The 109,676-nt window shown below is 55.3% G+C and overlaps 2 protein-coding genes and 1 long non-coding RNA gene across 4 annotated transcripts; 1 reads left to right on the forward strand and 2 right to left on the reverse strand.

Annotated features, from left to right (window-relative positions):
• Window positions 1–3,262: 3,262 nt before the first annotated feature.
• PADI3 (peptidyl arginine deiminase 3) lies at window positions 3,263–34,961 on the reverse strand. The gene is made up of 16 exons (XM_001488029.5): window positions 34,808–34,961; window positions 25,875–26,055; window positions 23,650–23,722; window positions 20,275–20,336; window positions 19,198–19,315; window positions 17,991–18,116; window positions 16,292–16,470; window positions 16,000–16,103; window positions 15,789–15,900; window positions 13,925–14,032; window positions 12,638–12,789; window positions 11,257–11,401; window positions 11,049–11,151; window positions 8,385–8,464; window positions 6,225–6,350; window positions 3,263–4,509 (listed from the first exon to the last, which is right to left on the reverse strand). Exons 1-16 carry the CDS (start codon window positions 34,897–34,899, stop codon window positions 4,276–4,278), a joined length of 1,995 nt encoding a protein of 664 aa, XP_001488079.2. The 5' UTR covers window positions 34,900–34,961; the 3' UTR covers window positions 3,263–4,275.
• Window positions 34,962–37,268: 2,307 nt separating this feature from the next.
• PADI1 (peptidyl arginine deiminase 1) lies at window positions 37,269–71,817 on the reverse strand. 2 transcript variants are annotated; one of them, XM_023635654.2, is made up of 16 exons: window positions 71,354–71,817; window positions 57,619–57,799; window positions 56,324–56,396; window positions 55,635–55,696; window positions 54,144–54,261; window positions 53,890–54,015; window positions 51,866–52,038; window positions 51,617–51,720; window positions 50,465–50,588; window positions 49,968–50,075; window positions 48,080–48,231; window positions 44,366–44,510; window positions 43,432–43,525; window positions 42,282–42,361; window positions 41,370–41,495; window positions 37,269–39,213 (listed from the first exon to the last, which is right to left on the reverse strand). In XM_023635654.2, the coding sequence occupies exons 1-16, from the start codon at window positions 71,443–71,445 to the stop codon at window positions 38,980–38,982; spliced, it is 1,992 nt and encodes a 663-aa protein (XP_023491422.1). In that variant the 5' UTR covers window positions 71,446–71,817; the 3' UTR covers window positions 37,269–38,979. The 2 variants fall into 2 exon arrangements, with proteins under 2 accessions (XP_023491422.1, XP_023491423.1); XM_023635655.2 differs by lacking the exon at window positions 71,354–71,817 and adding an exon at window positions 71,245–71,353.
• A 16,574-nt stretch (window positions 71,818–88,391) lies between these two features.
• LOC138920952 (uncharacterized) lies at window positions 88,392–100,956 on the forward strand. Its single transcript, XR_011433036.1, has 3 exons — window positions 88,392–88,492; window positions 91,071–94,551; window positions 98,649–100,956. It is a non-coding gene; the product is annotated as an uncharacterized lncRNA (long non-coding RNA).
• Window positions 100,957–109,676: the final 8,720 nt, after the last annotated feature.

Below are 109,676 nucleotides of genomic sequence, written 5' to 3' on the forward strand. Positions count from 1 at the left end.
CACCATCATCACGCTGTGGACGACGTGGGACGACACGGGCTTTGTAGGAAATGACAGTTCCCAGCGACTCTGTCCGGTCATCCAGAATGCCTTTCCGGCCACCCTCCCCTGGAGCCCCAGCTGTCCCAGGCTGACACTCTGCCCGCCAGGGCTGCCGGCTAAGGGGCAGGAGGCCACAGAGTTGGGTAACCTCCTGCAAGGCCCCGCAGCGACTTATTCCTGATTCTGAATACGGGGTGAGTCAGGTGGCCCAGTGCCACCCAGAGCTGTAAATCCCCACAAGAAAGACGGGCCCCTGATTCCTGTCTGGGCCGGAGCCTCCTCCTGGCTCGGCCCCAGGCAACTGAGCCCAGCAGGATGTGATCTGAGAGCTGCCGGGAGGGCCCTCCCTTCCCTTCGTCCCACCTCTGACCTCTGGGTCTCCAAGGGTCTTGTCCCCTGTTTTATGCAAGAATTAGGAGTATGGATGCACAGCAGTCACTTGAGGAAGGTCTGGGGGGCGCTACACAACAAAGTTATCGTTTATTGAGCGCTTCCTGTGTGCCAGGCACGGTGCTGCTCAGACCTCACTGAGCCCCGTGCAGCCTCTGCGGGGCAGGCACAATTATCATGCCCGTTTTACAGAGGGATAAACTGAGACTCAGCGAGGTTAAGTGCACGGCTAGGGAGCACCAGTGCAGCACTGGATCATCCGACGCTGAGGCGCATGGCCCTTCCGTTGTGCCACTGCCCAGGGGCTGCATGTGGACAGCCTGTCGGGGCGTGCTCCATGCGATCAGCGCAGACCGCACGGAGGGGCAGAGGCGAGGGTGGTGTGCTCCGACGTGGGCATGGTAGGGCTGTGGGACAACAGGCCTCCTCTTGCTTCAATCCACCCCACCGGACAGCCCCCAGTCTGGTCTTTTCGTCCTGTCTATGCTGCAAGTACTCTCCCACCTCCGGGCCTTTGCACAGCAGTTCCCAGTGCTTGGAAGCTTGTTCCTCTGCTTGCCTACAGCTCCGGGTCATCCTTTGGTCTCAGCCCAAACAGCACCTCCTCTGGGCGGTGAAGGTTGTCCTGTGAAGCGGGTCCCCACCCCCTTTATTCTCTGGACCTCACTTTCTCCACTTCACGGCGCTCACCATAATTTTTGGTTATTTGTGTTTCTTTACTTGCTACCTCCCTAGATATAAACTCCTGAGGTTGGAGATTTTGCCCGGCAAACAGAAGGTACTCATTGAAGATTTTGTGAGTGAACGAATGAGGAATAAAGAGAGGGTGCTGAAGGAGCTTTTGCTGGAGTACAGACAACTCGCCCAGCCTGGCAGCCTCAGGCTGTTTGGGCCTCCATTCTGACCTTCCCAGGGTCAAGGCTGATCTCTGTGTTGGAGGAACTATAACATGGGTTGGGGGGAGAGGGAGTCTCCCCAGAAGAGCCCAGGTGTCATCCTGGTCTCCCCAGGGGCTTCCAGGCTGGAGAACCAGGCCCTGGGAGGGACCAGACAGGGTAACCCCGGCAGCCGTCTGGGAAGGCAGGGGCCAGTGGAGGGGACCTTCACCCTCAGGCTTGATGACGTGGCCCCCACTGCTATTAGGAGCCACCCAGCCTGCACTCACAGGATCCCAGGTCTCAGCCCAGTGTCATCAAGGGTCCAAAACTGAGTGACGACCCTGGAGGGAAGGCCCAGTGATGGCATCTTTCTCCTGCTCACTCCGTGACACTTGTCAAGAGGCCTGAGCTGGATTTCAGAGGGGACAGGTGTGGTCCAGCTCACAGAGGCCAGAAAACCCAGCGGGGGCCTAACTGGCTGTGGAAGGCAGAATAGGGAGCCCTCAAAGATGTCCACGTCCTAATGCCCAGGACCTGTGACTACGTTGCCTTACACAGCCCTGGGGAAACAAGGTTACGGAAGGAAGAACGTTGCAAATCAGCTGGCCCCGAGACGGCGAGTCTCCTGGCTTATCCGGGTGGGCCCAGAGCAATCACAAGGGTCCTTCTAAGTGAAAGAGGGAGGCGGAAGAGTCCGAGAACTATCTGAAGATGCTAAGCTGCTGGCTCTGAAGATGGAGGAAGGGGCCACAAGCCAGGGGACACAGGAGGCCTCTAGAAGCTGGAAAGGGCAAGAGAAGAGATCCTCCCCTGGAGCTGCCAGGAGGAACACAGCTCTTCTGACACCACGACTGTCGCCCAGTGGGCCCCATTTCAGACTTCTGGCCTCCAGAACGGTGAGATGACAAACGTCAGTTATTTTAAGCCACTAAGTTTGTGCCAACTTGTCAGGGCAGCAGCTGGAGATGAATACACTGGCTGCAGCCTTTGCGGTGTGGACAAGTGAATATCATTTTCAGTGGCCCAAATGAGGATTTATTTTGCTTCCTCTGTCGCAGTGTTAGGTTCCTGGGGCTGCCCAGCTGTCCGACCCACACCCAACCTGGAGCACAGGAGGCAAACTCGAGATGCAAGAAGTTTCCAGGGCTTTCTGCTGGGTTCTCCCAGAGCTTGCGGCCGATCGGAGAGCATCCCAATTTTAGGCACTTGCCTTCTGGAAAGTCACCTTCTCAACCCGAACCCTTGCAAAAAAAAAATGATTTTTGCAGCATCCTCATTTGTCTCAGCCTCCAATGGAGGTGGGCTTATTCTGGGAAACTCCGGTCATGGGAGGGGTACTGGGAGTCTGTTCCAGGGAATCTAAGTAAACAGTGGAGAGGACGGGGCACGGGCGGAAGGCTGGAGCACCCTGCCCAACCACCTGGAAGCCGCCCGGCCCTGGGCCAGCTTGAGTTGCTTCTGTGGTTTGCAGCCCTAGAGAGGACAGGGGTTGGGAGGGATGAGCTGTGGCAGTGATTTCCCGGGGCTCTGTAGCAAGCCCACCCAGCCTTTCACAGGGCACCATTTCCTCCGCCTGGCAGGAAGTGGGATGCCACCAAGGGCACCCGGCGGGCCTCCCCACCCACACTGGCTTCCCCCATTGCAACACTCACAATGCAACCTTCCGGCCACAGCCCAGACCCTCGCCCCGCCGTGCTCCCTCGGTCATAGCAGCCTGACACTCGACCCCCAGGCTTGCATTTATGCATCCATATCATCACAACTGTCCAGGGCAGCCGTAACTTGTCCTGTGGCCTCTTGCAGGTACAACCTCACAGTCTTACCAGAATTCGGGCTCGTCAGTCCCAAACTCTTGGCAGGCCAGACAAGCAAATGCCTCAGCTGCAAGAAATTCCTCTGTCCTTGCTGTCATGTTCTAAGCCCAAAGAAGGGCCAGGATGAGGCTCAAACCATTTACGTTTCTGCAGATTTATTAGCCAGTGATGGAAACACAGCTGGACCCATAGGGAACACACATGTAACTGACACACATCTGGGGAACCCCCTGCCCCCTACGCCCTGCCCTCGGACAGCATTCACTGCCCGAGCTGTCTCCCTGTGCCCTGGCTTCTGAGGCACAGCAAGATACGGAAACAGCCACCAGAGGTCAACAGAAAGCCTAGGCCTGATTTTCCAGGAGTCTCCCCTCCTGCAGAGGGAGGGCCAGGGCCAGTGAAGCACCCACGCAGCATGAAAGACATTTCTCAACCGTGCACCCACAGTCCTTCCCATCTCCAGGAATTCCCCAGATATTTTCATCTCCAAGAGATTCCAGGAGGTTTGGGGACAAAGCCGGGTTTCTGAAAGTCAGATGATGGGGTGTTTAGAAGGCTAAGAGACAGTTATCCTTCCTTCAACACGCATCTCGGAGCAGCGACTATTGAGAGGCTCATGCTGGGCGCTGCGCGGGTCCAGAGTTCAGCATCTGGGCAGGACCTTGGCAGGCGGGATGCTGGTCCCACCCTGATCTCCATGGGCCCCTGCTGGGATCTCCCTGTGGGGAGGCTATGGGCAGAACCTCTCCTGTCCTGTGTGGACGCATCTGACTTTAGGGCTGTTCCCCTACAGAGCGAGAGGCAATCAGACCAAAGCAGAATCGTGGGTCCTTCCTCCATCAGGACACACAGGCCAACACGGCAGATGACACGCACGGAGGTTTCTAGACCCCAAACTGAACTAGGCCCCAAGTGGAGGCTTTGGGGATGGGAGGGGGATGTTTGGAGGAGTCCCCATGGGTCATGCTGATGCGCCTGAGAGGCCACAAGAAATGAGGTCCTTCTTCTTGGGGGGCCAAGAGGAATCAAGCGGGTTGCAGATGAGGCGTGAACACTTCTAGAGAAAGAGCTTCTGTTCAGGGGCCTGTCTCAGTCTCCATCACCCAGGCCCACGTCCCACCCCAGGGGGAGAGGTGGGGGATGGGACGGGCTCAGGGCACCATGTGCCACCACTTGAAGGCAAACGGCTGCCGGCGCACGTTGGTGCCGCAGTGGACCTCGCCGTGCAGCACGTGGTAGGAGGAGAAGTCGTCGATGAAGGTGCAGTGGAGGCCCAGCGGCTCCAGCAGGGACCGCACCTTCTCCTCCAGGCAGCAGCGGCCATTGATGACGGGCCCGAAGGGCTTGGGGATGCCCAGGTGCTGGCCCAGCACAAGCATGTTCACCTGCAGAGAAGCGAGCGCCCGGTCAGGGGTAGCGCTTCAGCACCGGCTCCCACCCTAACACCTCCCCCATACCTGCCAAGACCCGGGGTGGTCTTTTAGGCAGCCTTGAAAATAGCTACTCGCGCTTTCACGCAGTGGGAGAGGAACCTGGTCTGGGAAGAACTCTAACCAGCTGTGCCTTCCCATGGGAGCATCTGCAGAGCTCACAGCGACATCTCATTTCTCTGGTGACTGCCCTCCTTATTGATGCATTGTGGTGGCTGCCATGTGTGTGCAGCAGAATCCCAACCTCCCAGGCTGTGGCTGATCAGACCAGGGTAGACGTCCGAGCCAAGCTGGGCCAGTCAGATTCTCTCTCTGGGGTATTTGAAGTCGACATGGTGGGAGAGTTGAGTCAGTCTCTGCCTACGCCTGTGTTTATGTGTGGCCGTGTTCATATGCGTCCCCAGAGACACAGAAGCAAAGGAAGCCAAGTGAGGGGAAGGGAGGAGGGGGAGAATGATGTAGATACAGAGACAAGAGGCGTTCCAGGCCCTCCTGATGCCGCCCCCACAGCAGCTGCCCCTGCCCTCGGCTTTCACGATGTCCTTGTATTAAATCTTCCGCTTTGGCTGAAGCCGGCTTGGGTGGCCCTCTGTTTCCTGTCAACACACGAACCTGGACCAAGGCACAAGATTTCGGGGGCACATACATCTTCCTCCTTAAAGACGCAGGAAGGAAAGGGAGGGACGAGAGGCTCTGCGAGTGGGGAAATCGAGCAGGGGGAAAAGCTAGCCCGAAAGGGGAAGGAAAAAAGGGGATGAAGCAATGGTGGTGTGGACAGGCTCCCTGCGAGGCTCTGATGATGGGGAGCTGAGTTCCTCTGGGGGATGGAGGGAGAGGAGAGAGAAGGAAGGGATGGAGGTGAGGAGGGGACGGAGGCGGGGAAGGGATGAAGGAGCAGTGCTACTCAAAGTGTGGTCCTCAGACAGCAGCAGCCGCGGCACCTGGGCGGCTGCTTGTTAGAAAGGCCGTACCTCAGACCTGCTGAATCAGAACCCGTGGGGCGGGGCCCCAGCGGTCCACCAAAGCTCAAGTTTTAGAAGCACCAGATGCAAAGCCCTCAGGGCTTAATCAAAAGCCACTTCTTCCAGGAAGCCTTCTTGGATCTCCAGTCCTACCTCTAAGGCCAGAAGCGCTTTGTCCCACCTCTGAATCCCCACATCACTTTATTATCAATAGACTGTTGGGACAGACCCTTGGAGAGGTGCAGAGGGTCTCCCTCAGCAGATTTGATCGGAAGCTCCTTGAGGGCAAGGAGCAGCCTTAATCATCTCTGTCCCTCATGCAGGGTACCCTAAATATAGGAGGATGGGGGAACAGCTGTGGGTTGGGATGAAGGGAGCAGAAACGGCACCCGAGCTCCCAGCTGATGCTCCGCACTTTACACACACACCCGCATGCTGTCCTTAGTCCCCTGCCAGGTATCAAGCGGGCCCCTGGGAGGAGACGTGGACCTCCCCGACGGCCCCTGAGCGTGAGCTTGGCCAGTGAGCATCCTGCAGTGGCCATCACAGTTGGCCCTTCTGCTGGACACAGGATCTCTGATTCTCCATGCCACCCCCACCAGCCACCACAATCCCAAATATGGCGGTAACCAAACGTCTTGCCCCTCTGGGGAACGGAGGCTTGGGGTCTAATTTCCGGAAACCTTAAGTCAGGGGTGGTGGCCTCACCAGGTCAGGGAAGAAGGCCACTGCCTTTCTCCTCTCGGTCTTGAAGAGCTGGGGGATGTCGATGATGTCCCGCTCCGTCAGGCCCAGCTCCCGCTTCAGCACCTCCCGGTTCCAGTCGATGCAGCTCTGGGGAAGTGGGAAGGCAGAGCTGGGGAGACCTCGCCAGTGTGGGGGCGACCCAAGGGGTCACGTCTGATTAAGGAGAGGCAGGATGCCCAAGTGCCCACGGATCAACTTTCCACACAAACCTTCTCTGTGTGCCCTGGGTCCACCCCTCACAGTCCTATCCTACTAGCTGGGCTCAAATGAGAGCATTCCAGAATGTTCCACCCTTGACCTTCTTCCCTTCTCTGGATCCTTCACTCCTTAAGGGATCTCCTTCAGTCTCGTGGTTTAAAGCAGCATGTAGACACTGAAAAGTCTGAAATTTCTATCTCCCAACTTCGTAGAGCCCAACCTCTTTCCTCAGCTCAGACTTGTAAGTACAACCACTTTGCATTTCCACGTGCCCGTGTAACTGGCACATCGGATGTGACGTCCAAAGACACACCCTTCACTTCTACCCCTCCCGCCACCCGCGCCTCCCAACGTCCTCCAGCTCCGTAAACGTAACCGCTGTTCGGACCAAGCCTTGCTGTCATTCTCGATGCCTCCTCTCCTCTCCACATCCATCAGCAACAAGGCCCGCGGTCTCTACCTCTAAAATACAGCCCGGATCCGAGCCACTGCTCCCACCTGCTGGAGCGCCAGCCCCTCCCCCCGGTTGACGCAGAGGCTTCCTAACTGGTCTCTTTGTTTCGTGCTCTTGCTCCACGCGGTGGCCATGAAGATGCTCCTCACAGACCTCCCTCTGGGGGCTGGAATGGACCGAGGGCCCCTGCTGCGGGCTGCAGCTTTGAAGTCTTTCCTGTGTTGGTACCCCAGGCCGCACCGCCCCCCAGCTGCTAACAGCCAATGGCTGGGTGTGACAGGACACTAAGGCAGACCCGTTTCCGGCAGACAGGGGACCCCTCTGATGGCTTGCCGCATCCCCCGCAGCTTTGCCGACTGCCTTAGATCGCACGGCCCTGTGGGATGCGGTCCCCCCCAAGCTTCCGTCACTCTCCTACACCCAGGGCCAGTATTCCCGTCTCCTCCGGCTCCCTTCCGTTTTCCCTCGCACAGACACTGTCCCTAACAGAATCCTCAGGTGTTGAACCCCATCTCGGCATTTGCTTCTTGTAGGACCCTGTGCTGCTTCTTCTGGTTGCCCTTCCAGACGCCACCCTACACCTTTCTCTGCTCAGCGCCCTGGGAAGCTGGTCCTTGGGACTCAGGGCCTCCCCCCGCCCTCTGGCTTCTGGTTGGGTTCAGCCAATGGCGGCTCTGGCAGGAGATGGGGACTGCCAGCAGAGTGCAGTTGGGGTATTTGTTCCGCCGGCTCCCTCCTTGCTGGGTCACTGTGCGCCGGCTGTGAAGGTCACAGCTCCTGTCTGGTGGCCATCTCTTCCGAGTGACCTCTCGAGGTTCCCGGAACAGCTCCCTCGCCTAATTCCTTCGGGACCAGGGCTGGGACGGCTGCCCTCTTCCGGGCCTGGGGGTGGTCCCTTGCCGATTTCCTCAGATCCTTCCCGCGTCTTTGTAAAGATTTTCCTTACTAAACTTTTCCAGTTATCCAGCTTGAGGTGCCAGGTGTTTCCTGCTGGGACCTACTGTCACCACCCCCCACCCTGCCATGACATACGGATACATTCTCAACATAGCCGCAGAGAGCTCGTTTCAAAGCACAAGTCCGATCAGGTCCCTCGTCTGCTCAAATCCCCCGAGGGCCTCAAATCCCACTCAGAGCCACAGCCACCGTCCCAGCTATGCCTTTCAAAGCCTGTGTGACCCGGCCTCCCCTCTCTCCACCTTGGCCTCCTGGTTTGTTCTCATACACTCCAGGCCCCTTCCTTCCACCTCAGGGCCACCGTCTGTGCTGTTCCTCTGCCTGGAATGCTTGTCCTTCTCAAATGCATGGCTTACCCCTCATTTTTCTTGGGTCAAAGGAGAGGGTTTGAGCCCCTCTGTCTGGGCCTGTTCCAGCCTGAGCTTTCACGAACCGTGAGGCCCGGACTTCGGCTCCCATCCCTTCCCCAGCAGGCGCCCCCAGCCTCCACTCCCAGCCTGTGGCCCTCATACCTGCACAAACTTATTGTAGCCGATGAGGCTTTCATTGGAGAGCACCTGGTTGATGGAGATGGTGTTGACCGGCTGAGCACCTGTGACGGAGAGAGATGTGAAGGCAAGGGCAGGAGCAACGCCACCCGCTCTGGGAAGCAGCCAGGCGGGGCCAGGTTCACAGCGGCCGGTCTCGCTGAGTCAGCAGCCTGCGGGCCTTTCTGGTTTGCGCAGCACCGGCTGCAGGGCTCCGCTTGGCCGCTGCCAGGTCTGGGCTGAGAGGGGCGGCAGGGGCAGGTCGCCGTCCACTGTGAACTTCAGACTTTTCTTTGAGGGCCCTGGAAGGGGTGACACCTTTGATTGGAAATTTATAACCCCCCCAGGGTACTGGGTGATGACTGCTCTTCTTTTGGCCAATGGTGGGGCGGGGGGGCTGGGTCACCCACCTACCTACCAGCGCCAGCTCTTATGGACCCCATTGGACATTGTCCCTCCAACAGGTGACTACATGGCAAAGGGGCTCCCCCGAGGCCCAGCTTTCCCACCCGCCTGATGTGGTGCTCGGGGAGACAGGGCAGGACAGGGGAGGGGAGGTTGGAGCCAACACTCACAGCCACCATTTATTAAGCTCTTCCCACGTGCAGGCCCTGAATTCAGGCCTCTGCACTCAGTGCCTCACTGGGCCCTCACTGCAACCCCACAGGGTATGCGTTATCATCCCCACTTTACAGATGGGGACACTGAGGCTAGGGAGGTAAAGAGACTTGCCCAAAGTCCTCCAGCTAGGAAGTGGGGGCTTGTGATTCAAACCCCAGCCCAGTGCTCACAAAGGGCCTGAAGCCTTGACCCGCGTGTGTGCAGACTCAGCATCCTTTCCACCCCGGCTGGAGTCAGACAGCTGGGGTCCTCCCGCAGCTCTACCGCATTCTCGCTGAGGCCTCTGGGCCAGCGACTGCCCCTCTCTGAGCCTCACATTCTTGGGTATGAAGCCAAGTGACAGTCACCCTCACAGGCTCCCCTGAGGTCAAATAGGATGACAGCACGGAGCACACAGTCTGGGGCCTGGCACGAAGTAGGTGACCGCTGAGCTGCGCCGGGCCTCCCTGGTCACTGCCCTGGGCGTCAGCCCTGCAGGGCAGCATGGTGGCTATGGGTGGCCTGACAGCTGTGAAGTCCCTCGCTGTCCCTCTCAGCTGGAAAAACTGCTCAGCCTATTCCTGAGCCCTGCTCACTGCAAACCCGATACTCTGGGAAGATGGAGACGGCTTTCCGCCTGCCTGGGACATAAAATCGGACCTGAGGATTCTTCAGGCGTGGTCTGGGCAACGGGGCTGGGAAACGGTGCTTTATTTCCCTTTACAGCTGGGGCCCCAGGACTGCATGGGGAAGGGGGAAAGGGGGTGAATGGAGATTGCGGGGCACGTGGGGAGTCTGGGAGCTGTAAGTTCCGCAGAAGCTTCTCTCTCGGAGGTAGATTTGGTCCGGGGCATTATCTAACTCCCAAGAGGCCACGGGGCCAAGAAAATCTACGATCCCGCCAGACACTGGGGTCTGTGCCCTGGGACCCCGGGGTCCCAGTCAGAGAGGAGGGATCCCGTGGGAGTCAAGGTCTTGGTGGAGATGAGAAAGGGAGTGGATCTGAGAGCCGTTCCAGCAGGCGCCCCCGCCCACGCCAGCCCCAGCCAGGTCCCTCTGTAAATTCCCCCCGCGCAGAATGAAAAAGTGGGGCCCCTTGTTCAAAGCGCAGGAAAAATCCACCTTTAAAGGTACTAAAATATAAAGCTTTTTCTTTCCTCACGGTCTCTCTTGCCCTGTCATGTTGTTTTCACCTGCTATTGATGTCACGCTCTCACCGGCACGGGGACACCCACGATGCGAGTGTAGACCCCACCGCAGGCTGCCGGAACCACGCTGGGACTTGGCGCATGCGCACTGCCCGCCGGCTCCCAGGAATCTCAGCGCTGGAGCGGTGGGACCCTCCTGCTGCGCCAGGTGTGGGGCGAAGGGGAGCTGGACGCCTCTTCCCACAGGCCCGCCACCCCAAACCTTGGCGAATGGGCGATCTCCAGGGGCACTGAAGCCTCTGCACGGGGATGTGCTAGGTACCTGCATCCGGGGTGGACGAGAGGCTCACCCCCACCAAATTGCCCAGCACGGGCCCTGTGGCGCGGCCAGTCCAGGACAGGGACGACTGAGGCCAGGCCCCGACTGAGCTGCTGGGAGCACGTGCGCCCGACCTCCCCAGGCCCAGGCTCCCGCTGGGGGTGGAGGGCTGCAGGGAGCGGTCGCCTGGTCGGCTGGGGCTCTAAGGGGCGAGGGAACAGGGAGAGGCCTCACCCCAGGGAGGCAGGAGGCGGCAGGAGGCGGGACTGCTCATGAACCCAGCCTCCCAGCCCCTGTAGATGCTCCATGGATCAACCAGATTCCACTCACAAAACACACATTATTAAGATTTTCAAGACAGTGCTGCCAGAGCATTAAACCCCAACACAGGGCCATTCTGAGCAGCGGGCCGTGTGCCACCGCATGGGTCACGTGCCCACAAACTGCACAGTGGTGGCTGGTGGAGCAAGGGATCCTAAAGTTGGGGGGGAGCCTTGCTTTAACATTTGCCATCCCTGTCTCAAGCCCCGTGAGGTGCGGGGGGAGGGAAGCTGTGGGGAGGGACACAGCACTGATACCCACCACAAACCCCTTGGAACAGGAGGGCCCTGCCATGGCCCCACTTCTTCTTCTCCTGAAAGAGCCTGAGGCAGGTGCTGGGGCTGGCCAGGAGCATCCGGAAGCCCTGTGTGGACAGAGCAGATGGGGTTGAGCTCCCCGGCCTCAGCGGGGCCCCCCGGAGCTCGTCCCCTGACCCAGACGCCGGGGACAGGCTGTTGCCAGTCCTTACCTTCCCATCGGGGGCAGGGACAAAGCTCAGAAACTCATCCACGTGGCCCACGGCCAGCCAGTCCACAAAGAGCTCCACAGGCGGCTGCACCTTCTGCGCGTGCAGGAAGTCCCGCACCACCCGGGTGACCCTGCGGCCACTCGACCTGGGGCCAAGGGGTCAAAGAAAGTTGCTGAACTAAAAAAAAAAAATCTATGCAGAAATGGAAAGACAAGCGTTCAAGATTGCCACAATATCTGCAAAAAAACACGCATTGCTTTTGTAAGCAGGAAAGACAATACATATATATTTTTTAAAATTCCACTCCAGGTGAGTTCTCGATGAGGCAGACGCAGGGCAGGTCAGTCCCACCAGGTCAGCGACCCACCCGGGTCTCGCCGTCCAGCACATCCACAGAAGCACCCTCAGGGCCCATCCTGAGACCGATTTCACCCCCATCCTCACTCCCCCACGGCCGGGCGGTTCTTCTTTGAGTTTAACTTGCATCTCTCATGCTGCAGCCTCACCTTCCTGCCCAGCAGTGCAGAGAGAGGTGGACGAGATCACCCCTGGGGGGGTCTCACAGCCCCAGCATTTTATGTTCATGAATTTAAGCTTCATTCCTCTTTTGCCTTCTGAAAAAGTCCCTAATGGCGTGGCCCAAACTCCCTCCCTCTGTGGGATCTTGTGTTTGAGGGCAGAGAGCCCCCTCCAAAGCTTCTTGATTCACCTGTTATTTGATAGCAAGTCTGTTCTAAATGCTTTGCTGAATTTAGTTGGCTCTGTGTCTTGGTCTATTTCACAGCAAATAACCATGACCCTATAATTCCTTTTCTTTTCCACCAGTCCCCCTGTGTCACATGTTGAATAAGACATAATCTGTTTCTCTCTCCCTCTCTGTTACTGCCATTTCATTTTTCATGTCCTATTCAGGAAAAGATCTGATATTAGTCATTTACACTATAGTATGAACAAGCTTTGACTTAAATGCAATTTCTCCCAGGACTGCTGAGACTTAAAGGTCTTTCCTCTATAACTATTAATGGACAGAAACATCTATTTACTTTCTGAATGGGAAGACCTGAGTCTAGTCAGAACTTTGCATTCTGTGTGACCTTTACCTGGTCACGCACCTTCTCTGGGCCCACTTGTAAAATGAAAGGGTTGGACTGCATGATGTCTTAGGTCCCTGCTCACTCTGGCCTTCTCAAACCCCCTGAGATAAGTGACAGTTTCGACAGCTCCCGCCACCACCACCGCCACGACCACAATGTCATCACTGCTTCTTTCTGATTCTCTTCAAGGAGTGGAGGGGCCCCTCATCCCCCAGCCCCGAAGCCACCGTCACCACCCCCACCATCAGCCTCCGCCCCAGGAACACCTCTCCCTGCTCCCCTCTTACCCAGGCAGGTTGCCCCCGATGAGGATCCTGCCCAGGGGGTACTCCTTCCCGTTGGCCACCACGGGGGGGCTGACCTCCAGGTTTCCAAAGGAGTCCAGGCCACTCACAGAGCTGTCTCCTGGTTCCCGAGTCACATAGCCAAAATCTGGACCCTGGTAGGGGAAACTGAGTTAGGCTGGGGCGGGGAGGTGCTCACCAGGAAGAGCTTGAACCAACTCGCTGGCCTCTGGGCTCCCTAAAGATGGGGCGGGATGGTCACCCCCTCTTCAGATGGAAACGCCGAGTCAAAGATGGGGACCTGACGGATGCGACGTTTCTCGCACCCCCGCGGCCGTGCACAGGGCCATCGGGAAGCACATGGGCCGCCTGGCGGTGCCGCCGTATGAGAGCAGGGCAGTCCCAGGTCACAGGGAGACAGCAGGGAGGGCCCTGGCTGCTCCCCATCCGACACGGAGCCCAAGGCCACGGCCACCCTCGACCCTGTGCTCGGCCTTCCTGCCACCTGCAGCCCTAGGCAGGGATGTGGCTGCTCCAGAGCAGCCAGCCCTGGGAGCCAAGAGCCTGGTGCTGGCCTCGGAGCCTCAGGCCTTCGACTCGAAAAGGAGGGAATTCCCCAGGGCCGTCTCTTAGCAGGAGCTCAGGCAGCACTGAGGGCCGGGGGAGAGCTCAGACCACCTGTGTGCCCAGCGGCGGGCTGGAGAGGCCTTCCACCCTCCACGGCACGAAGCAGTCTCCCCTCTTTCCTCCAAGCATCCCTTGAGACACCCTCTTTATTTTATTCCCAATAATACTACCAGCTAACTGTGTGCTACACTCCCTCCATGTGTGCATGGAGAAGCCTCACAAACACCTGTGAGGCCTGGGCTAAAATACCATTTCTACTGATGAAGAAACTGAGGCTCAGAGAGGGGAAGTGACTCATGCAAGGTCACACAGCACATGAGTGAGAGCCAGGTTGTTCTGACTCCAAGGCCCATGTTCTTACTAGCTCTGCGATCCTGCCTCCCCCGTCTAAGGTGGCCAGATTTATAATAAAGATATAGGATGCCCAGTTAAATGTACATTTCAGACAAACAACAAATATGTTTTGAGTAAAAGGATGTCCCGGGCAATGTTTGGGACACACTTATACTAAAACGTTACTCCCTGCTTCGCTGGAATTCGAATCTAACTGGGCATCTCCTGTCTCTATCTAGCAGCTCCGCCCCTGTTCCGAGGGAACGCGGTTCCTGGCGTGGCTCTCGGGTGACGTCCGCTGGCCCTTGGGCGCTGCGGCCGCCCACTCACCAGGATCCTTTTGTAGGGGAAGTCCTGCAGCTCCCCGTTCCTGGGGGAGTCGAAGACCACGGGAAAGGTTTTGTGCGGCGCCTGGATGTAGCCCAGCTCCATTTCGTCCTGCAACGAGAGACGCCGCGCTGCGGATGTCACCCGCTCCCCTGCCTGGCCCCGAGCGCTCCGGGACAACTGTTCAGGGGACCCTCTGCCTCAGGCCTGCTGGGGCCCAGGGCGGGGGCAGGGCGGGGGTCCTCATGCCTGCTGGCTGGGGGACGGGCTGGAGGCTCAGAGACGGGGTCCACTTGCCTTGCGTCACACAGCAAGACAGGTCAGGAAAGAACGAGAACATGGACGTGACCTCAGGGGTGTCCCCGTGCTGGGCCAGGGCAGAGTGGACGCAGAGAGGAGCTCAGGGTGGTCTGAGTTGGACAAACAGGCTGCTGGGCATCAGCCAGCACCTCCAGCTTCCACGTGTGGTCATGAGGGGTTGAAGGCTGGACAGGGCTGAGGGGACCTGAGGAGGTACAGCTGTGCCTCCCCCTTAGACCTGTTAACACGCCCAGCGCAGTCCTGCCCCCTCTGGCTCGGGAGGCAAAGCTGGCCCTGCAGTGATGAACTATATATCCAACGAGAAGCTCACTGCGGTGCGCCTGGCCCAGCCCTTTACAAATATTCACTCCACTAATCCTCATGACACCCCTAGGTGGAGGCACTATTCTCACCCCATGTTACGGGTGAGGAAAGTGAGGAACAGAGAGGTCTAGTTATTTGTTCAAGGGCACACAGCTAGTCGGTGGCACAGCCAGGATCCAAACCCAGCCTGTCTCACTCAAGTCCTGCCCTGACCACCTCACTGGACGAACCTCCAGCTGAAATGAAAGCTCCTTGGCTTAGCATCCAAGGCCTCCCACCTCAGCTCTTGCCCTGCACGGAGCCTTGGCCCTGGTCAAAGAGAACAGGCAACATTCTTTCTAATGCCTCCCACCTCTGGCCATCGCTCATGCTGATCCTCTGCCAGACCCACCAACCACTGAGCCCCAGCACGGCCCTGACCAGCTCTGGCCCTGGCATTTGCCCCGCTGAGAGCTCCTTCGTTATGGGGGGATCGACGGGGAATAGTCAGGAAGATGCAGCGATGTTGTGCGTGGCCCGCAGCAGGCACTCAGTGAATGACCGAGTCATCATCCGTCCGTTTGCCAGATCTGGTCCAGCTCGGATGCCCTTCCTCCTGGCAGTCTCCACTGACCCCGAGACAGAGGTGACGGCGCCCGGCTCCAAACCCTGCTGGCACTCTGCCAGCACCCTGCCCCACCTGAGACAGTCCGAGTCGGGGGTCTCCATCATCCACCACATCACGGCTTCTCCTCCTCGGCACGATTGGCCTTCGGGGCCAGATAATCCTTTGTCGTGGGGCCGTCCAATGCACCATGGGATGTTTAGCTGCATCCCTGGTCTCTACCCACTGGAAGCCAGTGGCACCACCACCCTCAGCGTGACGACCAGAAACATCTCCAGCTACTGCCAAATGTCCCTTGGGGACAAAATCACCTTCCTTTGAGAACCACTGGTCCAGGCCTTTGATGGCCAGGGGTGGGTGCCTCGACCTCTGCCATCCCCCTCCGGCCCAGCCCAGCGCTTAGCCCAGATCCTGTGGGTGAATGAGTGTTGAACCCAGTGTCAGTGTGTCCCTGGGTTCTAGAAAGTTCTGGAGAGAGGGAGGGCTCTCCGTCTAGAATTAGAAAGATCACTGCCGTGGGGAGGACGATCGCAGCCCCCGGTCCTCCTGGATGCTCCCCAGCAGCATCCCCCGCTGGAATAGGCCAGCTTCTCCCTCCAGGACGGTGTCCGGCTGGGGGCCACCCGGCGGCCCTGGTACCTGGATCCAGCGGTCATTGCGGTTCTCCGTCTGCGGGCAGATGGTCAGCTTGCAGCCAGCCTTCCTGACCAGCTCTGCCACCGCGTCCACGAAACACGTGTTGTTCCTCACACTGCGGACAAGCCCGGGGAGAGCGGCTCAGGACAGAGCCAGGCCTGGGGGCCAGAGGCACCAGCAGGGTCAGGAGGACACCTGGTGCCCCCACACTCACCGGCACACGTACACCTCCAGGGGCGGCAGCGTGCTGGGCGTCATAATCCAGGGCGCCACACGGAACACCACGGTGTCAGTGAAGATCGGGGATTCAGAGAAATCCTGCGGGGGAAGACCGGAGTGGGGAGAGCACTGACCTCGGAGTCCAGAGGCCTGGGTGGCTCAAGGACCACAGAGGGCCTTGAGCCAGCCGCCTGCTTCTTGCTTTCTGGTGAGGCACCGGCGGGGCGGTCCAGAGGTCTGGGGTCTTTCACGCCGGCGGTGCCCTCCCTGCCCTGGCCACCCCCTACCTCGTTGGAGTCGTCCAGCAGGGTGACGTGGAAGGAGATGAGGCCCGTGAAGCCAGCGTCGGGGAAGGAGAGGCCCTCCACGAAGAAGCGCTCCTCGTCCCCGTGGAAGCGGGGCACCTCGTAGGACAGCTTGTCCTGGCCCAGCACGTGCCTGTAGGCCTCGCACGAGTCCTCGGGCCCTGGGAGGGGACGAAAGGGGCAGCCGTGACTCCCTGGTGGGCCTGAGACGCGTGAGGGATGCAGGAAGAGCTGTGCAGCCTCACCAGAAATTGTAAGCCGGACCACAACTCCCACCTCTCACCTCCCACAGGCAAAGGAGGGAAAGATGCTTAATACCCGGTGTGGGCAAGGCAAGGGAAGGACACTGCCTTCTGAGGTTGGCGTTCAGATCCTTCGGAGGGCAATTGGCGGCATCTAACAAGGTGATGTTCGCCCCTAACCCGCAACTCCACTCCTAGGGATCTTTCCTACAAAATACACGTACAAGGCTGTCCACTGGCCGTTCATTCATTCATTGAACAAATGCTCCCTGAGCACCTACAAGGCACCCACGAGGCGTGGTGCTGGACTCAGGTACAGCCGTGAGCACGGTCCCTGCCCTCAAGGTGTGTTGTTGGAAATCATAACACTGCAGACCACTGCGTGTTCAGGGGACCAGACGAGTTCCTCACCTCCACGCTTTGGAGTACTACACAGCTGCGGAAAAGAAGGACGCGCAGCTACGGAAACACACGGAAACATGCACAGGGCATATAATTCAAGGAAAGAAAAAGTTTGGAAAGCAGAGTGTGTACACACACTCTTAGTGCTTACAGAAAAGGTCAGGAGGAAAGCACACCAAGTTGTTAACGGTGAGCACATTTGAAGACGCTCAGGGGTGGGGATAGAGAACTCGCATTTCTTACTTTATGTGTGTCTATACTGTTTGGTCTTTTAAAAATGAGCGTCTCATTACTTGTGTACTTTTGTATTTTTAAAGGTGTTTCAGATCCCAGCTTGTACATAGGCTAAGGCAGTGGCAATGTAAGGCTGTGGTTGGAATTATGTCGGAGCGAAGAGCCCTGGGGTCTGAGACTGGCCTTAAAAAACTTCAGGAGGGACCGGCCCTGTGGCGCAGCAGTTAAGTGCGCACGTTCCGCTTCAGCGGCCTGGGGTTCGCTGGTTTGGATCCCGGGTGCGGACATGGCACCGCTTGGCAAGCCATGCTGTGGTAGGCGTCCCACATATAAAGGAGAGGAAGGTGGGCATGGATGTTAGCTCAGGGCCAGTCTTCCTCAGCAAAAAGAGGATTGGCAGCAGTTAGACTGGGCTAATCTTCCTCAAAAAAAAAAAAAAAACACTTCAGGAAACAGAGGGAGCAATGAAGCCAGCCAGGCAGAGTAGGGACAATCCTTGAGTCTGAGTGGTTGGCACATGGGGGTTCGCTACGCTGTTCTCTCTACTTTTGTGTTTGTTCGAAAGTTTTGATAATAAAAATTTCTAAAGGTGCTTAAAATATATTTTTCAAATTCATTTATCCCATAAAACCGCCTCAGGCCATGGCTGTCCCAGATGACCAGTCCCAAGCTCTCACATCTGACTGTTCTTCCTCTGACCCCCAAGACAGCTCGGGAGCCTGGGCAGAGCCTGCCCTCCAACCCAAGGTGGGGAAACTGAGGCCCCGCTGGCAGCACAGGGTGGGGGAGGGGCACGAACTCACCGCAGGCGTGGAAGACCCGTGCCCGCTCGGCGTCATAGCTGGAGGTGTGGAGGACAAGTTTGTGGTCATCAAAGAGGGCAGCGGGGCCTTGGGTGCGCAGGACCATGACGGACATGTCTTCCAGGTCTGCGGAGCCAGACACAGGGCGGCCACTCAGGGGGCCTCTGACACCCGCGCATCTCCTCCTCCGGCCTGCCGCCCTCCCCAGGGCAGAGGGTGCTAAGACCTGGGTCCTCGGGCCCCAGCTCTGCCCACCCTGTGAAAACACTGGAAACCCTCAATAGCCAACCAGGAAGTCTGTACGCATGTGATGCGGTGAGCCACCTCACAGACGGCTGGGCCCGCGCTGCCTCATCTGCCCAGAGAAACAGGAAGCGCGGAGCAGCCAGCCTGGTGCCTGGCACACGACAGGTGCTCGCGAGGTGTGAGGGGGAACAAGGCCACCTGGGCAGCAGGCAGATGGGGGCTCCAGCCCCAGCCCAGCATCACGCACTGTTGACCCTGGGTGGGCCCCTCCTCCCCGAGCCTCAGCGTTCCATCTCTGGAACGAGGGACATTTATGCGCCCTTCGGAGCAGCTGTGAGCGCCTCGTGTGTAAGCTCCTGGCTCTCACCCCGGGGGACTGCAAGCGTTCTTCACGGGGCTGCTGCACGCGGTTTGGAATGCACTTAATAGAATGTGGCGTTCCTGAAACACTGGCCAGAGGCACCTTGGCGGGGGGGGGCCGGGGGGGGATGGCCGGATTTGGGGTTGGAATAGGGAGCCTTGGGTCTGCCACAGACAGGAGACATCCAGGGTTGGGGGGGGGGTCTCCTGATGTCTGAGCCTCAACGTTCTCGTCTCTAAATTGGGGTGATGTTCCCCTCCCCTCCGACTTGGATGATTAAATGAGAATTCTGGGAACGGACCAGGCACATAGCAGGTGCTCACATAATGTTAGCATCCTCCGCTCCACTGGAGGGAGAGAAAGGTGAGTCAGCTCATTTCCAGAGTCCTGCCCTGGCATGTGAGTGCCTGTGGGCACTGTGGATATGGGGGGGCAACTGCCAGCCTGAGGCAGGTTTTGAGGAATGTCGAGGTATGTCCGGGAGCTGGCACTCAGGTCCTGAGCTCTGCCTTCAGAGCCGTGCCATGGGTAGGAATCCCTGTGGCTAGCTGAGCAGTGACCCTAGACACCCACGGACAGGGGCTGCCCCACCCCCCTCACCTTGCAGGCAGTGCACGTGCTGGTCACAGTTGTCTCGCTCATCACAGTTCAGATTGTCCTTGTCGCAGTTCACCAGCAGGATGGCTCCATACCCACCAGGCCCCCAGACCCACTGCCGCTGCCAACGGCAAAGCATAGCTGTGATTGGGGCTCAGATCAGACCTGTGCCTCCCTCCCCCGCAGCCTTCCAGCCCCATCTCCTCCTCTTCACGCTACCCTGTGAGGGTAGGTCCACTCTCTCTGAAGCCCCTCCTGCCCAAGAAATGGTACTGGCTCCCTACCGCCCACACCATCAAGTTCAAACTACAGGGCCGCCTTTCTTAGCTGACAGCGATGTGTCTCCAGCCAATGTCCTCTTTCTCAATAGGCAGCTGCCTGATGATAAGATCTGCTCTTCCGGCCAGGCCTTGGCTTCTGCTGTCCCCTCCACCTGCAATGCCCTCCCTCTTGCATTGCTTTAGAGTCCAGCTCAAGTGGACTTCAGGGGACGTCTTCCTCGCTCATGCAGCCCACCTTGACTTTCTCCTCTGAACTCCCAATGTATTAAGTGCCACCACAATTCAGCCCAAAGTTCTTGGACAGTTTCACACTTGGTAGATTTCTCCTTTCACTTAGATCGGGGGTTGGCACCCCACGGCCCGTGGGCCCAATCTGGCCCACTGCCTGTTTTGTAAATAAAGTTTTATTGGAACACGGTCTCATCCACTTGTTTCTGTATTGGCTACAGCTCTTTCACACGACCCTGGCAGAATCGAGTAGTTGCAACACAGACAGTACGGCTCACAAAGCCTAAGCTACTTACTATCCTGCTCTAACAGAAAGTTTGCTGACGCCCGACCTCGCTTCCAAGCCCAGAAGGACTTTTCCCATCAAGCAAGGCCTAGCCCAGGGCTGGGCACGAGTGTGCTCCATAGTTCTCCTGGGGAAAGAAGACCCCCCAGCCACTCCGGGTTCCCGTTTGGCTCCCCTGACCTCGTCATGAGCTGGGTGGCAGGAGGATACCTGTAAAGGCCTCGCCCTCTTAACCCAGCCTAGAGCAGCTCCAAACTCTTCTGGGCCCAGGCAGAGATGCCCTACCTTGTCGACGAAGCTCCTGTCCTGCCTGCCCTCACAGTTCAGGTCGCAATCCAGAGAGATGTCTGCAAGGGGCGGGAAGAGGGTAGGTCACTACAGGGTGCCCAGGAGCCCAGCACAGGCCATGGTCTCTACAGTTTAGATCTCAGGCCATCTGGGACTGGGAAGAGGGAAGTCATTTCCAAGAATACATTGCCTATAGGTGGGGGCATCTGGAGCCTCTCTGCTTGGGCTGGGGAAAGAGGCCTAGAGGAGGAAGCAGGGTCAGAGCAAAGGCCCAGGTCAAATGCTGCCCCCTCCAGGAAGCCCTCCCTGACCCCTCCTTCTTCCACATCCCTATGGCCCTTGCTGTCTGGGGACGCCTTGTGGAGCCCAGGTCGCCCTGGACATTCTTGGTCTGGACGAAGCTGCCTCCTCTCCTTGGGAGGGGATAGGGAGCCTGGACTTCGGGATCAGACACACATGGATGCGAATCCAGGTTCTGGTACCTCCTGGCTGTGGGGCCTCCCTGAGCCTCAGCACCATCTCCCCCTCCCCAAATTCCAGCCCCCATCCCACCTTCTTACTGTTTCTCTCTAGGAAGCGTGGGAGATTTTACAGCACAAATGGCAGAGAGAAAGGAGGAATTTGAAGCGATTTTTAGACACGTGAAAAGATACCCAACCGCCATGCCACACGTGGATGAATCGCACAAACACAAGGGGGGTCAGAAGAGGCCAGCCCCTAAGAAGACATGCGCAGTATGACTCCACCCATAGAGAGCTCAAAGGTAGGCAAAAGCAGTCTGTACTATTTGGGTATGCATATTCGGATGATAAAGCCATTTTAAAAAGCAAGGAAACACTATCACAAGATAGTGGTTACCTCTAGGGGCCGGAGGGGGTCATGATCAGAGAGGGGCATGGCGGGGGGATCTTGGGGTGCTGGTCATGTTCTGTTTCTTGACCTGGGTGATGGCTGCTCAACTGCTGGCTTTGTAGCTATTCACTAACGTGTGTGTACACACTTACACTTATATATAACATAAGGCTTTACACACTTGTCTGTCTGAGTATTTTCCAATGAACAAGGGTGTGTGTGTTCAGGGAGGGGAAGAGAGGAGATCCCCAACCTCGGTCCTAACTAAAGGAAGGCAAATTAAAGCAACAATGAGACGCCAACCTCTCCGACTGACACAAATGGAAAAAGCTGATGATGCACAGTGTCGGCCAGGCACTCCTGTGCACTGTTGGCAGGTGTACAAAGGGGTACGGTCTTTTGGGAGAGCAATTTGGCAAAATCTATCAAAATTTCAAACGTACGTTCTCTATAACCCAGCAGTTCCGCTTCTAAAAACGCCTCCTGCAGAGAGAGCATTTCCAACCGTCTTGCTCATTATTCTCCAAGTGCTGGGACTAATGCAAACGCCCACCAGGGTGCAAGGAGCCCCCCAGCATCCTTGGCAACACAAGGTCAGTGAAGCATCTTTTCATTCGGGTTCTGATCATTGGGGCTTTCTATTCTGTGGATTGCTTGTTCATATTTTCTGCCCATTTCTGTTCATTTGCTGTATTTTTTTATTGATTGAGTTTTCCATAATCTGTATGCACCGAGTCAGCTACACGCCTCACAAATTTCTTCTCCCAGTTCAGAGCTTGACTTTTGACTAGTCCTCTGTTACACAGAAGTTTTAAATTTTAATACAGTCTGATTTATCAATCTTTCCCCTTATGGTCTGTGGGTTTTTTTTTTTTTTTTTTTTGCTGGGTTAAAGAAAACCTCGACTACACTGAGGTTGCAAAGATATTCTCTTCTAAAAGCTTTAAAATTTTGATAGTCAGCTTAAGATTTTAACCCATCTGAAGTTTATTTTTGACCGTGGTAGGAGGCAGGGCTCCAGTCCACTGATTCTGACGTGATAACCATGTCCAGGTTCTCTATTGGTTCCTGTGGTCTAAATTTAGCCCTGTGCCAGTTTCACACTGCCTCACGTACTACAGCTTGAAAAAATTACTCATATCTGGTACTATGAGTCCCTCCATCATGTTCTTCCTCAAAATTGTCTTGGCCGTTCTTGTCTTTTGCTCTTCTACGTGGCTTTTAGGGTCAGCTCTAGAAAGTTCTATTAAAAAGCCATGTTGGGATTTTGATGAGAATGGCATTGAGTTTAGACTGACGCTGCCCCAGAGCTCATGGATCCCCATTCTGGATTTTTGTTTCTCTTACTCTTTTTTCGTCTGTGTGTTTCAGTTTGGGTAACTTCTGCCGCCCTCTCTTCAAGTTCACTGATTCTTTCTTCTGCTGTGTCAAGACTATCTATAAACCCATCAAAAGCAGCTTTGATCTCTGTTACCATGATTTTTATTTATAGCATTTCCATTTGACTCTTTTTTTTTTTTTTGAGGAAGATTAGCCGTGAGCTAACTGCTGCCAATCCTCCTCTTTTTGCTGAGGAAGACTGGCCCTGAGCTAACATCCGTGCCCATCTTCCTCTACTCTATATGTGGGATGCCTACCACAGCATGGCTTGATAAGCAGTGCCATGTCCGCACCTGGGATCCAAACCGGCGAACCCCAGGCCACCGAAGCTGAACGTGTGCACTTAACCGCTGTGCCACTGGGCTGGCCCCATTGACTCTTTCTTACAGTTGTCATTTCTCTGTTGAAATTCCCCATCTGTTCAAGCATGTTATCCACCTTTTCCTCCAGATCCTTTAATATATTAATCTTGGTTACTTTACATTTCCTGTCTGACGGTTCCAAGATCTGAGCCATCCTGCATGGAGTTTATATACCAATTTGTGAAGAACTGGCAGAAAAAATTTAAGTTGGAAAAAGCAAGGTCCAGTTCCATGTCTTTATATGCTTCATTTTGCTTACAAAAGGGGAGAATGAATATACCGGCGTCCACAGGTCTACGTGTATCAGCACAGCTTATCTCTGGGCTAGAAAGGTGCTGGGTCCAGGGAACTGGAAGTCTTGGGTTGGAGGGAAGGAGGTTTACCTTCCAATGTAGACTCTTTGGTACTTTTTCAACTTTATTTTTATTTATTTCTATTTTTTGCTGAGGAAGATTCACCCTGAGCTAACATCTGCTATCAATCTTCTTTTTTGTGTGTGTGAGCCCCTGCCACAGCACGGCCACTGCCAGATGAGTGGCGTAGGTCCACACCTGGGAACCGAACCCAGGCGGCCGAAGCGGAGCGTGCCAAACTTAACCACCAGGCCACTGGGGCTGGCCCTGTTTGAATTTTTTTAAATGTGCACTTCTTACTTTAATTTCAAATATAAAACCAGTTGATTTTTATAAAAAGACCCTTGTTCACTGTCATTCCCAACCACTCCCCACCGTGCCCGGCCGAAGCGCCTGCTCACACCCTCAGCAGGGCCCCGACTTACCAACACAGGTGAGGTAGAGCACGGCGTAGGCCAGGGGCAAGGACTCACGGCTGGAGTGGTAGGAAATCTGAACCTGCAGAGAGACGGGCCCAGGGTCACGACAGCCGAAGCCAAGGGCCCCCACCCCAAAAGACAGGCCTTGGAGGGTCTGCCACGGAGCGGAGGAGATGGCGGGAGCCTCTGTGCCCCATCAGCTCGGCCTTTATCAACGCAGCTCTGCCGTTGGCCTTCTCGCTGCCATTTTTTCGCATGTCTCAGTTGGCCCATCTGTAAAACGGCAATCATTTGGGAGGGGTTCCCTGGAGAGCCGGGTCCCAGTGCGACCGATGACCCCTGTGAGATGTTGATGAGCCCCCGCTCCCCTTTGGGTCTCAGTCTCACCATTTGTAAAATGAGGAGCTGGCCTGGGCAGGGTTTGGGGACATGCTCTCATCCGTGGGATCCAGACAGGCCTGGACTTGAGCCCAGCACCTCTGGGTCCTGTGACCTTGGCCAAGACCCTTCACCTCTCTGAGCTGCCTCCATTTCCTCATCTGCAAAACAGGGACCCTGCAGGTCCCCGCCTCCGAGGACTGTAGTGCAGCTTAGAAATGACACCTGATTCCATAGCACGCGCCCAGGAAATACCAGCTGTTGTGACTGGTGGGCAGGTGGCAGCATGTAAGAGCTCACACTGTGGATGCACCACGTGAGAATATCCTGGGGAAGTGACTGTCCTCTCTGGGCCTCAGTTTCCTCAGCTGTAAAGTGGGGCTAATGAAAGTTCCTACGCTGCAGGGTTGATTATAGGCTGTGAGAACTCAAGAAGGAACACAGGCGATGTGCTCAGGACAGTGCCTGGCCCACAGCAGTCACCCAAGAAGTGTCAAAGGTGGGGATGACGACAAAGCAGTTTGAGGCAGACGCAGCAAAGTCCCCTTTGACCCACGGCTCTCTGGTTGGATATTCCCTCCTGATGTGGGTCCCTCAACTCTCTCATCTCAGCCAGAAGATTCAGAACCTTACAGAGGCCACTCACCCTTCAGTCCCGGGAGCCCCTAAACGCTGCAGTTACTGACCCCCATGTGTCAAGCCCCAGCAGTGATGCTCACCTCAGACACAAGTACCTGGATCCTGGCCGAAGGTGGAGGGGGACACTTCGACCCTCCTCAATGCAGTACTTAGGGCCAAGGAAGTCAAGGTGGAGAGGCGTCCACACAGCCCCCAGCCCAGCAGGGCACCCGGGGTGGGGGGGGCCCTCACAGGCTGACTGGTCCTCTTGCCCTGCCCCGGGGCCTCTGTCCACGTCCTCACCATCTGTGCTACTCACTCGATCATGTGACTTCGGTAAGCCATGCCCCTTGCTGGTCTCAGTGTCCTTGTCTGTAAAATGGGTTCACTGAGTCCTGCCCCACCTGCCTCACAGAGCTCAGTGGGGAGGCTCGATTCAGATACACAGATGGGAACAGAGGTGGGCGTGATGGAGGGAAACTGTCCCCAGGTCAGGCAGGTCTGCATTGAATTCTAGCTCTCCTACCGATTAGCTGTGTGGCCCTGGGGCAGTTACTCTGCACCTTGGTGGCCTGCTTGTGAAATGAGGATCAGACCCTGGCTCTCAGGACGGTTGTGAGGGCTGGCTGAGGTCATGCCTGCTCCGAGCCCGGCACGTGGTCAGTGCACCTTAAGAGCCAGTTTCCCGAAGCATCTCTCCTGACGTGGAGCAGGAACTGCCACTCCCACCTGCCAAGCCCCGGTTCCCATCAGCCCTTTAAGGGGGCTCACCTGTGCCAAGTTCAAAGGCCACCCCATTTCTCGCACTTGTTAAATGTTCCCTGCATGGGCCCAGAACACTGCCTGCACCCTTGCTAGCTGAGTGAGCAGAGAGAGCAGAGAAGGGGGCCATCACGCCTCTGAGAAGGGAACAGGGACAGGAAGAGAGTGGATTAGGGGAAGGCGAGGCACCATGGGGAAAGGGTCTCCCCAGGCGGCGTCCCTCCCCGGTCCTTGCTTTCTCTCCTACATTAAGAGGGGCAGAGATCATGTAATCAACCCTCAGCCTACAGATGGGGAAACTGAGGCGAAGGGGTGACGTGACACGGCAGAGGACACGCAGTTTGGGTTTGTAAGTTGCAGAGCTGGTCAGCTCCAGGGCCAGGCGCTCACCCACCGTGCTACCCTGCACTCTGGGGAAAGAGGGCACTGGACCTGCCTCCCCGCCCCACCCCCAGATCAGGGGACCCACTCACGTGACTGTCGTTCAGGTCGTTGCTGGGAGAGTTCATGACCACAATGATCTCTGACCCAGCATCAAAGTGCCACCGCCTGGTGTCCGCGCGCTCCCGGCCCCTGTCCACACTGGGACAGATGTAGATGTCCACACCAGGGGTCCCATAGACCTCGAACATCTCTGTGCCCTCAGGTACCGACCTGGGAAGAACAGGGAGCCATGGAAAGTGCTAGAGCGGGGAGCCCTTGTTCAGATGCTCGAGCTTTGGCTCAAACTCTTGCTTCCTCCAGGAAGCCTTCCCTGACCACCCCGGCCTCTCAGAGCCTCACAGGAAGCTCCTGGGAGTCAAATCTGGACCCCCCCACAAATGTATACACATTCTCACATTCCAGCGCTCTGTGTTCACTAGCATTTCCTCTGTGAGTTTCTTTACCTCCTAACAGAACTGCAAGCTCCCTGGAAGTCAGGACCAGTCGCGTGTTTTATTAAATTTTGTTGAGAGCTCCCTGTGTGCCAGGCACCTTACATTTACTAGCTTCTTTTATTCTTACAAGTCTGCAAAGGGAGCCGTATCATCTCCATTTGACAGGTGAGAAACTGAGGCTCAGAGAGGTCAAGTAACAAGCCCGAGATCACAGAGCATCAAATGGCACAGCCAGGTTTGCACTTGGGTCTCTGACACAGAGGCACCGTAGTGTCACTTGGGAAACCTGGCCAGATTCAGCCCAACGACCAGGCATTATTATAGGGTTAAAAATTCTGTGATGTCATCTGGCCCCGGGGCTGCATTTCCCGTGCTCCCGCTGGTCTGGCAGTCCCGTGTGAAATCAGTCTGTTCCCCTTCTGATTGTGGGGTGCCCACCATACATGCGGGCGCTGCTGGGCTCAGGCAAACATGCCCACCTCTCTCTCCGCCGCCCTGGAGCCTTCGATCCTGCTGGGGAGCTGAGGACAGAGCACAGCCCCGGCAGCCAGAGGGGGCTCAGGGTCACAGGGTCAGGGGTCAGCAGGACCACACAGGGAGAGGCCACTGTGAGCCGGAGAACCAGAAGGCTTCCCGGAGGAAGCAGCACCACTCCCCCAGGGGAGAACAGCGTGCCAGCCCCCTCGGAGCTCCTTGGTGTGTATCATGTCATCCTCACAATAACCCTGGGAGGTAGGTCTATCATTGTCCCCATTTTACAGATGGGGAAACTGAGGTTAAGGAACCCGTCCAAGGTCACGGAGCTAGTAAGTGACAGGACTGGGTTCCAAACCCAGGCCTTCTAGCTCCTGAATCCACATTCTTATCCACCCCTTTCCCAAGAGTCATAACAGCAACGAGCAACCCTGAGACCCCATCCCCTGCCCTCCCACCACGGCAGGCCCAGCATCAGGTCACCTAATCCTCACCACAGCCCCGGGGGAGGCGTTACCACTCCTGTGCACACACGGGGAAACTGAGGCCCAGGATGGGGAAGAGATTCCCACTCCCGTCCTTCGTCCGCTTGGAACAGAGCAGACCGCCCCCAAAACACTCTCTTCCTTGGGTGTGAGGGGGCCCCCGTCTCCAAGTGGCTTTTTAATAAAAGGAGAAATGAACCAAGGCCCAGCTCTGCTCCATCAGGCAGCTCACACCCCAGCGCATGGCTCTGCCCGGCGTCCTCGCCAGGTGGGACGGGCTGACACACCCATCTCTCCTCCCAGGCAGGGCTGTCAGATTGACCAAATAAGAATAAAGAACACCCAGCTGGACTTGAGTTTCAGATAACCAACAAACAATTGTTTCAATACAAGTGCGGCCCAGGCAATATTTGGGATATACTTGGACAAAAAATGATTGTTTATCTAGATTTCAAATTTAACTAGGCATTCTGGATTTTATCTGGCAACTCTACTCCCAAAGCCTGTAATTTCCAGGGCTGGTGGTGCCCTCTGTCCTGTTGTCCTGGATGGATGGGCCAGGCCATCGGGGACATGGGGAATCTGGATAGAGAGGCATGGGGACATAGAAACCAAGGGAGACAGAGACATGGAGAGACCCAGAGAGTTGGAGAGCCAGAAAGACAGAGGCTCATAGAGACAGACCAGCATGAGGGGCCCCCTCATATCCAGGAGCAGCCTCAGCTCCACCCTCAGGTCCGCTCCCCGAGGCACCCAGCCTCCAGCTCCCTGGGAAGCCTGTAAAGGTTTTGTGGAACTCCCCCCCAACCCCGAGCTGCTCCCGGGACCCCAGGCATCCACAAGCTGGAGCTGAGCACCCTTGTCGTCCTTCTGGTAGGAAAGTCCCACCCAGGTCCCAGCCCCTGGGTCTGGGCGATCTCAGTCCAGCCCCCTGCACCTCCCCGGGCCGGGTCCTGGGTGTCGCCCTAGGGGACGTGCCCCCGCCCACGACCAGCCCGCAGAAGCCCGGAGCCCAGGCGGTGCCAGGACCAGAGTCAGGGTCAGGTTCCACACCAGGCTGGGTGGCACATCAGCCAGGTGACCTTGGATAAATAGCCCAGCCTCCCTGGGCTCAGTGATCCCGCCCATAAAGTGGGATAATGACACCCGTTTGGCCCCCCTCCCGGGCACTGTGAGGCTTAGTGCAGTAATTGATAGGAAAGGCTTGGAAAACCAGCTGCCCAGGATGGGGAGAGGGATTATTAAGGTAAATTAGGGCCCAGGAAATGGGTGGATGGAGCCAGGTCAAGTGGGTGGCCTGGGGTGTCCGGGGAAGGACTCCTGGAGGAAGGCAGGCGAACCCAGGACAAGGAGGAGACACGTCTGAGGGGAAGGCGTCTTCACTGAGGAACCTTACAAGGTCAAGCACAAACTCAGGCTGTAACAAGTTCATTTTCACTTCATCCCTGTGTAATGGGGAGCCAGCGACGGTTCTTGATCAGGAGATACAACACAATGAAGCCGTGGTGAGGTGGTTAGCCCATAGATGCTGGGCCCAGGCAGCCTGGGTCCAGATCCCAGCGCCACCACTCACTAGGTATGTGACCTTGATGGAGTGACTCGGCCTCCCTCTGCCTCTGTCTGCGTCTATAAAGTGGGGATGATGAGAAGAGGAAAGGAGTGGGTGTGTGTAAATGCTCGGGATGAGCGAAAGTCAGAGGTGACTGAACCCATGCCCTCATTTCACCACTGGGGAAACTGAGGCCCGGAAGAGAAGGGACTAGAAGGTAGGGTTCCAGACCCCCAGTGTGGTGCTCATGCCCTGTTATGGAAGACGTGTTAGGAAGAGAAAGGGGCGGCTGCTGAGAGGAGAGCCTGCATCAGGTACGGGAGGATCTGGGTTTCCCATCTCCTGGAGGACAGAGGAAGAGGCCTGCAGCCCACCTGGGTGAAGTTATTCCTCCAGGCCAGGCCACCTCCGCCTGCCAGCCTGCTGCTCTAGACACCCAGCCCAGCCCTGGTGGGGGGCACACATGGCTTGGGGCCTTGGGCTCTCCCCAGCTGAGGCTGTTCACATGCGGGACAGTCCGAGACCATCCCCAGCCAACCGCTCCAGCGGCACAGCCAGTCCAGGAGGTGGCGAATGGTGGTAAAACATGGCAGGGTGACCAACAGTTCTGGTTTCCCAGGGACTGAGACGTCACCTGGGGTGCAGGATTTCTGGGCTAAAACCTGGAAGGTCTGGGCAAACCAGGACAGCCGGTCGCCCTCACAGGGGCCAGCCCCAGGCCCACCTGTTGAAAACGCAGATTCCAGGACCAGAAGTGCCCAAGGCGGGGGCCTGGAACCTGCATTTTCAACCACACTGAAGCCCAGGGAAGTCTGAGAGCCACCACGAAGGGTGGACTATCTCCGAGATGTTGGACTGTGGTCCCCCCAGGGACCACACAAGTCCCTGGGAACCAGGACAAGGCAGGTCTTCTCTGTGCTCAGTGGTGAGGAGGGCAATGGTGACAGCGGTGATGAAGGTAGCTCCCTTAGCCACTTGGTGTGGGCACTATTATCCCCACTTTACAGATGAGGAAACTGAGGCTCAGAGATGACAGGCGACTTGCCCAAAGTCACACAGCCGGTGAGTGACAGAGGAGCCAGGACTCACAGCCAGCTCTGTCTCCACTCCTTTGCAAACCCAAACCCGGGCTCTCCCTTCATGGGCTCAGGGACTCAGCCTCTGGGAGAACAGAACCGAACACTTCAGAGCCAAGAACGGGTGGGAAGGGTCCCTGTGGATGAAAACAGAAAGGCCGACAAGACGACCGCCAAGGTCCCCACCGAGCTGGCCCGGGGGCAGAGGAGACCGAGGCCCAGACACACAGCTCGGGCTCTGGTGGCAGTTCCAGATGCCCCTCCCTACTCAGCGGGGCTCCCAGATCCCGACTCCACCGCTGACCTCACCAACAGCACCAGGGTCAGGAAACCACTGCGCCTCCTTGATCCCGCGTTCTTCCCGCCCCTGGAAAACGGCGGCCACGCAAACCCTTTCTCCAAAGCCAGGACGGTCATGGAGAGCTGAAGACGCCTCAGGCTCCGGGGCCCAGCTCTCTGCAGGGCAGGGCAGAGCAGAGCTCTGACATCAAACAGAGGCCGTTGGAGACAGAAGGGCAGCCGCCTGGTGAGCCCAGGGAGGGGGCTCAGAGGCCGCCACGAGCAGAGCTTGAAACCCATGTTCTACGCCCACCTCTTCAGGGTACCCACGGGGAAACAGGCCCAGGAAGGAAGAGGAAGTTGCTCAGGATGACACAGCAAATGGTGACAGAGCGGGGACCAAAACTTAGGGTCCCTGGCCCCAGGTGCCCCGGGCCTTTTCACTCTACTAGACGCGCTCTGCTGAGCATGGGGTGGCGGGAGCTGCCCGCGCTTCCAACTAGGGCAGTGGTTCCCAGCCCTGGCTGCACGTTCATCCCCGATGGATGCTGAATAAACTACAACAATGGAGCCAAAGGGCCCCAGGTGATTCAGAGGTGCACCCAGGATCGAGGACCCCTGAACCGGAGAAAAGAGGGGGCGGATGGCTCGTCACCAGGCACGGGCCCTTAAAGGGCATCTGCTGATGGAAGGAGGGGCCCCCACTGAGGGAAGCTGGGTGGCAGCCACCCCCTCAAGACCTGCCCAATGCACCTAACTGTGGGACGCCCTGCCTTCTGTCCTTTGCAAGTGCTGCGACTGGGGATCAGTCCGCAGTGGGGAGGCGTGCACCCCAGGATCAGGTTGCCCCCTCTCGGAGGCATCTGAGCTGCCATCAGGAAGACCAGGAAGATTCAGCCGCCTTCTGTGAACAGATCAGAGCCTGACGCTTCTGGGGTCTCCTGAATGTGGGGGTCCTTAGTGCCAGCACAAGTGCTCCACAAGCCCCACCAGGACCCCCAATCCAGATGAGTCTCAGCACCTCTGTGACTCAGTTTCCCTTTTACCCATAGTCATGGATCATTTGCTTGAATTAGAAGAACTGGTTTCCAGTTTTAGCTCTGTCCCTAACTGGCTGTGTGACCCTGGACCTCGGGTTCCCTGTCTGGAAGGTGAGGGGGTGGGTAAGACTTAGTGTTGTTGTTTGAGCCCCCACAGATGCATCCACTCACCAGCCGGGGGACTGCTCGCCAAGCCCATCTTGTGACAAATCCCAAAGATGACTAGCTTCGAGGGCCCCCTTAGCCACGGGAGGAGCCACAGCCTGACAGCCCCCCAGTATTTCCATGTGCTGTGGGGACGCCCGGTCGGCAGGGTTCCATCCATTTACCATTCTTATCCTCTGGCCGTGACCGTGCCCCTTGGGGTGGGCCCCCACCAGAGGCCATCCTGAGGCTCTGAGTTTGCCCAGGACGAACCAAACCAGCCTTCCGCCCGCTCCGAGACTCTGCTGAAGTCGACGTGGGTGTTTGAACATGGAGAAAGCAACGCGGAATGGAGGAAGCCCCGCAGGCTTAGGAACCAGGTGGGATCTGGGTTCAAGCCCCAGCTGTGCCTCGTGGGGCAGGACTCGTCAGGCCACACCCTCTGAGCCTCGGTTCTCGCATCTGTAAAGTGGAGACTATGACACCTCCCTCGGCTGCAGTGACAAGTCGCGAGATCTCAGGGGCCAGCGCGTGGCTCAGCGCACCGAGAGTTCCCCTTCCTTCCCTTTGCCCATGAGAACCCCTGCTTAGGAAGGCAAGGCCCCTGCCAGTTCTGGGCCATCTCTAACTCAGCGCAAGGCAGGCAGCCAGGCTGTAATCCACTGCCACAGATAGAGAGGCCCAACGGGCTTGCCTGTGCTCATCCTTCAAGGCTCTGTTGGTGCCCTTCCTCCAGGAAGCCTGCCCTGCCTGCTCAGCCTACCCTAATTTCTCTTTCTCATCCATTCCTACTCCCAGTATGGTTCAGAGGTTGTTCCCCAGATGTCTTACGTATGGCAGGTTTGGGGCGCTTGAGGCTGTCCACAGGACAAGGACAGAGCCTTAAAATGATGGTGACGACGATCAGAATGGTACCAGTTACCACTAATGAATGTCCATCACATGCCAGGCACCGCCCACACGCTCTACATGCATGATCTTTCAGTCCTCCCAATAGCCCTTTGACGTGAAGGCCAAACTGGGTTGCATCCTGGCTCTGCCACTCCTCACCGGCTGTGTGACATGGGGCGAGTTACTTAACCTCTCTGTGCCTCAGTTTCCTTATCTATAAAGTGGGGGTGATGATCGTACCCGCCTCATAGAATGGTTGTGAGAATTCGTTAACACCTGTGAAGTGCTTAGGGCAGTGACTGGTAGGGAGCAGGCTCTAAGTGCCATTGCTGACATTGTTATTATTACTATCTCCATTCTACAGATGAAGAAACCGAGACTCAGAGAGGTCAAACGACTTGCCCAAGATCAGACCTCTGCTAAGCCGCAGAGCCGGGACTGAGCCGCCACACCCACTGCCCTTTCCCTTGCTGGCCCACAGTCCGGGCACCCAGGATTGCTAAATTACAGCATCTCCCAGCCGGAAGAGACCTTAGAGCTCACCCAGCCCAGCTCCTCTCGCGACACAGGAGCGATTCCCGCAGCCCTTCTGCCAGGAGGTGGTCCAGCCTCCGCTAGGACTGCAGGACAGGGGTCTCAGAGGGTCGGGGCCATACCTGCATGTTCACCTTTGTGTCCCCATGCCTGGCATACACCAGACCCCAAAGAGACTTGAGGAATGTGTGAAGGGGTGAACTAGGCGCTCTCCCCACCCCCGAGGTGGTCTGGTCATTGGAGGCCAAGAACCCCTTGTTTGAAGGCGCAGAGGCTCCACCCCCCACCCAGTGGCTGTCCCCACCACAGCCTCCTCTGCGACCCCCAACATGGCCCATCCCCTCACATCACCCCAGGATGCTGCTGCCTTTGCCTCTCAGGGTCCCAGTCTGTCCTTCACCCCCCCAGGGAAGCTCTGTGGGGCAGGAGATAGCCCCGGCCTTTCCAGGGCAGGTCAGCTTGGAGACACATCTGCCCAACGGCCATGAGGCAGCCAAGGCAGGTGAGTCACCCCCGCGGGCACACAGCACTGGAGAAGGCGGTGGCGCCAGGCGGCCTGGGTACCCCTCCTCACTCATCACCCCTCCTGGCACAGCCTCGTGGCTACCCCCTCCTTCAGGAGCCACCGAATCCCCTTCCCACGCCTCACTGCCCACCCACCAGCGACCAGGCTTTAGCTCCTGGGACCTAGCTTGGCTGGCCTGCTCCAGACTTGGTTCCCTCCCATGACCAGCTCCTCACCCCCTCTCATCTAATGCCCTCGCATCAACGCCATCTCTGCTTCTGACTAAGCTCACTCCAACTTTTAAAGGTTTAGTCTGGGACACTGGTTCTCAGCTGGGAGTGATTTTTGCCCTCCAGGGCACATTTGGCAAAGTCTGGAGACATTGTTGGTTGTCACAAGTCGGGGGTGTGCTATTGGCATCTAGTGAGTAGAAACCAGGGACCCTGCTCAGCCTCTCACAGCGCAGGGGACAGCCCTCGCGACAAGGAATTACCATGTCAGTAGTGCCGAGGTTGAGGAACCTGGCCTGCGAGATGGGAACAGTGACATGGTTCTGCCTTCCTCTCTCTCAGTTCCCTGGTTTGCTGTGTCCCCAGCAAAGCCTCGGAGCTGGGACACCTGGAGACGCCTCAAAAGGCCAGAGCAGCCAGCCCCCTGGTGGGTCCCAGAGCCCAGCTCCTGAAACCCTGCCCAAATGGCTCCTTCTTTTCTTCCTGGGAGAGCGAGAAGGTGGGCCTCACCTCCAGCCGTGAGCCTTAAGGACAGGGCCATGGCACACAGTAGGGGCATCATTCATGGGTGTTGAGTGGTTGCAGGAAAGCACATCCTCCTCAAGGTGTCAGGCAGCTAGAAGCATAAGACTCTTGACCACGGATGGGTTTAAACCCTGGCTTTGCCGCTTAGTAACTGTGCAACTTGAGCAAGTGGCTTGCCCTCTCTGTGTCTTGGTTTCCTCATTTGCCAAACGAGTTGAAGCCAATCATAAACTTAGCTCATAGGGTTGTTGTGAAAGTTCAATTTGAGAGTAAAAGTTCAAGTGTTAAATCAGGAGGCTTGTCAAGCTCTCAGAACAGTGTCTGGCTCCTAGTAAGTGCTAAGTAAGCATAAGTGATTTTTAAAAAAATGATTGATGCTCCATTTTCAGAGCTCATGGGCTGGGGTGAAGGGGGGGTGGGTAGGTATATCTCTTCCTATTCTGATGTGCCCCGCCAGACCCTCAGCCCAGCCTGCAGGATCCTCTGGACAGAGAAAAGTGCCCAACTTCCCATGGCACCAGCCCCTCCGAGCCCCTGGCGGGAGCTCAGCCACTGCAAATCCGTCTACCCTCTCTAGCCCCCCACACTTCAAGTCCCCTGGCTGGGGTCCTCAAGAAACCGCCTGAGAAAGGCGAGGACCCAAGTTTCCGTGATTGGCGGCTCTTCCAAGGCCAAGGTTCCGGAAAGGGCAGCCAAGCCTGGCTGGAGCCCTCTGGAAACCCTGCACAGCTGGCAGGGAGGGCGAGAGGGGGGTCAGCACCACGGGCCTGCAAACCCCCGGGCCCCTGGCTCTTACCCATAAATGTCCACGAGGGTCTCCACGCCAGCCACGCACACAGCGCTCGTGGGATGCTCCAGGGACACACGCACGATCCTCTGCAGCGACATGTTGGCCTCGGACCGCGCTGGGGCCACCAAAGCGGGCACTTCCCCACAGGCCCCTAGGCACGCGGTTTAAAAGACTCCGGCCCCGCCCCTCCAGCCGGGGATGCTAGCTCATTGGCTCCAGTCCTGGGAGTCCAGCCCCTTCCCGAAACCAGGAGCTCAGGATTGGCTGGAAGGAACCCCACATTTGCATATGAACCCTCTGCTCCCGAGGTTCCTAGGCAAGGGAGTGAATTTCTCGCTCTAAGGGGAGCAGGTCCCCACAGGCAGCTGGCCCGGGCACCGCGGCCTTGGAGGGGTGGTGCAGAGATGTGGGGTACTGATCTGGGCCCCTTCCTCACTTCCCACACTCATCCTCTTCGCCCCCTTTTCTGCGTCTTCAGAGACGTTATGGTTTAGTGGGGAGCTTCTCTATGCTGCTGGGGGAGCCGGTGGACGTGCAGATCCCCAGGCCCACCCTCCAGTCTGATCCAGCGGGTCAGGGGAGCTGCCTGGCATCTGGATCTTTTAGACGCACCCCAAAACGTTTTGATGCACTTTGAGAAACACCAGCCTTTTTCTCAAGAGCGCAGATTTTAGAGGCAGGACTGGGTTTCAGCCCTGCCTCAGCCGCATCCTGACCATGGGCACTTAATTGCTCTGTGCCTCGCTTTTCACATCTGAAAAATGGTTGCTGTGAGGCTTCAATGGGACAACATGGGCCGAGCTCTAGTACAGAGCGTGGCGTTATTTTATTACCGCTGTTGTTAGTGTTAGAAGCCTCTGGAAGGGAGAAGTGATGGAGGCGAGGACCCTCTCCGGCCGAGGGAGCTTAGAATGTCAGAGTAGAAAGGCTCACTTGTCAGGTGGGGAAACTGAGGCCAGAGGGGGCATTCGGGAGCTGGAACAGCAGGAGTGAGGGCTCTGGGGAAGGAGAGTCGGGCTCAGACCCACGCTCCACCACGCATCACCGGCTCTGTGGCCTTGGGGGCTTACGTCCCCTCTCTTGGAGCCTTGGTTTCCTCATCTGTAGAGAATGTGCCAAATCACCAGCCTCGGCAGAGATAATGGCGGGGACACGCCCTGCCCGGCGAGGCTCAGAGGTGCTGAACAGAGGTTTCCTGCCTTCGCCCTGGCCGTGCTGACAAGCTGAGGCAGGGCGGAGACCAGGACCCGCTCCTCAGAGTCGCCAGCTGGTGCACCTGCCGTTCAGGGGTCTCAGCAGGACTCTGAGACCGCGCCCCTCCACCCCAGTTTCTAGAGAGGAGGTTCTTCTCGGGGGATCGGCGGGGCTGCCGGGCCCAGTGACAGCTCCACTTTTTGGCTATAAAATGGCTTGGTGGCTGACTCAGCTCTGGGTAGGAGTTAGAGTTCAGGAGGAAGCCCCAGACCATCTCCCTAGCCTGCACAGCTGTGAGCACAGGTGGGAAATAGATGCAAAAAGAGCTGGGCTTGGGGCTGGCCTGGTGGCGTAGCGGAGAAGTTCACGCATTCCGCTTCAGCAGCTGGGGGCTCGCCAGTTCTGATCCTGGGCACGGACCTACGCACCACTTATCAAGCCATGCTGTGGCAGGCATCACACATATAAAGTAGAGGAAGATGGGCATGGATGTTAGCTCAGGGCTAATCTTCCTCAAAAAAAAAAAAAAAAAAGAGGGGGCTTCCCCCTGGGTTCTGGCCCACTGTGCTGGGGACAGGACCAGCCTCCCACTCAGAGCTCATACCTCCTTTTGGAAGGAGATCCATACCTTCACTTCTCCCCAGTTAATACCAGCTTTTAGAAACAGGTGTGTGGTTCATTCAGACTAAAGTGTCAATGACTGATGGGCAGCAACTTTTTGCCTCTTAGTCCACAACAAATAAAGTAAAAGAGTGAGCTAGTGGGTGTCAAAGGGTGCAACAGGAGGCAGCAGCAAGTGCAGGATGAGAGTGGCGATATTCTTGGGCCCCTGAAGTCAGACCACGGGGGCTGGGGAACTTAGCAGCTTTAGAGGCAGGAATGAAAGAGAACCGTCATGGCCTGTGGCCCTGGGCACCAGCCCTGCCGGGAATCTCCCACCTCCACCGACAGGACCCAGCCTGCCTCTGCCCTGAGAGATGGAGGAGATAGTCCAGGGAAGGAGAAGAGATGCAGAGGAGGACCCGCCCCTCCCGATACCCATCTCAGCAGGGCAGTCAGCTTCAGGGCAACGAGCAAGTGCCAACTGTCCTGCTGAATTGGCCTGCTGCCCGGCCTGGAGGCTCTCCCAGCCAGGTAGGGGCTGCCCATGGCCAGCAGAGGTTGAGCCAAGGAGCTGGTGGGATTGTGGGTGGAACTGGAAGCAGGGCCTGCGCCCATCACTTCCCACCCCTCCTGCCCACAGCCCAACCCACAGAAGCTAAGGAGGCTGCCCTTGAAGAAAGGCACATCAACGTTTTTATTAATCAGAGAGGAGGTGACCAGTCACCCGTAACATTCTCACGGGGGACATCAGGGCTCCCCAACAGCCTCAGCAGCAATTCCTGGGCTTCCCCGCCTCAGTGCCACTCTGGACAGCTGGGTCCCCACCCTTCCGCTCTCTCAGCTCCTCCCCCCGCACCTCCCCCAGCCCTTTCCCTGGGGGGTCCCGCCCACCCTGGCTGCACACCCTTGGATGAGCAGAAAGTGCACAGGCTGGACCAGGGGCTTGTGAGTGGGGTTCCACAGAGCCTTCTGGAACGGGAGGATCCAGGGACGCGGCCCCCGCGCCTTCAACCGGAGCCGTTCCGGTTTCATCAGTTTTGGTGTTGGGTTTCCAGGTGAGCCTTGGTTTGGTGAGTGTTTGTGGCTAAGAGTCTAAGAGCAGCTGGCTCAGCTGGGTCTCACCAGGGGCCCCTGAAAACCCAGAGGGCAGAGGCCCAGCGGCTCCGAGCCCTGAGACAGCCCGCAGGCCATGGGGCAGGGGCAGGCTGCTCTCATGTGCCCATGCTCACCCCGCAATGGCCAGGCGCCTGCCTGTGCTCCGTCTGGGTGACCTCACCGGCCGGCTATTAACCCCTGTGGAGGCTTCCTCTTCCCTTCTGTGGGAGGGGACAGGCCTGCCACGGGGTTTACTCATGGGTGGAGCCCAAGCTACCCGCAGGGTCTCGGACCAGGGAGCCCTCCCCTCCCACTGCCTGCAGGGTGAAGGGGACTAATTAAAGACTATTAAAGGAAATTAAGCCCCACCTTCAGAGATAACCTAATGGCCCCCGCCCCCTGGGACAGGAACACCCTGGAACAGCCGGCCCCCTTCAATTTCGGAGTCCCAAACCCAGAGCCCGGGAGCCGAGGACGCAGCGGCCAGGCCCCAGGTTTTATCATCCTGCCTTGGCCTCCTGGGCCATCCTGGCCTCCTCCCCTCTGCCGGGCCCTCTGTCTGCGCTCCTCAGGCTGCGTTTCGGCCTCTCAGTGTTTTGAAGCTGGAAGCAGCCAGCACTCGTAATTAAAGGCTTCCCAAACAGGTAACAAGCACCTTCTGAGGACAGAGTCTCATATTAAATGGGGTTTTGTTGCCTTTTCTTTTTAAAACAGGCCCCCAGACGCTGGGTTTTCCTGTCCTATTTGCCTATGTCAATACGGCAGAGGGCTGCTAGGAGGTCACAGCCTGGGGGCCCCCCCGCAGGAGGAGGTGGCTGGTGGAGAATGACGTGCCTCATGTCCCCCTTTCTGGTCTTATAAGAGCCACTGGTGGCCTAGACCCAGGGCCCTCACGCCGGAGTCCAGGCTCTCTGGGCCCCGTTCCTGGTGCAGACGTGGGGTGTCAGAACGGAGGAAGAGCCATTTAAAGCGGGGCACCTGCCAAGGCCGCGCCGACCATGTGGGTCTTTTCCAGAACCTCTGGGCGTTGTGGACGGGGAGAGGAGAGGAAAGAATGAGGGCGGTCCTTCTCGGGCTGGGCAGGCGAGGCCTCATTCCGGGGGTGAGGCTGTACAGTGTCCATCCCGGTCTCCCGGTGCCCACGGTGGCCAGTGGGTCTGCTGGCACTTGGGAAGCAGTGCCCGAGGCCCCTCCAAGAGGATGGAGGCCAAGTGGAGGTTCCTTGCCCTGCCCTGGGCGGGGCTCCCTGGCAGGTGGGCAGAGAGGAGGGTGGGTGGGGAGCAAGCTCAGGGCACCGTGTTCCACCACTTGAAGGCAAAGGGCTGCCGGCGCACGTTGGTGCCGCAGTGGACCTCCCCGAGAAGCTTGTGGTAGGATAAGTAGTCATCGATGAAGGTGCAGTGGAGGCCCAGCGGCTCCAGCAGGGACCGCACCTTCTCCTCCAGGCAGCAGCGGCCATTGATGACGGGCCCGAAGGGCTTGGGGATGCCCAGGTGCTGGCCCAAGACCACCATGTTGACCTGCAGAGAGAGGGCAAGGGGAGCCCAGTTGGCTGGGGATGTTCCATAGATGGGGACCCCGTCTGGGCTCGCACTCCGGCGGACCCATCCCCAGGGCCTGTCCCATCCTTGCTAGCATCCCTGGGCTGCCGGGGCTGGGCTCACTCAAGAAGGAGGTTCTACGGAAGCAGAGAAGAAATAGATCCATGATTGGAAGTGAGGATGAGTGCCAGGTAGGGTTGCCAGTGAGCAACATACGTGGTAAGTTTATACGAATTAAACTCACCCCTTCCTCCAACACTCTCTTCCATCTATTAGGAAATTGTCACATGATAACAATTTCATTAGAGTGAGATTCTACCATCACCTGCCAGAAATGTGTACAAGTATACCCATCCACAAGGTCTATCGTGTGAATGTCCTCGGAGGTGTGGTGCACTTGTGCAGTATACAGCTTGCTCAACTGTCCCTGGAAGACCTGATAATTGTTACCATTTATTGAGCATTTTCTATGTGCCAGATATACCATCGCTAAACCTCACAGCCTCCCTCTGAGGCCTGGGCTTGGATGGGTTAAGAAACATGATGAAGGCCACACAGCCAGAGGAGGGGGAGACTAAAATTTGATCTGGGTCCGATTCATGCCAGAACCCATGCTCTTTATTCTCTGCCAGAGTGTAGCACTGTGGCTGCCTGGGGGGGCTGAGGAGTTGGGGCTGGGAGCCCTTTGGGGGGCACCTGGGTTTGTCTGGTGGCACCTCTGCTTCCCTGGCTTGGGGCCTAATGCTGGGCAAGGGACATCCCCATGCAGGGGGTGGAGGTTTCTTAGGGGAAACCCCAGCCCCAGACTGACTGCCAGAGGAGCTGCCCTGGGCGCCCAGACCCGCTGCCCGGAGAGTGGTGCTGGTCATCTCAGTGTGACGTGGGCTGCCCTCGACTCTCTGTCCTCACACACTCCATGCCCTCAAGGCTGCCCTGCAGGGCCGTCCCAGCTGGGGCCAATGTGAAGCTGGAGGCTCCCAGGGGTCAGTCCCACGGCCTCAGCCCTGAGCTCCCTAGACACCCACTGATGGGCCAGAACCTGCTAGGGCAGGAAAAGGGCGTGCCGAGGGTCAAAGGGCAGCGAGAGGAGCCAGAAGCTGGATTCAGGACTGTCGCCATCCCAGGTCGCTTCCTCCTGCATAAGGACTCAGGAGACTGGAGGCCGGCCCACTAACCCGCTGGGGGGCCTCAGGCAAGTCAGCCACTGGCCTCTGAGGGCCTCAGTTTCCCTATCTGACAAACAAGGGGGTTAACTGAGAGTTCCCTAATGGCCCTTCCAGTTAGGTCATACCGGGGTCCTCTAGCAGGGCCTGGGCCGAAGCTGGGAGACTCCCACAGAGGTGTGTGTGTTGAGGAGGAGGCTTCGGGCCAAGGCCACAGCCCCAGGACGGCTGACCAAGGTCATGGGCTCAGGCCCAGGCCCTCCCCCACCCTCAGCCAGAACCAGAGCCAGGTCACCCCTCAGAGCTCCACTGCCCGACACAGTGGCCACTAGCCATGCGATTGCTGCAGACTGGCTTCCTTTCCCAAGGGGTTCATGGGCACCATGACCAGGACCCATAGCATAGCTCAGGCCCCTCCCTGGGCCCAGCCGTGAGATCACACTCTGCTCAGCTGCCTGTCAGGTGCCTGAGTTAATGACAGCCAGGGAGACAGCTGCCACCTGCCCCACCTGCCCGACTCAGGAGCCCCGCCGGGGAGCAGAGCGCGCCACTGAGGCCCAGAAACGGAAGCCCGAAACATTTAGAACCAAACCACGCTTCCTTTTTCCATTTGGAAAAAAAAGAAACCCTTAGTCGTGGGGGCTGTCCTGTGCCCTGTAGGATGTCTAGCAACATCCCTGGCCTCTACCCACTGGATGCCAGCAGCTCCCCCCTTGTTGTGGCAATCCAAAATGCCCTGGGGGCAAGGTCACCCCAGTGGAGAACCACTGCTGGAGATGTCCTAAATCTGTGCAAAAAGCAAACAAACACACACCTCGAGGTCGGCAGGGCCCCCCCGGCCCCGCTCGCCTCTGGGCCTGTCTGCCCTCGGACAGGGAGTGCTTCTCCTCTGGACGCCCAGCTCTCCCCCCACCAGGACCCTGCCAGTCCCCAGGGACAGGAAATGACCCGTGCTCCCTCCACAGCGCTCACCATGTCGGGGAAGAAGGCTTCTGCGTAGGAGTCCTTCAGGGAGAAGAGCTGGGGGATGTCGATGATGTCCCGCTCCGTCAGGCCCAGTTCCCGCTTCAGCACCTCCCGGTTCCAGTCAATGCATTTCTACGGGGAGGAGAGGCAGCCAGGGATCCAGGCAGGATCTTACGCTCGCTGAGCGCCTGCTCTGTGCCGGGCCCTGCACACGGCCCCCTTTAGCTCCTTTGGTGCTCACAAAAGCTTTGTGCCATTGCTATGCCCAGACGGGGAAACTGAGGCTCAAGTGAGGTGCCCAAAGGCACAGAGCTAGGAAGTGGTGGAGCTTGGGTTTGGACCCAAGCGGTTTCTGGTTCTAGATGTCCTTGTGACTACACCACACTGTCCCAGCCACAGCATGGCTTTGCTCCTGCCCATCTTGGCACCTTAGGAGAAGGTGCCAGCGCCGCTGGGGCGCAGCCAAGAGCCTCCCACCTCCTGTGCACCAAGCACGGACTCTGCGCCAGGCCCTGCACCGCATATCAGCCTGCCCGGTCCTGAGACCCCCTTCTACCTCCCAGGCCTCCTTGACTCCCACCCGCCCCAGCCCTCAGCCTGACAGGTCCCATTCATCCACCGCATCTCTTTTATCTCATCAGACTTCTCAGGTGAGAACTCAGTTTTGCTTGCACGGAAACCAGTCCTTTACCCAGAGCAGGACAGGACCTCCCTTATCAGACTGGCAGGGCTGTGTCTCTTCCGTCAGACTCTGGGTTCCCACAGCCGGAGGCCCCACCCACCCACAGGTCTCAGCAGCCCCAGGGACAGTCAGAGGTCCAGGGCTGAACCCCTCACCTCCACCCCAGCAACTCCTGGAGCTGCTTCCCTCTGGAGGGTGGGGGACCCCTGAGAGCAGGCAGCAGTCCCGCCCCTCACCTGGATGTGGAGACTGTCCTTCTGGAGGCGTCTGTCTGCCAGCATCTCATTAATGCTTCTCTTCACCTGGTGCTCTAACCCTGCAGGAGGAAGACGACAGTACAGGGGCCTCAGGGAGTTCTGCCGGGGCCACCTGGGGCTGCATAATCCGGGCCAGGATTTCCCTCCCACCTCAGTGCCAGCTTCCGAAGCGGGGGTGGGGAAAGCCAGAGGGGATGGGAGCAGACTCTGGCTGCAAGTAAATACAGGTAGTGGATTGCTGACTCCTTGGGAAGGGACTCCTGGGCCCAGGGCCTAATAATCACAGTAAAGCTATTACTGAACAGCCGCCATGCTGTGGGCTTTCTACTGAATTTATTATTAACCTTCAAAACAATGCTAGGTGGGGTTAACTATCACCCCCAAGTCAGAGAAGAGGAAACCCGGGCGCTGAGAGGTTCAGAACACACCCCTGACCTCACAGCCAGCAAGAGACAAGACAGGATTTGAACCCAGGCCTATCCGGGCCAAAGGCTATGCCACCTGCCTGCCAATGCTCCACTCCTCAGGTGGGAGCACTCAAGCCTGTGGCTGGGGAGGGGGGAGGTGCTCAGGGGGCCACCAGGCCCTTGGAGGGTCTCTCAATTCCCGGAGGAGGGTCCACAGAGGGGCCCTGACCGCCAAGCCTGGCTTCTCGCCCTCGCTCTTGAGCCCCTGGCCCTGCCACGCCCTGCTGCACAGCCCTGGGCCACCACTTCTCCTCTCTGGGCCTGCTTCCTCTTCTGTGAAGAGGGCAGGGGGCGGGAGAGCCAACGCTGGGAACAGGAAAGGGCTGGCACAGAGGGGCATGCCATGCCGGAGTGCTCATGGCTTCCTGTTCCCCTCCTTTCCTGGGATGGGGCCAGGAACCGCCCACTGTGCACAGGGGCTCACCCTGCCTGTGCCTGGGGCAATGCTCTTGGCTCCCGGCTCCGATCCCTGGCCCAGCAAGGGGAGAGCTGTACTCCTTTGCTCGCATGGAACATGTCGGGAAAATTAGTGATGTCGGACTCTGAGCTGAGAGACCCGCAGACAAAGGGCCTGCCGTGAGAGGCATCGACAGTGCCCGGGGCAGGCAACGAGGCAGCAGTGTCCCCAAGGGGTGACCGGTGACCAGGTCATTGGCACTCACCATCAAACTGGGCCGCCTCCCCGTAGCCCTGCTCTTTCTTCTCTTGGAACAGTTTGAGGCAAGCGCTGGGGCTCGCCAGGAGCAGCCGGAAGCCCTGGCACAGAGTGGGGAGAATGGCTCAGTGGGCAGGTTCCCCTGGAGGCAAGAGACTCCAAACTCAGGAGAGGCCTGAGTCTGGAGGCCAGAGGGTGCATGGGACCCCCCTCTTTCCCTCAGTCCCACCCACCAGCCACAAACAGCAGGCTGTAATTCCCCCGGTCCTGGGAGCTGGTTCACACCTCCAGGCCTTGTCCGTGCTGTTCCCCCTGCCTGGAGTTCCTTGCCCACGTCGTCCACTGGGAACTTGGCCTCCCCTCCCAGGCAGCTTGCTCCCTGGGGGCCCAGCCCTCCCCGGCCACCAGTGTCAGGGGGTCAAGCCGTGTGGTCAACAGGCTGGTCCAGAGCCCGTTGTCTGGGTGTGAAGCTTCCCCTACCACCTGCAGGCTACTTGACCCTGGGTGAGTTAATCGCCCTTCTGAGCCTCAGTTTCCTCATCTGTAAAATGGGGGCAAGGATAACAGTACCCACCTTATGGGGTTGTTGGAGGATTAGATGAATTAAAAGTGTACACACAATAGGTGCTCAGTCGACGTTACCAGTTATTACCAGGGTCATGCTCGGGTCTGGGGCCAGGGGTTTGGATCAGTGCAAACATCCAGTAAGCGTGAGAACGAGTGTATGAGTTGTAAACAAATGAGAGTCTTCCTAACCTGAACTCTGACCTCCTCCAGGAAGGCCCCCCAATTCACACCGCCTGTCCCTAAGGGTGCCCTGACTCCAAGCTCACTGTGGAAGGACACAGGTGGTGAACTGGTTCCAGGTGGCTTTGCCTTGTCCCATCCCATCAGGTCGGGGAGGGGCAGAGGTGGCTCAGGCAGGAGGAGAGGGGACGTACCTTCTGGTCGGAGGTGGGCACAAAGCTCAGAAACTCGTCCACGTGGCCCACGGAGAGCCAGTCGGAGTAGAGCTCCACGGGCGCCTGTACCTGCTGGGCCTGCAGGAAGTCCCGCACCACCTTGGCCATTCGCCTCCCACCAGACCTGGCAGGAGGGAGAGAGCGGGCTGTCACCTCAAGCTTACTGTGTGCTGTTCCCCGCAGGCCCTTCCTGAGCATGCTAGCCCCTGTCCAGGCCTCATGACAACCTTCTGAATGGGTCCTCTTTTGTCCCCATTTCCCGTCCCCAGCCCCCAGGTGCTCCCAGGAACTCACTGTCCATCTCGACCATCATCCCGGAGAGTTTGTCCCTCCCCCACCCCAAAGCATCCTCCCCAAGGCCAGGAAGTTCTCGCCTGCCCCTCCCCCAAGAGGAGAGCATTCCACTTGCCCAAGGGAACTGGAGCCTCGTCGCTGTCCCTTGAACATACCAGGCACATTCCTGCCCCAGGGCCTTTGCACTGCTCTTCTCTACCAGGAATTGTTGCCTACTCTCCATACCCCATGGTTCACTCTCTCGCTTTGCCAGGTTTGACTCAAATGTCACCTTCTTTCTGTATCAGGCCTTTGAAAATGGCAACAATCCTCCTCCCAGCTTTATTTTTCTCTACAGCATTTGGTTCTCTCTGGCGTATTTGATATCTTGCTGATTGCCTTGCATCCCTCTAGAACGTGAGCTCACTGCTGTGTCTCCAGCACCTCTGGCAGAATAGAAGCTCGAAAGATTTTCATGAAGGTTAGTGATGCTTTTGAAGAGCTGTGTAATGTCTGTGGTCTGTATGACTCAAATATGTCACAGACGAGGACTAGAAGGGAGACTCAGCAAGTGGTGACACATGACAACACTGATTCGATTTTGGGGATGGGATCATGGAAAATATTTTTCTTGTATTTCTGTTGTTTGAATGTAGTGCTGGCAATTTTTAAAGACTTTAAAAATGGTGAGATGGTGGATAAGAGCTGGACTTCAGAAACTGTTCGTGAACAGAAAGTGGCAGGAATCAGAAACGTGTGAGGCCGAGAAGGGGCGGAGTCCGTCCGCCTGGAGGCGGGGCGTGGACCAGGCGACTCCAGCCCTGGCGGCAGCAGGCCTGGTCTCTCAGTCAAATCAGCGTCGCCACCAGGAGGCAGAATTGCTCAAAGATCATTTTAAATGTGGGAAGCGGAGCGTGGAGAACCCAAGACAGAAGAGAATGGATGTGGCATTTGTTGAGCACCTACTGTGTGCCTGCCTGAGGCTCCCCACACTAAGTATTGTGTTTAATCCCCAGGAGAACTCTATGATATACCTACAAAGAATAGGTCCAGGTCATGAGCTGACCTAGGTCAACTCTGCTCTGCCAAGCTCTCTGATGTCGTCCTACCCGACGCCCCTCCATGCTCACTCTGCTCCAGCCACACCGGCCTCCATGCTATTCCTCTAATGTCTCCAGCACACTCCTGCCTCAGGACCTTTGCACTGGCTGTTTCCACTCCTTTGCACATTTTCCTCCCCCAAAACCACATCTTTAACACCCTCATTTCCTTTAGGGCTTTGTTGAAATGTAAGCTTCTCACTGAAGCTTCCTTTATCTAAAATGCTATATTACTTACTTATTTACTGTTTGCTTATTGTCTGTTTCTCCTTGCTAGAATGTATGTAGGTTGTCTGTTTTGTTTACTGCTGAGATCAGAAGCCAAGACAGGAACACAGGACAGGGCCTGGTGTTAAATTTGAGTTTGGGGCCCAGGGAGGAGACCTGGATTCTGACGATACCACTAACTAGCTGTGAGGTCTAAGCAGCAACCGCCCCTCTCTGAGCCTCAGGACTCCGTCTGTCCACCAAGGGCCTTGCTCCTGTTTCAACACAAGGGCCAATGGAGTGGGGCACAGCTGCACTGGCGACCCCACTCCTTCCCATCCCGGGTCCTTGCTCTGAATCTGGGAGCTTCCAGAACGTATCTTTTATCGCCAGCACTGGGCTCCAGTCCTGGCGTACGGGAAGTCTCAGTAAATCTTTACTGAATCGCTAAATGAAAGCATGAATAGGTGCATTCACTTCGCTTTTTTGAGCCTCAGCTTCTTATCTGTTGAAAGGGATGATAATAGTCCCAACCCCACAGGGCCGTGGTGAGAATAAAGGAGGTAACCTGGGGGAAGCGTTCTGTTCGTGGCACATAGTGGGTGATCAATAACTTTTGTCCAGTGAGTTCCAACCTGCTTCAAAGCAGACTCAGCGGGGGGGACCAGCGACCCACACCCAAGCGCTCGGAAGGTGGCTAACATGGGTTCTTCATCCCCGGTACTGGTGATTACACAGCCAAGATGGGGATTCTTCATGGGCCCATTTTACAGACAAGGAGACTGAGGCATGGAGTATAAAATAATTTGTTCAGGTAACAATGTATCTGTCTTGTCCACTGACACATCCCTGGTGCCTTCAACAGCGTCTGGCACTTAGTAGGCATGCAATAAACATTTGTAAAGGATGTGCCAGGCACTGTGCTAAGCCCTGATAAGGTGATGGACCCAAAATCACATGGCTGGTAAGTGGCGGAGCCAGGACTCGAACCCACGTCTGTCTGATTCGAAGCCTGGGCTCCGGGTCCCTCCCCACAGAATAACTATCCAGAGGCCCCAAGGTCCTTCTGCCCCCAGGGCTGCGGGCAGAATCCAGCCCCAGAGCAGTGTCTGGACATGAGTCACCAGCAAGGTGAGCGCTCTCCTCTGGCCCTGGCCAACCTCAGCCCTGGGCACCCGGCTGTGCACCTGGGCCTGGTGCCAGGAAACCTCACCTCACCTCACCTGACCCAGAGCCCTGAGGACGCCAGGGTCACCACTTGAGGCTGGGTGGCCTTCCCAGGGCTGCCTGGCTGCTCTGGGCCTAAGACCAGGTAGTCAGCCAGGGCGTGGGGGACAAACTGGGGCACACCTGGGCTCCATGCCAACCCCGCACAAATGAGAAGGCAGCCAGTGGCAGACATCACCTCCTCGCGGGAAGCCGGGGGCCCGCCAGCATCCCCGGGCTGCACACCCCATTCTTCCGTTGCCCGGAGGCGGGGTGGGGGCCCATCCAGCCGGGTTTAGCAGGTGCTGTCACCTGTCTGCACACTTGCCCCTAAATACCTGGTTTCCTGCCCAGTGACAGCTGTCCAGGGTGAGGCCCACTGAGTCACCTCTGTCACCCGGTATCCTGGCCAGCCACTGGCTCACCGGCAGCCACGTGGTGACCTCTGGGCCCTTTCAGACTGTTGCTAGGACAGCAGCTATCTGCGGAGAGGTCAAAGGTCCATCTCCTACCTCTTCACCAGGTGGCATACCCCCTCCCCAGCTCTTCCAGTTTTTCAAAGAACAAGAAATCTGGCTTTTTACTTGAGAACTCCGGAGATATGTGTATATATCTATCTCTCTATATGTATATGCACACACATATATATAAAATGCTGGTGACTATGAAGCTCATAAAATACTAGGTGGGCAAGGGACCATGGGCCACTACTTGTGGGTTTTCTCCTAATATTCTGTGGCCTTTCGAAGCTCAGATTCTAGGGCTCTGAGTCTCTGATTCTAGACTTCCGTCGAGGAAGCTAAGACCACTTTTCAGACTGGAGAACTGTGTTTGTGGTGAGCTAGTCGGAAGGTGGACACTGCGGTTGGTCCCGTGTCCTCTGCCACCCTCCGCCCTGGCCTCTCACTTGGGGAAGCTGCTGCCGATGAGGACCCGGCCCAGGGGGTACTCCTTGCCACCCACTGTCACCGGCGGGCTGACGTCCAGGTTGCCGAAGGCGTCAAGGCCGGAGGCGCCGGCCAGCAGGATCTCCCGAGTTACGTATCCAAAGTCGGGACCCTGGAGAAGGACCAGCAAGAGCCCCCCGAAGGAGGGGTCAGTTAGGACGGGCGGGGACAGCTTTGGGGGCAGGGGGTCGAGGCCAGGGAACCCCTGCTTCCTGAAAAACACGCTTTATCCGCTTTCCCAAATCTCCCTGTTCTCTGAGCACTGTCCAATTAAAGTCCACGCCAGTAACAGAACGACGACTAGAAAATCCCCAGATGTTGGGAACTCAGGCAACACACATCTAAAGAACCCACAGGTCGCAGAAAAACTCCAAGTGGAAATTAGACAACATTTTGAAGTGAGAGGTAAGAAAAATATAGCACCTTAAAACCTGTGGGGTGCTGGCGAAGCTGCTAAGTGAAATAAGTCAGAGGAAGAGAAATACCACTTAAATGTGGAGTATAAATTTTTTTAAAAACCAAATTCGTAGACACAGAGAACAGATGGGTGGTTGCCAGGGGTAGGGGGTGGCGGGCCGGCGAAAAGGTGGACAAAAATATAAACTTCTGGTTACGAGATAAGTAAGTCCAGGGGACATGGTGTACAGCATGGCGACCACAGCTAATGCCGTATTGTGTGTTTGAAAGTCGCTGAGAGAGAGGTTTTAAAAGTTCTCATTACAAGAGAAAAAAGTAGTAACCATGTGCAGTGATGGATGTTAACTAGACTCAGGGTGGTGGTCATTTCACAGTGTGTACCTATATCCAATCGTTATGTTATGCCCTTGAAACTAATGTGTTATATGTCAATCATATCAATTAAAAAAAAAATTGGAAGGGAGGACATGATGAAGATGAGAGCAGAAATCTGAAAAGTGGTCCAGCGGGGCGAGCCCAGGGCTAGGGGTCAGGACCCGGCTGATGCAGACCCGTCCAGCAGGGCTCATTGTCAGCTCCGCTGGGACTCCTTCCTGATCGCTCCAGGCTGGGGCGAATGCCCCTGCTCAGGCGCCCACACGTTCCAGGACTTCCCCATCACAGCCTCTACCTGGACACTGGCATTGTCTGGGCGGTAGGAGAGTGGGGGCCCATAAGCAGACAGGGGTGGTGGGCTTCTGGACCCAGGCCCACCTCGAAAGGCGGTTTTGCCTGGTGGTTGAGCACGGGGGCTGTGGAGGCAGCCCTTCTGGTTTTGCATCTTGGTGCCACCAATAACTAGCTGCATGACCTTGGGCAAGTTACTTAACCTCTCTGAGCCTCAGTGAAGAAGGAACAGCATTAGCACTTATCCATAAAGGGCCACGTGGATTAACTGAGTACCCGTGGAACGTCACGGGGGCATGCCTGGAGGTCAGCACACGGTCGCTGGAGCTGCTCTTGCTGCCCTCCTGTGCACAAGAGGCAGCGTCGTGCCTGGCACACAGTAGGTGTTCAGACAACATTCGTTACCTGAAGAGAGGCCCCAGCTCATAAAAGCGAGAGCCATGAGGGCTCAGGAAGGGTGCGTTCCCCCCAAAAGGCAGTTTGGTCTCCCCAAGACTGACCCTTCTGTTGACTCCCTGCTAGGGGAGAAGGGCCCCGGGGAGACTTTGCCAGCCTGCTCTTCCTAGAAGGGGGGGGGCACTTTGCATTCAATTTGCATATCATTTACATATTCTGCCACACCTCCCACTGACTGCCCAGTTTGCTGGGTCCCACTGCCTCTGTCCTTTTGCCCCCCAAAGGACCAAGACCAGCAGGCAAGACTCACTGGGGGGCCCTCTGGGAGGAGCCACCCGAGGGTCCCCTACTCTGCCCCTTGCCACATACCAGGATCCTCTTATAGGGGAAATCCTTCAGGCCTCTGTTTCGGGGGGAGTCGAAGACCACTGGGAAGGATTTGTGAGGGGCCTCGATATAGCCGAACTCCATCTCGTCCTGGGAGGGGGAGGAAAGACCACCGTGACCTCCTCTGCGTGTGGTTTTCAGATGGGGGACGCCCTCCCGGCCTGGGGCAGCAGACGCTCCCCAGACCTGGGAGCGACGGGGGGCAGGGGGCAAGGGGGAGGGGGAGGTGAGGCCTCCTGGGACCACAGCCGGGAGAGGACTCTGGGACCAGAGCTTCTGGAGGGAAGCAGGACTGGGGTGATGCAGGCAGCGGGGAAGCGCTCCCCTGAGCTGCATGCCCCCCACCCTGAGCCCTGGCACCCAGGCTGGCCTGGCAGCTTTCGGGAGACCCAGGCCCCCTTCCCCAAAGCCGGGCTGAAGGCCCGCGACACAGCCCTCCCGGCTGCCCCCGCTCTCCCAGGGTCTGCTCCTGCGCCCACCTGGATCCAGCGGTCATTTCGATTTTCAATCCAAGGGCAGATGATCAGCCTGCAGTTGGCTTTCAACCCCAGGTCAGACATGTCTTCCAGAAATTTCTCATTTGAGCCATGAGAGTCTCTCACACTGCAAAACACAGGGAGAAGGAGCTTAACAATGGCCTCTGACTGTGGCCTTGGCCTCAGGGCCGGGTGGCAGGGGCATGGCTGGGGCGGTCTTGAGCCAGCCTATGCTGGGCCCTATGTGGCCCCTGAGTCCAGGGGTTCAAACAGAGTCCCTGCCCTAGAGAGGCCCACTGGCTAATGACAGAGACGGATAATGTCCCCAGATCACATTGCGGGGTAGATCCCAGGTGAGGGGCCGGCCCAGGGCTGTGGACCCCAGAGGCAGGACACTGCAGCCAGCCCGGGCAGCCTGGGAGGAGGGGGCCTGTGGACTGAACCTCACTGGTTAAGGCGGTAGCGAGGGGGCAGGTCGCCCCATGTCCTCCTGTCCCACACATCTGGCTTAAACAGAGGAGTCGGGGTCGGCGGGGGGGAGTTGTGAGCAAATGGGAAGGAAGAAATCCCTTCTGAACACCTGCAGGCACCTGCACCCAGGGGAGCAGAGTGAACCTGTCTGGCCACCCTTCCCAGGCTTGGGCTCATGTTCTAAGTCAACCGTGGTCTGACCTCTGATCCAGGGGCCTGGAGTGGCCTTGTCAGTCAAGGCTCACTCGGCCATCAAGGGGCCTGGCAAGGATTCTGAGAGATGACAGACAGGCCAGGGACCTGGGCTGGGCTGGGACCCAGTGGCTCCTAGACGCTGGGTCCCACATGCTCTGCATGCCCAGGAACATGTCCACTCAGGGCGGGGCTGGCCTCCTGCAGCCGCCAGCAGTCTGCACAGAGCCTGGCCGCATGCCCAGACTCAATCAGGGTGGGCAGGGGCCATGGCCCTAGAGCTGTGACCTCAGCTAGGGCCTTAGCTGCTCGGGGCAGGTGGGGCTGACAGGCCCAAGCAGCCTGCCACTGTCCTGCACCCAGCTTGTGCTGGTGGGAGGCCTCGATGAATCCATCTCGTCTGAGTGAGGGCCAGCCCCAGACACAGCATCCTCCTCCTGTCTCTCCGAGTCCAGAGGTGGCGGGAGAGCTTCGGGAGCGGGGAGGCCTCACCTGCACACGTACAGCTCCAGGGGCGGCTGGGTGTTAGGGGTCATGATCCAGGGGGCCATGCGGAAGGCCACGGTGTCTGTGAAGAGGGGCACCTCCGGCAGGGTCTGGGGGGAAAATGAGGACTCAGTGGGCCCTGCAGGGAGCCCCATCAGGCCTCAAGATGCCCCCCCAAGCCTGCCCAGCCCGGGATCCTCCAGACTGGTCCCCCAAACCCTCCGCCTTCATCCCAGCCCCCAACACTTTACATACCCCCGTGTCCACCAGGCTGACGCTGAGGGAGACCAGCCCCAAGAAGTCAGCATCGGGGAAGGTGAGGCCCTCCACGTAGAAGCTGACCTTCCGCTCCCCCGGCTGCCGCCTGACCTCGTAGGACAAACGCTGGGGCCCCAGCACTTGCTTGTAGTCTGAGAGGGAATTCCCACCTAGGGGGAACCGGAGTCAGGGCCCAGCGCTCAGACAAGGGCGTGGGGCTGTGAGGACAGGAGGACAGGAAACACGAGGCCAGGAATCCAGGGGCAGAGCCACCTTCATGTCAGATCCACATGAGCTCCTCTCCAGCTCTGCCACGTGCAAGCTGTGTGACCTTGGCTCAATGACTCAACCTCTCTGAGCCTCAGTTCCTCATCTGTAAAATGGGCTAACACACATTCCTTATGAGGTCAGTGTAAGCTTTAGACCAGATCAGGTGATAAAAGCAGCTGGCAAAAAGGTAAAAACAACCCAAATATCCATGAACAGATGAAGGATAAACAAAATGTAGTATATCCATATAACGGAATATTATTCATCCATAAAAAGCAATAAAGTTTTGATACGTGCTACAACATGGATGAACCTTGAAAACATTATGTGAAGAGAAAGAAGCCAGATACCAAAGGCCACGTATAGTATGATTGCATTTATGTGAAATGTCCGAAATAGGTCAATCCATGGGGTCAGAAAGCAGATTAGCAGTTGCTTGGGGCTGGGAGTGGGGGAAACAGGAGTAACTGACAACATGTACGGGTCATATTTGTGGGAGGATGAAAATGTCTTGGAACTAGATACAGGTGATGGTTGCACACCATTGAGAATATTCTCAATGCCCCTGAATTGTTCACTTTAAAATGGCTGATTTTATATTATGTGAATTTCACTCCCATTTATTTTAGTTATTTATAACTTTTTTTTTTTTTTTTGCTGGGAAAGATTCGCCCTGAGCTAACATCTGTTGCCAATCTTTCTTTCTTTTCCTCCCCAAAGGCCCAGCACATAGCTGTAGGTCCTTCTAGCTCTTCTGTGTGAGCCGCCACCATAGCATGGCTACCGACACACGGGTGGTACGGTTCCACGACCGGGAGCTAAACCCGGGCAGCTGAAGCAGAGCACATCGAACTTTAACCGCGGGGCTGTGAGGGCTGGCTCTCACCCCAATTTATTTTCAAAACCGCCTGGCTCGTAGCAGCTCTGCCCGGCCCTCTTCTCCTGTCCCTGACGGTTGTCTGGGAAATGGCAGCCCAGCACGGGCGCAGTCACAGCAGGGACGGTCTTCAGTTCACTCACTGAGACTCTGCTTGTGTTCTGGCGTCACAGAAAGTGTGAGCTGGGCCTCTGCCCAAACTTCTGCAAACCTCTGGTGCCCGGGAAGGAACATTCCGGCTCCTGCCAGGCTCATTTAGCCAGAATGACAAGTTCTGGGTGAGTTTGAACAGAGGGAGGTGAGGAGGAAGAAGAAAGACGAAGGAGAGCCTCTCGCTGTTTGTGAAAATGAGAAAGGGCACCTGGGGGTTAAGGACGGGTATATTTTCTCAAGTCGCAGACTTTGATTGATTCTCTGGCGGAGCAGCCGGCTTCTGAGAGCAGCAATGGACCTCAGCCTGCTAGTTCCTGCACCCGCCTCACCCAGCCTGGACGGCGCTCGGCCCGCGTCAAGAGCTCATTCCACGCAGACTGGCCAGAGGGCGGGGGGCGAGGGGGGCAGTGGAAAGACAAGGGGGTTGGCACTCGAGAAACCTGGGTTTGAATGCCTGCTCCGCCCCCAGTGGGTTTTGTGACCTTGAGACAATGAATTCATGCATCTGAGCCCCGGTTTCCCCTCTGTAAATTGGGACTCGTTTTCGAGCCTCCTTCTCGGGTGACGTGCTGTGTACTGACGGAGTGGCCCGTTGCCAGCTGTAGTGACAGTTACGAAGAGATGACGGAAAGAAAGGAGAGACACGGATAAGAGAAGAAAGAAAGAGTTTGGGAAGCAGAGGATGGAGCAGGGAGGGAAGAGGCCCCACCAGGCCACTCACCCCTCGCACAGAAGACCCGCAGTCTTTTGGAATCAGAAAATGGCACGTTCAGGACCAGCTTGTGGCTGTTGAAGAGCTTGTCAGGGCCGTCACAGCTCAGCACCATTGGGGACATGTCCTGCAGGTCTAGAGAGAGTGGCACCCTTGAGACAATCCTCCGTCCACCTCGTCAACAGGCTCCCCCCACCCCCCCAACATTTTTACCACCCCCCGCGAGCACCCTGGACAACCCCACACACCCTTCCATCACTCACCGTCCAGTGATGTCAGCTGCCTGTCGGCGAGGTCCAGCCCCTGGGACCTGAGACTATCCCGGTCACAGTTCACCAGCAGGACAGCCCCATAGCCCTCAGGGCCCCAGCGCCAGGTTTTCTGCGGCAAACAAGAGGTCTTGGGGTCAGTGGGAGCCAGGGAGCTCTGGGAAGGGTTTCTGAATGTGGCTATGGCTGGCTGCTTTGTTAACTTGGAGACTTTTGTATTCTGGGTTTGTTTAAAGATTTAAAGAGGGATCATAGATTTTGGGACTGGAGCTCCAGGCCTCTAGACCCATAGCTACCTCAGTCTTGTGCAGTGAACAACCTGTGCAACCATATAGAGTGGCCCCGCCCAGCCAACACCCTGGAAGAAGAAGGGTGATGTCACCATACTCAGAAATGGCCTTCGCCAGTCTGCTGAGCTTTGGCCCTGCCTGGGGGTCAGAGGCTGCCTTGCCCTGACCTCGATGGGGCTGCAGAGTCCCTGGAGACCCTCCCCAGCCCAGCACTCTCCTAGGGCCTGGCCCACAGATGCCTCTGATGGCCACCCACAGTCCTGCCGTCCCCGCCTCGAGGGCCGAGCTGAGGTGGGAGAGGTGGCTGGAGCTCTGCCTGCGTGATTGCAGCTCTCCCTGCCGCACCCCTACTTTGTCCTCACCAGACCCCGCGAGGCAGGGCTCTCTTTCCCCATTTCACGGAAGAGGGAAGAAAGGCTCTAGGAAGTGAGCCCCAAGTCACGTAGCTGGGATTCAGACTCAGGGCTGGGGGACTGCCCAGGGCCACTGCCAGCCTATCTGGCACTCTCATCCACCCCTCTAGGTAAATGGTGCTCTGCACCAAGGCCCATGACATGATTTATATCATAGCCCTGACTTACCACCTTAGCCAAGCAAACTTGTGCTGTAAACAACCTGCACAGCCGTCCATGGCAGCCCTGCCCTATCTTGTCCTCAAAGACTTGTGATCCAGGCTTCCTCTCTGGGGTCTTTCCCTGCAAACCATACCTTCTACCCTCCCAGGACGGCTTCCAGATACTTCCTGTGCAATAATGCCTTGAGTCCACCCCAGTCCCCTCCTCATTCTTGAGGGTCTAACTGGGACTGTCCAGCCAGCCTCTTCTACAGAAAACTTGTCTTCTTCCAGCCTTCATTTAGTCACTCAACAAACTTTTGGGAAGCATCAACCATGTTTGGGGGCCCAAATACACCCAGGAAATAGAAAAGACATCAAGCAAAAGAACCAATCCCAATTCCAAGGTGGCAAAAGAGAGACTCAGAGAGGGTGCCTGTTTTACAGGAGTCACACAGCACATTGCTCACACAGTGTAAGCTGACGCCCACTGGTGCCAATTTGGCTGTCCCCAGATGGGTTCTGCACACTGTTGGATGCCGCAGAGCCTAGGAATGAGTCACCCCTCTGGAGGACCATCCCAGGACCATCCCCAGGCTGCCTGTCAACCCTGCCACCTGGGTGTAGCGAGGAGAGTCTCACCTTGTCTCCTTGGCCCCTCTTCACCTTGCCCGTGCGGCCCGTGTCGACGTCGAGGGAGATGTCTGAAAACGGACGGAGGGGGCTGCCAGGGGCTCGCCCAGTCGCATCTCCACACCCACCACGTCCAGTGGGGCATGAGAACCAGGCAGCCCCATTCTGGGGACCAAACCCAGGGCCCGGGCGGCCCCGGCAGCCCCCTGTGCTCTGGGTGTGCCGGGACCCAAGTCTTCGGCTCTTGAATTCCTCGCTCACCTACGCGAGCTGAACCGCCAGCTCCTGGTGGCCCTGACCCTGGCGGGTGGGGTTTCAGCCCGAAGTTCTGGGTGCTGGTTCCACAGTTCTCGGAACCGGCTGCCCAGGGCTGAAGGGGTACGTGGCCCTCCAAGGTTTAGTGACGAATCCTGGAGTTCCCGTGGGTGCGGTACACGGGACTCCAGAGGAAGGAGCCCTGTCGTGGGTCTAGCTGTCGACCCGGGGCAGCACGGTTCCAGATTCTTGTCGCCCTGAGTATTGCGGGGTCCCCATTCCTGAGGTTCTGGAGTGGATGGGAGCTCGCTGAGGAAGCCAAGTTCCTTGGCGGTGGGGGGAGCTGGCCACGGGCCCTGCGCTCAGGGGCCCCCCTAAGACCCTCAAACGGCCACCGCGGAGGGGGGAGAAGATACGCGGAGAGCCAGGGAGGCGGCACTTACCGACGCCGGTGAGATAGAGCACGCCGTGGCCCAGGGCGTCGCCCCCGTGCTGCCCGAAGTAGGAGACCTTCACCTGCGGGGACATGGTCAGCCCTAAGCCAGCACGGCCGCCCCTTCAGAGACGGCGGTGGCAGGGGGCATGGGTGTGCGCCCTCCTCCCAACAGCCCTGCTCAGAGGCTGGGGAGGCGGGGGGACCCCAGTCCTCCGCTGCTGAAGGCCCAGGACTTCCGGGCTCCCAGCTTGGATGCGGGGCCGCCCCCTCCAGCGGCAGAGGCCGTGGCACCTCCCTGGCCCCCAGGGCTGGGCTGAGGAGCAAGGAAGGCCGGGCGGGGTGGGGCAGATCCCAGAGGAGCAGCGGGACCCTTAGGAATCCGCGGGGATGTCAGAGAGAAAGGGAAGGGGCAGCTGTCGCCAACGACAAGGCAAGTTACTCCACTTCTCTGGGCCTCTGTTTCTTCGTCTGTAAAATGGGAACAAGGACTCCCTCCCCCGTGAAAACAGCCAATGGTCGTGGAGCTTTCCCTGTGGTCCAGGACCCACGCCATGTGCTCTACCCAGGCCATCTCAGGAAGCCCCCAGGATGGCCCCAGTGGACAGGGCCCCTTCATAAGGAGGCCCCTCTGGGCCCTGCCTGCAGGTGCAGAGCTGTACACCGACGAGGTAGGATTGGGGCCCACGGCAGGATTTGAACCCCAGGGCCCTGCTCTCAAGGCTACACAATCCTCGCCTCTTCCCCGTCAGAGGAGAAAGCGCTGCGTCCACGACTCAGTGGGTCACCATGGGCGGGGGGACCCCGGGGACCAGTGAGGAGGGCGTCATCCGTGAGAGAGAAGGCCTCCCCCTCCTTTGGTATGAAAGACATACACGTCCGGGAATGTGCGCGTCTGCGCGTCTGCGTGTGTGTGTGTGTGTGTGTGTGCGCGCGCACAGGGTGTTGCTATGGAGTCCCGTGTACGCGAGAGCAGGGGGCTTGCTTTGTGGGGTCTCTGTAGGCTGAGAACAGGGATCCATGTGGGTGCTTGTGAGTCTGGGGGCCGAGCAGGCAGGCTGTGTTTCACGGGAGCGTTCATTCACGTGTGCACACATGACCTTCCGGTGTGGGGTGGGTTTGTGTGTTGGGCGTCTGTGGAGTTGTGTCAGGACGTGTTGTGTGGATACAGGTGTCAAAAGCTTTGTGGAGTTTGGTTGAGTGGGGATGATACATGAATGGGGGTAAAACTTTGGGGGGCTCTTACCTTGGGTGGTGGAGGGGTGGGGACATGCAGCCCCTTACTGTGGGGAAGTGGCCTCTTACCTTGAGATCATTTAAGTCCTTACTGGCTGTGTCCACAGAGACAGTCACACCCACGCTGGCGTCCAGGGGCCAGCGGGCCTGGCCTGTGGGCACTGTCACCTGCTCTGGGTCGTACACCACGAAGACCCTCACCCCGGAGCTCTCAGACACCCCGAAGGTCTCTGCGCCCTTGGGCACATCCCTGGCAGAGAAAGGAGAGAGGAAAGGATCCTGGGGCTCAGGAGAGAGACCGCAGTGGGGTCGCGGGCCGGGGCTGCCAGGCACCACAAACAGCACCCCAACAGCGGGATTGGGGAGCAGCGGGGGCAGTGCCCCTGGCCAGGAGACCAGTCTGGCTGGGCACCGGGCAGCCTGGGCTCTGTCCCAGCTCTCCACTGACCTCTGTGTGACCCGCCCTGGGTACGCCGTCCCCTGGCCTCAGACTCCCCGTCTGTAACATGAGGGGTTGGAGCAGAGCTGTGGCTGTCGAGCGGGGTTTTAGTGGCAGAGTCCTCTCCGCAGACTCACACAGAACCCGGGACACGAGACAGACGAAAGGGAGCGGGGGTTGGGGCCCAGCCACAGCGTTTCCCACACCCCGCCCCCCGACTGCAACAGTGCCCCAGGCTGCAGAGAGCAGGGACGCAAACCTCTGGACACCCCCACCCCGCCCCAACGCTGCCCCTCAGATACTCCCAAATTCTCCACCCCAACAGCAAATCCCCTTGGCTGACCCCCTCTCGCTGCCTGCATAGCCATCCTCGCCCCCTAGATTGCTGGGCAGCCTCCTCACTGGTCTCCCTAGGCCCACCCGTACCCCCTCCAGTCTGTTTTGCACACAGCACGATTAAGTCAGATTGTGTTGTTCCTTTGCTCAAAAGCGGTGGTTTCCATCACACTCAGTAAAAAGCAAAGTCCCCACAATGGTGTCTAAGGTCCCTCCTGATCTACCCTTGCCACGTCTCCAACCTCCTCCTCCTCCCCACTGCACTCCCCCTCGCCCACTCTGCTGCAGCCACAACGACCTTCCTGCTATTCCATGAAGCTGCCAGTCTGTCCTGCCTCAGGGCCTTTGCACTGGCTGTTTCCTCTGCAGAGAATGCTCTTCCCCAGACATTCACAAGGCTCATTCCTTTAGCCTCTTCAGGGCTCTGCTGAAATGTCACCTTCTCAAGGAGCACCCCCAACCCTCCTCCATTTAACGCTGCCCCTTGCCCCTGCCTTCTCTCTCACTCTCCCTCTCCCTGCTCCCCTGCTCTGATGCTTGCTCATGCGGTTGCCGTCCATCTCTCTTAGAAGGTCAGCTCCTCAAGGGCAGCGAGTTTCGTCTGTTTTGCTCAGTGCCGTATCCCAGCACCTATGGCCGTGTCCAGCACGTAGTGGGTGCTCACAAACACTTGCTGAGTGAATGAGTGGATCCCGTTTCCCTGCTCTGGGGGGGATTCAGGTCCAACTGTACCCAGTGGAGATACAGAACCTGACTCCTGCCAGTAGCCAGTGCAAATGCTCCCCATCCATCTGATGCCCCAGGAAGGAGGGCTGGGAAGCCCTCAGTCCCCCAGGCCCCAGCTGGGGGCACTTGTCCTCTGGGCTTCCACACCCCCCTCACACCATCAGCTGCTTGCAGCCATAGCAGCAGGGGCCGGCCTCCCAGGCATGGGCTGCGAGCAATGCTCTGCAAACTCAGGCTACAGGGGCCCCGGGCCTGAGTCAACAGGGCCCCCGGGGTCCATCCTGACCTTCTTCGTCCCCTGGACTCTGTGTCGGGCACGGGGCTGGGCCCCAGGGTTCCAGGAGGCCCTTGGCCACGTGGAGCTCACAGCCTAGAGGAGGCTCAGACGAGGGAACTACGTGACCTCTCTCACCTGCATGTCAGGGCTCTCCACCGCCATCCCCCAGGGCAGAGCCATCGACCTCAAGGCCACCGCTCAAGGTCAAGTCCACTTACAAACGCCCACCTGACCACAAAGATGCCAAGGCCAGAGGGGGCCTTTGTTATATCCTCCTGCCTCCATCTTTTCCTGGGCCCCCGAGAACCCACCCAAATGTTACAGCTTCTGGAGAAACCAGACACCATTCGCTAACCCCCACCTCGGTCACTCTGTCCCCATCAAACAATCACCTCCATTGACGATGGTGACAACGGTCATAGTTACGATGACCCCAAGTCCCACTCAGCGCCTGGCTCTCTGATGCCCACCACAGTCCCTCAAGGCAGGGATTATCCCCCTCATTTCACAGATGAGGCTGGGTTGGAAAGGACCCCCGAGCCCCGCAGGCGGCTGCCGAGACCCCCTCCCCCAGCCCACACTCGCGGCCTCATCCTCCCTGTGAGGCACGACACCTTCAGGAATCCCCATCTCACACGCTCTCGTCGTTGTTGAATCAGGGACCACAGGAACCCGAGTCTCCCGGGCTCGTGTCCTCTAATCTGACCCCGTCTCCCACCCTCCTCCACTCCCGGTCAGCCTCACGCACCACCATCTGCTCGGTGGCCTCAACCACATCTTGGAGAGCTTCCGTGACCTTGGCCCTGTGGCGGAAACCTGCTCCTCGCGGCGGGCAGGGTCTCCCCTGCAGCCTTCTCAACGGCAGGTTTCTCCCTCATTCTCCACGACCGCTGGGCACAGAGTGGGGCACAGGTCCTGCTTGTTCCTTACTGTCACTTCCAGATCAATGTCACTCTGTCCTCGCTCCTTGAGGGTGCCAGCTCCTGCCACTGTCTCCAGCGTTGCTGTCACCGTTTTTTATTTCAATAGCCACGTGAGTGATGCGCTGGCACCCTGGCCCCTCAGTCCTTTGACCTCCTCTTTTCCAGTGACCCCGTCCTCCACCCTGGCTCAGCCACCCTCTCCCCTGGGCAGACCCTAGACTATCATTATCAGGAACTGCACCCACTACACACTCCCCTATTAGCACCCGCTCTGATGCCACCTCCGACCTGCCAGCTCCCTCCTCCTAGCACACCCGCTCCACCAAGCCTTCACCCCGCTGGGACCTGCACCCACTGAGGGCCGAGCCCTCTCTACCCCTTCTTGCCAGCCCTCACCCCTTCCTGTTTTCTCTCCCCTTCGCCCGGCTCAGGCTCCATAATCCCACATCGAGGTCCCTGGGCTCTGAACTCCTTTGTGCTTCTTTCCCTCCACCACACTGCCTAAGAGAGCTCCAGCCACAGTGAACACCCCCATCCCCCCGCTCGACATCTGCGCCCACGAAGCTGGCCCTGCCCCATTTAGATTCTTGACTGCTGACCTCCAGTGACCCTTGACACGGCCCGGCAGTCTTACAGCATTTCTGGGGGCTTTTTCCTCCTTCACAGTCCTAGAAAACCATTCCAAACCTTCTCCTCTCTCCAGAAATCTCCGTCACCTGCCCCCCCACTCAGAGCTGATAACGTCCCTCTCCCCACCGCTTCACCTGCCAGCCCGCCCACTCGGAGCCTGAGTCCACACCGGCGCTCCTGGGACAATGAGCGGCCCCAGTCCTCCCTGGTGCACTTTCCCTGCTCGAGAGCGTCGCCCAGCCTTGTGCCATCTCGCTCTCTATCACCAAGCACCAGAGGCTCCGTGCTGTACCCCCCGTCCTAAAGATTCACCCTCCCTCGGCCCCACCCCGCTTTCCTTCAGCTCCCTTTATAGGAAAACGCCGCAGGAGCTGTGTGTCCTTGCTGCCTTTCCTTTCTTCCCGCCAACTCTGTAACCCGCCTCTGGCCGTCCTCCCCTCGGCGCCATCGAAACCACTCAGTTGCCAAATCCAAAAGGCCTTTCTCTTCTTCGTCTCTTGGTGGCCTGTCAAAGGCGTTTGTCCCAGATGATCAGCCGCCCTCCTTGAAACACTTTCCCGCTTGGCCTCTGGGACACGAGCCTCTCCCTGCTCTCCTCTTCCCTCCCTGGCTGTCCCTTCTGTGGCTTCCTTCTCACACCCTGACCTCCTGACCCCGGAGAGTCCAGGCAGTGGTGCACTGGCAAAGGTTTAACTGCCAGCTGTGTGTGTGTGGAGGGGGCGATACATATAACACACGTTATATAAGTAATAATACAATATATTACTCTTTCTTATAAAATCTGTTGTAAATTCCATACAGCCCACTGGTTCTCCCAGAATGCCTCTGTTGTAACTGCAGCCAACCTGTGGTTGCCATTCAGCCACAATTCCACAAATGGAGTTGCAGCCGTCTGCTAATTCTTTCCCCCAGTAAGTTTACCATCACTAAATCTGATACGTGATGTAGGTGTTGATGGATATTTTTGTTCGTGTTCAAGAACGAGATGAAAGTGAAGTAACGAAGATGTCAAACTTCACGCCTCCAACAGTGATGTGAGCAACCTCTCTGCAGAGTCAGATGACACAGGAAGGACACTTCCTCGACCTTTCGTGCTTATCACAACGTACCGGCTATAGCAACAACACAGTTTAAGATTAGTCTGTGTTATTAGCCTCTCCTCCATCACTTTCTCAGTCTAGACAATCAGTAAAACAATAAACAGAGTCGTCATTTGTAGCATTGGCCGATTTCCACGGTGTAAACGCTTGCACTGTGGCCAAGGGCAGGTTACTTACGAAGTCGCTGAAGTTGGAGAGGCAGAGAGAGGTACAAAAGCCCCCAGCATAGAACTGTTTCTACCCCACAGAGGGAAGTGATCTCCAGAGCACAGACAAGGGTAGAATGTAAAATCATTAGCAAGTGATGCGTTTTGAGTATTTATTATCATTCATTTAATTGTTAGTGTGTATAGTTTAATTTTAAATAATGGCTGTGTTTGACAATGGGCTCATAATCTTCCTAAAATGTGGACAGTCAGGTCCCCTTGGGGAAGGGCCCTGCTACACGGCTAAAAATGTGTCCTGTCCACCTTTCTCCCAGCATTCTCCCAAGGGACTTACAGCTTTTCACCAGGGTGACCGTGCAACTGGGGACAAGGAAATAATCAGACTTTCCCAGGCTTACTGAACACTGGCTCTGAACTGACACTGATGCCAGGAGAGCCCAAAGGTCACCGAGGCCCACCGGCCAGAGTGGAGTCTTCAGGCGGCAGGTGACCGATGGAGTTGGCTCGGCTCCCACAGTGAGTCACCGAGCCCATGCGTGGCTTCTCCCCAGGCTCCGGAATGTGTAACTGGAACAGACACACTCAGCTCCTGGCAGGATCCCCTCTCTGGCCCCGGAGCTCCAGCCGCCTGGCCCGGGGCTCGGTGCTTGCTTCTCTCCTCCCGCAGACGCTCACCCCTGGGTGACCTCCACCTGCCACGTGGCCATGCTCAGAACCCCGCTTTTCCATCTCCAGACTCTTGTAGCTAACTGGCTTTTGAACGTCTCCTTTGGGTGTCTAACAGGCATTTTAAAGTTAACATGTCCAAAACCAAACTCCTACTTCCCCACCGCTGCCCATCCGAACCTGCCCATGTCAGTCCACAGCGCCTCCACCCTCCCAGTCACCCTGGCCTCCTTCCATCGCACTCACGTCCAGTCCACAGCAAAGCCCACCAGCTCCGCCCCCACAGCATCGCTGGACGCTGGCCTTCCCCCCTCCCCCCACCCCCGACGGCCAGCACCCTGGTCTGGGCCGCCAGTTTCTTTCATGCAGATTTTTACAATAGGCTCGTCTCCTGTGTCCTCTCCTGCTGCCCACGTCAGTTCCCAGCCCCAAGCAGAGGGACTCTCTCAAAACAAGAGTTGTGTGGTGTCCTTCCTGCTCACGACCTCGCCAAGGTGCCCCTGTGGTCTGCCCACGCTGGCTGCCCCACCTCGCGACCCTCCCCGCGCAGGCCCAGCTCCTCCCCGGCCGCCAGCCTCCAAGCCAGCTTCGCCTTAGGGCTCGGCGCCCATCCTTCTCTCCGCTCGGAAGGTGTAGCGCACAGATGCAGGCTGTGTGCTCACTCCCGCTTCTCCTTCTCAGAGAGGCTTTCCCTGACGGCCCCATTTATGACAGCCTGACATGAATGGCACCTTGAACCCCACACTCCCTAACCCATGACCTGGCTTCATTTCAACCCACGGCACTTGCCACCTGACATTTTATGTTTATTTGATGTTTACTTACTGCTCCTCCCACCCGGTTCTCCCTCTAGAACGCAGGGACTTTGTCCACTTGACTCTCTTTAACTCAGCATCTGTCATCTCAGCACCCAGCCGGCCACCTGGCATGGACCAGGAGCACAATGCACCTCATTTTGTGGGTGAGGACACAGGGCAAATGGAAGGCGGAACGGCTCTCCCGGGACTGCCCAGCTGGGAGGTGGCTGAGCTGGGATTTCAGTCCCGTCTGCCTGGCCCCGGAGCCCTTGTCCACAGGGCCACACAGCTCGAGAGCAAGTGGGCACAAGCCCATGGCACCCGGCTGGCGGCAGAAGGGTTTCTAGCTCGTGGGAGGCCCCTGCCCCACGCCATCCAGGCACTGCCACCGCCAGACACAGCCCTTTCAAGGCTAGCGGGGTTCCCTGGAGGCAATCCCCAGCTTCAGGCAAAGGTTGACACCTCTAAGGCACAGCCATGGCCACACAACTGCCTGTTTTGGAGTCTTGGTGGAAAACAGTAATAGTGATATTAATAACAATGATGATGAAAGAAGAGGGAGAAAAAGAATGGGTACAATTCCTCTGGGCCATTGGGACATTCCGGGCCCAGCCTGGCCTCCTGCCCCCTCCCTGCTCAAGCCTTGGTCCCCTCTCTGGGGTGCCAGGATTCCAGTCTCACTCCGTTCTCCGCTGCAGGGGCCGGGTGAGTCCCTACAAGGCCGGGCCTTGGGAAAGGTGGCTTCCTGCAGAAGGCACCTGGCGGGCAGGGCTGAGGTCCAGGGTCACCTCCCCTGCCCTCCGGGAGGGGCCTGTTCGCCTCCCAGCCCCATGGCCTTGGGCCTTCGAGACTCGTGTTGCCGTCATCCAGGTCGCTTCCCTAGTGCTGCCTCTCAGGGTGGAAAAGGTGCAGGAGAGACCGAGGCTCTCCCAGCAGGAGCCTTGCAGACTGAGGAGGGGGCGGAGGGGGCTGCCGTTTCTCACTGGCGCCGTGCTTGGCACGTTATGCCAGGCAGGCGCGTGGCCGCCTAGGGCTCTCATTCCCTTGGCATCCCACCCCCACCGTGCCCCGGGCCTCAGAAATGGGGTTCGCACTGCCTTTCATCATCTTTCAGTCTCTGTCTGTGGGTGGGGCTGTGGATTAAGGGGGTGTCACAGGCAGGCATAGGAGCTTGGGCTGAGCGCCCGGCTGCCACACAGTGGGAGCTGCCTCCCCAGCTGCTGCCCAGGAGCCCCCCAACCCACACCTCCCCCAGCTGCTTCCGTTTGATGGAGTCTCACGGCGCAGCCCCCAGACCCAACCAACCCCAGTGTGCCATCCTGAGGTGTCGCCAAACTCTCAGTCAGGCGACAACATGATGGATTTGAAAGCCCCCTTTGATGAAAGTCTTTATGTACAGCGGCCGCTCTGTAGCAGAAGCATCTTACTCTCCCCTCTGTCCAGTCGTGCCGATGAGCCCGGGCCCCCAGCTGCCCTCTGCCCCCTGGGGCCTCCCCGCCACAGAAAAGCTTTGTGGTTTGACTGCTCAATAATTAGAAAGCTTTTCCTTTTGCTTGGCTGCAACCTGCCTCCCAGAATCTTCCACCCACTGGGGCTCCACAGGCCACACCTCATCTCAGCTACTCGGAAGTTTACCATGTGGTCTCCAGGGAGAGGAGAAACACAGCAGTCACACGGGAGTCCCTCCCAGGCCGTCCACCCCACCCGCTGCTCGGACTTTGCCAACCCCTGGGAATGGGGCTCAGGGGTCTGGGGCCCCTCGGCCCAGCCTAGGGTCTGGGCAGGGAGGGCAGAGTGGCACTGACCCAGCCTCCAGCTGAGGGGGTGGGTATGGGGAGGGTGACAAAGGACCATTGTGCCCTGGAGGGCACTGTGCGGGGCAGGATGAGGGCAGGAGGGAGAATAATGCAGAATTGGAAGGAAAGGCTGAAGAGTGAGCCAGAGTCCAACACCAGGCCGGCTGAGGGGCAGGTGTCCAGTAACGCTTGTTAAACACCCGCAGCGGGGTAAAGGCCACAGAAGGTTCAGACTCCCCACCCTGGCGTGGCTTCTCCCTGGTCCTCCCCGGGTGCTGGCTGTGGCTGACAGAGGGCAGGGAGGGCGAGGGCTGGCGCCTCACAGAGCCCACATCACAGGTGGGGATTTTCTCCCAAGTCTAGAATCGTACAATGTGTGGCCGTGTCCCCTCCCTGTGCTCCTCCTTCCCAGAGATGAGGTTGTGGGTGCTTGTGCCCTGTCACTGCTCAGGAGGGACACACGGAGAGCCTGGAAGAGGGCCTGGGCTGGCCAGGCCTCCTTTCAGTGGATCCCTGCCCACCCAGGAGCGGGGGCTGGAGAGGGCAGGCCGGCAGCCTTCACCCGGGGGCCTCCCCGGCAGAGGCAAACAGGGGCCGGGGCCCAGAACGTCCCCGAGAGAAAGAGCCCTGAATGGAGAGGTTCAGTCACGACTCGCTTCGCCCTCAGCCACGGTTTCCCCATCTGTACGTGAACAAAGGCATGCCCGTTCTCTGTGGATTATGAAGTTTCTCATTTGTAAAATCGGGCTAAATTCACAGGTACAAATGATAGGCAGCGATATCATCCCCATCTCCCCATGGGAGAAAACAGGCTCAGAGGGGCTAAGTGACTGACCCAAGGTCACACAGCCTGCAAGGACCAGCCAGACGCCCAGCCGGTGGTTATGACTACCAGCCATCCTGGTCTCAGCAGTCATTGCATTGACTTTCAGATGGCCCCACCCCAAAAAACCTTCGTCCTCTGGGGCTCAGTCAGGACGATGCCCAGCCTTCCTTCCTCCTCGCCCAAGTCCAGAAGCCCCAGCCTCCTCTTCCCCTGTGCCCAGCAGCCTCAGCACCCAGCCTGGCTCAGACCACACTAGCTGCACCCTCTGCAGGATCCTCCTGTGGAATTTTTGACCTGCCCTTGGCCCGCTTCTGCCAGCCCTGTGCCCGAGACCCAGCTGGGGGCAGCAGGGGTCATAAATGTGCCCAGGAAGACGCGCTGGAGAAGCATTTCAAGGGCTTCCAGTGGCCTTGGACTCAAATGCAGGGCAACCGGGGTCTCTGTTCTGGGACCCAGGGTGCATTTGGAGGCCCAGACACAGGTATGTACCTCCCGAGAGGCCAGGCCCTCGGCAAGACCGGGTAGGTCCCAGCTTCCTCCGTATCGGCCCTGAGGCCTGGGCACCTGCACCCTGCCTGGATGGCGACATTTGGAACCCCCCACCTCTCCCAGGCCACAGCTGGGGCCCCCCTCCTGGGTTCCCCATAGGTGATGTCTTCGGCTGCGTGTGGATTTGCCAGTTCATTCCAGCCCCACATCCCACCCCGACACCTCTGAGCATCAGGACCACTTGGCAGAGCTGAATAGCTGCTTAGAAGCCACAGAGAAGGGAGTAGAAACTTCTCTGAACAGAGCAAAGGAGCCGACAATACGTTGCAGGGAAAGCATTTGGGGGCCGAGGAGGAACCTACATCATGAATAAGCAACCACCACTCCGTTTCTTGCATCTCGACTCTTCTCTCAGGGCCCACCAGCTCCGGAGAGCGGCTTCTCTCCAGCCTCCCAGCCCCGGCTGGCCCTGGCCCACTGAGAGAGGAAGGGAGGGACTCGGGGGAGAAGAGAGACCCGGGGTTTGGAAGTAATGGCAGCTGGAAAGGGAAGCAGACAAGGTCAAGAATGAGGAGAGGGTCCAAGACCAGAGGTGGTAGGAGGGGGAAAGGAGGGGGCGGGAGGGGAGGAAAGAGTGACTGACGGGGAGGGCTCCCAGGGGTCTCAAGCGGCAGGTGGCACCAGGGGCCAGGGAGGCAGGGACATCCGGCTGACCTCTGAGGCGCTCCCTGACACCAGTATTTTAGTTTCAAGAACGCGCACACCCCACCATCCCGCTTCCACACTCTACACTCACAGGCCTGTCGTGGCCCTGTGAAACTCACGCAGGACCCCGGCCTCACAGTCTCCAAGGACCCTCCAATTCAAACTTTAACATTCCTTCCAGGAAAGGAATGCAAAGCAGCAACAGGATGCAGCCAGGAAGACAGAAGGTCCTCACCCGGCTTTAAACCTGTGTCCGGCCCCGCTCCGAGCCTGTCAGTCACGGTGAATTAGTGTCGGCCTCAGTCCTGTAATTATCCTGGGAGGAGCACGCTTAGGCTTCATTGTTCTTCTGTGCGAGTTAAAAGTGTTAATTTACTCAGGGTAAATATTAAGAATGTATATACCACAGGTTTTATAACTTGTTTTGCCATTTTTGTTTTTTTTGTTTATTTGTTTGCTTTTTGAGGAAGATTAGCCCTGAGCTAACATCTGCTGCCAATCCTCCTCTTTTTTGCTGGGGAAGATTGGCCCTGAGCTGACATCCATGCCCATCTTCCTCTACTTTTTATGTGGGACGCCTGCCACAGCATGGCTTGACAAGCGGTGCCATGTCCGCACCCGGGATCCGAACCGGCGAACCCCGGGCCGCCAAAGCAGAACATGTGCACTTAACCACTGAGCCACCGGGCCGGCCCCTGCCATTTTTGTTTTTTCAAGTACAGAGAACCGCAGAAAAAGGAAGTGGGCGGGGGCCTCTCAGGCTCCTCTGAGCGCCTCTCCAGAGTTCTCCTCCCTGTCAGCCCGAATTCTACAACCTCTGAGTCCAAGAGTCCATTTCACTTGGATGCTTTTCCAGGGCTGAGGCAGCTTGGGAAAAATCCAGGAGGATGTCCCTGTCCCCTGCCCAGCCAGCCTTCTCCATTCAAAAAAATTAACGTCGCTTAGGCCCTCCAGCCCGGGGCTCTGATTCCGGGCTCTGGGCCGACAAAGAGGGCCAGGCTGGACCACTGACGGATTCCCCACGCTGCCCACCCCCCCTTTTTTGGCATGAGTCCTCTGGGGACCACCTCCAAGGAAGGACAAGGACAGCCAGGGCAGTCTGGCCAGACTTGGGGGTCAAGGTGGTGAGCTAGCCAATTGGGGTGAAAGGGTCAGGGTGGTGAGCTAGCCCACTGGGGTGAGGGGGTAGGATCAGCAGCACTGGCTGAGTCAGGGGATTCCTGAGGGTTCCTTGGGCTAGGACACCCTGGGGACACAATTACCCCAAACACAAATATTTCTCCAAATAACCAGTCCACACAACAGCTGGGGGGATTAATCACTTCCCATGATGTCACCCCACACGCCCATCTCTACTGCCGCTCCTGGGGGGCTCAGACGCGGGGCAGCGCAGGTGAGTGGCACACACCCTCTCTGGGGGGCTCCCGCCGTTCTACCAGCAAAGCCAAGGAGAAAGCCATTGCTCAGCCCCCACTGGAGCCAGGCGCCTGGCAGTGGGGGCGGAGAAGCCCCAAGGTCGTCAGCAGGTGTAGCCCCTTCCTCCCAGGCAGCCCAGGCCCTGGCGTGAGCTTCAGGCTCCTCTTGAGACCTCCCCAGGATGACAATTCCATGGCCCTTCCTCCCCTGTCTTGACAGTTCCTCGTCCCCTTCCTCCACCTGTCCTAGACCTCACAGGCGGGAAGCTCTTCCTTAGGTCTGCGTTTAGACCAACTGGCTGCAGAATAAACTGTTTCCCAGGTCGCAGTGGCCACGACCCCCGTCACCACCAATGCCGGGGGCGAAGGTTCCTGAAGGGGTCTCGGGGGAGGTCTCTCAAGGAGCTGGCTCAGGCCCCGATGAAGCGCCCCTCCCAGAGTCGGCCAGAGCACAGCAGCTTCCCCTGACCCCGGCTGGGCCGGGCCGCATTTGGGGAAACTAAGGTGCCTGTTGATCCCACAGGACATCCTCAGACAGCATGGCCCTACGTCCCCACCACACACACCCTGATCTGTCCTCGGCCCCTCCTCCCCTCCAAGGCAAGGTGGGGAGAACGGATCCTGGAGAAAAGGGAGCCCACAGAGCCGTCAGAGCTGTGAGAGCCCCACTTCCAGGGCACCCACCACGTAAGGGGCCCTGCACAGGCATGGTCCCACTTATCCTGCCCCGACTCAGTCAGTGCTACACCTTTCCCATCCATCAGATGAAGAAACTGAGGCTCAGGGAGGTGCAGCCGCTAGCCCAGGGTCACACAGCCACGAAGGGCGCTGGGATGAGAACCCAAGTCTGTCCAGCTCCGGAGCCTGGGCGCGCTACCTCCACGCTGAACTGAAGAGGGGACTCAGCTCATCTTGCTGGCGCTCAGAGGTGGAAATGCCCAGAGAGGGCCAGCGACCTGACCCGCACCACACAGCAAGTCTGCGGCAGAGTTAGGACCACGGCCCAGGCCTCCTGGCTCCCAGGCAGATGCTTCTGGCCTTAGTCAGCAGCACCATGTAGGGCCTGAGGTTCTGAAATTACCTTTCAGAAACAGCCAATCCCCGGGGCGAGCGTAGGGGTCTGGAAACGGGAAGGTGGGGGACCATGAGGAACCTCTCCCTGCTCTTGGTGTGAAAGCAGGGTTGCCAGATAAAGTACAGGATGCCCAGATACATTTGAATTTCAGCTAAACAGCAGATTTTTTAAAAAAATATGAGTATGTTGCATGCAATATGCTGAAGAAGTTATGTGTTGTTTATCTGAAATGCAAGCTTTACTGGGCGCCCTGTATTTTCATTTGCTAAGTCTGGCAAACCTATGCTAAAAGGGCGGGAGAAAATGGGAGCTCTGCTGGCCACCAGCCCTGCACCAGGGCCCCCTTCATGACTCAGAGGCAAGGTCTGGCCTCCAGGGCTCCTGGCTCTCCCTCCCCAGCCCTGTCACTGGGCCCCAGGCCACGGCCCGAGGAAAGGTCTAGGTAGGGCACCTGGGGCAGAGGTTCACCTGAGGCCAGGTGGGACCCCAGGCCCGGCACAACCAGACTGGGAGAACACAGGGACTGAGACCCAAGAGGGCAGTGGAAGCTAGATCTACCTTGTAAGAGACCCCCCCCCCGCCCCGCCTCCTCTGGGAGGGGGACGGCTGCCCTGAGTGCCCCCACCTGCAGGTACTCCGGCCCCATCTGATCCCACCAGGATGGAGTCCATAGACGGTCCGTCAGAGCTGGAAACTTCCCCAGAGATGCCCAAGTCCAGCTCCCTGAAGGGCCAGGTGGGGAAACTGAGGCTGTGTCAAGTCCCTGGGCTCCCATCTGGGCAGAGCCAGGACAGGGAGGATTTGGGCCAACAGGAGAACCTGATGCCTCTGCTGCCCCTCAGAGGTCATCACTGCCACCCTCACTGCATCATCATCCTCATCACGACAAATATGAGCCCCAGGTCTTGTCCCGAGCTCTTTTCTTTCATTGCCTCATTGAATCATGCCATCACCACTCCCTCCTGATCCCAATCACCCTGACCGGCCTCTAAGGCTCAGGCTGCCACACACCCCACCCCGCCACCTCGGAGATGGGTCGTCGGCAAGAAATGAGGGAGAAATGGGGGGAGGCCCAGTCCTGGTCCCTGTCTTGAGCACCAATTCATTCTGATGCTCCACGCAAGTTCTATTCAGACCTCAGAACACAGAGCCCAGACCCCATAGCCTGGCCCCAGGGCTCTGAGCTGGAACCCCTCTCCAGGGGCTTGAGGCCAAAGACCTGGCTCTGGTGCCCAGGAGCCAGAGCCCCAAGATGGCCCTGACCCCCTAGTCCCTCCCTCCCAGGCTACACAGCCAACTTCTCCCACTCTGCTGTCAAAACAACTCACCAGCATCCTCCAGTGTGCCTGACCTGTCCACCAGGCGCCCACTCCACTGCCTCGGGGTCCTCCATCCTACCCCAGCCTTCTGCAGCCACGCGCGCCCCTCACTTCTCACCTGTGAACATCCACATGCGTCTCGACTCCCACCACACACACGGCGTAGGTGGGCTTCTTCGAGGACAGCTGCACAGCCCTCTGCAGGGCCATCCTGGGCCCCTGGCTCCCCACCTGCACAGCCTGTCTCCCCAGCTCTTCTCCCAGTCACCTCGTCGCCCCGAAGGAGCTCCAGTTCTGACGGGTCAGTGACTTCCTCCTCCCTTTTAATTTCACCCTGTGACCTGATTTGCCTGCCAGAGCCAGATCCCCACCTCCTGGCTCCACGCCCAGCCCTCCTCACTCAGGCCGGTCAACCCAGGAGGAGGAGGCGCCCGAGACCTCTCTGAGGGATGGGAAATGGGGTCTTCAGCGGGGGACCCCTGATAGAGCAGGGCTCAGCTGCCGACAGAAGACTGCGCAGCTCCCCTGCGGCCCCTGGCCCCCTTCCTCAGCTGTGCCTCTGTCCTCAGACTCCCGGTGCCTGAGGCCACACTGCAATGACGTCAGCGTTTCCTAAAGGCTGATTGCATGCCAGGGGCCAGCTAAGTGCTTTGCAGATCTTATCTCATATGCTAAGAGATCAGGTAGCACATAAAGCAGAGTGCAGGCAGACTGCCCACACTCACATCCCGGCTCTGCCTCTCACAGCCTGTGGTCCTGAGCAGTTACAACCCCTCAGTGGCTCCCATCGGATTGATGCAGGATCGCAAGAGCTCTGTGTGAGAGGCTTAGCACGGTGCCGGCACCTGGTACTCACTAAAGGAAATGCTGGCAGCTGTTCTAGTACCCTCATCTGATAGGGAAGAGAATCAGGGCTGTGGGTCACACTGCTAGTAAGTGGCAGAGCCATAGCTCGCACCCAGGTCCGCCTGACTCACCATCTCCAGGTGAGGTTATGCCCTTGCACCCCAACTCCAGCGATGGCAGAGGCCACCCCAGGTGAGCATCCTCCACCAGCCAGTGGGGAGGGCACTTGAGAAGGAGCTCTGAGCGATGGGCTGGGGAGAGCTATTGGTTTCTGGAAATCTCCTCCTTTCAGCTCTGGCAAGCGCTGGCTCCTGTCTGTTTTCTTGCTATTTATGGAATTTCATTCATTCATTCAACAAACATTCGTTAAGCACCTACTCTGTGTTGGGCACCCCTTTAGGCGATGGGGACACAGCTATGAACAAAACCTGTCCCTGCTCTGACGGCATTTATATTCTGGGGAGACAGACGATAAGGAGGTTCCAGAGTAAAGTGTGGGTAACATCAGACGGTGCAGGACGCTCTTCCCCGTCATCCAGGCAGGACGTGGTGGCGGCTGGGTCCCGGGGGTAACAGCGAAGGTGGTCAGAAGTGGTTGGCTTCTGAAGGTACCTGGAAGGAGCTGAGAAGTTTGGCTGATGGATTGGATGCGGGTGTGTGAGAAAGAGAGGCACCAAGGATGACTGGAGTGTTCGGGGTCCCAGCAACCGAAAGGATAGCGTTGTCATCACACAGGAGAAGGCTGAGGGCGGGCAGGTTGGGCAGAGGGATGCCATTCCATGTAGACCCGTTGGACTTGAGGTGTCTCTTAGACCTCTGAGTGAGACAACGAATGACAGGTGATATGCTCCCTCCATTCTGGGCATCGGGGGTGACAAGGAGGGGAGTTCCCTCAGGAATCACAGGACGCCCCTCCCCAGCCATGGGGTCCTCTCATTTCAGGAGCCATTGCACAGAATGGAACAAAGGATGCACAACCAGAACTCCAACATCCACAGGTCCGGGGTGGGAGGATGGCAAAGAGAGAGATGGAAGAGGAGAAACACCCCCTGTCTGGGGAAATGCCAGCCTGACGGGCAGGAGGAGGACACAGTCACTACCTCCTGGAACTGCCAGGCTGATTAGGGAGACAGGAAGCATAAAAATGGAGTAACACTTATTTGTTTACTTCTGATTTTGGAGATCTTCCTGGAACGATCTTTCTTATTGCCAACATATCTGATTGCCACTGTTCTTGATCTGCAAAGCTCATTGCACCCGAAGTTACCGAGGCAAAGTCTAGGTTTACCCCATGGATATAGGACTCAGCAAAAGGGCACTTTAGAGGGGGCATGATGGTTTCCACCCCCGTTAACCAGAACCTGAGCCATTTTGCTCAAATGTAATGCAATGTAGAGCGTAAAAGCAGGTTCCTGAAGAGTATATAAGTATATTCCCACTAGAGAAGGATGGATGGATGGATGGTGGATGATGGATAGAAGGATGGATGGGTGGATGGTGGATGATGGATAGAAGGATGGATGGATGGGTGGGTGGATGGTGGATGATGGATAGAAGGATGGATGGATGGATGGGTGGATGGGTGGATGGTGGATGATGGATAGAAGGATGGATGGATGGGTGGGTGGATGGTGGATGATGGATAGAAGGATGGATGGATGGATGGGTGGATGGGTGGATGATGGATGATGGCTAGAACGATGGATGGGTGGACGGGTGGATGGTGGATGATGGATAGAAGGATGGATGGGTGGATGGGTGGATGGTGGATGATGGATAGAAGGATGGATGGGTGGATGGGTGGGTGGGTGGACAGATGGGAAAGAGGGAAAAAGGCAGGTTGGTGCATAAAGAGCTTGCTGCACAGATGATGATGATAATGGTGAGGATGATGATGACAATGGTAATGGTGACAACAGTGGTGACCATGATAATGATGGCAATGACGAAGAGATTCTAGCCAACACGTATATAGCCCTTACCATGTGCCAGGCATTGTTATAAGCCCCTTCCGTGCAATCACTTATTTAATCTCATGACAATACTAGGTGGCAGGTACCGATTAAGCCTGGAACCCCAAGTTCAAACAGATCGCAGCATGGGTGTGGAGGATGTGGCTTTTGTGGGTCGTGGGCAGGTCATGGTGTCTTAAATGAAATGTCCTCAGAGCCAGAGGAAAGAGGAAGGGAATAGCAGAGAGAGTGGGCAGAGAGGCTGAGAGGAATATCAATGCATCCCATTTTACAGAAGAAGAAACTGAGGCACAGAGAAGTGACAAGTAGAAAGGGCAAGCAATAGGATATATTGGAGTATATGAGGAAGCCATTTGGTGTAAACCTAATTCGGCCTGACTTTGTTTTTTCCAAAAGGGCCTGACTGGCCTTGAGCATGCATTGCATATCTGCTTTAAAACATTTCCTATGACAAGAACAAAGGCCCTTGAGATAAAGGTGCAACTTCCCTCCCCCTCCCAATGTTGGCATTTCCTTAAGGATAAGCATCTTTCCTTAGGCTAGGAACTGATTGCTGCACTCACCTTTGACCACCCAGCTCACCTGTGACCACCCAGCTCGAGATAGCAGACCTGCCACCCTGCTGTGTCCACCGAGACCGCAGGCCTACCTGCTGTGTCCATCAGTCGCTGTGCCGACAGAGCAGGCTCTCGACTATTGTAAAAGGGACGTTTCAATCCTATGTGAAACATACTCTCTGGGGGTAGATAACCACTCTGTGCACCCCACTTCTTCGGTGCCCTTTCTTCCTTTGGGAAGAAAGGCCCCAGGCCATGGTCCTCAGATTTTAGCTCAGAATAAACTCTCCCAAATTTTCATTTATAGATTGGTTATGAATTATTTTCGTCGACATTTCTTGGCATAGTCAGCAGGATTTCAGAGAAACCCATTGGAGACCACCTGGAATCTACACTGAGTGGGCATTCGGTTCCAATAAGGGCCCATTGAGCCCCCCGGATCACTGCATTCTTCAGGTGACTCTGGTGAGTTCTCCTGAAACCCAGACCTCCTTATTTTAAGTTGACGGTCCAAGAGTTTATATGAGCTGGGTAAGGTCTTAAGACTTGGTGTCTCAAGGGGTACTGGTACATACCCTAGGTAAGAGGAACCTAGGAGGAATTTGCTAGGTCAGAGGAGCCCAGAGGGAAGTTCCCAGGCCAGAGGAGCCTGGAGGAACTTGGGAGTGAATGGGGAAGGCTGACGTTTTTAATTTGGCTTAAAATTGGAAAGAATTGTGTTTATAAAGCCCGAACAAACTACTTGATAGAGAAATGAGAGACTGAACGTGTTCAGCTCCGAAGAAAAGGGACACTTGCTCCTCCCGGCCTTTACCAAAAGGCGTCCTTAGGTGACTAAGGACCTCAGCGGGAGTGTCAGAGGATCAATCCTCGTGACGTGCAGCGGTCCCATAGGGAACTCCTCTCTCATTCACGGTAATTAATTACAGGCTCGTCCAGGGTCGTGCACATAAGGGCTGGTCACCCAGCACTCTGAGCACCCATGGTGGTGTTAGACTGCCGGAGGGAGAAACTGAGGCACATAAGAGAGTGTTTATGACCTTTCTATAGGGAGTAACACTCACAAGCAGCACACTTTCTGACCCATTACACTGTCCTTAGAAGTTGTTCGGACTTTATAACAAAACAAAATTAAAAGAGAAGTGGGAAATCAAGCTTCTAAAACAGCCCAATCAATTCCCAAATGGGCAGCCTCTCCTTCAGACTCCTATTGGCTTTATGCTGTGACTGCAATTGCTTAACAAAGGGGGATCCCAAGCCAGATTGCTAAGGCCAAAAGAAAGAGAGAAAGAGGGAAAAAACTGGGAAAACAAGTTTTTCCACCGCGTTCTGCTATGAGAACACCTACGTCAGAAATCTAAGGAAAATCTTTGCTCTGTCTGTTGTTTTTGTGTGTCTATATGTTACAAAAGTTTTTATATTTTACCTCCGGATGGTACAATTGCTAAAGAGCTCTATTCCATTGACTTAAAGTAAGCACTTACAAAAAGTTTTTCTAAAAAGTTTTAACTCAAATGTCTTTCAAGTTAACATGATATAGATTAATCTTTGGTTAATGAAAGTTTAAGTTGTTGGTTTGATTGAAAAGGCATGTCCTCAAAAGTTGTTGGTATTTGAATATGAGGCAGGCATGCAGCCTGGGTTTACTAGTCAAATAAGTTTACGTTGTCTATTAGAAATTTCTCAGCAAAATAATAGCTTTAAATGATAACTAGTTTTATCTAATGTCTCATAAAGTTTTTGTAGGTAATCTAAACATCATTACTGGGAACAAATGGTTTAGATATAAATGAAATAAAAGTTTATAGATAAACTTTTAACAATAATTATAGTTTATGGCATGTGTGTTTAAAATAACTTCCAAAATCTTTTTGGTAACTTGAAATTTTGAAGTTTTGCTAGGTTAATTTAACTGAATGATAAAATTCATTGAGTATCTAGATCATCTCCAAATAAGATATTAGACATTAATTACTAAATGTAAGTTTATCTACTTTTGGTTTTTTATTGCAGATGATGTGGATTAAGGCTGCCCCAGCTAGAGAAGCCCAAGGTGACCTGGCCTACATGCCAAACTATATGACCCAGTGGACTTTTTTTATGGTATTAATTAGGACTGCCCCAGGGAGAGAAGCCCGGGGCATCCTCACCTGCATGCCGATCTATATGGCCAGATTCATATCTAAAGTTATATGACCGCACAATAACCAGACCCCATCTGCACTGAAATCATTTAATGACTTTTTACATCATCTTTTTCTTTTTTTCCAGTAAAAATAAGTCACGTACCCATGCCTTATAAAATTAGCCCTAACCCTCAACTCAGGGCAGCAGCAGCAGCAGGAGCTCTGACTGCCCGTGGGTCTTGTCCCCACGCACCAGCTCTGCCTGCCCATGGGTCCTGTCCCCATGCCAGCAGCAGCAGCAGCAGGAGCTCTGACCTCCCGTGGGTCCTGTCCCCACGCACCAGCTCTGCCTGCCCATGGGCCCTGTCCCCATGCCAGCGAGGGCAGCAGAAGCGGAGGCAGCAGAAGCTCTGACTGCCCATGGGTCCTGTCCCCATGCTTTTCCACACTATTCTCTAAATAAAAGAGCACTACTGCCAGATCTTGAGAGTCTAAGAAATCTTTCTTTCGACTCCTCGGCTCACCGACCCCGCATCACAGAGATGCTAAAAGTCTTTGGGTCTTTTACTGTAAAGTGTGGCACGTTTCTAGAAATTACGAAAAGTATTTAGAATGCTGATACAAAAGACAACTCATAATTGCTTACCTTTTCAGTGTTTACTACGGTCTGTTAAAGGTTAAAGAGTTCTAATAAATGTGATTAAAGCTACTAGAAGTTAATACGGAAAGTAAGGTATAAGTTTTCAGTAAAGAAGGTATAAAAAGAACGGAAAATTTTTGTTTGATTGGTTAAAAAGGGTAAATTTGTCCTAAAGTACTAGAAAAACAAAAGGACTTTGGACAAATTCTGAATGTGAAAGAAAGTTTTAGAAGGTTTGTGAAAGAAATTCTGAAAAGAGTTTTGTACCTGGTCAAGTTGGCTAAGATTGAACTGAATCTAATTAAGTAAATGTGTTTTAATATGAAAAAGTAAACTGGTACAAAAGTTAGAATTTGGCTTTCTCTCTTAAAAGGATAATTTTCTTAAACTCTTAGTCTGCTCTTGATTAAGAAGTTATAAAGGTTTTTCATTCTGAGTAAGTTTACAGAAGATCTATGTTTTGTTAAGATAACTTCCTAGGTGCAAAAAGACAGAGGTCTCTCTATTAAAGTTTTTTTTGCTGTTGTCATTTTGGTTAAATATTATGAAGCATTGTTTCATTGACCCTTGTTTTACAATGACAAGATCAGCAACCTCTTGATCTTGTTTAAGTAAGAGTTTAAAAATCTTTTGATATTTTTGACAAGCTTCTCCCTCAAACAAATAGTCAAGTCCTAAATAAAGGTTTTCCTTTGACCCAAATGAAGGAAGAGAACTTCTCTGAGGATTTTCAGAGGGCCCTGGGACTTCTCAAAGAAATCTGTTCTCTCGTCCTATACCGGAGGGATACTAATTAGGCTTGTTTGTTGCTAAATTGCATGGGAAGCATTGTGAAGTAAATGATGATAAACCTTAGGTTATATGGTGTAGGTAAATATTATTCACTATTCTAACCCTGCTACCTTGCTTCCAACATCACAAGGGGAGAAGATCACAACTGCATTCTATTGTTTAATTTGGTTTACAAATGGGTCTTACTTAAATGATTAAACAAGGATGGTTATCAAGCTGGATATGCTGTCCAGCCTCAAGAATGCCTGCTACTTTCTGTTAACTCTGCTAACCCAGTAAAAAGATTTCCTTCTACAGGCTTAAGAAATCACCACGGAAGAAGAAAAAATATATATATATAGGTTACAGCAAAAGGGAAAAATAATACTTTTGGAAACTTTCTCCCAGTGGCTCATATAGCCTCTACATGTTGTGCTATATGCCCAAAGTATAATCCAGAGAAGCCACTTCATGAGTCACAAGGCCACTTCCCCTTCCTAAGGGACCCTTTGAGGTATGACAATTGGACTTTGTCTAAACACCATCTCAAGGATAAATATATCTTGTAATGATCTGTATATTCTCACATTGTTTTGAGGCTTTTCCTTGCAGAAGAGCGATGGCTTTAGGTAAATTATTATTGAAAAGGATAATTCCTGTTTGGGGAATGCCTACTGAGTTACATAGTGACCGGGGAACTCATTTCACTGGCTAAATAATTGAATCTATTTGTAATGTTTGCAAATATTGCAGCATTTCCACTGTGCTTACCATCCTCCATCCTCAGGATTGGTAAAAACAACTAACGGCCAACCAGAACTTAATTGGCAAGCTTTCAGAAGCATTTACTCTCTCACGGCCCAAAGCTCTTGTGCAAGTGCTCCTTAATCTTAGATCTATCCTGTTTGTAAACATCGGCTGAAATAATAATAAAACAGCCTATGCAATTAAATGAAGAAATATATGAACCAGCTTTGCTTAAGGGATGTATTACATCGCTGTCAGGGTCTTATTGTGGTGCTTAAAAGAAATGAAAGATTGGTAGCTGATTCTTTCACAGAGCATTCCCAGAACTTAAGGATCATGGACTACAACCTGGAGAATTTATTTATTGAAAGAGACATCAAATAAGACTCTTTGCAAGCCCTGTTGGAAAGGACCGTATGAGGAGGAGAAGACGACGACATCTGTTGTAGACAGCTGTCCCAAGACTCTGGACCAGGCCTGCCTTCCCAACCTCATATCTCCTCATTTAAACCTTTGTTATGCTTAAACTGTATACCTATTTTATAACTTGTTTGGAATACGATCATACTTAAAGAAAGGGATTAATTTGGAACAGACTGGACTTGAAGGGCAGGAATTTATCCAATGACTCCTAATGGAACTCAATGGTTAGGAATTACAAATCTCTGGCCTTGGCTACTGCCTGGATGGCTAAGACACTGCGCCCTGAGTTTCCTTTAAAAGCAGGGAAGGAGTCAGGCTGAGTTAAAACCTGTTGCCAATCTCCCTCTCTTTAAGGCCAGATGTGCTTGTTCAGCGTTCCACTGGTACGGCCACCGAGCAGCTATATGTGCTTCTTTCTTGGGATTAAAAGAAAGATGTCATTATTACATATGAAAGCTCTGACTAAATTTACTCAAGAAGCCCTTTATGATAGTCAGGCAGGAATACCCTTATTTAAATACTGAAATGTCTTTAATGAGAAGGGCTGTCCTTCAAAATAGAATGGCCTTAGATAATCTTACTGCATCCCAAGGTGGTACATATACAATCATTCAGACTGGATGCTGTGTTTTTATACCTGATGAGTCTTCCAATGTGTCATCTCTGCTAAAGCACATGAAGAAGCAGGTGGATGCCTTATGCCATCCGACACCCAGTTTGATTTGTTTGGTTGGCTTCCTTCCGGTCTCAGTTCCCTTTTCCGATCCAGATTGCAATTCCTATTTCTATCACTTCTTGGAATCCTTGTACTATTCATAATCAAACTAATTGTTGTTTTCTTTAATCAGTGCTGTAAAAATACCATACAAACTAGAATAATTGTTTCTTGCTGACTCCAGATGGTTGATCTATCTTATAACCCTGGACAAATTTCCTTTTCTGATAAAGACTTTACCTAAGAACTCATTTTAAACTAATGTCTTCAAAAAATGTTGAATTGTTATTGTTACTGTACTTGTTCTATGATCATATGCAGTGTAAATGTGAAGAGTCACAGAGAAGCACATATACAATGTTCGTACAACAATCTAAAATTAATTGAAAATTACATAACCCATGAGAGGCTTCCTCTGTTAATATATATACCTCTATGCTTGTCCACTATTTCCCCCCAACGTGGACAACTAGGCAAATAAATGAGATAAAAACCTAGCACCAAGGGATATGATGGGCCCAGGGCGGGCAGCAACCACCCTGGTGCCGAGGGAAAATATTTTGATCATCAATACTTTCTATCGAAAGATTATAGATCAAAAGGGGAAAATGACAAATAGAAATGGCAAGCAATAGGATATATTGGAGTATATGAGGAAGCCATTTGGTGTAAACCTAATTCGGCCTGACTTTGTTATTTCCAAAAGGACCTGACTGGCCTTGAGCACGCATTGCATATCTGCTTTAAAACATTTCCCATGGCAAGAACAAATGGCCTTAAGATAAAGGTGCAACTTCCCTCCCCCTCCCAATGTTGGCATTTCCTTAAGGATAAGCATCTTTCCTTAGGCTAGGAACTGATCGCTGCACTCACCTTTGACCACCCAGCTCACCTGTGACCACCCAGCTCGAGACAGCAGACCTGCCACCCTGCTGTGTCCACCGAGACCGCAGGCCTACCTGCTGTGTCCATCAGTCGCTGTGCCGACAGAGCAGTCTCGCGACTATTGTAAAAGGGACGTTTCAATCATATGGGAAACACCCTGTTTGGGGATATATAACCACTCTGTGCACCCCACTTCTTTGGTGCCCTTTCTTCCTTTGGGAAGAAAGGCCCCAGGCCATGGTCCTCAGATTTTAGCTCAGAATAAACTCTCCCAAATTTTCATTTATAGATTGGTTATGGATTATTTTCCTCGACAGAAGTTAAGGGACCCTCTCAAGGTCCTTAGCTGGAAAGTGTTCAAGCCAAGATTTGAGCCCAGGCCAGCCAACTCTAGATGGGCTCGTAATTGTTGACTAGACGCCTGGGAGGTAGAGTATCAGGTCCTTTTACCTTCTTCCTCATGCTTTTGTGTAATGTTTAAACAGTTTTTGTGAGCAAATACCTTTACTATTGGAAAAAGAATAGAGTCTCTCTTTGAAGAAAAATCAGAAACGTTTCCTTCTCTCGGCCTCCCTGCCACCCTCTGCTGTTTGCTGCCTGCCTCCCTTCCTCTTCCTCCAGCTCTGAGAACAGTTCTGGTAAGACACCATGACCTGCCCGGGCCCGTGCCCTGCCCACGACCCGTGAAAGTCACATCCTGCACACCCGTGTCGCGGTCTATTGAACTTGGGGTTCCAGGCTGGATGGCCAGATTTGGGAGGAGCCGGGGGTGGGGGACCCAGATGACATCATTGCCCCCTCCTCTCTGTCAGGTAGAACATACAGCTGGGAAGCCTTCCCCAGGGAGCCTCATTTGCAGCGGGAGAGGCCCGCCAGCTGCTGGGTGTCCCTGGGACTCTAGGAAGACTCTGGGACGTCCCTGGAACGACCCAGGGACACCGTAGCAGGCAGGGCGCCTGGTGCTGGTGCTACCATGTCCAGGGCCTCCTTTGCCCCATTCTTCAACAAGTTTTTCTGAGCACCTACCGCGTGCCGGGCATTATTCTTGACACTGGGGATACAACAGTGAGTAAGACAAACCAAGTGCCTGCCCTCATGGGGCAGACAGAGCAGCAGGAGAGACAGGGGACGAACGGGACGTCAGGAAGTGGCGAGGACCGCCAGCGCAGGGTAAAGCCGGGGAGTGTTGGCTGCTGCTCTGAGTAGGCTGAGCAGGGAAGGCCCGTCTGGGGAAAGGATTTTGGAGCGGAGATCTGAAAATGAGAGCTTGGTGACCTCCAGGGGTCTTCCAGCCTCAGATTGCCTAGGATCCCGCGAACCTAGGAGCCCCCTCCAGGCTCCCTCCTCACAATGTGGGCCTGTCGAGCCACATCCGAGTTTCCGAACTCAGATGCCTTCAGGCGTCAGGCAGCTAAAGCACAAGGGTGCAGCCGCTGGGTCCAAGACAATGGGAGGAGTGGCGACAACAGTGAAGAGCACAGAGCCTCCATAGGGTTAAGCAAAATCCATTTGTAAGTCAGACCCGGCCCTTAGGCCGTTCATCTGAGACTCCAGCACTGACTGTTTCTGGCTTGGTGGGGAAGGAGGGCGGTGGAGGGAATAACTCTGGCTGGGGAGGTCACTTGATGCCCCTGAGGACGCGCTACCTGGGGCCTGCCTGGGACCTGCCTACCTGAGCCCTTGTGACCAATCAGAGTGGGTTCTGGGCTGCCCTCACGATTGCTGACAGCAGCTATGGGCTCTTCCACCCCCAGGGAGGGGGGCCCCCCCCACACACAGCCTGCGCCTGAGCTCCCTGAGGGCAGCCATGGAGGGAGCGGGAGAGGAGACCGGCAGAGTTTAGCTCTCTGCACGACCTGGCCTGTGGCCTTTCTCCACTCTCAGCGCTCCTGAGCACCACAGGGACAGTGCCATCTGCTCCCCAGAATCCCCAGCTTCAAGCGGGACGGGCCCCTAGAGACCATCAGTCCAGCCTCTTAATTTTCAAGCTGGGTAAACTGAAGCTCAGAGAAGGGCAGTGACATACCCGAGATGACACAGTAAAGTCACAGGAAGCCAAGTCTGGATCCAAGGTTTTCATTCATGCACTCCTTCATTGAAAAACATCTATTGGGCACTTTTTGTTTACAGGTACTGTTCTAGAAGTCAGAGTTCTCACCAGCTATTGAGTCCTCTCAGCTTCTTATATGAACTCACCCCTCTGGGAGGTCCCAGGTCACCCACTACCCCTTCCTGTGCCCCTGGCACCCAGGGTAGGATCCTGGACCCCCAGGTGGGTGGAGGAGGGACCTCTGGGACTCTAACTCAGCCATCACGAGGAAGCAGGGTACCCACCGATTCCTGCAGCGCCAGGGAGCCTGGGGCCAGTAGCTCTAATGGCAGGAAGTGGTGAGGGCCATGAGTCACCCAACTCAATTCATGACGTCCCCTTGGAGCCCGAAACCCAGGCCCAGGTCTCTACGGGGCACCACGGACCTTCAGGAATTGCCGACCCCTCCTCGGCTCTGGGACATCCAGGGCTCCCCTGGCAACGTCAGCAGTGCTGGTGACACCGTGTGTGGGGCTGGGCTGGGCACTGCAGAGGCCTGGCAGGGCCTGTGGTCGGGCAGAGGCAGCCCCACCCCCACAGGTGGCCAGCTCAGCAGCCTCCCAGCACATCACGGGCTTCCCTGCCCCCAGCAGGCTTTTCCGCATCTCAGTAAGTGGCGCTGCCTCCACCCCAGGCGCCAAGCCAGAGGCACTCAGCCTCTTGGGTCTTCCGCCCCCTCATCCCCAGCACCAAAACTGTCACCCCACCCGACCGGTCAGCTGTACCTCCCAACCCTCTCTCGCCTCATCCCGTCTTGTCGGCCCCCATCCTCACCCCCACTGCCACCCTGCTCCCAGCCACTGCCACCTCCCAGCCGACACCTGAGCAGCCTCCTGGTTGCCCGGTCCCCAGCTCTCTGCATTCCACGCCACAGGCAGCAGCATCTGATAATGTCCTTCCTCGGAAAGCCTTCTGCAGCTCCCCACGGCCCCCAGGACAAAGGAGGGTGACTGAGCAGAAAAAGCCTGGACGTTGGGCTCCTGCTGTCTGGGTTCCAATCTGGGTTCGGCCATTCTTGGGTTTCAGGGCCCTGAGCAAATGATTCAACAGCTCTGAGCCTCAGTCTCCTAATTCGTAAGATCTGGAATAACAGAGAAGTCATAAATGCGTTTGTAAAGTGCCTGAGGTTTACTTGATCCTCAAGAAATAGAAACTTAGCCTGGCATTCAAGGCCCCCCAGACCAGGCCCCTGATGACCCCTCCTTCCCTTAGCCCCACCCCAGTCCTGATCATATTTCTCCAGGCCCTCCCACTGCCCCTGCTGGGGACTTGCTCCTTGACCTGAGGGTCTCTGTGAAGCTCTGTCCATCACCAGCCTTCCCGCCCTCTCCTTCCCTTCCCTACTCACAGTTCTCTTCCTCCAGCACCCACTCCGCAGAAAGACTCCACGCCTCCACCGCTTTCGCACATTGATATCCCACAACCTAACAAAAAGAACTGAGACAGCCTACAAAATACGCCCTGGGAAGATTTTTTTTAAGTGAGAGAATTAAGTTAAAGAGTGGGGAAAGAAAGAAAAAGACAGGAATGGACACCCTGTCTGGTTGGCAGATTTAGCTGTGAGTTCCCTGGTGGCCCAGGCAAAAAGAGAAATACAATCAATTCCATGAATCATAGTGCTCACAAGGTAAAACCAGACCAGTTGAGGAAGACAAGCCCAGCTCTTCCAGGCCCTGACAACTCAGGGAAATTGCCCACCCCTGCCCCTGGGTGGGGCTTAATAAATGGGGCACACATGGGATATTGAATTAAGTGAGCCACAACATCCTTACGGTTGTGTCTGGCTTGATCCACAGGTATATTTTGGGGTGGGGTGTCTATAGAAAAATGTGCTTTGGATCCTTCAGACTCTTCCGTGAGCATTCTTTGTTATATCCAAACCTTTGATTATACAGGGAGTGGCGGAGAATTTGGGGTTTCCCTCCCTGATGTTGCCTCTTCCTTGCAGCTGCTAGAGCAGAGAGCTTCCAGTGTCAGCCAACCTGGCTACAGCTGAGGTCCCACTGGGAGAATCAGCCAGGGTCCAGCACCTTCGATGGGCTCACTCAGCCCTGGGGAACCATTCCCAAAAACCCTTCCAGAAAATATGGTCCACGTGCCTCATTGAACACACAGAGACAGAGAGGCCCAGAGAGGGGGAGTGACTTGCCTCAAAACACACAGCCGGGTAGAGGCAACGTGGGGTAAAGGACAGAGAATCGATCCCAGAGTTAGAAACTTGAATTCTCAGGCCGCCTAACACGGGTCCTTGAAAGCTCTTCCTTCTCTCCAGGAGGGCAGCTCGGTCCAATGGAGGCACTCCTTCGAGATCTGGCCTGTCCTACTGCTGTTCTCGCCACCTGTGTTGCTGACCAGACATCATCTGCCAAGACCCCCAGTGGAGAAACAGTTGCACAGAAGGACACAGCATCCTTCCCCAAATCATTCATTTCTTCCACAAACATTTCATGGCCCGGGCAATGAGAAAACGAACGAGACCTGGTCCCGGGCTGCCTTACAGGAGACGGTGGGTTATGGGAATGTGGACGTGTGAATTTGCTGTAATGAGGATTCTGTAAGAGCCGCAATAAGGGGGTGTGCTGAGGGCCGGGGACGCACACGAGGAGGGAAGGGACGGGAGCCAGTGTCTCTTGAGCGCTCCCAGTACCAGCTCTGTGCCAGGCACCTTGCAGGCAACATCTTTCATTCGAGCATCACACCTCGGCGGTGAGCTCCGCTGTCGCCTCTGCTATGCAGAGGAGGAAACTAGTCTCAGGGAGTTCAAGCAACACGTTTAAGGTCTCCTGCTAATGAGGGTGGAAGCAGACCTGCAACCTCAGTCCCTGGGACGCGGAGCTTGTGTTTTAATTGCTCCGTTCTACCGTCTCCGAGGAAGCCGGAGCAGCTCTCGCTACGGCGTGTGCTGTCGGTGCATACAGGCCGCGGGTGCCGCTGGCCTCAGCCCCTCCTGCTGCACCAACTTCTGCCCTGGGAAGGGCGAGACCATCCCATGTCTAGCCTGTCCTGTGTCTGGCCTGCTGGCCCCGGCCAGCCCCTCCGAGCAGAAACCTGATGGCAGGAGGACCCTGGAGACAGTCAGTCCCCAGCTGCCTCACGTCACTAAGGTCCTTTGGGCCCTGGCCGCCCAGCTCTGTCACTCTGACATCCTTCAAGCCTTGGGGCCTCCTGAGATATGGGCCCAGGCCATCCTGTCCCTGCTGGCCTTGGCCTGGCCTGAGTCCTAGGGCTGGGGACTAGCCTGGGGACAGACGCCCATCTCAGAGAGGGTCCCCATGGCCAGGGTGGGGATACGGGGGCACACGTTCTCTCAGAAAGTCAGGAAAAGGTGAGACTTTGGAGATAACCTGGAAGTCCAGGGGTTCAGATTTCGAACAGATAAAAGAGGAGACGTTCAGGGCCAAGGCGGGGGGAGCGGGGGAGGGGTTGGTGCACTCAAAGCCCACCTGCTCAGCCCCTCCCCTCCAGCAGTCCCTGCAGCCCTCCTGCAGGAGCCTGGGGCTCCTCAGATCCTCTCAGAAAGCCACCAGCCTGGTTTGTCACCAAGAATAGACCCAGAAAGGGCCAGTCATTGACCCAAGGCCACACAGCCCATTCTCTTTGTCCCACACCTGGAGAAGAAAGGAGGGGCATTGAGGGTGGAGGGGGTCGCAAAGGGCAGGCTGGACCAACAGTGGACAGAGCATTGTCCGGGAGGCAGGTCCGGCCCTGGCCCACCGTTCACTGGCTATGTGACCACAGGCAGCCACTTGACCCTCTGGGGCTCCTTTGGCCTCATCTGTAAACTGGGACTTACGTGCACTCCTGGTTCAGGAACTGGGCTTTACAATCCACCCCCCTGACCCCTCCCAGGTGGTCATCCCCACTCTGCAGATGAAGAAACTGAGGTGATGTTTATAAAGCATCCAGCACAGGCCAGGCCCCTGGTGGGCACTCAGGGCAGGTTAGTCTCCCTCCTGGTCCCTCACAGTCCGCCTCCTCCAGGAAGCCTTCCGAGATGGCTCTGGCTCCCAGGGAGTGTTGTGTCCTTTAAGCAGCCCCCACGGGCCCTGCCCCAGGATGCCCTCCCATTCCCCTTGTCACTCTGGCACATTTCAGAGGCATGGGAGGACCAGACCCTTGGCCACGGAGGATCAGGGAGCTGGCTTAAATGAAAATATCTGGACTCACGGTGGTACGACAGTTCTCAGCCACCCATGCCACAGCCAGTCAGCAGCCCCCAAGCTCCCCAGGCAGAGGTTCCAGCCGCCCCTTGAGAGAGCTCTTGGGCCGTCCAGCCTCTACCGCCCCGACCCCGGCACTTGGCTGGGCGGCCTTGGGGGGGTCCAGCGTCACCTGGGAGCAGGGCTTCAGCTTTCTCCCCACCCCGGCCTGGCCCTGCGGCTCGAGGAAGCCAGAGGGGCCACCAGAGGGGAGAGAAGGGGAGAAGGGGGCGGAGAAACAGACGGAAAGCAGCAGACTGGAAAACAGAGAGACAGAGACAAAGAAAGCCCAAAACGGAGAACAGAGGGAGAGAGTGAGAAAAGAAGAGACACAGAGACCGAGAGACAGAGCGAGGTGCAGAGAGAGACGGAGGCAGAGAGAGACGAACAAAAAGACAGAGGGAGGGACAGAAACAGGACGAAGGGACAGAGACACGGAGCAGGAGAGAGGCCCGTGGGCAAGGCAGAGGAGACCCGGCAGTGCCGCGAGTGCCCAGGCCGACAAGGCCCCTCTCAAGCTCCCGCTTCCCCCGGCTCTCCTCTTCCCCAAGCCTCCTGCTCCCTCACTTGGATACGAACTGCTCACCTACTTTGCTCCTGGCCTGTGTGCTGGGGACACAGCCCGCCTGTGCTTATCCCTACTACACAAATGAAGAAATTGAGGCTGGGAGCCATCAGGTGACTCAGCCAATTAAACTGGATCCACCACTGCTAGGGTTCAGGCGGGAGGTCATGGACAGGGAGACAGGGACCCAGAGAGGGCCAGTGACTGGCTCTGGGTCACACAGCCACCAGCCGCAGAGCCGAGGCTGGAAGCCAGCTCTACTGGCACCCTTCCTGGCTCCAAACAAAACAAAGTAAATCTCATTAAGTCTTGGCAAGGAGGCTCCAGGTCTTACCAGATGGGCTGGGGCCAACACCCTGAAAGCTGGTTACACCCCCTGCCACATCCTTCTTGCCTGCCCACCTGCCGCTGTCTTTCCCAGGAATGTCAGCTCTGGGCACCCTGAACTCGTCCTCTCTCCTGGGAACCAGGCCCCCGTTGGTGTCATCTCCACGTCCCTACTCCCTGCCCTCCAACCTGGCCTCCCATGGAGAGCTGACAAGAGGCAGGGTGGCAGTTCCCACACCCCTAACTTTTGCTGACATCACAAAGTGTGTCCTCAGGCTCCCCTCAAAGTGCTCAGTCCGCTGGAGGAAGGGAGAGAGGACACATGCCGAGCATCTGCTCTGAGCACTCACCAGGGCTCCCCGTGGGCTCTTGCTCCCCAGCAAGGCAGGTCCAGGTGAGCGAAGCAAGACTCACAGAGACACCAATGCCACCCAGGTCACACCAGCCATTCAGGACGGTCGGGACCCTAAGCCCGAGCTCCGGCCATTACCTGGGCTCCCCAGGCTGCCCATCCCTGTCCTGGTCCACAGCGTGAGCCACCCAGCCCTACACCCCCTCTCCTCTGCACACACACCCTGAACCCCAGGACACACCGGGCTGGGAAGAGGGGGACTCTCCCTGGCTGGGAGACCCCAGACAAGTCAGAGCCCCCCCTGGGATTTCCTGTCTGCATATGTCAGGAGGCAGGGGACAGTTCGATGGTCTCTGAGAGCCCATGGGCTTCCTTCTTCTGAACCTCACCTGCCCATGTGCCCTCTGGGGCCCAGGGTCCTTGATTCCACCCTCCTGTGACGCCACTTGGGTTAATCCCAGGATTCCCAGGCCTTCGGGAGACACCACCCACGGGTCCAGGCGGGGAGGGGCCATGGAGGCATGGCTATGGTGGTCTGCCTGGTGCCCCTGTTCCCGCCTCCTGACCCAGGAAGGCAGAGGGTGGGGATTGAGATCTCAGGGGCCGGTGCAGCCCGAGGCTGCTCATGGGTGTACCCTGCATCTCCACATTGCTGCCCCCGGCCCCGGTCTGCAGGCCGCCAGGCGCTGGGCCAGGACGGAGTCTGCACCCTCATGGAGCTCCCAATTTGGGAGCCGGAGGAGTCTCAGGCAGATGCAGACATTGTAACGCAGCTCGTTATGAACAAGCGTAAAGAGAGGCCCCAAATTCCATGGGCTCCTGGTCTAGCCTGAGGTCAGGGGCCTTCCTGTAGGAGGTGACACTGGAGCCACGGACGAGGATGGAAGAGCCTCATGTGCCAGGATGGGGTTTCCAATCCTTGGGTCAAACATGCCTCTTGCTTCTCCGTCATTCCTCTGGGCTTCCCAACGCTGGCCCCATCCTTGGAACCTGCTCCCTGCCTGGGCAAGCTTCAGAGAACGCCAGAGCTGGTGGGGGCCACTTCCGAGGTCAGAGAACTGAGTTCCCTGAGGGGGGTTGGTTGGTATGTGGCAAGCCAGGAACGGCCCAGAGCTAGAGCCCAGGCTTCTCGCTGCCTGTCCAGCACCGTCTGCCTCGCCCTTCTCTGCTGACTGTTCCACTCCCAACATGCTGGGCCCCCGCCTGCCGAGGCCCCACCCTCCGTGCACGAACCAGCCGTGGACTTCTCTGAGGCCCGGGCCCCGCTTCCATGCCACGCCCATCCAACCTGGCGTCCACCTGGCCCTTTCGCTCTGAGTGTTGGCCTCTCTTCTCTGTCCTGCTCACAGCCTCCCGAGTCCCCTTCAGGCTTTGCAGCTCAAGGGGTGGGTGGCGGAGTCTGGCTTTGCCTGCCACAGTACACGCTGACCCCAGGACAGGTGTGGAGTTCTAAACTGGACGCCATTTGCAGAGCATGCACCAGGCCTGACCCCACCCTTTCTCCCCCGCAAAGGCTCACTGCCTCCTTTGCTGCATGACTGACCTCCACTGAGCGTCAAGGACCGGGTTCCAGGCTGAGAATTCAACTCTACCTTAGTGGGTACAGCTGTAACACCCAAAACCAGGGCAGAAACCAGGGGAGAGAGGTCAGCAGGTGAGCACACATTCAGTCAATGGGAAGCTTCTAGAAGCAATGCTCACTGCAAAGGATTTAAAGACCCAGCCCAGAAAACAAACATGGGAAACCATTCTTTTCACCCTACCTGGGTTCAGAAGAGATCCTCCTGGATAAAACTTCTGTAAAGAAACTCATGTTAGCTTGGTGAGAGCTTGGTCCCTCAACAATCGCCTTTCTTTCTTTCTTATTCTAAATGTCTGTCTCCTCCCCAAGAGGTGAGCACCTCTGAGGGCAGGGGCCACATCGTATGCACGTGGGTACCCAGCACCCAGCACAGACAGAGCCTGGCCCATTCGTTACTGATGCTCCTGGAATGGGCTGACGACTAGATGAGTTAAATTTCCAGGTAGAGCAGAAGATCCTCATAATCGGTGTATCTGACTGACAAATAAAAATGGCAAGCAATAGGATATATTGGAGTATATGAGGAAGCCATTTGGTATAAACCTAATTCGGTCCGACTTTGTTTTTTCCAAAAGGGCCTGACTGTGGCCATTGAGCACGCATTGCATATCTGCTTTAAAACATTTACTATGGCAAGAACAAATGGCCTTAAGATAAAGGTACAACTTCCCCCCACATTGGCATTTCCTTAGGGATAAGCATCTTTCCTTAGGCTAGGAACTGATCGCTGCACTCACCTTTGACCACCCAGCTCACCTGTGACCACCCAGCTCGAGACAGCAGACCTGCCACCCTGCTGTGTTCACTGAGACAGCAGGCCTACCTGCTGTGTCCTTCAATTGCTGTGCCAACAGAGCAGTCTCGCGACTATTGTAAAAGGGACATTTGAATCATATGTGAAACATCCTGTTTGGGGGTATAGAACCACTCTGTGCACCCCACTTCTTCGGTGCCCTTTCTTCCTTTGAGAAGAAAGGCCCCGGGCCATGGTCCTCAGATTTTAGCTCAGAATAAACTCTCCCAAATTTTCATTTATAGATTGGTTATGGATTATTTTCATCGACATGACAAAGGACTCACCTCCAGAATGTATAAGGAACGCCTGCAGATCAACATGAAAAAGACAAGCCACCAGCCACGTGTAGTACAAGGGACTCAAAATTCACAGCCGCAGACATTAAGTGGAGCCTTCGAGGAGATTCCAGATTCTGTGCTCACAACTAGGTTCCCCTGGCCTCTGCCCTCACTCCTCGCCAAGTTCTGTATCCGCTGTGCCTTTACTCAGGGGTAAATTTTGCAGAGTCTCCTGTCCCCTGCTCTTGGTAGGAGGGGCCGGGCTGCAGAGCCAAAGAAGAATGCCAAGAAGGACGGAGGATGAATGACACCAGAAGAAAAGAGAAGAGGCAGGAAGTCTTCCCAGACAGGCCCCAGACTCGCCCCCGGGGTCCGGGCTCCATGCTAACAGTGGCGTGGGCCTGGGGAGTTCCCTCCACCCTCCGATGGGAGAGGAAGCTCCCTAAAAGCACAACCTGGAACTCCCCAAGAAGTAGCCAGGCAGAGGGGAAGGTGCACTGGGCCAGGAGTCAGGAGCCCCGGGTGCCAGTCCTAACACCCGGCAGACTGGTTGGGTGACCTTGGGCATCCTCTCTGTGACCTTGGTCTTTACAGCAGTACCAGGAGAGCATTGGGTAGCTGATCCTCAGGGAGCTGTCCAGCTCTGACTCAGGGAGACTAGGCCGGGTCCACCCCTCCTGCTCCCTCGCCCCTCACCTTCCCCCAACAGCATCTCAGTGCCCCCAGCCCCTGGGACTCCCCCAGCCAGTAACCCACAGTGAGACCAGTCAGGGCCTGGCTGAGTCTGAGAGCCAACCAGCCGCGGTGCAGGCCTGAATCACCCAGCCCGACCATGGCTGTGTGCCCTGGGAGCTCACGGTGCCAGAGCCGCCTAGAAGGGCGGGCGCTTCGTTCCGAGCCACTGCTTTGTTTTAATACTTGATTCCTGCTCCACTTCCCCTGAGTCCACGTGTGCGCCCCTTTTTCCCAGCTCTGGTCCCCAAGGGCCAGGCGCACACACAGCAGCCACCCACTACGCAGGCCTCCTGGGTGCTGGCTGTGGTGGAGAAAGATGGAGAAGGAACAGTCTGAAGGGGCTGGCACAGCCTGCAAACCTTCCGATCTAATGGGAGAGGCACAGCCCCTGTCCTGGGGGAATCTCCAGGTGATGGAGGAGCCCTCAGGAGACCGCTGTGAGGGTCGCTCTTAAACCGCACACTGGGGCCGGCCCGGTGGCATAGCGGTTAAGTTTGTATGCAGCCTGGGGATCATGGGTTCAGATCCCCGGGGTGGACCTACATACTGCTTATTAAGCCATGCTGTGGCAGGCGTCCCACATACAAAGCAGAGGAAGATGGGCACGGATGTTAGCTCAGGGCCAATCTTCCTCAAAAAGAAAAACAAAAAAACAAAACCGCACACTTGCTCACTCTGGCAAAGAGCTTCTACACGCTCTCTGCCTTGGGCCAACTCCCTCCAGGAGCAAAACCAGCCAGGGGCTGGCCTCCCTGCTTGACAGATGGGGAAACTGAGTCCCAGAAGGAGGCATGGCAGGGCCTTTTACAGAAGGGACCAATGAGACCCAGAGAAGGGCAGTGACCTGCCCAAGGTCACACAGCACATCAGCAGTAGGGCTTGGATCTGCCACTGGCCCCCTGTCCCCTGGCCAGGGCTCTCGCTGGCACTGGGGCAGGTGGAGCAGCTCTTCCCATCAAGCGGTCCCGGTGCAGACAGCTCAGGATGTCAGAAAGGTCTTCTGCCTTTGGGGTATTCAGGGATTTGCACTGGGGCTGGACCCCCCACTCCTGGCTCTCTGTCCCGCCCCACGCATCCCGGGAGGAGGCCGACCCGGGTTCCAGCTGTGGTAGAAATTTGTCAAGATGGGGGTCAGGGGGCATGGAAGGTCACAGCACCCCTCCATCCCACCCCCGCCCTAGCCACCACCAGGCTCCCTGAAGCAGGGACACGGCCCTGCTGAGACAGCTGGGGCAGGAGAGGGACTTAGTTCTTATTGAGCCCCTGCCAGGTGCTGGCCCAGAGCAGAGCGCTTGCACGTTCCCTCCTGCGGGTCTCACGGCCGTCCCGAGAGCAGGAGCCTTTAAGAGAGGAAACGGAGGTCCAAAGATGTGGAGGTACCTTGTCCCAGCTCAGGCAGCACCCACGAGGGGAGCTGGGGTGCCAGCCCAGCTCTGTCTGCTTCCGGAGCCCACACTTTATTTCTCCGCTGAACCCGCGGCCTCTGGAGAGCCCCAGGGCACGCTCACCTCCTCTGGGCGTGCCCAGCGCATCCCGTCAACCTCACCCCACTGACCTGGTCCTGCAGGGGCTGGGCTCTCCCCCGGCTCACAGCTGGCCTTGCCGCCCTCACCCCCGCAGCTGCAGCCCTGGCTGTGGAGCTCCCTGAGCTCCCCGAGGAGGAGCAATGGGGCAGGCAGAGCCAGACCTGGCCTTGGGCATGCGCTCAGCCAGTGGATCCTCAGGCCAGTGGAGGGCTGCACGAGGGCCCCAGGGGCTCAGCTCAAGAGGGTTCATGGGCCAAACTCAAGTTTGCACAGCCCCAAAGCTGAGACAGGAGTCCAGAGGCTTGGATTCCAGCTGAACTCTGCCACGTCCTGCTGTGTGACCTTGGGCATGTTGCTGGCCCTCTCTGAACCTCAGTTGCAAGAAACTGGTCACTGACATTCTGTGATGCATGAGTCTACACATGCCTGGTTAGGTTTAAAGGCTCAGGCAGAACCATGGCTCAGTAATGGTCCCAGAAAGACAGCCAGGCCAGGAGCAAGTATGAGCTCCGCGGCTGCCGCTCTCTGGTGGCACTCTGCTGATGTCATCCCTCACTAGCTGCAGCATCAGCAGCTCTCGCAGGGTGGAGGATGGCCGGTGGGGCCTCACTGGCAGGAGGACATGGCAGGTTTCCATTTCCTGTGCTGGCCGCCCGCCCTGCAGAGCGCATGGTGAGCATCTCTTCCCGCCTCCACATTCAGTGATGTCACGCTGGTAGCTTGAAACCGGCCGTGGCGGGAAAACTTACACGATGGAAACTGGTAAACGCTACAAACAAGGGCGTTCTGCTTGTGCGCGCGTTGTGTTTGGAAAGTCAATTGTTAAGCGTTTACCAGTCCACCACTGGTTGTACGGATAAGCTATACTTTACCGGAAATTTGTCCATTTCATCTAAGTTTTCACGTTTGTTGGCATATATTTGCGTTTTATTTAAAGTTAATTTTAGCAACTAAACAAAAATAGATAAACTGGACTTCATCAAAATTAAAACTTCTGTGCTTCCAGGGACAAGAGGAAGAAAGTGAAAAGACAACCCACAGAATGGGAGAAAATATTTGCAAATCATATATCCGATAAGGGCCTAATATTCAGAATATGTGAATAACTCTTACAACTCAACATTAAAACGACAACCCAATTACAAAATGGACAGAGGTTTTGAACAGACATTTCTCCAAAGAAGGTACATGAACGGTCAATAAGCACACGGAAAGATGCCTGACATTGTTAGTCATCAGGGAAATGCAAACCCAAACCACAATGAGGTACCACTTCATGCCCATTAGGATGGCTACTATCAAAGAGTAGGTAACGAGGGGCCGGCCGGGTGGCACAGTGGTTAAGTTCGCAGGCTCTGCTTCCGCAGCCTAGGGTTCAGATCCCAGGTGCAGACATGGCACCACTTATCAAGCCATGCTGTGGTAGGCATCCCACAAATAAAGTAGAGGAAGATGGGCATGGATGTGAGCTCAGGGCCAGTCTTCCTCAGCAAAAAAAGAGGAGGATTGGCAGCAGATGTTAATTCAGGGCTAAGCTTCCTCACACACACAAAAAAAGCAGATAATGACAAGTGCTGGTAGGATATGGGGGAATTGGAGCCCTCAGACATTGCTCGTGCGGATGTAAAATGGTGTCGCTCCTTGGGAAATCAGCACGGTGCAGCCGCGTGGTGACATGACAGTTCTACCTCTGGTAGGAGGAGAGCGAGACAGGAGGAGGTGTGGGAGGAAGGGACCACGCTCCTGGGGGCTTCCTTGGGAGGGGAAGCGGGCCCCTCTCTGAGCTGCTGCCTGTTGGCAAGTATGAGCATGAAGCTCCCAGAGACACAAAGTTGGCTCCCCAAAAAGATCGTGCTTGACCCCGGTCTTTGAAGGCCAGTTGATCCAAAATGGTACCCGTCCGCTTCAGGCACCCAGCTGGCTTCCTTTTGTTTCCTGTTGTACATCTTCATACTCATACTGTCTTGTCTCATTAAATCCCGTTATTTCTGCCTTTCTCTTTTTCCCCCGTGAATCTTGTCCAAAGTTTAACAATTTAGTTCATCTTTCCCAAGAACCAAATTTGACTTTTTTAAAATCCTATTTTTTTCACCAACTCCCACTTTTATATTATCTTTCCTTTCTTTGGGTTAATCTTGTTACTCTTCCAACTTCTCTAGTTGGGTGCTTCATTCTCTCATTTTCTACCTTTCTTATTTTCTACCGTAAACATTGAAGACTATGCGTTTTGTTCTAAGAACCATTTTAGCTGAGTCCAAGAGTTTTCACGTGTTGTCTTTCTATTATCATTCAGTTCATCATTTCCACCGCAATATCCCTTTGACTGGTGAGTTATTTAAAAGACGGTTTTTAAGTTTCCAAACCAATGGGTTTTTCCTGTTATCCTTACTGAGTTCTAAGTTAATTGCATTAGAGTCAGAGGATGTGGTCGGGGTGATACAATTTATTTCGATTTTGTTGAGACTTGCTTTACAGACAGTATCCACACGCCAGCTTCCATCTCTGTTCCCTGGGCTTGAGAAGAATGTATGCTGGATACACGACTGATGCACGTTTATGTTGACTGCGGCAGCTTGTCATTTGTGCTGGTCAAATCTTCCACTGACTAACATTTGTCTGCTTTATCAGTTTGTGAGACATGTTAAAATCTCCCACTTTAATAGTAGATTTGTCCAATTCTTGGGGTTCAGTCCGCTTTAGTTTCGTATATTTTTATATCAGGGTGATGCCAGCTTCATAAAATGAATTGGGAAACAACTTCTCTTCTGGTTTATGGAAGGGATTCTGTAGAACTGGAGAATTCTTTGAACATTTGGTAGGATCCTCCAGTGAAAGCATTTGGGCCGGGAGATTTCTTTTTCAGGAATTTTTAAGTCATGAATTCAATTTCTTTAAAAGTCAAAGAGCTATTTCAAATTACCTGTTTTATATTGGGTGAATTTTGGTTGGTTGTGTTTTTTCAAGAAAGTGGTCCATTTCATCTAAGTTGTCAAACTTATGTGTGTAGAGGTGTTTGTAATATTCCTTTATTATTATTTTGATGTCTGCAGGGTCTATGGCAATATCTCTGGTTTCATTCCTGATATGGATAATTTATGACTTCTCTCCTTTTTCTTTGTCAGTCTTACTAGACATTTGTCAACTTTAGAGATCTTTTCAAAGAACTAGCTTTTTGTTTCGTTGATTTTGTTTCATTGACTTTGTTTTCATTTTTGCTTTTTTCATTTCATTTTTTGTTTCATTTTCTCTATTCTTCCATTTTCAATTGTATTGATTTCTGCTCTTCATCGTTTTCTTCCTTCTGCTTGCTTTGAGTTTCTTTTGCTCTTCTTTCTCTAATTTCTTAAAGTTGGTGCTTAGAGTATTGATTTGAGACTTCTCCTCTTTTCTAATGTAAGCATAGTGTTCTAGATTTCCCCACAACACTGCTGTCACTGTGCCCCATAAATTTTGATATGATGTATTTTCATTTTCATTCAGCCCAATGCATTTTTTTTTTATTTCCCTTGAGACTTCCTCTTTGCCCCATGTATCAATTACAAGTGTGTTGTTTAGTTTCCAAGTGTTTGGAGATTTCCCTGTTATCTTTCTGTTGATTTTCGTTTTAATTCCATTGTGATCAGGGAGCACACTCTGTATGATTTCAATTCTTTTAAATTTTTTGAGATTTGTTTTATGACCCAGGATTGGTCTATCTTGGTATATGTCCGTAGGTCCTTGAAAAGAATGTGCATTCTGCTGCTATGGGGTAGGGTGTTCTATAAATGTTAATTAGATCTTTTTGGTTGATGGTGTTGAGTTCCTCTATAACTTTGCTGATTTCTCTCACTAGTCTATCAATTGTTCAAAAAGTGTTAAAATCTCCAGCTATAATTGTAGATGTGTCTATTTCTCTTTTCAGTTCTATCAGTTTTTGCTACATATATTTTGTAGCTCTGTTGTTTGGTGCATACACATTTATGATTTCTAAGTCTTCTTAGTGAATTGGCTCTTTTATCCATTATGTAATGCCCCTCTCTGTCTCTGGTGATTTCTTTGCTTTGAAGTCAACGTCATCTGACGTTAACATAGGCATTCCTGCTTTCTTTTGATTAATGTTGGCATGGTATATTTCTCCATACTTTTATTTTCAACTTACTTGTATCATTATATTTGAAGTGAGTTGCTTGTAGACAGCATATAGCTAGGTCATATTTTTTTTAACCACTCTGACAATCTCTGTCTTTTAACTGGTTTATATAGACCATTTACGTTTAATGTAATTATTGATCTGTTAGGGCTTAGGTCTGCCATTTCATTTTGTTTTTCTGTTTTCTTTTTCCTATCTTCATGTGGGTTCCTTGAACATTTTTTAGAATTCCATTTTGGTTTCTCTATAGTGTTTTTGAGTGTATCTCCTTGTATGACTTTTTTCAATGGCTGCTGCAGGTATTACATAACTTATCACAATCTACTCATATCATCATTTTACCAGTTCAAGTGAACTATAGAACTCTAACTTCCTTTTACATCATTTTATCCTCCCAATTTATAATATAAGTCCTAAATACTTTATCTACATACATTGCAAATCACATCAGACAGTTTTATAATTTTTGATATCCCTGGTTATCAACCATTAACCATCAAAAACAATTTAGGAAATTCAAGAAGAGAAAGAAAATCTATTGTACTTACCATAATTTTGCTCTTCCTATTGTTTTTTCTTCTTTCCTAACATTCCAAAATTCCTTCTTTTATCATTTCTTTTCTGTTTAGATAAGGTCTTTAGGATAGGTCTGCTGGTGACCAATTCTCTTAGTTTTCCCTCATCTGAGAGTGTCTTTATTTCTTCCTCATTCCTGAAAGATATTTTTGCTAAATATAGAATTCTGGTTCACAGTTCTTTTCTTTCAGGAGAATGTGCCACATGGCTTCCACAGCTTCAGATGACAACTCTGCTTTCACTCTAATTGTTTTCTTCATGGGGAAGATGTCATTTTTCTCTCACTATTTTCAAAATTATTTTCGCCTTCATTTTTGAGAAGTTTGGCTATGATGTGTCCTGGCATAGATTTTTTTTATCCTGTTTGGGGTCCACAGAACTCTTAAATCTGTAGGTTTGTGTCTTTTGCCAAATTGGGGAAATTTTTCCATTATTTCTTGAGTACTTTTTCAGCTCCACCATCTTCCCCCTCTCTTTCTGAGATTCCAACAACTGAATGTTAGACCTCTTATTAAACCCTACAGGTCTCTGAAATTCTGTTCACTTTTTTCAGTCTATTTTCTCTCTTTTGTTCAGCCAGGGAGGGAGGAGAAGAACCGGGAAAGAATGGGGACATCCAGGAAGAGACAGCGTCTCAAGAAGGGGCCTGACCCGCTGTGTGAAATGCTGTGAGAAGCCTAAGAAAAGGACTGAAGGTCGACCCTAACCGGGCCTCCCAACCTTTTCCAGATGATGGCACGAGTAGAAAACACCTATATTGATGTGTTCCCCAGGGAAACACACCAGGCTGCTCAAGGATGAAGGTGACCAACTTACCTCTGGCCACCCCAGGCCCCACCCAATGCCCCCAAGAGCGGAGAGAACGCACATCTGGGCGTCTTTCTCAGGGGACCCCGGTTGGAAAGCTCTGGACGACTGGGCTTAGCAACGTGGAGGTCGTTGGTACCCTTGACCGGAGCTGGGACGGTGGGTCACGGGGACAGGCGCCTCACGGGAGCACGGTGGGGAGGGAAGAGAGGTGAGGCTTGGAGACCTTGCGAGCTGAGATGGAAGTGGAGCATTGGGCAGTGGCTAGAAGCGTTTGCATTTACTTCCGCCATCCTACTTTGTATGTTCTCTTATCTCAATTTTGTATCTTTCTATTTTTCTCCTTTTTTCTTTTCTCTTGGATTGAGTTTTCTCCTCAGTCTATTTTCCCCTTCTGTTTTTTTGGCAAACATTTTCTACAAAGCGCCCAGTAGTAACTACTTTAGGCTTGGCCAGCTATACTGTCTCTGTAGCGATTGCTCACCTCTGCTGTGGCAGCAGGAAACCCGCCAGAGACGATAATACATAAAAAAATGGGTGTGGCTGTGTTCCAATAAAACTTTATTTATAAAAACAGACACTGGGCCTAATTTGGCCCGAGGGCCATAGTTTGCAGACCTCTCTGTCCCCAAGCATTATGTCTATAAATAACCACATTTACTCTCCTCCAAAATAATGCCGCAGCCTCAGGAAATTTTAAGTCTGATTACCCCTTCTTGACTTAACGTGCTCCCGTTGCCTGGTATTTTCACTCTTTCAAGCCCTCAAAAAAGACATCACTACCACTAATTACAGATTTGGTGTTTAAGTGGACTCAGCCACGTGTTTGGCGTGTTCATTACTCACCATTTCATCTGTGTCTCAGACTTTCTTTCTAAGATCATCTTTCTTTTCAAAGCACATCCTTTATGATTTCCTCTAATGTGTCTCATTTGGAACGCAAGTGTCAGGTTTTCTTGCTCTGAAACTGCCTTAAACTCCCCCTCACTCCTGAAAGGTGGTTTTGCTGAGTCTCCAGTTTGGTCATTAGCGATTTTCTCAGCACGTGGACGGTATCGTTCTCCCGCCTCTGGCTTCCGCTGTCTCCGAGGAAAGTCAGCCATCAGACTAACTGTTGCTCCTTTGTAGGTGTTCTGACTTTTCTAGCTGCTTTTAGGGTCTTCTCTTTATCCTTGATATTCTGAACTTTCAACATAATTGTCAAGATAGATACTTCTTTTTATTTTTTCTGCTTGGGTTTCTGAATTTGAGAATCCATCGCTCATTAATTCTGGAAAATTCTCAGCGTTTATCCCTTTGAAAAATGTTTCTCCTTTATTCTCCCATTGACCCTTTCTAGAATTCTGAATCAATTTCTTTCTTTTTTGTTTTTTTTGAGGAAGATTAGCCCTGAGCTAACTACTGCCAATCCTCCTCTTTTTGCCGAGGAAGACTGGCCCTGAGCTCACATCCATGCCCATCTTCCTCTACTTTATACGTGGGACGCCTGCCACAGCATGGCTTTTGCCAAGCAGTGCCATGTCCGCACCCGGGATCTGAACTGGTGAACCCCAGGCCACCGAGAATCAGAACGTGCGCACTTAACCGCTGTGCCACTGGGCCAGGCCCTGAATCAATTTCTTTTAGACTTTTTCACGTTATCCTTCACATCTCTGAACCTCCCTTTCATAATTTCCATCTTTGTCTTTCTGTGCTACAATCTCAGTATTTATTCAGTAATCTGATTCACTAATCCTCTTTTCAGCTATTGTATTTTCTATTTAAATTTTATATATTTCATCTCTAGAAGCTCAATTTAAGATTTTTCAAACTGCCTTTTTAAAATGAACTTTACTGGGGGCCGGCCCCGTGGCTGAATGGTTAAGTTCACGTGCTCTGCATTGGCGGCCCAGGGTTTCACTGGTTTGAATCCTGGCACGGACATGGCACAGCTCATCAGGCCACGTTGAGGCAGCGTCCCACATGCCACAGCTAGAAGGACCCAGAACTAAAAATACACAACTATGTACCGGGGGGCTTTGGGAGAAAAAGGAAAAATAAAAAAAAAATCTTCAATAAAATGAACTTGACTGAAGTACAATTTACTGAGGTATTGTTATATCATTTATAACACGCATACAATAAATGCATCTATCCTAAGTGTAACGTTTGGTGAGTTGTGACCCACGTCTGATTACTTGTGTAACCACCACCACAATCAAGATGTAAAACGTTTCCATTCTCTCAAAAAAGTTCCCTTGTGTCCTTTCGCATCAACCCCACCTCCATCTGGGCCCCAAGTAACTGCTCATCTCCATTCTGTCACTATAGCTTAGTTCTACCGGTTCAAAGAGTTCATAAACATTAAATCATACAGTTTGTGCTCTTTTGCATATAGCTTCTCTCTCTCCACGTACTGATTTGAGATTAATTCAAGCAGTTGGAACTATCTGCAGCTCATTCGTTTTTATCGCTAAGTGGTACCCCGTTACACACCACAATTTGTTTCCCCACCCACCTGCTGATGGACATTTGTGTTATTTCCAGTTTGAGGCTGTAAGAAACTTTTATGAACATTCATGTACTCATCTTTTCCAGGACATATGTTTCCATTTCTCTTTGGCAAATACCTAGGTGTGGAATTTCTGGCTCATACGGTAAATATCTGTTTAATTTTATAAGCAACTGTGCCTGGTCCTTTTTAATGCGTTCCATGTTCACACTTTCAATACTTTCTTTTATTTGTTTAAATTATTTAGCACCCTTATTTCTTAATATGAATATTCTAATTCCAATACCTGAAGTATTTGCAGGTCTGATTCTGCTGCTTCTTGTTTCTACTAAAACTTGTTCAGGGGGCGGGCCTGGTGACATAGTGGTTAAGTTCATGTGCTCCACTTTGGTGGCCCGGGGTGCGCAGGTTTGGATCCTGGCGCCAACCCACACACAACTCATCAAGCCACACCATGGCAGCGTCCCACATACAAAATAGAGGAAGATTGGTGCAGATGCTAGCTCAGGGCCAGTCTTCCTCACCAAAAATAATAATAACAATATAAATAAATAAAATAAAAACTTGTTCATAGAATCTCGGTTCTTGGGTGTTTTTTTAATTTTTCACTGTAAGCTCGTGATTACAGGACTCCAATTGTGGGGATTATGTAAGGCTTTGATTGACATGTTTTCCTCCAGAAAGGACTTTAGTTTGTTTTGTGCTAACACCTGGGAGCATTACTCACCAGGAACTACTTTAAACTAAATTCTCAGCTCGAAGTTTCTGGACCAAGCAAGACGTAGGAATCCGGGCTCTGAACTCCCCCGGGGGGCTGGCTCAGGGAAGCGTTTATCTCCCCTTCCATCCTTAGTCAAAGCCAAGTGCAAACACTTTTTTTGCCATCTCCTTTTGGAAGACAGACCCTTTTCAAGTGTACCCTTTCTCTAAAGGGGAGAGGGGACCTGATGGGGATTTCGGATCCCACTTTCTGCCTGGCCAGGTCCTGGGTTACGTCTGCCGTCTCACACACACCTGTTCAAAGCACGGCTCCCCACTGCTGGCCAGGGCGGGGGAGGCCAAACGGTGCGGCCACTTTGGAAAACAGTTTGGCAGTTTCTTACGACGTCAAGCACGTACTTGCCACGCGACCCAGCCATCTCATTCAGACTATTTACCGCAGTGAAACGAAAACTTACACTCACACCCTAACCCGGCCGTGAGTGTTTATAACAGCTTTACTCATAATCGCTAGACACGGCAAACACCCCAATCGTCCTTTCAGAAGTAAACAGATAACCAGACTGCGGTAAACCCACACACCAACGTCAACTACGGACACACAGCACAACGCCGATGAATCCTGAAGGCAACACGCTCAGCGAAAAGAGCCAGACACAGAAGGTGACACACTATGTGATCCCACTTACAGGACATCCTGGAAAAGGCAAAACCACAGGGACAGCAAACACATCCAAGTTTGCCAGGGCCCAGAGATGAGAAAAGAGGTTGACCACAGGGGGCACACAGAGATTTGTGGGGCGGTGAAATTTTTCCCTATCTTTTTTTTTTTTTTAAGGATTGGCACCTGAGCTAACATGTGTTGCCAATCTTCTTCTTTTGTTTTTATCTTCTTCTCCCCAAACCCTCCAGTGCATAGTTGTATATTTTAGTTGTGGGTCCTTCTGGTTCTGGCATGTGGGATGCCACCTCAGCATGGCCTGACGAGCGGCGCCGTGTCCGCGTCTGGGATCTGAACTGGCAAAACCCTGGGGCCCCAAAGCAGCATTCGCGAACTCAACCACTCGCTGACGGGCCGGCCCCAGCTCTCTGTCTTGATTGTGGTGGTGGGTACACAACTGTATGCGTTTGTCAAAACTCAACGAACTTTATATGAAAAAGGGTGAATTTTACTCTATGTAAATTTGGCCTCAATTTAAAAACCAACAAAGCTCTAGTCTACAGGAATCTGGGGAGCTGCCAGCTCAGGGCTCACTTACCTCTCTTAATTTGCATACACATCTCTCTTTCCTTATTTTTATTAATTAATTTATTTAGTTTTTGCTTCTGAGTCCTTCCTCTACTTTCTTCCAACTCAGTCATGCAGGTTCACACATTCTTTTAGATCTTTTGTCCAGAGCTCGAGCCTAAGGAGGGAGACACCGCCTTTATCTTCCAAGGGCTCCCAGCCCGGTGAAGGGAGACGGGCCGGCCCCCAGGAGGAGCACCTGCCCCAGGCGTTCCGGGGCTTCCTGGACCTGCGAGATCACATAAATTTTTCATAACGACAGTAATGGCTGTAATTAACTGGCATAAATGTGATGCACATTCGGCAGCCGACCAGGCCCGCAGCCAGGGAGGCGGCGCTGCATGACTCAGGGCATCGCTGCGGTAACAGCAGGCCAGAGGGGTGGGTGGCCCGACCAGGCTCCAGAGAGAGACCTGGAGATGGACGGACAGCCCTTTGTGTGGGCAGGCGTCCAGGTACAGGACTGTGAGGACAGCCCTGACTCAGGCCGAGTCAGCGTCCGGAGGGTTCCAGGGCTCCCTCTGCAAGGGAAATACCTGCCCATGGCCTCGATGTCACCGACACTCAGTGCTGAGCACCCGCTGGGCCGGACGTGGAGCCAAGCCCATCACCAGCGCTACTGGGTGGAATCCTTCTGTACCTCCGTCCCAGTGGTACCTGTCCCATGGGGTGGCTGTGAGGATTCAGTTAGCCACCGTATGAACTCAGCAGCAGGGCTGCCACTCAGTGAATGCCGGCTATTGCTGTCACCACCTCCATTAAACAGATGAGGTAGCTGAGACCTAGTGCTGCTAAGGGACTCACCCACGGTCACACAGCTACTAGGCTGCAGAATTGGGTGTGTCTGGCTCTGAAGCCTCACAGGACAGCCCTTCTGGAGCAAGGTCACACCTAGACAGAAGTTTCCAGGCCTCAAGTGGGCCTCTCTTTAGAATATTCCAAGGAGGGTAAGGTGGCTCCCTTAATCCCTCTTTACCCGGCTCAGAGCCCCGTGACCCTGTCCTCACTGCCAACCACCTATCCCTTCTCGGCATTTGTTTTTCAGATCTAAACACCTCCTCCAGGGAGCCTTCCTTGATTCCCCCACCTTCCTAATCTCAAAGCACAGGATTGCGTGTCATTTAATGAGGGCCTATTAGATGCCAGGCACTGCCTGAGGTTCTGGGGACGTGGCAATGAAGGAGACAGACAAGTCCCTGTCCTCATGGAGCTGAGATTCTAGTGGAGGGAAAGGATAATAAGTTTTAGAATAGTAAAGGTCATTGCCAATTGGGACTAGGTCTGAAAAGGAATCAAGTTAGGAAGCCTGAGAACCTCATAGACAAGGCGACATTTAAGCTGACACCTCAGGGGTGAGAAGGATCCAGACATTGTCAGGAGCAGAGTGTTCCAGGCAGCTGGAAGAGCTTGTGCAAAGGCCCTGGGGTGGAAAACAGACTTGAGGGTTTAGGAAACTGCAAGGAGACCTCTCTAGCGGGAAGGTGAGGGAGGAAAGGGGGTGGGCCAGAAAGAGAAGTGACAGGCAGGGGTAGGGTCATGCACAGCCTTGGCACTTTGACTGAGTCGGGTGGGAAGCCGCACAGGGTTCTGAGCAGAGGATGTGGGGCAGGGAGTGGATTCTAAGGAAGCAGGACAGGGAGAAGAGGGGTGCAGTGGTCCAGGCAGGGCTCATGGGGCCTGGACCAGAGCAGGGGCAGTGAGGTGGCGAAAGGCGAACAGGCTGAGCCCTGAGGACCCAGGGCTCACTCCTTTCTGACTCTCTGCTGACCAGTGGTGCCACCTGGCCCTCTCTGAATTTATTTCCTGACTCCAAACACCTCTTCCAGGAAGCCCTCCCTAATTCTTGTACCCCTCAGCTTGCATCTCATCTCTGGCTGTTGAGAAGACAGTCCTGGAGCTGCATCCCACTCCTGGCTTGGGGCCACCCCATACATCTATGGGCTCGACAGTGTCACCTGAGTGTGGAGACTGAGACTGAGGACATCCCTGAGCCCAGAAGCTCAGGGCGAGCTGACTGCACAGGGGACCTGTTTTTCCCCAAATCCTCCTTAAGGCCTCCTGCTCCAAGAGAGGCGGCAGCCCTGGATCCCAAGGGGCTCAGAGCGGCTTTGCAGGGGGCAGGGCCCCCCCGTCTGGCTGCTCCCATGTCAGTGCCAGCCTGGAACTTTCCCGATGCCCACCCCCAGCCATTGCGACTGCTCCCTCCAAAACCTCACTCATGCCTTTCCCCTCCCCAGCACCCCCGGCCAGGGCCCTGCTCCCTTCACGCTCCCGAGAAACACTTAGTGAGCACCAACTGTGTGCCTGGCTCTGAGCTGGCCACTGGAATCAAGGCTGGCCAGGGCAGAGTGGAGCCTCGCGGCTTCAACCTGGGGGAGGCACATGGGCAAACCGATGATGACGAGGATGGTGGTGAGGGTGGTGACAATGGGGATGACAGTCCAATTTGTTGAGGCCTCACCATGAGCCCGGCACCCTGCTAAGCACTTGACAGGCATTAACTCATCTAATCCTCGTAACAGCCCTATGAGGCAACAGAAATTATTTTAATAATGGGTAACATTTACTACTTGCTAAGTGCCAGGTGCTGTTCTGAATGCTTTACACGTGTGAACCCATTCAAGGAGGGTGCTATTACTGCCCCATTTCATGGGTGAGGAAACTGAGCCACAGAGCATTTTCATAATGAAGGTAGGGGGTGCTGTGGCATGGAGGAGAAAGGAGTCCATTCCTCCTGGGCAAATCATGGAAGGCTTCATAGAGGAGGTGACTTTTAAGCCAAGCCGTAAGGAATCAGTAGGGGTTTGCCAGGAGGGCGTGAGGGAAAGGGTACTGTAGGCAGACAGACGGTGGAGCAAAGGCCTGGACGCATGCATACTGACAGGGCATGGTTCAGCACTAGGGATCGGGTGGGGATGCTCAGGGTGGAGAGGCAGGAAAAGGCCAGGTCGCAAAGGGCCCTGGGGTCAAGGGCCAAGGGGCTCGGACTGATCCTGAAGGCGGTGGGAGGCTGCAGCCCCCTCGACTCTCCCCTGAACTGCTAAAGCCAACTGTCATTGCTGGGCGCAGAGGAGAGACACCTTCCTCCCGCAAGACCGGGGGCCTGCCTCCCACCCCCTTCCTGGGACGCCCCACAAGTGTCCTTGACGGCCCTCGGGCCACACCACGGCCGCCTTAACACTGTGCCCAGGTCAGCATTTGGGTGTCACTGCACCGCCGCGCCGCCCTGTCCCTTTTCCCCTGCCGAATGCCCTCTTCTCCCATCCACTGTCCCCAGCCTGCTCCTCCCCTGGGCTCAGGGACCCCTCCTCCAGAAATGCCCCCAAATCACTCTAACCCGGGTGAGTCTCCATCTTAACTCTTCCCAGGTGCACGTCACGTGGGACCCACACCATGGCTGGAATCATGGACCCCCCACTTGCCTCTCACAGTCCTGTCTCCCCAGCTGGAACGCAAGACCGTCAAGGGCCAACCGAGCACAGCCCATCACCTAGACTGAGAGGCGGGGGCTCGGTTCTGAGGGCTGGGTCCTCTGCCCCGCAGCACGGCCGCGTGAGGCTGTGCTCCGCACTCACTTAGTCCTCGCGGTCTGCGTGCAACTTGAGGAAACTGAGGCTCAGAGAGAGGAGGGGATTCCTCCGTGCTCACCCTGTTAGGACTGGCCCCCCAAGTCGGCCTGACTCCAAGCTCCATATAAGCAGCTACCTGTCATCCCTTCCCCAGATCCCGCCGCTCCACGGGGGGAGGCACACAGCAGGTGCTCAGCAGAGACAGAGTCCGACCAGAAGGCTGGTCCTACCCTGGGAGTCACCCTCTGTGGCGGTCCGGCCTCAGCTCTGCTCTTTCAGCCAAGGTCCTCCTGAACTGAAGTGTCACTGGCTGCCCTCCAGTTACTGCTATGAGCTCTGACCGACATCAACACTGGGGTCTGGGTGGCCCACAAGTCCCCAGGAGCTGGAGGCTGAGATTCAGAGATGCTGATCTTTATCAGATGCTGGCCTGGACTTACTCCAAAAGGCTATGGGCAGGAATCTAAATCAAGGCCCAGAAGAAATCAGCAGGTGACAGGCGCAAACTCCCATCACTTGCCCTGCCAAATTGCAGCTAGATGCCAATCCTCACAGTGGGCGTCACTGGGCACTTCCTGTGAGCCGGGCACCATGTGAAGCGTCTCATGGGCATTTCCCACGTCTCCTTCTAACAACCTTAGGAAGTCAGTACCGTGACCATCCCCACTGGACAGAGGAGGACACTTCCATGCATTTATTCCACCATCCCGTCACCCAGTGAGTCTACAAATATTTATTGAAGACCTACTATGTGCCAGGCCTGGCGTGCTGAACTGGGGTAGACAAATGTGTGAGATAGACACGATCTCAGCTCCACAGAGATGCCATCTGAGGGGTACGTGGCTGTGGGTCCCAGACACAAACCCCCTTGGGTGAGGAAATGCAAGGCCTCACTACTTCCTGAGGGTGGGGAAGGAAAAATACCTGAGCAATCCAGCACAGAGCATGGGGCATGGCCGGGAGCATCGCCATAGTTCATCCTGTCTGGCTGCGCTGGGAACAGCCCAGAGGGGAAGCTCCACGGGCCGCTGGACGGGTCACAGAGGGACAGCTGAGCCTTGCTGAGTGCCTCCCACGCCTGGCACCCTGCCCAGGGTGGGGAAAGGAGGTGACAGTCAGCACAGCAGGAGAGGAACCAGGAAGCTGCCATGTCACCCAGCACAGGGAGGGAGCAGCTCACCAAGTCAAAGCCACTAGGGGCCAAGGACTGACCTTCGGCTTCGGGAGCAAGGTCTTCCTCTGAAGGGGCTCTTTGGGCGAGCCCTGAGGGCTGGAAGGTGTGAGGACAGGAAGCGGAGTTGGCGGGGTCTTCAGGGTCCTAGACTGAGGGCTCCTGGTGGGTCTGTGGCCTGAGGTGACTCAGCCATGGAGACCCAGGGACTGTCCAGAGCCATTCCCCTCATTGGCAGATGGGGAAACTGAGGCCCAGAGAGAAGGAGTGGCCCAGCGAGTTGGGGAGGGGGGCAGCCCAGGCGGAGAGTGGAACCAGCCCATGCGTAACCCTATGGGGTAGCTCCTGGATCACCAGGTGCCACACACCGGGCTGTGTGGCCTCCCAAGAGGTCCCATCATGTCCTCGTGACTGGCCAGCCAGCCTCCAGGCAGTTACTCACAGGCTTGTTCCAGAGGCCTGAGCAGCAGGGGCGGGGCGAGGCTGGAGATATCGGCCTTGGCCTTGGCCACTGGCCCACTCTCTGCTCCAGCTTCTCCCCTTCCTTGGCCCCTTCTCACCACTGTTTCCTCTTTCCCGGCTCTCTCGGCATCCGAGTTCCCCATCGCTGGGAGCGAGGGCCAGGGCTGAGGCTCCCTCACTAGACTGAGGGCTGCTCCGAGGCCGGGTCTGTGCGTCTCCTGCACACAGCAGCTCCCGCAGGACGTACCCCGAGACCAGCGGGCCTGCTCAGACAGAAGCTGAGCCTGCCCATCAAACTGGGGACTTCTCCAAGGTGGACCAGCCTCTTCCCCATCCCTTGGGAATTCCCTGCCCTCCCCCCACCACCCCGGCCCTGCACTGGGTGACCGGCCAGCCCTAGTAAACCTATTCCTCTCTATTTGGCGTCTGTTTGAAGGCAGCCCCTTCAGGACCTCATGCTGCCCACGGCCTCGGTGTGGTTGGGGGTGGGAGAGGGGAACCTCCAGACTCACGCTGAGCTGGGTTTGCATCCGCGTTGCCACCCACCAGCCCTGGGACCTAAGGCAATCTACTTAACCTCCTCAGGCCTCTATTTCTTCATCTATGAAGCACAGATAGTAACAGCCACTTGTTTCGTGAGGTTGGTGAGAAATGAATGACATAATGTTTGTCAAGGGTGTAATGCGGGGCCCGGCGCACGGTGAGTACACCACAAATGGGTGCTATTATCATCGTTATAAAAAGAATCATGTGCGATGACCACACCTCAGAGGTACCCAGTGCATGACAGTTTCCAAAGCACGTCCATCTGTGGTCGCCTGGGCGCCCTGAGGGAGCCCACATGGCGATACGGATGGAGGTTCCCAGCAGGGGCTCTAAAGGTCCAGAATGCTCGCCTGGAGCTGTTGAGCCTGTCCTCTCGGCTCCGGCCTCGGCCTCGTAATCCTGACCCACCAGTTGGCAGGTATCAGAGCTGCATCTGCATATTTACTGGGTGCCTGGAGCACATTACTTACCCTCTCTGAGCCTCAGTTTCCTCATCTGTAAAATAGGGACAATAGTGGAACCTGTCTCATAGCCTCGTCGTGAAGAGTAA

The sequence above is a fragment of the Equus caballus genome, chromosome 2 (assembly GCF_041296265.1).
Source record: "Equus caballus isolate H_3958 breed thoroughbred chromosome 2, TB-T2T, whole genome shotgun sequence".
NCBI lineage: Eukaryota > Metazoa > Chordata > Mammalia > Perissodactyla > Equidae > Equus > Equus caballus.

What these genes read in the sequence shown, in the direction of transcription:
- PADI3 (XM_001488029.5), bottom strand. Translation starts at nt 34,899, where the DNA reads ATGTCGCTGCAGAGGATCGTGCGTGTGTCCCTGGAGCATCCCACGAGC. An exon ending in GCTCTACCTCACCTGTGTTG is followed by an intron (nt 20,337 to 23,649) that starts GTAAGTCGGGGC and finishes CGCCCCTTGCAG; the next exon opens with ACATCTCTCTGGATTGCGAC. An exon ending in CTGGAGGTGTACGTGTGCCG is followed by an intron (nt 15,901 to 15,999) that starts GTGAGTGTGGGG and finishes GCTTGTCCGCAG; the next exon opens with TGTGAGGAACAACACGTGTT.
- PADI1 (XM_023635654.2), bottom strand. Translation starts at nt 71,445, where the DNA reads ATGGCCCTGCAGAGGGCTGTGCAGCTGTCCTCGAAGAAGCCCACCTAC. An exon ending in GCAGCTGACATCACTGGACG is followed by an intron (nt 54,016 to 54,143) that starts GTGAGTGATGGA and finishes CACTCTCTCTAG; the next exon opens with ACCTGCAGGACATGTCCCCA. An exon ending in GCGGGTCTTCTGTGCGAGGG is followed by an intron (nt 52,039 to 53,889) that starts GTGAGTGGCCTG and finishes GGTTCCCCCTAG; the next exon opens with GTGGGAATTCCCTCTCAGAC.